General features: G+C 44.5%; 1 protein-coding gene across 3 annotated transcripts; it reads left to right on the top strand.

Moving 5' to 3' along the window:
* Positions 1-32,264: 32,264 nt before the first annotated feature.
* On the top strand, positions 32,265-120,165 carry METTL24 (methyltransferase like 24). Of its 3 annotated transcripts, none has more exons than XM_073337034.1 (6): positions 32,265-33,029; positions 75,563-75,661; positions 85,435-85,574; positions 89,115-89,343; positions 103,205-103,293; positions 118,844-118,986. In XM_073337034.1, exons 1-6 carry the CDS (start codon positions 32,673-32,675, stop codon positions 118,899-118,901), a joined length of 972 nt encoding a protein of 323 aa, XP_073193135.1. In that variant the 5' UTR covers positions 32,265-32,672; the 3' UTR covers positions 118,902-118,986. The 3 variants fall into 3 exon arrangements, with proteins under 3 accessions (XP_073193135.1, XP_073193137.1, XP_073193134.1); XM_073337036.1 differs by lacking the exon at positions 103,205-103,293 and adding an exon at positions 91,702-91,853 and having other exon boundaries at positions 118,844-118,912; XM_073337033.1 differs by lacking the exon at positions 103,205-103,293 and having other exon boundaries at positions 32,268-33,029; positions 118,844-120,165.
* Positions 120,166-120,469: the final 304 nt, after the last annotated feature.

The raw sequence follows: 120,469 nt of genomic DNA, 5'->3' as shown, positions 1-120,469 counted from the left end.
GTTTCCTCAGGAAGTTGGTGGTGTTTCAAAGATAGCTAGGAGTGCTGGTAGCATTGGGTCTGAGGAGAGAGTCCAAATAGCGAGATAATCCTGCTGTAAGAGTGTCAATGCCTGAGATGATGGGGCATCCAGGATTTCCAGGTTTATGGATCTTGGGTAGCAGATAGATCTACGTGTGTGTCTGTGTAGATTTGTTCTGGTGCTATAGCAGGGAGTTTCTTGAGAAGATGGTGTAGTTTCTTTTGGTACTCCTCAGTGGGATCGGAGGATAGTGACCTGTAGAATGTGGTGTTGGGGAGTTGCCTGGCAGCCTCCTGTTCATAATCCAACCTGTTCATGATGACTACAGCACCTCCTTTGTCAGATCCTTTGATTAAAATGTCAGAGTTGTTTCTGAGGCTGTGGATGGCATTGCGTTCTGTATGGCTGAGGTTATGGGGCAAGTGATGCTATTTGTTCACAATTGCAGCCTGTGCACGTCGGCTGAAGCACTCTGTGTAGAAGTCCAGTCTGTCATTTCAACCGTCAGGAGGAGTCCACGCAGAATTCTTCTTCTTGAAGTGTTGGTAGGAGGGTTCCTGTGGGTCAGTACACCGTTCAGTGGTGTGTTGAAAATATTTCTTGAGTCGGAGATGGTGAAAGTAGGCTTCCAGATCACCGAAGAACTGTATCATGTGTGTGGGGGTGGTGGGGCAGAAAAAGAGTCCCCAAGATAGGACAGACACTTCTGCTGGGCTAAGTGTGTGGTTGGATAGACTAACAATATTGTTGGGTGAGCTAAGGGTACCACTGTTGTAGCCCCCTCTGACTATGCTATGCTTAACACATAATGTTTGATGACTTTCTAAGACTGCGGAACATAAACTATTGTGCTCCCTAATACTGTCTGCTTTCCCCTATAGAAAATAAAAGATGCCCCCGAAGAAGCCTTCAGGAGCTCAGTATAGGAAGCAAAAAGCTTAGTTGGAATCTAGTTTGCAGCAAGGGGCAAATTTGATGGAAAAATACCTGAAACAGAACAACAGAGACAGGGCTTTAGGCAGTAGCCATCATCTCAGAAGAAATCTGAGGAGCGAAGTGCAAATGATGGAAGTCCTATTAGTAAGGAATTAGCAGCTTCAGTTCCCAGGGCAAAGGTGAGAAAAGCAACCTTTTGAAATTAAAGGACATTGTAAGGCTGTCACCTACTGTAACGCTATTTAATACTGGTCCACCCAATGTTAGTGCACAGTTCAATTTCTTGATGTTAGTGCATTTCAGTTGTTCTTAAATTAAATAGTTTCTGTAAGCTTAGAGGAAACAATTTTTTAAAATTTTCTTATATATGGAATGAATAAATACAGATTTACAGATCTTAGCATGCAAAAATATATCGTTTTATATGGCAGGGTTAAATCATGCATGCAAATCATGCATCTAAGTTGTGAAATGGGCTACAAATGCAATAAAAATATTGTATTCAAAAGTTTAACAATGGAGGGGAAGGCGCTGAAGATGCTCCTCACCTGGGGTCACCATTTGCAGAGATCAGGAAGAAATCCCCATCCTGAATCACCCCTGATTCACAACTGGTCACATGTATTCTGTGTTTGGCTTTTTTTTCTTCATTCCTCTGTAGCATCAGGGATTGGCCACAGCTGGAGATGGGACACCAGATAGGGTGAACCAATGCTTTGAGGTGGTACAGAGAATCATCTTTCTTAGATGCCTGGCTGGTGTGTCTTGCTCCCATGTTCACAGTCAAATGATCACCAGATTTGGGGTCAGGAAGGAATTTCCCACAGGTCTGATTGGTGGGGACATTGGTGATTTTCACCTTCATCTACAGCACTGGGCATAGTTCACCTACTGGGATTATCTGGGCCAGATATTATTCATCTAATCAATTCTTTGCCATTGCTGGGCCTCGGGCACTGGTGGCGCCTTGGGCTTTTGTGTTGTTTGCCTGTGGCACACAACAGTTTAGTCTCCTGAGGACTGAAATGCTTGAGTCTGACTAAAGTCAAGGGGCTCAATACATGGGTAACTGGGTGAAATTTAATGGCCTGTGATATAAAGGAGATCAGACTAGATACACTAATGGTCCCTTTTAGCCTTAAGAACTATAGCCCAGATCCTCAAAGGTATTTTAGGCACCTAAAGCCCATGGATGAGGTGAGCCTCAAAGCTGCTTTCACTTATGCTTGGCTGCCTATGGATCCATGAGCCATACGGCATCAGCTGGGCAACACTGGGGCATATAGGTGCCATAGTCACATCTGTTTTTCCCTGGGCACACCTTTCTGCCAGTGCCCAGTAGGTGGGATGGCGTAGGAACCACTTGTATATGCCACTTGGAAATTCCCCTGTAGTATAGCAATCCTTGGGGCCAGGTCTGCCAGCTGTATAGCTCTATAAGAGCAAAGTAAAGCGACTGGAACAGAACAGACATGTTCCAGTATGTTGATCCAAGAGTTTATATAGCTGTCAATTTTTTTCATTTGGTTGTTACTATGGTGATTTATTATCGCTTGCATCAAGAAAGACAGTAAGTACACAGGTGTCCTTCCAATAATGAGAGTCAAAGTTATTCCAGCTATATATCGTTGCTATAAATCTATAAAAGACAAACTTAATAGAATTTTCCACCTGCAGCCAAAGAGTGTCAAATTAACTAATTACAGATACAGTAGTAATGAGTTCTTTCCAGTTGTACTAAATCTAGTTAACTATTGCCCTTGTTCCTGCAGTTTCCCCAGTAAACTCCATCACTATATATTTATTTTATGATTCAGTGAACACACTGCACAATACAGAATTACAATATTGTAAATTAACTCTAACAAAAACAGTTAAAGATTATTTACTGCAGTAAATTACATAGTTTTATATGCATCACTGAGGCTCTGGTTGCTGCATAATCTTACAGTACATTACATTATAGAGCAATATAGGACAAGAAACTGGTACTCATTTCGATCAATCTTGTCTTTTAGCCATTTGCAAACATCTCATTTTTACCTGAGTCCCTTTGACTTTGTTCTTATGCACAGTCTTTATGTTTTTCAATGTGTCACACCAGCTGCATTGATTGTGCCTTATGGGATAGGTTTTCCCTCTCTCTGCTTCTGAACAAGAACCCGAAGGGTTGTAGGCTCCAGACTCTCCTTTGTTACCTCTACTCAGAGTTTAGATTTCTTGTTTTTCTCCTTAGGCTGGGCTGATAGGAATAATAAAAAAAAAAAAAAAAAACCAATCAAAGACCACAAGATTCATAAATAAAACCCTATTACTAATGGAGAGAAGATCAGATTAAAAACAAATCCAGCTGTACCTGGATATGAGCTAATTAAGGAATTTATGCTCACCATTCCATAGTTTAAAGTAGAGCTGAGTTTTATACTTGAAGCAAAAATTCAAATATTTAGTTATGTATGAAGAATACAGGATATCCTCCCCAAAATTATAACAAGGGCTCTTTGGGTACATAATGATTTTTCTGAGAATTTTACAAGTAAATCTGTTAATCAGTTTATGAGTTAAAATTAGTTTTGAAATAGCTTATTAAAAAATGTTAGTACCCAAATGATTTTTTTGTCCAGAATGATCACAGTAACAAAACAACATAGCCTCTTTAAACTTCTCATATAATTAAAACTCACTGAAACTTTGTGCATAGACTAATTTTAAAGATTTTTTTGACATTTAAAGGTTATTTTTGCTGTTATTCTTCATCACTGAAAGTTTCAGCATGACCTGGCAAATAATTTATTCTACAGAAAATTCCCTGAAGAATTGCCCTATCTCAAAATCGCTGATATATCCCTTCCCATTGTTCTCAATGGAACTGAAGCCATAGCTGCCCTTAGAAAAGGTCCCCTCTTACTGTTCCTAAAATGAGTGATATCAAACTGTGTTAAGCTCAGATGTTGCCCCCTGACAGCATAGAGACAAGGAAATTCCCAGATAAAACCCATGAGGAAACAAACTGAAAAAAACTTGATGTGTTTTGAAATATAAGTTTAACTTAATCTGGAACTAGAAACACTACTATGCCCCGAAGAAGTGGTTTTTTTTTTAACCAACGAAAGCTTATGCCCAAATAAATCTGTTAGTCTTTAAGGTGCCACCGGACTCCTCGTTGTTTTTGTTACTATGCCCTAAACATAATTGCATGCTGCCACCACACGATGGTGTTATGGCCCTAAATGTGAATTCCTATATGAAAAGACAGGGTCTGTTCTTAGAAGCTGACCAAAACAAAAAGAGAGACCTGTGACTGAAGCCATAAGAATGGTCATACTGGGTCAGACCAGTGGTCCATCTAGCCCAGTATTCTGTCTTCTGACAGTGACCAATGCCAGATGCTTCAGAGGGAATGAACATAACAGGGCATTCATCAAGTGATCTATCCCCATCATCCACTCCCTGCTTTTGGAAGTCACAGGCTAGGGACACCAAAAGCATGGATTGCATCCCTGACCATCTTGGACCTATCTTCTATGAATTTATCTAATTTTTTATTCCCCATGCCCCCATTATAGTTTTGGCCTTCACAGCATCCCCTGACAATGAGTTCCTAATGTTTACCGTGTGTTGTATGAAGAAGTACTTCCTTATGTTTGTTTTAAACCTGCTGCTTATTAATTTCATTGGGTGACCCCTGCTTCGTGTGTTATGTGAAGGAGTAAATAACACTGCTTTATTCACTTGCTCCACACCATTCATGATTTTATACACCTCTATCATATATACCCCCTTAATTGTCTCTTTTCCAAGCTGAAAAATCCCAGTCGTATAAATCGTTCCTCGAATAGAAGCTGTTCCATTCCCTTAGTCATTTTTGTTGCCCTTCTCTGTACCTTTTCCAATTCTAATATATCTTTTTTTAGATGGGGTGACCAGAACTGCACACTTTATTCAAGGTGTGAGTGTACCATGGAAGTCCAGGAGAGGGGACCTGGAACCCAGAAAGGACATTGACTGAATCCCAAAGAACACTGAAGAGTAGTGAGGAAACTGAGGCAGGGAATTGCATACAAGCGTTGTGATGTGTTCCCTGGGGTGCAACCTGGAACTGGGGTACCACTGAGCCCTGTGTCTCACCAGTCTGGGCTCCCTCTCACACTGTGATGCTGTGAAAAGCTACAAACTTCTGGCAAAAAGAATAGGAGTACTTGTGGTACCTTAGAGACTAACAAATTTATTGGAGCATAAGCTTTCGTGGGCTACAGTCCACTTCATCGAATGCATAGAATGGAACATATAGTAAGAAGATATATATACACTGTGACAAAGTTCCTCCTCTACCTTGGTGGGTCTTGTGCTTATTGGCAGATTTGCTCGCCTTGGAGCTTAACGGCAGCCCTCAGTTTGGCCGTTTTTGTGAACCCACAGTCCAGGTCGATGACTCCTGAGTCTGACCAGGAGTTGGGAGATTTTGGAGGAACCTGGGCCCACCCTCTACTCTGGATTCCAGCCCAGGGCCCTGTGGAATGCAGCTGTCTAGAGTGCCTCCTAGAACAGCTGTGTGACAGCTACAACTCCCTGGGCTACTTCCTCATGGCCTCCTCCCAACACCTTCTTTCTCCTCACCATAGGAACTTCCTCCTGATGTCTGATAATGCTTGTACTCCTTAGTCCTCCAACAGTATGTGTTCTCACTCTCAGCTCCTAGCGCCTCTTGCTCCCAGCTCCTTACACGTGCACCACAAACAGAAGTGAGCTCCTTTTTAAACCCAGGTGCCCCGATTAGCCTGCCTTAATTGATTCTAGCAGCTTCTTGATTGGCTGCAGGTGTTTTAATCAGCCTGTCGTCTTAATTGTCTCCAGAAGGTTCCTGATTGTTCTGGAACCTTCCCTGTTACCTTACCCAGGGAAAAGGGACCTAGTTAACCTGGAGCTAATATATCTGCCTTCTATTACTCTCCTGTAGCCATCTGGCCCGACCCTGTCACAATACATACAGAGCAGGTGGAAGTTGCCATACAAACTGTAAGAGGCTAATTAATTAAGGTTTCAGAGTAACAGCCGTGTTAGTCTGTATTCGCAAAAAGAAAAGGAGTACTTGTGGCACCTTAGAGACTAACCAATTTATTTGAGCATGAGCTTTCGTGAGCTACAGCTCACTTCATCGGATGCATACCGTGGAAACTGCAGCAGACTTTATATATACACAGAGAATATGAAACAATACCTCCTCCCACCCCACTGTCCTGCTGGTAATAGCTTATCTAAAGTGATCATCAGGTTGGGCCATTTCCAGCACAAATCCAGGTTTTCTCACCCTCCACCCCCCCACACAAATTCACTCTCCTGCTGGTGATAGCCCATCCAAAGTGACAACTCTTTACACAATGTGCATGATAATCAAGTTGGGCTATTTTCTGCACAAATCCAGGTTTTCTCACATCCCCCCCACCCCCATACACACACAAACTCACTCTCCTGCTGGTAATAGCTCATCCAAACTGACCACTCTCCAAGTTTAAATCCAAGTTAAACCAGAACATCTGGGGGGGGGGGGGTTAGGAAAAAACAAGAGGAAACAGGCTACCTTGCATAATGACTTAGCCACTCCCAGTCTCTATTTAAGCCTAAATTAATAGTATCCAATTTGCAAATGAATTCCAATTCAGCAGTTTCTCGCTGGAGTCTGGATTTGAAGATTTTTGTTTTAAGATAGCGACTTTCATGTCTGTGATTGCGTGACCAGAGAGATTGAAGTGTTCTCCGACTGGTTTATGAACGTTATAATTCTTGACATCTGATTTGTGTCCATTTATTCTTTTACGTAGAGACTGTCCAGTTTGACCAATGTACATGGCAGAGGGGCATTGCTGGCACATGATGGCATATATCACATTGGTGGATGTGCAGGTGAGCGAGCCTCTGATAGTGTGGCTGATGTTATTAGGCCCTGTGATGGTGTCCCCTGAAGAGATATGTGGGCACAATTGGCAACGGGCTTTGTTGCAAGGATAAGTTCCTGGGTTAGTGGTTCTGTTGTGTGGTATGTGGTTGTTGGTGAGTATTTGCTTCAGGTTGCGGGGCTGTCTGTAGGCAAGGACTGGCCTGTCTCCCAAGATTTGTGAGAGTGTTGAGTCATTCTTTAGGATAGGTTGTAGATCCTTAATAATGCGTTGGAGGGGTTTTAGTTGGGGGCTGAAGGTGACGGCTAGTGGCGTTCTGTTATTTTCTTTGTTAGGCCATAGTAAGATGAGCGATTATCAGCAGGAGAAAAAAAACCCTTTTGTAGTGATAATCAAGATGGCCCATTTAGACAGTTGACAAGAAGGTATGAGGGTACTTAACATGGGGAAATAGATTCAATATGTGTAATGACCCAGCCACCCCTTGTCTCTGTTCAAACCCAAGTTAATGGTATCTAGTTTGCATATTAATTCAAGCTCAGCAGTTTCTCGTTGGAGTCTGTTTTTGAAGCTTTTCTGTTGCAAAATTGCCACCTTTAAGTCTTTTACTGAGTGGCCAGAGAGGTTGAAGTGTTCTCCTACCGGTTTTTTAATGTTATGATTCCTGATGTCAGATTTGTGTCCATTTATTCTTTTGCATAATGACTGTCTGGTTTGGCCAAAAGAGAGGCCAAAGGGAGGCCTCCAGCCATAGAGAGGCTCCAGCCAATTCCCTCTGGCTCCCCAGCCTTGCACCCCAGAGCTGTACCATTTTGCCCTGGTCAGAAGCCTGACCAGTGTAAGTTTATTACCCAGTCTGCCACTTCTACAAAGGAGAATGGACATGCACCAGCTCTGGCAACCTGAGCAGATTTCCCAAGCACTCCAAGCAAAACACACCGTTTTAGGTAAAATATAAAACAGATTATTAACTACAGAAAGATAGATTTTAAGTGATTATAAGTAATAAGCATACTGATCAACGTTGGTTACCTAGACAGGATTTGAATCAAGCAGCATCTGACCATCATGGTATCCTTCCTTAATACATAGGCTGGGATTCTCCTTTCCAGTCTGGGACCACCCCCCCAGTTCAAAGTCTTTGTCCTCCAGACATGTTTCCAGGTATTGAGTTGTGGAGTGAGGCCAAGTGATGATGTCACTTCTCCTCTTTTATAGCTTCTTACAGCTTGCTGGAAAGATCCTTTGCTATGACATGGCTCAAGCAGTCTCCATTTTCTACATGCTATCTCTGAGAAGTCTCCATTGTATACAGTTCCTGGGATAGTCCTTGTGAGTGAGTATTCCCTTTAATGGGCCATTAGCATGTCTGGCTCCTCCACAGTTGCATTTGAAAGATTGCGTGTTCCCAACATCACAACATATTTCAGTAACACATACATAGCAAAACTTCATAACTCAACATACTGTGATAGCACATACAATACAACAGGATATTAATGTTCAACAGAGCAAGACTTTTAAAATGAAACCTCACAAGGCATACTTTGTACAAAACATGTCATAATTATATGACAGTGGTGAATATTGGGATTCCAGGATGCTGCTTTCAGGGACAGAGTGCCACAGGTATTCATTGTTTTGCTTTTACTATTCATTCATTGTATTTTTCTTGTGCTGTCTAAAGTGAAGAGTGATTGATTTAGAAATCCCTGTGGAAAGTCTGTGTCTATTTGCTTCAACTGTCACGTGTCTCTGATGGGATAAATTCTAAACCAGAGATGTGGAGGTTTTGGGGAGGGTGTGCTTAAGCAATTAAGTTGTCTTGTGGGGGTTCAGCACTGATCTTGGGGCCTATGGCAGCGGGACTATGGGGGTCCTACTCAGGGCCATCCTTACCCATACGCAAAGTACGCAGCTGCGTAGGGCACCAGGAAATTTGGGGCACCACATTTCCTGGTGCCCTGAGCAGCTGTGTGCTGCTCCAGCCCCTGCTCCGCCCCAGCCCCACTCCCACTCCCCTGAGGAGTGCAGCAGGGCTGGACCTGCACTCACCAGCAGCGGGAAGTGCAGTGACCTGGCCCCAGCCATGCCACCGGTAAGTGCTGGGGGGTGGTTCCCCCCGTCCCCCAAGCCAGCCCCTCCCTGGAGGCCTGGGGCCTCACACACGCCCCACGCGGCGGGGTGGGGTGGGGTGCTGTATAGGGGCCCAGAATAGCTGGGGAAGGCCCTGGTCCTACTTCTGAGAAGGGACGCTAGACAGTGAGTCTACGCCCAGGAAATATGCCTAGAGGCCAAAGAGAGAAAGAGACGGTGCCTTTGAGCCTACCCAGACCAAAAGGAGCTGAAAAACACACAGAGAACAGTGTTTGGATTCAAGCACAGCCACCTCATGAGCATCCAGCAGAGGGAGCATGACCAAGTATATGACAATTTACAAAGACATAATTCATCTCCAGCTCTCCTGTTTTAGGAAGTGGAGTCATTTCTGTGTTGTTTCTGTGCCACAGATAGCCGGAGAATGTTTCCAGTTTCATTCATTGTTGTATGGGATATTGTTTCCCTGAGGAAGGAGATTCATGTTCACCTCAGCCACCCCAGAACCTGCATGGGGCATAATAATAAGCAAGAATTTCCCCTGCCAAACCTGAAATTGGCGTCCGATGGCAGCGGCTGCACCGGGGAGGCTGAGCCTCCCCTAGCTTAATATACCCACCGCCCATGGTTCACCTCCTATCCACTTGTCTGCAGAATGGCTTTCCAACCTGCTATTTGCTTCTCCCCTTTCATCTTGCCTATGCCTGTTTACAAATACAGTTCATTTGTTAACTTTCTAGTCTCTGCCTAAAATAGGATCCTTTCTCCCATGTCTTTCTCTTGCCTGTCTGAATTCCTTGTGAATGCTAATTAGGCTTCAGCACAGACCTGGCTTCAGCATATTACCTGAAGGAATTTATCATTATGTCTCTCTGGACACAAGTTAAAGAGACCATAGGATCATAGAAATGTAGGACTGGAAGGGACCTCAGCAGGCCATCTCTCCCAGTCCCCTGCCCTGAGGAAGGACTAAGTATTAGCCTTGAATATGTCCACCTTATCCATACTTTGTAATCTATATCAAATATAAATTCCTGGCAGATGGTGTCCAATCTGTCACACTCATAATGTTCTTCAAAGGCATAATTATGGAATAAAAAAGGAACAATTATATTTGAGACATTTGTATCAATCTTTATAATTACAAGCAGCAGATGGCCTGTATGTCTGATTTTATAACCTGGGCAAAAAGTAATCAACTGGGCTTTTTTATTTACAAAAACAAAAGCAATAAAGATATATTGTCTCACTGTAATCTCCTGCCTGCAGTTTAGTAAATTTCTCAAATTTCTGACAAGTATGTGGAAATTAAGCGTTCAACCATGCAATATATCTTAGTTGAACACTATTGCATATGGAATAATCAGAAGTCTAAGAAATAGAATTAATATAATTAAAGAGACTAGCCTAAATGTTTTGGGATGATTTCACACAGGATATAACATTTTTCTACAGTGATACCTCAATTAAACACTGTCAAAGGCTAATTATTTCTTTTGCACCGGCACATTTCTCATGTTCCACCAGAGGGAGCAGTTGGATCGATCCGGTCCTGAAAGCCAAGAACTCCAGCACAAGAAAAAAAATACGTGGAGCTGAGTGGTGAGCATCCATGGAAACGTGGGCAGTTTCCCATGCCACAGGGCTCTTACGTATCTAAAAAGCACAGATGGTTTGGCAGGTTTGAGTGCTGTAGTTAAGTTTAAGAAATGACAGCATTCAGTGACTACTGTACCAAGTTCTGGAAACCTCTTTCAAACTTTCTGAGAAAATGGGGCTTGCGAGAGAAGAGATGTACAAAAATACGATTATAGGGTCACTCATAGCTGCACTGTCCTAGGAAGAGACTGGGAAGAAATTGTGTCTTGGAGATACATATTCCTCCCTTGCTTTCCCACTTGTTCCTGTTGTGGGGAAAGTACTTTGCTACAGCTCACTACAGGGTACAGCATACTATACCTGCCCTCCCACTAGTGCCCAGTTAATTCTCCTGATTGAAGGGCTCCACATCTACCCCACCCATTTGCTTACAGTGGGGCATAACGACCCCAAAGACCGTATTCTCGCTCCCACATAGCCTGCCGATGGTGTGAGGTTTTATGACCCTAATTCCCTGGACTGGTTGCCAAGTGGCTTGTACATACTGAACCTAAGCCTGGTCTACACCTGTAACTTCGGCTGAGTTAGCTATGTCACTCAAGGGTGTGAAAAAATTCACACTCCTGAGTGACATCGTAAAGCTGATCTAAACGCCGGTGTAGACGCTGCTCGGTCAATGAAACAATTCTTCAGTTTACCTATACCTAGTTACTGCCTCTCATGGGGGGTAGATTAATTACAGCAATGGAAAAACTTCTTCCATCACTGTAGGAATTGCCTGCACAAGGGTGCGACAATAGCACAGCTGCAGAGCCATAGCTCTGCCACTGTAGCATCGACAGTCTAGACAAGCCTTCAGAGGCTTAGTTAATCACGATCAATATTTTTAGGGCTGGCTAAAAAGGGTCGCTTTTTTTAACCTCTTCTTTGGTAAGAAATTTCCAAAAATGTTTGTTTTTTTCATCAAAAACAAAACTAAAAACTTTTGGTCTAAATTTTGCCACTGAAGGAAGGTACAAAAAGAGAGAGAAAGGTAACAAAACTAATAGTTTTGAATTAAACATACATTTTGCCATGAAAATTATCATTTTGTTTGAAAAGGCCTTTTCCATTAAACAATAAAAGTATCAACAGAAAAATTTTGACCAGAGTTCGTATTTTCCAGTGTTACTTCATTCTTTAGGCCTTAATCCTGCAACATTAAGGTGAATGAGAGCTTTGCCATTGGCTTCAATGAGCATAGGATCAAGCCTTTTACACACATTAATTTGTGTCCACCACGCTGTTGTCCATTAACTGTATGTTGTTGGGGAAATATGTTTCCTAAACCTGTAACACGCATCATATTCCATGCTTCTGTCATTGTCACATTTTTGCTATTCTATTTTTAACTACAGCAAACTATTGATTAATTGGCAGAAATCCAAGGCTTAAATTTGAAATTTCCTTAATCTATGAGAGTTTTAGGGGGATATATTTAAAAGTCATCTTTGCCACAGAAAGATTAAATAACTAAATAGCCTCTCACTTTCTGAATGACCCTGCATTTTTTGTGGTCTGCTACTGTACAAGCATGCTAGGAAGCCCAAGATAAGTAATACACTCTTTTCACAAAGTTGTACTGCCAGATGTTAATGTTTCTGGAGCACAAAAGAAAAAAAGGGAGTACATCAGTGCTAATGGGATACAAAGAAGGGATTTTGACTCACCCCATTATATTTCCCTCTGTGATGAGAGGTGACTCTTTGAATTAGATAGTTTCAATTTAAGCAAATGGGACTGGCAGGGAAGACTTCCATTTAGATAGGAAAGAGGAGAAAGGCGCTTTTGCTTTACTCAAATGATGTAGTACGCACAGTATTTCCAATAGTCAGTATAGCATTTCTGCTATGAGTACAACCTCAGATTTCCAAGTTCCTCTTCACTGTACGTGTGGACTTTTCAGAAGTGTCTTTTCAGTAGGAGCACACATCCAAATGAAACTCAAAGGGACTTGTGCCCCTGAATCACTAATAGATTTTGAAAAAAATTCTTCCCTAAACTCTGTAGGGCAAGGACCATATCTTTCTTCATGTTCTGCACCTGTCCGAGCATTGTTGGCATTCCAGTAATAATCACAGAATGAATTTCCATGGAGATTTGGAATACGGTAATTGCCTCAAACAGAAGGATATAGCTTTTTTCTAGCATTTAATGGACTTCTCAAGTGAAAAGCAATAAAAAGTACGTGAACAGATGTTTTCACTCTTTTTCCCCCCACTGCTGCATATATTACATAATTATATACTAAAGTGTTCCCATCTGTTTTAATAGCTTATTGCAGGGTGTATTATATGAGGTAAAAGACAGAGAGAACAAAGTCCTCACTTTTTAAAGGCCTTTGGAATTTAGCAATTATTTTTTTCCTTTTCACCCATATTAAGCCTGAGAGATGAATGAGAAGTTATATATAGCAAATATTGCCTCTTCCAGAAAACATCTTGCACTGAAAGGATTCAGCCCCTCACCCATGAGCACCCAGCCTCATCAGCCTGGATTAGCACCTTGCAATTGGACTACAAAAGAAGGACCAAACTGTGATTCTAAGGGTCACTGCTTCCCTATTGCTCCAAGGGAGAAGTAAACTACACCAGCCCTTTCCCTGGTGCAGCTTACTCAACCTTCTGCGCCAGCTCAGCTGCACTGGCTGGCACCTTGCAGGGAGGGGAGCAAAGATGCTGCTTACTTCCTACCCCACCCACCTATACAGGAAAGGTAGCAGCAGCCTGGCAGTGACTGCTTCAATGTGGGTAGCCTGCGCAGGAAAATCAGAGGCTCTTTTCTCCCCCTTCCTCCTCTACATGAGTATACAGCTGGGTTCATGGCTGAGCCCCTGATTACTCTGCTTCCCAAGAGATTGCTGAAGGATTTCTCCATTAGACAATTTTATTTATAACACAGATCTTTCTTTGCCATCTTTCCACAGCAGGGACACAACAGATTTCTGATTAGACTTGAAGAACTCTAGAACAATAATCACTCACTGAAGCAGCAGCTTGCACAGTAGGAAAGAATTTTAGAAGCAATAACAAATATTAGGACATGTGGTTCTTATTTATATATTTTGTTAACTATTGTCAATATCTGTAAAGCACCATTTTCCCCACACCACAGCCTGATCTTCATCAGGTGTAATTCAATCAGAAAAGCTTACTTACTGGAGCGTTTAAAAAGAATTAATTTGACTGGCTTCTGCTTGTGGGATCCAGGACTCGTGGTGAATAGAATCCAGGCTGTGGGGAAAGTGGGCCTTCTATGGAAGATAATGCAGAGGATTGTCAGCTGCAGTAGGGACTTAGGCATTTGTAAGCAGGGTCTGAATGAGGTTACCCCAGAATTCTAGTGATGAACTGGGGGAAAAGACTTCAGGAGCCGACTGTATGTACATAGACACACCTTTTCTTCTTAGGTGTTCAGCAAACAGCTGCTTTGCCAAAGTGATCAATTTTGGCAGGTTTTGGGTTACAATTCACTTCAATATTGAATAAATGTTGGTATCCTTCTTGTATGAGTAAAGGCCAGCAGAACTGTACTTAGCCTGCCCTGATTGGGGGGGCGGGGGGTCACTCTAAACTGTACCTCACTTGGTAAGCAGGGGGTAGAGATGCCGAATCCTAGTAAAAGTTAGGAGAGACTTATCTGCCCTAGCTAGTAGTGTGGATTCCACTTTGAGAGTCCTGGAGGGAATCTGACTTTTCTTTCTCCAGGATTTAAAGTTAAAATTGAGTTAACCTCATTATTAAGAGCAGGGTTAAAGGGTAGAACTTCAGAACACAGCATTGCAGAAGTGGTAGCAAGCAGCAGCACTAGTTACAGCAGCAGAGGTAACAGTGCGAGCTGAGTGACAGGAGTGAAGCGGCAGGTAGCAGCCAATGGTGGCAGAGGTAACAGTGGCAGTTGTAGAGGGCAGAGTCAGCAACAAACAAGAACAGAGATAGTAGTAGTAGTAGCGAGCCAGTTGCGGAGACGGTATAAGTAGCAGCAGAGACATTGCTTGACTGTCCCTCTTTTTCAGGAATGGGAGGTGAACTCACATAAACTCACCTCTGAACTCTGGGTCTTCACTAACTAAAGACAACCAACTGTGTGTGGGGTGCAGCGGAGGGAAAGGAGAGGGGCATGTTAAAGGAACTTTTGTTCATGGGACTTTCACACCACAAACTGGGAAACTGAGGCAAAGGATATTACCAAATGTACTGTGGGGTGGGTGGTTGCTAATGGTTATTTACTTCTGACTTGTGGGTGTGGTGTTTTCCCAAATTAATGCTGGGTTCTCTTTTCCTTTTAATAAAAGTTTCCTTTGTTAAACACAAACTCAATATTTGAGGGTAGGAAAATATTGCCTCTGAGAGGCGCCGCAACTGGTTGTTAATTTTCCCAGATTAGTGGGTGGGGACTTGAGATGGTTCTGTTTTGTATTGTTTAGAGGCAACTCTTATTGTACCTGAACCGGGCTGCTCCTCACACCCGCAGGCAGAAGGGTTACAAACTGCAATGCTGAGAATCACAACAACTAACTTTTAGGCACCTAGAAAATCATGAGACAACACTGTGATCCACAAAGCCTGAGATAGGTGTCTCGATACATTGAAAGGGGAGAGATAGGCCCCCTTTGACTGCAATCCACAAAGCAAGCCCACTAGTCTTAGGTCCCTGCCATACAGTTAGGGTTCCTATGGGAAGGGGTCTCCACCCTGGGGTTAGGGTTCCTATGGGTAGGAGATTTGGGACTAGAGTTAGGGCTCATCTGTGTTGAGGCCCCTGCTCCAGGATTAGGGACCCTGTGGGTAGAGGTTCCCGCTCTAGATTTAAAGTTCTTACAGGTAGAGGACTTTGGGTTGTTGTTTGGGTTCCTGTGCTTATGGGACTTGGAATTACGGTGAGGGGTTCTATGGGTAGGGGGTCCCAGCCCTAAAGTTAGGATTCCTATGAGTTAGGGTAAGGTTTCCTATGGGTTGGGGTCCCTGCCCCAGGATTAGGGTTCTTATGGGTATGGGATTAGGGATAGGGTTCCTATGGGTAGGGGGTCCCTGCAGAATGGTTAAGGCTCCTATGGGTAATGGTCCCAGCCCTAGGGTTAGAGTTCCTATGGCTGGGGTCCCTGCACTAGGTATATGGTTCCTATCGGTAGGGGTTCCCACCCTACGGTTAGGGTTCCTACATGTAGGGGACTTTGGGCTAGGGTTAGGGTTCCTGTGGGTAGGGGTTTCTGCTCTAGGGTTAGGGTTGCCATGGGTAGGGCATTTGGGGCTAGCGTAAGGGTTCCTATGTGTAGGGGTTCCAGACCTAAGTTTAGGGTTCCTATGGGTAGGGGCCCCTGCACTAGGACTCCTATCGGTAGGGGACTTGGGTCTAGGTTTAGGGTGCCTGTAGGTAGAGGTCTTTGGGCTCGAGTTAGGATTCCTGTGGGTAGGGGTCCCCGCTCTAGATTTAGGATTCATGGGGGTTTTAACTCTGGGCTATTGTTAGGATTCCTATGCTTAGGGGACTTCAGTTTCACGTTAGGGGTCCTATGGGTAGGGGTCCCAGAACTAGGGTAGGGGATTTGGGTCTAGGGTTACAGTTCCAATGGGTAGGGGTCCTCCCTAGGATAAGGTTGTTTATGGGTTGGAGACTTGGGGCTGCGGTTAGGGTTCCTATGAGTAGGGGTCCCGGCCAAATTGTTAGGGCTCCTGTGGGTAGCAGTCCCAGCACTAGGGTTAGAATTACTATAGGTAGGGGTCCCTGCCCTAGATATAGGGTTCTTATGGGTAGGGGCCTTGGGGTTAGGGTTAGGGTTCCTATGGGTAGGGCTTCCCACCCTAGAGTTAGGGTTCCTATGGGTAAAGTACTTGGGCTAGGGTTAGGGTTGCTATGGGTAGTGGTCTCCACTCTATGGTTAGGGTTCCTATGGGTAGGGAACTTGGGGGTAGAGTTAGGATTCCTATGTGTAGCGGTCCCAGCCCTAAGTTTACAGTTACTATAGGTAGGGGACTTGGACTAAGGTAAAGGTCCCTATGGGTAGCGCTCCCCTCCCTGAGTTTAGGGTCCCTATGGGTAGGGGTCACTGCCCTAGGATTAGGGTTCCTAAGTGTAGGTGACTTCAGGCTAGGATTAGGGTTCCTATGGGTAAGAGTCCCTGCCCTAGGGTTAGGGATCCTGTGGGTAGGGGTCTCCGATCTAGAATTAGGGTTCTAGGGGAATGGGACTTATGGGTATTGTTAGGGTTCCTATACTTAGGGGACTTTGGTTTAGGGTTGGGGACTTATGAGTATGGGTCCCAGGAATAGGCTTAGTATTCCATGGTTAGGGGACTTGGTATAGGGTAGGGTTCCTATGAAGATGGGGCTTGGGGTCCTGTTAGGGTTGCTAAGGGTAGGGGCTCTGCCAAATGGTTAGGACTCCTATGGGTAGTGGTCCCAGCCCAAGGGTTAGAGTTACTATCGGTAAGGGTCCCTTCCCTAGGTATAGGGCTCCTATGGGTAGGGGTTCCCACCCTAGAGTTAGGGTTCCTATGGGTAAGGGTCCCTGATCTAAGGTAAGGATTCCTAATGGTAGGGGAGTTGGGGTTATGGTTAGGATTCCAATGGCAAGGGGTATATGCCCCAGAATTAGCTTTCCTATGGACATGGCATTAAGGGCTAGGGTTAGGATTCCCATGGGTAGTGGTCCAGCTTTGGGGTTAGAGTTCATGTGGATAGAGATCTTGCCGGTAGGAACCCTAACTGTAGCTCCAAGTGCCCTACCCATAGGAAGCCTAACCCTAGGGCATTGACCCCTAACCGTTTGAAGCCTAACCCTACCTCACGTGCCCTACCCAGAGGAACCCTAACACTAGAGTAGGGAGCCCTACCCGTAGGAACCCTAACCATTGCTCAGAGTGTCCTATCCATAGCAACCCTAACCTTAGCTTCAAGTGCCCAACCCCTAGGAACCCTAACCCTATAGTGATGAGGCATAGCCTCAGGAAACATGACTCTATGGTCAGGAGCCCTGCATTACCCTGTCTTCATAGATCACAACTGAGAATGCCAAATTCAGGACAAACTGCTGAGAAATAGGGCAGACACCACCCCAAAATTGGTGGTTATTCTCCCATAAGATATACCAAACCAGCAACAAAAGTAAACTTCTGTCTCACCACACTGCCTAACGAGAAGTCAGAAAAGCAGTCTCCTTAACATTCCAGTCCTTGTATCACCACCAAAAACAACCTCGGGTTCAGAGGGAAGACTGGGTAGCTGACTCTGCAGAGCAGGACAGCAGTGCGGTGCAGTGCTGGGTTTACAATGGCACCATGGCCCACACTTGGAAGGGGCCCATAATGCCTACATGTGGCCCCCATAAAGGATTAATCCAGCCCTAGCCACAGCCTGGCAATGTGTTGCAAGGTGTGCTGGGAGTTGTAGTTCGCATGCTGGGGCATTCCGCCTGGCCCCTTGGACCTGTGCCACCATCTGCACTACAAGTCCCAGAATGCCCTATGCTGGCTGCAAGCTGCCCCAGTTGAAGTGGGTGGTGGTGGAGCAGACCCGAAAAAAAAAAGGAAACGGTGCAGGGAGAGGGTTTCTGCCGCACAGTATCAGGCAAATACAAGAAAAATGTATTGAACAAAACATGAATCTGTGCAGTGTTTTCATTGTATCAAATGCTTTTGTCAGATCAGTCAATAGAGAAGGATTATGGATGATCCTCCACATGAGGGGCTGCACAGTCAGGTACTTTTTAATGGAGATCTCACTGACTCCTTTCCCATTTCAAATGGAGTTAAACAAGGCTGTGTCCTTGCCCTTGTACTGTTCAACCTCTTCTTTACCCAAGTTCTCAACCATGCTATAAATGGAGTCAACATAGGCATATACAGACACAATGGCTCAGTCCTCCATCTTACAAGGCTTAAAGCAAAAACAAAAGTAACAGAACTACTAATAAGAGAGGCACTCTTTGCCGATGATTGTGCCCTCTTAGCACACGCAGAGGGAGATCTCCAGTGCATCGTAGAGCACTTCACTGAAGCAGCACAATTGTTTGGCTCACAATCAGCATGGAGAAAACGGTGGCGTTGCAACAATCACCTTCGCCGCTCTGTGCCATATCCCCCAGCACAGGGGTCTCCAAACTTTATGAGATGAGGGGCCATATTAGATTTTTGAAGGGGCTTTGTGGGGCAAAGCGACTGTGAAAGAAATTAAATATATGCAAAATCGTTTAAAAATCAACACTACTGTACTGTCAGTGTTGCATTAAATTCTAAATCAGGTATTGTTAAGGAAAAGTTAGCACATGTGACTCCATTTTGGTTTGGGGCCCACCATTGTTTAAATGCCAGCACATCATACACCAGGAGGAGTAATCCTTAGATATTGAATCCCTGTGAAAATCCTCCTCCTTGTCTCCATCCTGCCTTGACTCCCAGTATCTGGTTTTTGTCACTCTTTAACTCCCGGTTTCTTGGCCTTGATGTGAGGCCTCCCATCCTGATAATAAAAGTTACTGATGCATGGCTTTAGGACCATGCTGTGTAATTAACATACTGGTATAGCACGAGGAATGCACCAAGCAGGGATAGGTGGTAGATAAAACAAGGGTTTGTTTATTGGCTAAGGTTTCCGATGCACGAGGGCAACATGCTTTGCTAAAAGGTATATAATCTTTGTATAATCTGCATTCAGGGTCCCCTCCTGGCTAGCAGGGGGGCACCATGCTCGAGCGTAATAAACTTAGTGTCTTTTGGGAACTCTGCAGTTGTGGACTTTGTTTCTGTGCCTCAGCCTAGATTCGAACTGTGCGTGTCCTATCAGGTATAATTCGCAGCATTTGTGTGCGTGTCCTACCAGGTGTAATTCATAGCACTTGTGTGCGTGTCCTACCAGGTGTAATTCGCAACAGTATAAAAGTTAATCGATGCAGGTACTGTAAGTTGGCTCCCCTCTTTGGGTCTGCTCTGCCCCGTGCCTGCTCCTTTCTCCCCGTGCCTGCTCTGCTGAAGAAAATGACAAAGGATTGAACGTTTGGCTGTACTTTGGTAAGAGAAGCTCCAAGTTCCCATTGTTGGTTGGGACTATTTGGTTCTATTAATGCTGTAGTTAAAATTTAACCATTATGAAATTGTTAATTTCCATCTTCTTTACTCCATTTATTGGAGACATAATTAAGCATCTGGCTTGTATTTTTACTCTAAGGCAGGGGTCTGTGCCTGCTCGGCTGCAGCAGCGACTCTCCCCTAAGTTGGCTCCCCTTTTGGGGGGACACTGGCTCCCAGAGGCACTCACCCCTCTGCACAGCTCAGCTGTGCTGCCGCCCCGCGTGAGCTGCTGCTGGCAGCCCCTCCCACTGCCTGCTTGGCGTGGCTACTCAGCTGTTTGCTTCTCCCCTCTTGGTTGGAGGGCCGAACAAATGGAAGCCCTGGGCTGGATCCGGCCCGCGGGCCATAGTTTGGAGACCCCTGCCCTAACATATCCATTAGTGGAATCCAACTAAAGCAAATTGACAGTTTTACCTGTCTTGGCAGCAACATCTCCAGTGATGGATCTCTTGACAAAGAGATCACAAACAGGATCCAGAAAGCTTCTCAGTCATTAGGAAAGCCACGTAGTAAAGTCCTGAAATCTCATAACATAACCCTCTCAACAAAAATAAAACTTTATAATGCTTTTGTGCTCACATCTCTCCTCTACTGCTGTGTGACCTGGACACCATACAAATTACATCAAACAGCTAGAGGCCTTCCATATGCGGTCTCTGTGCACCATTATGGGGATCTGCTGGCAGGACAAAATTACCAACCTGCAGGTTCTCCAAAAGTAAAATGCCATAAGCATCGAGGCCATGCTGATTAAAGCCCAACTATGTTGGGTTGGACAGATCATTGGGATCCCTGAATATCAATTCCCTAGAAAAATTTTCTATGGAGAATCGGCACAAGGACACTGGAATCAAGGCTGCCCCAGAAAGCGCTACAAGGTCAGCACCAAGAACAGCACACACTTTGGTGCAATAAAACCGGATGATTTCGAGAAGGCTGCGTTAAATAGATCAGCCTGGCAACACACAGCATACAGAGCTTTCCAAGCCTTTGAAGAGGACAGAAATAACTGATTATTAGCTGCAAGGGAAAAGCGTCATACTAATGCTATTGCTACCAAGACACTCACCAATGTCTTTGTCTGCCCGATCTGCTCACAAGCATGCATGACACACTTTGGACTTCAGTCACTCCAGAATCCACAACAAGAGAGAGCATGAAAACATCATCATCGAGTCGATGGACTACACACATACACTTCTTTGGTGGCTAGTCAACTGTCAAACTTCCTGACTCTGAGCTGTATTAATTTTTCCTGATATTTAGCCTACATTTTTTTTCTTTATTTTTTTCTCAGACCTTCATGTTTACACCCTTTAAATATGTAGCCTGTTAGCATACTCTACAAACCCTTTCCTTATGGCTTAGCAAAGTTATATATACACTTGTTTTCCTGTCTTAACCATTTTTGTTGGTCTTCTTGAGAGCAACACTTTGCAGGGAGTTCCAAGAAGAGAGGTCCATAGGTGCTGGAACTAGGGGCATTGGGAGTGCTGCTGTGCCCCCATGGCTTGAAGTGGTTTCCATCATATACAGGGTTTACAGTTTGGTTCAATAGCTCTCAGCAACCCCAGAATCACCTCTGGCCCATTAGGAGGATTTTTATACAACCCCCCTTTCAAACAAGCTAGAAGATGAACCACTCCTCACATCCTTCAAAGAAATAACAGCTGGGGAAGAAAGTGACACTGCTAGAACCCCTGGGAGCACAGCTACCATCAGCAGTTAGGGTCAGAAGCCTCCCTCCAGCTCTAATAACACCAGGTTATTATCTTAAAAGCCATAAAGAGGCTAGATGAGTTCTAGTTATCTCCTTTCTTGGGTATATGAATGTAAGAGCCCTGTAGGCTTCATGGCAATATTGGCAGGGAGCTCATTTGTAGGGACTTTCCTTTGCCCTATTTTTCCCTTGGTAATCTCCAGAAATCCCCAGTAAAATAGCTTGCTTGTTTTTTAAGTATTGGTTTTCCACACAGTTCCAACCTTTCTCCTGAGCAGGTCAGCTAACTGCAGAGCAAGTGTCTATTCTGCTTCAGCCTGCCTGGCTTGGGAAGCCATGAATACCTGAGACTGGATAGAGCCTCTTCATTTTGTTTGGCATTAGCCAAAAGATAACCAGTAAATTGGTATCAACGTTACTGTTGTCAGCATGGTTTATGATTGAATCAGATTGGCTCTCCCACACTACTCCTTGGATTAGGATGTGGTTAGTTAAAGTTTGGCATGTTTATAACGGAAAAGCTCACTCGTTTGAGGAGAGATTCTGTTATACAACACAATTCTGTATGGTATCCAATTTATATATTATACAGAACATTTTGAAGCTGTGAACGCCCTCTCAATTATTAGTGGGTGGATTTAGAACTTGATTGATCATAACCACAGAGAGTTTACAAATATTTGAGGGAATGGATGGGGTTTACTTTTTAAAAATCTTCTGGGAGACTTATATAGTTAAAGAAATTATTCCTCCTATATGGGCTCATTGGTGCCAGTGAAGGTCTCTCACACACATTCAAGGGTAACACTAAGCTCACTGTTATGGGCCAGATTCTCTGCTATATACAGCTGCTTCTAAGCGCAGCAGAAAGGGGAGGCCTTATTCTCTGCCCGCCATGCGTGAAGGTTAGAGCAGCCTGGAAGTTCCTCCAGCCTGCACCTTCCGGCAGTGGTCTCCACAATACCATCCATCAGCTGGGGATAGCCAGAGTGCATAGTGCTCTGGTCACTCCTCCTCCCTGTTTTGACGCAGTGCCTTAGAAGTTCTAGATTCTTGTTTCTTTTTAACCCTCATTTCTCACACACAGGCTTCCTTGCAGAGGGATCCTTGATAAGGCAATTACTATATAATTTCCTTGCAGTGCTTATTTATAATGAAAAAGGAACCCAGTTTCAAGCTGGTTGGCTGGAGAGCAGTGGTGGTTGGCCAGGCGCCCAGCTCTGAAGGCAGCACCTCTGCCAGTAGCAGCACAGATGTAAGGGTGAAATGGCATGGTATATTGCCACCCTCACTTCTGCGCTGCTCCTGGTGACAGCGCTGCCTTGAGAGCTGGGTGGCCAGAGAGTGGGAGCTGCTGGCCGGGAGCCCAGAGGTGCTAGGGCTTTGAACTGCCAAGCCTAGAGGTGCTGGGCTCAGTCCTAGCAAGCCCCGGCATAAATTATGCACTGTTTTCTTGTTAAAGTGAAGAGAGGGCCAACAAGGAAGAGAAGGGAGAGAGCAGAGAGTGTTTAAGGATTGTGTATGATTTCCCATTGTATTACACCTTGGCCTAGGCAAGTTTTCTCACTATCCTTGTTTAATATTTCTACCCTTATTCTGAGTCTCTCTCTCTCTCCTCCTAGTCTCCCTTTGTGAGGGAAGGAGATTTATATCCAAAGAAAATAGGAGACATGAGTTATGGTGTATGAGAAATAAAATTATTTTATTAGAAAAAACAATAGTCGAACATTAGTTTTTACTTTTTTCTTTTCTGGCTAACACTTGATCTACTTTTAAATTGAAGTTAACTGAAGTCCCACTGAAGATGACCTGACTGGTATTGTTATTGTAGTACAAGGTCAATGTTTATATTTATGGCTGAGTGATGAGAAAGAATGGCTGCATTTGAGAACCTGAGCTTTCTATTTTACTTGTGTACTGATACAGAAATAACAAATAAATCTGAAGTGATAAAGTCAGCAGCTCCATTGTTTTTAACAACATCCACTCCGTCACACCTCCATAACTTATTTCAGTATCTAATTTTTTAGTATTTTAGGGAACCTTCCATTTCTAATGGCTTAAGCGTCACAAGATTATAAAAATAATAGATTTGTGAGTTTTATTTGCCTTCTGGTTCTTGCGCTTTAGGGCTCATGTTTTTAAGATTTTTCTCCACCACCACAAGGGCCACAAACATTTTATTTCACTGAAAGCAGAGATTCTCACATTTGTGACTCTAGCAACTGGGAAATTGAAGAAAAATACCAACATTGCAAGACTTGTGATAAAATCATGAGAATCAGCAACACTGCAAGACCAGTGAACCATTCCTGTTTCATATTGGATTCAGTCTAGTTTTTTCAACCTTGTTTCTCCATGCAGATGCCTTATTTATATAGTCAAAATGAGAGGAGAATGTCTAGCAAAAAGCTGTGCTCCTTGAAGCAAGTGTCTCTGTCCTGGTGAATGTGATCCGTATTTTGAAAATCTGGGCCCTTCTGACAAGAATCCTATCAGATGCAGGTAGCCAGTGATTTAAAACTAACCTCTGACTTAAAAAAAAAAAAGTTGGCAATTGTAAATTGGCAGAGCGAACCCACAGGACCATTAAATGTTCCTCCCTGAGGTTTTATTCTCGAGACATAGAGGCCCATAGTGACTAACATATGGAAATATTCACAACAAATAGTTTTCCAAATAAGTCAGGCTGCTCCATCTCTTCTTCCCCCTTATCTTCTTTCATCCAGCTGCTTCCACTCCCCTCCTGCTCCTGACAGGAGTTGAACTTTTTGCCTTGTACACACTCCTCTTCTGGCAGCAGCTCCCAATCATCTCTCTCAGCAGAGGTCAGCTCCAGTTCTGCTCTTTGCTGTGAACAAAAGAGACGTAGCTGAAGAGGCCAAAGCAGTTGCTGCCACAGGCGCTGACTTTCCAAAGTGCCAGGGGGTGCTTGACCCCGGTCCCACCCCACCTCTTCCTGCTCACACTTCGCTCCCACCCTGCTTCTTCCCGCCCAGTTCTGCCCCCTCCCCCAAACGTGCTGTGTCCTTGCCCCCAGAGCCTCCTGCCTGCACACCGCAAAACAGCTGATTGCAGTGGGTAGGAGGCACTGGAGGGGTGGGGGAAAATGATTGGTGAGTGCTGAGCAGCCACTGACAGCCCCCCTTTTTTTCTCCGCGGGTGCTCCAGGTCCGGAGCACCCATGGAGTAGGATCCTATGGTTGCTGCTGCTGAGAGAGGCAAAGGAGCCTAGGAAGAGCACCAAGGACAGAAATAGCTCCGTTTAGAAAAGTTACCTCCTATAGCCATATAGTCTATGATTACTGGAAGGCTGCAGCTATGAGACAGTCACATGAAGAAGAAAACAAACTGGTTTAACAGAACCAGAAACTTCCCAGTTTAGGGTACAACATAGTCCTCATAGGTGCTGGAACGAGGGGTGCTGCCACACCCTCCTGGCTTGAAATGGTTTCCATCATATAGAAAGTTACCAGTTTGGTTCAATGGCTCTTAGCACCCCCACTATAAAAATTGTTCCAGCACCCCTGATAGTCCTATGATCATGTGACACTCAAGCCCAGGGGTAATCAATTATTTTTTGTCAAGGTCCAAATTTCTTGGTCAAGGTTTAGACTCCAGAGAAACATCTTTCTCACTGCAAGTGTGAAACAAATTCATACAATGCTGTGCATTAGTAACATACTTCATACTTATATTTTTAGTGCATCAAATGAAAAATCAAATCAAATCACTGTATAACCTAAAAATAACCTCAAAGAAAGATGTAATAAATTACTTCTGAGACTTTGAGAAAGTACATAGATAAAATGTCAAATAGATGCAAATATTAGCATTAAAATACTTCCAGATAACTGTTTTAAGTTTTGAATTTGTTTTGAATTTACAAAGAGTATTAACTTTGGTTTTGTCAAATAAAATTATTGTAGGCATATATGTAGCTAGATAGACATATTTGAAACTTTCAAGCCTTTTGTGGCTTATTTAATATTAGTATCAGAGTTTGAAAGAAAATACTTAGTACACACAAACTCTCTTAGCTTTATGATTATAGTCTTTTCAATAAAAAACATTCCTCCCCACACACAAGTATTAACCAAAAGTAACAGGTATTTAACAGTAATTCATGATAAAGCTGTAGCATCACTACTGAAAATGTAATTTTATATGGCAATACAGATGTAAAATAAAATATGTGAATAATTACAATACTTACCATCAGTAGGAGAAATGACAGGTCCTCCACTGGACAAGGGCCTTGAAGTTTGGAGTGACTTCAGTCAAGGCAAGATGGACGCAGTTGTTCAGATGATTATCAGTCAAAGCAGAGTGATTTTGCAATTTAATGCTGTTCACTGTTGAGAATGCTGACTCATACATGGTATGTCGAGCCAAACATAGTCAAGACGTTAAATGTTACCTTCAAGTGTGGATACTTGGAGTCCAGCAAGTTTCACATGTAGTTTCAGTGTGCTGCACCTTAAGCATGTCATCTGCTGGTAAATCAGTAGGGCCCTACCAAATTCACGGTTCATTTTGGTTAATTTCACGGTCATAGGATTTTAAAAATCATAAATTTCATGATTTCAACTATTTAAATCTGAAATTTCACGGTGGTGTAATTGTAGGGTCCTGACCCAAAAAGGAGTTTGTGTGGGAATCGCAGGGTTAGTGTAGTGGGGTTTGCAGTGCTGCTACCCTTACTCCTGCATTGCTGCTGGCAGCAGCGCTGCCTTCAGAGAAGGGCGGCTGGAGAGCTGTGGCTGCTGTCCAGGAGCCACCTCCAGCAGCAGCGCAGATGTAAACAGAGCATGGTACGGAATTGCCACCCTTACTTCTGAGCTGCTGCTTGCAGAGCTGGGCCCTCAGTCAGCAGCTGCCACTATCTGGCCACCGAGCTCTGAAGGCAGCAGTGCAGGAGTAGGGGTGGTATGGCATGGTATTGCCAACCTTACTTCTCTGCTGCTGCTGGCGGGGGCGCCGACAGCCGCCGCTCTCCAGCCACCCTGCTCTGAAGGCAGCGCAGAAGTAAAGGTGACAATACTGTGACCCCCATAAAACAACCTGGTGACCAACCTACCCCAGGCCCACAACTCCCTTTTGGGTCAGGACCCCAATCTGAGAAACGCTGGTCTCTCCTGTGAATCTGTATCGTGCAGGGTAAAAGCACACAAAAGACCAGATTTCACGGTCTGTGATGTGTTTTTCATGGCCGTGAATTTGGTAGAGCCCCATAAATCAGTAAGCTCCAGTTGTAGTTTTGATTTTCCAACATCTGGAAAGGATGCTTCTGCTCGATTCCACCAAGTGCCATTTGGTTGTGCCACGAATGGGCTCCTTGCAAACAGGAAGATGCCTTTCACACGTTTAAATTTTTGGAACCTCTGCTGGAAGTTTTGAGGAAGCCTTTCCAGAAATGATGCCATCTGATTCATGTCTGCAGTGTCCCAGCAGCTTAGCAGCATCAGGAAATACAGCATCTCCCCAGTTTCCAAATCATTTATGAAGAGACTCTGTTTTGAAATGAAACAACACTGCTGTGGATATCCCCTACATTGTGATTTCACCCCTGTAGCTTTAAGTTGAAATCATTTAAGTAACCCTGGGTGGGCAAACTTTTTGGCTCGAGGGCCACATCGGGGTGTGAAACTGTATGGAGGGCCAGGTAGGGAAGGCTGTGCCTCCCCAAACAGCCTGGTCCCTGCCCCCTCTCCGCCCCCTCCAGCCTCCCCCTGCTTGCCCCCGTCAAAACCCCCACCCCATCCAACCCGCCCCGCTCCTTGTCACCTGATCACCCCCTCCTGGTACCCCCACCCCAACCATCCCCCGGGACACAACCCCCTACCTAACTCACCCCGCTCCCCATCCCCTAAGTGCCCCCCCAGAACTTCTGCCCTATCCAACTGCCCCTTGTTCCCCATCCCCTGACTGCCCCTCCCTCCCCGAACCTCTGCCCCATCCAACCTCCTCCTGTCCCCTGACTGCCCCCCAGGACCCCCTGCCCTTTATCCAACCCCCAGCCCCCTTACCATGCCGCTCAGAGCAGCATGTCCAGCCACCGCGCTGCCCAGCCAGAGCCAGAGACGCTGCTGTGCTGCCATGCCCTGTATGAGCAGGCAGCCCCGCCGCCCAGAGTGATGCCCACGCAGTGGTGTGGCTGCGGGGAAGGGGGAATTTGGGAGAGGGGCTGGGGGCTAGCCTCCCAGGCCAGGAGCTCAGGAGCCAGGCAGCATGGTCCTGTGGGCGGGATGTGGCTTGCGAGCCGGAGTTTGCCCACCTCTGAAGTAACGTATCAAATCAATGAGAAAGGCCAGGATGCTCAGGCTTGCAGCATCCCTCAAAAATGCATGTAGCTCTTCTGTCTTTTTCCCTGGAATTTCTTGTAGATATTCTTCCATCGGGGTTCCCAAACTTGATTCGCGGCTTGTTAAGGGTAAGCCCCTGGCGGGCCACGAGACACTCTGTTTACCTGAGCGTCTGCAGGTACAGCCACTCACAGCTCTCAGTGGCCATGGTTTGCCGTTTTTACTGCTTACCCTGAACAAGCCGCAAACCAAGTTTGGGAACCTCTGTTCCACATGAATTCAAATTTCCCATAGCCTTAGTACTTGCCCTCTGCTCAGCCAGCGGATGCCATTATGAACCAACAGGTCATCTCAATCAGCAGATACTTCTGAAAGAAAGCTTTTGAACTGTTTGTGTTGCAGTGTTCACTTGGACCGAAGGAAGCTGACAAGTTTAATCACGATTGATGTTACATTAGCATATTCATCACTATGCTTTGCACAAAGTTTAGTTTGATGGATTACACACAGATAGGATATCAAATTAGGGTTCAGGTCTTGCAGATGTTTCACAAGCCCTTGGGGAGTACTGACCATGGCAAGAGCGCCTTCTGTTGTAATTGACACAATCTGAATCACATCAAAATCTTCATTAGACAAAAAAGTTTGAACAGAATTAAACAAATCCTCACCTGTCGAGCGATTGTTATACAGTATTATAAGGAACAACAAATTATCCACAAATTTTTCTCTATCAAAAAAACGGACATACAGAGCTAGCTGAGCCATGTCTCTGATATCACAGGATTTGTCCACTGCCATGGAAAATCTTCCCATTTTCAGTTTCTCACACAACTGCTTGAAAATGTCTTGTGCCATCATCTCAGCGCACCTAATAGCTGTTGTGTCTGAGAGTGACAGTTGTGTGAGCATGTCAACGTCTTCTCTGCAAAAAGAGTTTCAGCTTTAGTAACCATACTTTGCTTAGGAATGTCCTTGTCTGTATGGAAAAGATTTCCTGCATTTTGCCATTACCCACACACACACACTTCATGAAGCTTCAGTTGCCTTTTCTTAAGTGCAAGTAGCCTTTGAAATAAAATTTGTGCTCTGAAAATATCCATCTTTTATTGAAGGGATCTTGTCTGATCTTAAACGGGAGCCCAGTGGATATTTCTGGTCAAAATCCATGTTTCACTTCATGTGTTGTTTGATGTTTCCACTTTTAACAAAGACCACAATCTGTACAAATTACACATACTGATCAAGAATTTGGACACTGTGGCAAAATAAAACAGTAAGCATCGGTCCATGCGTCTTTAAATGAATAGTTTTTGGTGTCAACTTTCCGTTCTTTTTTTTGTTGCCATCATGGGCAGCATGTGAACCCCCCGTTCGGGGAGGATAGCTCCCTACCCCACCCCTCATACACCCACCTTGCCTGCCAGAGCCAGAGGAGCCCCGAACCGCACACTGCGGCCGGAGGAGCTCTCGCTGGCCTGGCGAGCCACCCTTAGTCCTGGGCCGCTACCCTGGCCCGAGTCGCCCTGGGCCACAGCCTGCCCGCCTGCCAGCCCAAGCCACCCTGCTCAAGCCCCCTCTGGCTTCAGGGAAGAGACAGAGTGAGGGTGAGAAAAGGAGCAGCAGGGCCACAGGGGAAGAGCAGAATGAGGCTTTGGGGAGGAGTGTGGGTGGGGCCACAGCCCGGCTGCTTGGGGAGGCTTAGCCTCCCCTGGCCTATTATACCTCCCACTCACTGCTGCCATGTTTAAAAGCAGTGATGTTAAACGCTGAAAGCATAAGAGGCGGGACTACTGCTTTCAACAGTGTAAATGAGCCCATGAGCATACAGTGAAAAATGTAATTTTTTTAAACAGGAACGTACTCTCCGTTTTTTATTGTTGGAAACTTATGATAGCTCAAATTAAGGAATTAAGGAGAACAACTCAACCATTAATTCACAGTACAATGTATTGGAGATCGTACTGTGAAAGAATGAGAGGGTAAAAATAATAAGTAAATAAAAAGATTTCACAGTCTGTTCAAAAGTGTCTGGCGGTCCAGATTTGGCTGGTGGTCTACCAGTTGACTACCTCTATTCTAGCTTGTATAAGATCATGGATTTAAAAAAAAAAAACACAGAAGAAAAACTTGCAAGGGGAGTGGATCTCAAAGTTGGGCACCAGCCCAAGCCCGAACATCTACACTTCTGTTGTTAGCTCCACAGTCCAAGCCCCGGGAGCTCAAGTGAATTGACCTGGGCTCTGAGATGCAATGCTGTTTTTTTATTGCAATGTAGATGTATAGTTTTCTGTGTTCCCTTTAAGATCCTGATGGGCCGTCAGTCCCCAGCCTTGTCACATAAGCCCTGTTCACCTGCGTACGGTGTAAACCAGTGGTTTTCAAACTGTGGGTGGGTCGCGGAATGTAAGACACTGGGTTGCGGTGTCTCTCGTCAGCACCGCTGACCAGGCCATTAAAAGTCCCATTGGCGCTGTTGCCCAGCTAAGGCAGGCTAGCTCCTCCGTGTTCTGACACCGCGTTGCACCCTGGAAGTGGCCAGCAGCAGGTCCGGTTCCTAGGCAGGGGAGTCACCGGGCTCTGTGTGCTGCCCCCACCCCAAGCACCAGCTCCACACTCCCATTGGCCAGCTTCCAGCCAATGGGAACTGGCGGGAGGGGTGCTTGCGGGTGAGAGCTGCATGGAGCTGCTTGCGTATCTCCACCTACAAGCCGGACAGCCTGCTGGCCGCTTAGCAGCCCCACTGCACCGCTGACTGGGAGCTGCCAGATGTAAATCCACACCCCAATCCCCTGCCCCAACCCAAGCCCTGAGTTCCCTCCAAACCTGGAGCCCCCTCCTGTACCCAAACCCCTCGTTCCTGGCCCCACCCCAGAGCCTGCACCCCCACCCCAGAGCCCTAACCCCCCTCCCACACCCCAACCCCCTGCCCCAGCCCAGAGCCCCCTCCCACACCCTGAACCCCTCATTCCTGAACCCCTCTGCCCCAGCCCTGAGCCCCTCATCCCCAGGCATCAACAATTTTCTTCAACTGGGTCGCCAGAAAAAAAGTTTGAAAACCACTGGTGTAAGCAAGCAGTTAACTCCTAGCTTGTTTGAAAATAAGGAAGGCCTCTTTATAGCAATTTCTCTTTTGGTAACATCGGAAGTTTCAAAAAATTGTCATGAGTTCAAACTGGCACATTATTAATGACTAAAAAGAACAAAGACTCTTCAGATTTAAAATTTCTGTGCTACTCCCACATTACACTGTAGGATAGTAATTGTCAGCTTTTTCCATACCAGGAACACCCCAGGACTCTTTCCCCAACTAGCCATCTATCCAGGACCCCTCTCCCATTAAGCAATATGGTTAGCAAACAACTTGAACCTCCTGCCAGCTATTTGGGTCTCCCCCAAGTTGAAACCCCTGCTATATCGCAGCCACAGGTGTATACAACAACCAAGCTATTCTCAAATGTCTGTAAAATGGAAATGAGGCTATTAAATTTGTTCCTCAGAATTTTACTTTCTGAGACAGACTTAATAAAAAACGTACATATTTTTCATTTGTTCCTTACCCTTCGTTTACACAATACTATTCTTTCCCATCTAGATTGGCTTTGCCCTTTCCCCAAGACAAAAGGGATTTTGTTGAATTTCAGTAGCAAGTGTTTTGCTCAGCTACCTTTGGTGGCAATAAGTGTAAGTTAATATCTCTGGTAAGCACTCCTTCATTTCAGCAAACACTGTTGGCTGCTTGCCAGCCATCTCTGAAATGACTGAGGCTGGATCATGCATCTTTGAATTTTGCATTTTAAAAATCAATGACAACACAACAGTTTTGTAAATGTTCTTCCCATCTTAACACTGTCTTAGTTTAGTACAAGTCTCCACCAAAACAATCTTCCTTCCACATGCCCCTGACAAAACATATTCTACTTTCGCTTTAAACATATGACAAAAATATTAAGGACAATTGCTGTTGACAACCACAAAAACAACAAGGAGTCCGGTGGCAGCTTAAAGACGAACAGATTTATTTGAGCATAAGCTTTCGTGGGTAAAAAACCACTTCTTCAGATGCATGGAGTCAAAATTACAGACGCAGGCATTATTATACTGACACTTGAAGAGAAGGGAGTTACCGCACAAGTGGAGAACCAGTGCTGACAGGGCCAATTCGATCAGGGTGGATGTAGTCCACTCCCAATAATTGAGGAGGAGGCGTCAATTCCAGGAGAGGCAAAACTGCTTTTGTAATGAGCCAGCCCCTCCCAGTGCCTACCTACTCAAGCCCAAATTAATGGTGTTAAATTTGCAAATGAATTTTAGTTCTGCAGTTTCTCTTTGAAGGCTGTTTCTGAAGTTTTTTTTGTTGAAGGATGGCTACTTTCAGATCTGTTACAGACTGTCCAGGGAGATGGAAGCGTTCTCCCACTGGCTTTTGTATGTTACCATTCCTGATGTCCCATAACCACAGTGATAGTCTAATGACAAAATAAGGGGGAGGGGGACAAACTTGTCAGCCGCTTCTCGGCGAGCTGAGAGCGAGGCTTGCCCCCCTCACAAGGGGGCACCGAACTATTCGGGCGCTGACTGAAGTTCGTCTTCGGCGCTACCCAGGGAGAAGCGCGCACCGAGCAGAGCAGACCCGCCGGGCACAGAGACGGGCTCGCTGAGCTCCCCTTCAGCCAGGTCACACCCCCATCCCGGGGGAGCGTCAGGCTGGGTGTGGTTGGTGTCCGCGCCGGCCGCAGCCCCTTTGCACAGCCCGCCCGTGCTGGCTGGCTGCCGCGGGGCTCCGGTCTGTCCCGGGGGAGCGCCGCTCGGCCGCCTGCCTTTCCCAGCGCCCGGGCTCTCGCCTGGGCCCCCCTGCCCCGCCCCGCCCCGCCCCGCCGGCCGGGCGCCCAGCCCACGGGCTGTGCCGGCGGCGGCGGCAGCAGGCTCCCGCTCCCAGGGGCTCGCCCGCCCAGTCAGCGGGCCATGAGCCCGGGCGCGGCGGCTGCAGCGGGGCGATGGTGCCCAAGGAGAAGCCGCTGTGGAAGGGCTTCGCGTTCCGCCTCTGCCTGCTCTCGGCCGGGCTCTTCCTCTGCCTGCAGCTGGGGCTGAGGCGCTCCCGGGCCCCGGCGGAGAAGGCGGGAGCCGCTGCGGCCCGGGCTCTGCCCGCCCGGGGCACCGAGCAGCGCCTCGGGCCGGTGCCGGCCCGCAGCAGCCGCAAGGGCAGCGCGGAGGCGCACCTGGGGCCGGGGGCGGGGCGGCCGGAGGCGGCGAGCGCCAGCAGGAGGCGGGTGACCTACCTGAGAAGCAGCCGCAGAAGGAGCTCGGAGCCCGCCTGCTGCCCCCTGGAGTCCCTGGGCAGCAGCCGCAGGAAGGTAGGGCACTGGGAGGCCAGGGGAGGGACATGACACGGGCATCGCCATATCACAGCATGACACCCCCTCCCCATGCCGAAGGGCCATAAAATCTAGCTAGTCTAAGGCCGGCGCCTGCAAATGGCTCTGCCCGCACGGGTGGTCGGGACCCCGGGGCTTGGCTCCTACCTCTGATGTGGGGACACTCTCCGCCTCCCCATCTCGGTGCTGGTGCTGAGCCCAGGGGGCGCTCAGTGGGATGACCATATTTCCCAAAGGGAAAAGGGGACACCACATGGAGCTGGCCCCAGCCGCTTGTCCTGGGGTTTGGAGAGGAAGTTGAGGGAGGGATCACTCAGTGGTTTGCACATTGGTCTGCTAAACCCAGGGTTGTGAGTTCAATGCTTGAGGTGGCCATTTAGGGATCTGGGGCAAAAATTGGGGATTGGTCCTGCTTTGAGTAGATCCCTTCCAACCCTGATAGTCTATGATAAGTTTGGCTCCATATCTGACCTCTGTGGCTATGATGCTAAAAGAGCCATGCAGACCTTCCTGCCCAGGCTCTGAGTGGAGGGGGTTTCAGAGCCTGAGCCTGAATGCATCTACACAGCGACTTTTAATGCAGTAGTGAGCTCGAATCTTTACACCTGGGCTCCGAGACTAGCTTTGGGGTTTTGTTGGTTGTTTGCTATATAGACAGAGGTACCCTTTGAGGGAAGTGTAGAACTACCAGGATCTTTTCTTAATACTCCAGCAGGCCAGGGAAGAGGATGGAGAAATTGGGTAATTCCCTCTTCCCTTATGCCCATCACATCCAGGAATGAAGGAAGTAAAAGAAGCACATTTTGCCGCAACATGGTGACTTTGAGATTTTCTCATGTGGTGTGGTGATGGCATCATGTTACATCAGTTTGCAATGTTGCCAGCTCTTGCAATTTTATTACCAAGTGTTGTAATATTTGGTGTGTTGTCTTAAATCCCCAGCTCCTGATTAGGGGAGATCCATAGCTTTTTTTCAAAAAGAAAGTATATTTTTAACCGTAGTAGTTGCAGGTAAAAACTTTAAATCCTAAGTGTACTTTTAAAGGCTCAGAAGTTAGTAGACAAATACGAAGAGCTCCAATTTATAATTTTTAAGTCAGTCTAATTGTTTTTGGGAGGCTTGACTCATGACTTTTGAATACTTGGGGTTGGCACTGTATGTGTTGGTGTTGAGTTGTGATGACACTTCACACCACAAGCACTTTAGGATACAGTGCTGTTATTTTGTGTTGCTGTAAGTTCATTTGAAAGTGAAGTGACTGAAGTTCATGGTCCATGTCTGCATTAAAGAACTGAACTGTTTCCAGTTGAATTGGTGCAATAGAATTGGTTTAAGCATAAATACCTTTATATGTCCACTCAAGGAATATGGATGCATACGTTAAAATTTTGCAGTTTCCCTGTGTATCAACACTAGTGCTGTTCTAAACCATTACAATTGCACTGCTCTGAGCTAACAATTTCTGGCATGTCTCCCAGATGTAGTATATTCTGGAAGATTTTTAAAGGCTTCTGGTTCATTGTGGAATGGTAGTGTGAGGACTGTTTGAACTGTTGGTGCTGTTACATTCGTGGTACTGGTCCACACTGTCACTGAGCCACTGAAATGACATCATGATCATCTACCTAAAGTACAGTATGCTTCATTTATTGGGATGCTCTTCATCATGCTACTCCCTCTACTGAGACTACTCCCAGGAAATCAAGTTAACCTAATGAAAGAGAATGGTAAAGACTGAGGCTCTGTCAGGGAAAATAGTAACCAAAAAATCACATAGGGTTTGTCCATATACACACAATTTGTACTACTTATTTATGCTGGCAAAATTGGGATGGTACAATCCCCGTAGTGTGGATACAGATATTCCATTATAAGCATTTTTGGAGTGGTGTTGTAGCTGTGTTGGTCCTGTGCTGGCGACCTAAGAAAGAACTCTGTGAATCTCAAACGCTTGTCCCTTCCACCAAGTGAAGCTGATCCAATAAAAGATATTACCTCACTCACCTTGTTTCTCGCATACTGGCATAGTTTATTCCTATATGGGAAGGGGAATAAGCACGATTGGGATAAGGCATCTCTGTATTGGTATAATACACAAGCTATGTCTTCACTAGGAATGTGAAATCCTAGTGAGGACAAGGCAGTTTGTAGTCTTTACATGAGTTATAGGTTGAGTTAAAGACTGTAGGGGAGCTTAGTCTTTAACTTGATCTGCTAACACATCTTGAAATTACATTGTATTCACTAGGATTTTACATTGAGTTAGTTAACTTCAGATAGTTCAAATAAAGAACACATCTTTAGCCCCTAGTGAAGGCAAGGTCTAGGGATTTGTATAGGTATAACTATTTTGGTTAACTGAAATAATTATACATATTATAGTTACATGTACAAAATGTATATGTAAACTAGGCCTTAATGGGACACATGTAGCCATTGCCTATTGATTAAGCAGTACTTAGATGTTAAATAGCTCTGAAATGCTAGTCATTTTAACAAGAAAAAATAAAGTAGAAATGGAGTGAATCGTTTTTATTTTTCACCATGTTACATTTTATTTTATTTAAAGACTTTTCAGACCGTTTTAAGAGAAGAAACAGTCTCTTAATTAATACTTTATGGCTTCTACCTGCTCCTTTGGAGCAAGAAAGTAGCTAGACCAGCACTGGCAGCCAGGCTTATGAGCATCCATAGTGCTCTGGGGAGGTGAGGGGAGGGCAGGGCAGGGCAAAGGAACAGTGCAGAGGGACTGGGTCTCAATACAGATCTCCAAGGATCCACCAGGATGGATATATTTCACTGTGGATCTTGCAAGCCATCATGCCATGTGTCCTCTGCATGTCTACAACCCCCTTCTTATCCATGGCAAGGTTAAGACCTTTAACTGTATAGTGTACTGCACAGATATTTCTTTTGGAGGGGATTACAATATATGATCTACAAGCAGTGCAACAAAATATTACTGAATATAATTTTTCCATATATGTTGGGGGATAGCCTACTCTGCTGCCTATTAAACAAATTACACAGAATCATAGAAGATAAGGGTTGGAAGAGACCTCAGGAGGTCATCTAGTCCAACCCACTGCTTAAAGCAGGACCACCCCCAACTAAATCATCCCAGCCAGGGCTTTGTCAAGCTGGGCCTTAAAAACCTCTAAGGATGGAGATTCCACCACCTCCCTAGGTAACCCATTCCAGTGCTTCATCACCCTCCTAGTGAAATAGTTTTTCCTAATATCCAGCCTAGACCTCCCCCATTGCAACTTCAGGCCATTGCTTCTTGTTCTGTCAACTGCCACCACTGAGAACAGCCAAGCTCCATCCTCTTTGGAACCCCGCTTCAGGTAGTAAAAGGCTGCTATTAAATCCTCTCTCACTCTTCTCTTCTGTAGACTTAATAAGTCCAGTTCCCTCAGCCTCTCCTCATAAGCCATGTGCCCCAGCCCCCTCATCATTTTTGTTGCCCTAGGCAGAAACAATAGAGAATAAAACACTGCAGAATAATTTACATGATCAGTACTTTTAAGGGTCATGTTCACAAACAGTTGTCTTCATATTTTTGTGCTTGATAATAATGTAGTTTTGTTTGTGAACAAACTCACAGGGCATTTGTCTGGGATTTTACCTAGAAACAAATGAACAAAAATTCCAAAAGCAGATGAGAAAGTCTAAGATCCATTCATCCATCCATGACTCCTATCCTTTCAATTCCAGGAAATTGATTGTGTGATTGCACACTTTTTGTGATCAGTGGCACAACAGTAAGATTGGGAAGAATGACACTAAAGACAGTGTGAAAGTTTATACCCTAAATAAATTTGGAAGAAATAGATTTTCATCTGTAAATATTAGTTTCACTGTACATATGCAAACCAATGAAAAAATATTTCCATCTGTGATAATTGAAATGTACAGATAAGCTAAAGAAGAAAAATGCTGCTTGAGAACTTATTAGAGTTTGAATAAAGAATATTTACTTTGTGTATTTTGATAGTTTGTGTTTTAGCAGTTATAAAGCTTTAACTTTTTGAATCTTAATGTCTACTATCATTAACTAATTATTGTCTGACGCCCCCATAATATCCTGCAAATGTAGAAATGTAAATAGATAAAAATAAAAAAGCTTACCATCAAAATTATACAAAAAACTAAATTCTGCCAAGCCTAACCATAAAAGAGTACAAGTGTAAGTACATTCGTCAGCTCTGGTCTACACTAGGAGTTGAGGTTGAATTTAGCAGTGTTAAATTGATTTAACCCTGCACCCATCCACATGACAAAGCCCTATTTTCGACTTAAAGGACTCTTAAAATCGAGTTCCTTACTCCACCCCCGACAAGGGGATTAGCGCTGAAATCGGCCTTGCTGGTTCGAATTTGGGGTACTGTGGACGCAGTTAGATGGTATTGGCCCCAGGAGCTATCCCAGAGTGCTCCATTGTGACCGCTCTGGACAGCACTCTCAACTCAGATGCACTGGCCAGGTAGACAGGAAAAGGCCCGCGAACTTTTGAATTTCAATTTCCTGTTTGGTCAGCTTGGCAAGCTGCAGGTGAGTGCAGAGCTCATCAGCAGAGGTGACCATGCAGAGCTCATCACAGAGGTGACCATGATGGAGTCCCAGAATTGCAAAAGAACTCCAGCCTGGGCCAAATGGGAGGTACGGGATCTGATTGCTGTATGGGGAGAGGAATCTGTGCTATCAGAATTCTGTTCCAGTTTTCAAAATGCCAAAACCTTTGTCAAAATCTCCCAGGGCATGAAGGACAGAGGCCATAACAGGGACCCGAAGCAGTGCCGCGTGAAACTTAAGGAGCTGAGGCAAGCCTACCAGAGAGGCAAATGGCCGTTCCGGGTCAGAGCACAAAACGTGCCGCTTCTATGATGAGCTGCATGCCATTTTAGGGGGTTCAGCCACCACTACCCCAGCCATGTTGTTTGACTCCTTCAATGGACATGGAGGCAACATGGAAGAGGTTTTGGGGATGAGGAAGAAGATAGCTCACAGCAAGCAAGCGGAGAAACCGGTTTTCCCAACAGCCAGGAACTGTTTCTCACCCTGGACTTGGAGCCAGTACCTCCCAAACCCACCCAAGGCTGCCTCCCGGACCCGCCAGGCGGAGAAGGGACCTCTGGTGAGTGTACCTTTTTAAATACTATACATGGTTTAAAAGCAAGCATGTTTAATAATTAATTTGCCCTGGCATTCGCGGCTCTCCTGGATGTACTCCCAAAGCCTTTGCAAAAGGTTTCTGGGGAGGGCAGCCTTATTCCATCCACCATGGTAGGACACTTTACCACTCCAGGCCAGAGGCACATAGTTGGGAATCATTGTAGAACAAAGCATTGCAGTGTATGTTTGCTGGCATTCAAACAACACCAGTTCTTTATCTCTCTGTGTTATCCTCAGGAGAGTGATATCATTCACGGTCACCTGGTTGAATTGGGTGCTTTTCTTAAGGGGACATTCAGTGGTGCGCGTTCCTGCTGGGCTGTTTGCCTGTGGCTGAACAGAAGTGTTCCCCGCTGTTAGTCACGGTGTGGGGTGAGGGGCTAGCCACGTGGTGGGGGGGAGGCAAAATGCAACCTTGAAATGAAAGCACATGTGCTATGTATGTAATGTTAACAGCAAGGTTTACTGTGAAAGAGTGTACCCATTGTTCTATAAAATCTGTCTTTTTAAATACCACTGTCCCTTTTTTTTCCCTTCCACTAGCTGCATGTGTTTCAAGGATCACAGGATCTTCTCCTTCCCAGAGGCTAGCGAAGATTAGAAGGTGAAAAAAATGCACTCGTGATGAAATGGTCTCTGAGCTCATGCTGTCCTCCCACACTGACAGAGCACAGATGAATGCATGGAGGCAGACAATGTCAGAGTGCAGGAAAGCACAAAATGACCGGGAGGAGAGGTGGCGGGCTGAAGAGAGGGCTGAAGCTGAAAGGTGGCGGCAGCGTGATGAGAGGAGGCAGGATTCAATGTTGAGGCTGCTGGAGGATCAAAATAATATGCTCCAGCATATGGTTGAGCTGCAGGAAAGGCAGCTGGAACACAGACCGCCGCTACAGCCCCTGTGTAACCAACCGCCCTCCTCCCCAAGTTCCATAGCCTCCTTACCCAGATGCCCAAGAACGCAGTGGGGGGGCCCCTGGCCACAGCCACTCCACCCCAGAGGATTGCTCAAGCAACAGAAGGTTGGCATTCAATAAGTTTTAAAGTTTTAAACTTTTAAAGTGCTGTGTGGCCTTGTCCTTCCGTCCTCCACCACCCCTCCCACTGCTTCTCTCCTCCACCACCCCTCCTGGGCTACTTTGGTAGTAATCCCCCTATTTGTGTGATGAATTAATAAAGAATGCATGAATGTGAAGCAACAATGACTTTATTGCCTCTGCAAGCGGTGATGGAAGGGAGGAGGGGAGAGTGGTTAGCTTATAGGGAAGTAGAGTGAACCAAGGGGCAGGGGGTTTCATCAAGGAGAAACAAACAGAACTTTCACAGTGTAGCCTGGCCAGTCATGAAACTGGTTTTCAAAGTTTCTCTGATGCGCACCGTGCCCTCCTGTGCTCTTCTAACTGCCCTGGTGTCTAGCTGTGCATAACCAGCAGCCAGGCGATTTGCCTCAACCTCCCACCCCACCATAAATGTCTCCCCCTTACTCTCACAGATATTGTGGAGCGCACAACAAGCAGTAATAACAGTGGGAATATTGGTTTCGCTGAGGTCTAAGCGAGTCAGTAAACTGCGCCAGCGCGCTTTTAAATGTCCAAATGCACATTCTACCACCATTCTGCACTTGCTCAGCCTGTAGTTGAACAGCTCCTGACTACTATCCAGGCTGCCTGTGTATGGCTTCATGAGCCATGGCATTAAGGGGTAGGCTGGGTCCCCAAGGATAACTATAGGCATTTCAACATCCCCAGTGGTTATTTTCTGGTCTTGGAATAAAGTCCCTTCCTGCAGCTTTTGAAACAGACCAGAGTTCCTGAAGATGCGAGCGTCATGTACCTTTCCTGGCCATCCCACGTTGATGTTGGTGAAACGTTCCTTGTGATCCACCAGTGCTTGCAGCACTATTGCTTGTGGTTTATGTACTTGCCGGCTTGGTGCTCCAGTGCCAAGATAGGGATATGGGTTTCGTCTATGGCCCCAACACAGTTAGGGAATCCCATTGCAGGAAAGCCATCCACTATGACCTGCACATTTCCCAGGGTCACTACCCTTGATATCAGAATATCTTTGATTGTTTTAGCTACTTGCATCACAGCAGCCCCCACAGTAGATTTGCCCACTCCAAATTGATTTCCGACTGACCAGTAGCTGTCTGGCGTTGCAAGCTTCCACAGGGCTATTGTTACTCACTTCTCAACTGTGAGGGCTGTCAGTGATGTGCCAGGCTAAGTTTAAAATGACGTTCCTCATTCTTTTCAATTGTATTACACAACTAAAAGTTTCTGTTTAAAAAAGATGTTCCCAGCCTTTGGATTTGTTTTTATAGACTTTATGTCCAGGGTGTCTAGAGCAGGAGTGGGCAAACACTTTGGCCCAAGGGCCATATCTGGGTTTGGAAATTGTGTTGCAGGCCATGAATGCTCACAAAATTGGGTGTTGGGGTGCGGGCTCCAGCTGGGGGTGCGGGCTCTGGGGTGTGGCTATATATGAGGGGTTGGGGGTGCAGGAGGGTTCTCCGGGCTGGGACCAATGGGTTTGGAGGGGGATCAGGGCTGGGGCAGGGGATTGGGGCATGGGAGGGGGTCAGGAGTCCAGGCTCCAGGCAGTGCTTACCTCAAGCAGCTCCTGGAAGCAGTGGCATGTCCCCCGTCTGGCTTCTACACAGAGGCACGGCCAGGTGGCTCTGCGTGCTGCCCCATCCACAGGCGCCGCCTCCACAGCTCCCATTGGCTTTAGTTCCCAGTCAATGGGAGCTGCAGGGGCAGTGCTTGGGGCAGGGGCAGCATGCGGAGCCCCCTGGCTGCCCCTACATGTAGGAGCTGGAGGGGGGGGACATGCCACGGCTTCTGGGAGCTGTGCAGAGCCACGGCATGCACAGAGTGGGGCAAGCCCCTGACCCCTCTACCTGGCGGGAGCTCAAGGGCCAGATTAAAATGTCTGAAGGCTGGATGCGGCCCCCAGGCCGTAGTTTGCCCACCCCTGGTTTAGAGTGTATGGGTAAGCATCATTTTTAGTATTCTGTAAATCTGCTAAACATAAGTTTTTGATGTTAAAATTTTTCATAGTTGATTTATGTGTATATTGTTTTTAAATTGCTTTCAGTTTTTTAAATCTCTGATATTAGTTGTACAAGTCACTTCTTTGTGTGCCTCAGTTTCCCCATCTCCAAACTGGGGATAATGATACAGTAACTCCTCACTTAAAGTCATCCCAGTTAATGTTGTTTTGTTGTTATCTTGCTGATCAGTTAGGGAACATGCTCATTTAAAGTTGTGAAATGTTCCCTTATAATGTCGTTTGGCAGCTGCCTGCTTTGTCCACTGCTTGCAGAAAGAGCAGCCCTTTGCAGCTAGCTGGTGGGGGCTTGGAACCAGGGTGGACCGGCAGCCGCCCTATCAACTCTCTGCTCCCCTAAGTTCCCTGTGGGACAGCCGCCCAACAGCCTATCAATTGCCGGCAGTTCAGCTGTCCCTCCCCCCACTGCCATGTGCTGCTCCTGCCCTCTGCCTTGGAGCTGCTCCTGGGAGTCTCCTGCTTGCTGTGCGGGGTGGGGAGCAAAGTGGGGGGCTAATATCACGATGTCCCCCTTCACCCTACTCCTGCCACCCACTTACCCTATCTCCAAAGAGCAGTGGGGGGACACGACTGGGCTCAGGATGGAGGGAGCTTGCAGGCAGCAGCTGCTGCCTCAACTTCCTGATCTTAAAAGGCAGTGTACTTAGAGTGGGGTCAGCGTACTTAAAGGGGAAATGCACATCTCTCTCTCTCTTACACACAGGGTGTATGTCTCTGTCTCTGTCTCTGTCATGCTGTCTCCCCTCCCTCCATTCATGCTGCCTTGTAGAGTATGAGGCTACATTAACAACAATGTTTAACCCTTGAGGGCTCAGCTGAGTTCTAGTTCATCATTTAGCAGTAAGGCATTCCCTGGGAAATATCCCACCCTCTTCCACCCTCTGACTTCACCACCACAACCAAGCTTCACAATCATCATTGCTGTGTACAGTATTAAATTGTTTGTTTAAAACTTATATTGTGTATACATATATATAATATAGTCTTTTGTCTGGTGAAAAAAATTTCCCTGGAACCTAACCCCCTCTATTTACATTAATTCGAATGGGGAAATTGGATTTGCTTAACATCATTTCGCTTAACGTTGCTTTTTTCAGGAACATAACTACAATGTTAAGCAAGGAGTTACTGTACTGACCTCCTTTGTAAAACACTTTGGATCTACTGCTGGAAAAGCACTATACAAGTGCTGGGTGGTATTATTATTATTTATTACATATTATTGGGCTGCTCCTGCTTCTGTTCAAGCCAGTGCTAACACTCTCATAGGAATCTTGGTCCTCTTGAAATCAGCCTAATCTCTCTGTTTAGCCATTTATACTACACTCAATACTGTAATAGCTGAACACTTTAGGATTGGGCCCTAACTTTTTATACTGATTTATTATTGTTTTCTCCCAGTTCCATACATTGTAATGTGAAAGCTGTTGAGATTTGAGAGTTGAAAAGGATGATCTTAAGAGTTTACAGTTATATAGGTTTTTGTTTTTGTTTTAAATTTGGAAGAATCCCCAAACATTTTATAAACTGAAACATAAGTCAGACACAGAGTTTATTCCAACTGCTTTATGGGTATCAGACATCAAAGTTCAGCAATTCACAGAATTGTTACACAACTATTTGGGGCTATGTCTTCACTAGAAATGCTGCTGCTGTGCTTCACTATAGCCATTTGCTACAGAGACCGGAAGGATTCTCCTTCTGTCAGGCTAGTGCTGGCAACCCCAGTGTTTAGGTCGGCTTAGCATGGTAGACCTAACTTCTTAGTGTAGACCTGGCCTAGGAGAGGAAGTATAGAATATACCTTAACCTTAAAAGTAGAGGCAAAGTCTAGGTAAAGTTAGAATATAATTGCCCAAATTGGAATTTGGCTAGGACACTGAGTTAAAATCCATACTGTTGTGAAAAGTGCAATGGTGTCTTTAACTACCACTGTGATGGGTTTGAGGCCCTTTGGGGTGACACCTGATGTACTGGGATGTCACTGAGTCAGCCTATTCTACCCGGCCTTGCTGGGTTAGGCTCACAAGCCTCTTCCAGCCAAGCACACAGAGAGACAGAGATCCGCTCTGGAAAGATTCAGCCTTAGGGGCTTGCTCCAACACTCTGATGCCCACTCCCTTTAAGAGGTACAAACCCAAAGGTTTTATGAAATTCTCCCCCTCCCTCAATGTGAAGAGAGGTGTGCACACTTCTTCCCCCCCCCCAGTTAGAAATTATATAAACTGGATTATATTATAAAAAAGAATTAAGTTTATTAACTACCAAAGGTGGATTTTAAGTGAATATAAGAGATAACAGACAGAACAAAGCAGATTATTGAGCAAATAAACAAAGTATGCCAGCTAAGCTCAATATACTTAAGAAACAGGTTACAAAATGTACTTTCTTACCCTAAATGTTATTTTAGGCAGGTTGCAAAGTTTCTTTGGTTTAGAGTTCCAGTTATATTTCTTTTCAGACTGGACTCTTAACTCATTCTGGACTCCCCACTTGCCCTCCCCTCGGGTGGCTTTAGCAGTCTTTCTTCTTGGGCAGACAAGCCATGGAGAGGAGTAGTCCCGTTTGCCTTCCTCCCCATCCTTAAATAAGATTAACATAGGGCGGGAATCCTTTGTTTCCCAAATGTGACACTCCCCCCACCCCTGTTCCCTTCCAGTGGAAAGTTAGAAGAAGTCTCAGGTAACGTTTAGTATCCGGTGACAAGACCACCTGACTGTAGTATCACAGCATCCATGAGTCAGTGGCAGTATGGAGTGTCCACAGGAAGGCCCAGCCTTTTCACAGTCCATTCTCCTCGCTGATGGGCCATCCGCCCTGTCTGGCTTTTCCATTGTTGTACTGAAGTGTTAGCAGTGGGTGTCACCCAAAGTAGCATAGTTGAAATACAGATACATAGTCAATATTCCTAACTTCAGATATAGAAATGATACAGCGTACAAATTGGATAATCACATTCAATAAATTATAACCTTTCCAATGATAACTTACAAGACCCATCTTGCATAAAGTACATCTCAGTTATGTCATATTCATAACATAATCATATTTTCATAAAGAATATGAAGTGAAACGTCACAACCACAAATGGTCATGACTTCAGTTTAACACGTCAGTGGGAAGAACATCACTGACACCATTTCCTTCAGCACTTGGGGGTCTGTTGTATTAATTACAAGGGTCAAAAGAGTTAATGTGAGACACTTTCACTGTCTAACATAAAAACAGTGATACAAAGAGGTCTATTGTGTTGCTGTTTTTTAACAGAGGCCTTAGTTTACTTGATTTTTTGGCAAACACTTGTAAGTGATTTTAAACTTAAAAGATTATTGATTAAACACAAGAAAGAAACTGAAACTGAGTGATTATGCAAAACAAACAATTAAAATTTTTAAGTCTCTCTCCTTTTGGAGGCAAAATATTAGTCTCTCATTTACAGAACAACCTTTCTTTGATTAAAAGTAAAGGATTAATTTTACTTTCAGTCCAGATGTGTAAAGGGTATTCATGTCTCCTGTTTCTAACAAATAGACACAAGGTGGAGGAAAGAGGATAGACAGGGCAGGAAAAATATGGCTTTTGTTGATATCTTTGGAACAGTGGATGGCTGGTTAGCCACAAATGGATTCTTTGGCTGGTTGGTCAACCGTTGCTTGGACACTGGTTCGCTTTCTGGTCAGAACATCATCTGGTTGGGTCTTTTACTCCTTGGACAGGGCAGGGTTGTGGCCATCTCATCTCACAGTGCTAATGCAGTGCATTTGATTTCAGGGTTTGATGAAAAGCTGAGAGAGAGAATATAGGAGGAAACAAATAGTGGGGCAGAAAGGAACACAACAGAGAAGGAGAGGCAAAACTGGATGTTATGTGTCTCTGTGGTACAGGCAATTAGTTTTCTGATGGGCTGAGGACAAAATGTCATGATGATTTTCAGAATTTACAATTGAAAAACAAAGCTCTTTGAACAAGAGCAAAGCCAACTGGCCTTCTTCCTGGAAGAAAGTCTTTCGGTTTGGTCTTCTCCTTTTATCTTGCTGTCAGGAAGGAATCTTCCCCTAGGTTAGATTGGCAGAGACCCTGGGGGTTTTTCGTCTTCTTCAGGAGCATGAGGCAATGATCACTTGCAGATTTAAACTAGTGTAATTAGTGGATTCTCTGTAACTTGAAGTCTTTAAACCATGGTTTGAGGACTTCATTAACTCAGGTCTTGTCTACACTGCCACTTACAGTGCTGCAACTTTCACCATTGTAAAGTGGCAGTGTAGATAGAGCAACAGCACTGGGAGCTATTCCCCTCGTGGAGGTGGTTTTATTACAGCGCTGGGAGAGCTTTCTCCCAGTGCTGGAGCCACGACTACACAACCGCGTTAAAGCGCTGCCGTGGGACCGCTTTAACGTCGGCTATGTAGACATATCCACAGCCAGAGGTTATGGGCCTGTTACAGGAGGGGGTGGGCGAGCTTCTGTGGCTTGCAGTGTGCAGGAGGTTAGACTAAATGATGGTGATGGTCCCTTCTGACCTTCAAGTCTATGAGACAAGATGAGATGAGCTGGGATGGAAATTGAGATGAGAGAGAGAGAGCTACATTAATTTATTTTTAAAGTCTCTTTTTAAGAAACCCCAAAAGGGGAAAAATAGGTGACATCGTTTTTCCCCTCATTATTTTGTCTACCAATTAGGCCTGATATTTGTCACACAAATTTTGGTTAATTAATTGTTTGGACTAATCCAGCTTCTTTGTATGGTTCTTTTGCACTTGTTTATAATATTGATTTGTTGAAAACAACTCAACTTATTTTCTTATGGTTAATTTTTAAGTACTCAAAGTACAGGTTATTGTAACATTTTATGAACTTTCACTTTTGAGCTTACAGTTAGGGTAAATTTTATAGGTTTAATAGTCACAACAGGTCTCCCATCCAAGTACTGATCTAACCCAAACTTGCTTAGTAAGTAAGATTTGCACAAGGATTACATAGCAAGCTAGTATGGTTTCAGGCCATTGGTATGTGGGAGGTAACTATGAGTGCCTTGGTTTTTGTTCAGATATTGTCAAACTAAAAGAGCAGGCTGAGGGAGATTATTGTGTTTGGAATAAAAGAAGGTACTTTTATTAATAGTTGTTTCAACAGCAAACAATCAAATCCCAAGACCACCAGACAAATCTGGTATCAAATTGATGCAGCTGTGTCAGTAAAAAATACAGAAGCACATGAATTCTTTTCAGAGTAATTATGCAAGAAAAATACTGACCTTTCTCTATATTTTAATGGCAAATAACATTTGTTTAATAGACCATAAAGAGTGAATGTAACATTGTTTCTGACAGTGATGTCATTTGTTAAATTACGAGGTAAATGATCTCCCAGTAACCTTGATTCTTACATGTTTTTTATTACTGAAAAAGATTCTTCCTTCATACATTTTTGGGAAGCATCTGGGGAATATTATCTTTCAGAAAGTCACTAAGGCTTTATGTGATTTAATTATATCTAACAATATAATATATAGATTTATTCCAAATACATACTCCAGATTTCTTTTCAACATGCACAGGTTGTGGAATAAACTGTCCTAGATAGCCATGATGATGAAAATATTTTTATAAGGGTTATAAGCCATCATGCTTAAAGGCATAAGCCAAACATTGAATGATAGATGGGTAAGTTTAGTTATTCCATAATCTTTCATTATGGGGATTGTTTCACCTTCCTATTGAAGTGTCTAGTTCTGGACACTGTCAGAGACAGGAGAGTGGGCTAAATGGACCACTAGTCTGATCCAAAATGCAGTTCTTATGTGTCTGTGTTAGGAGAGAAATACGTAATGACCCATTTCTCTTTTCAGCACATAACCCAAGAAGCTGTGCTGGGCAGATGTATGGGGGTGGGGAGAGAACAATGCTCCCTTTCTCCCATCTGCAGAATGGTTGCACAGCCAGTGGCTGAACTAGCTCTGTGTGCCCTCTAGGCATTCGCACTTTCGGAGGGGACCAGAGGATTCCTGCTGCAGTGGATTCTTTGCTCTCACCTCTTTTTTGCTGTTCCAAAAGCCCCTGCAGAGAAGGTCTCTATGCAAGGGCTCTATGGAGAGCAGGGCTCTACAGGTGCACAGCAGACCTGCACCACTTCTGCCACTCAGGGATCCTCTGTGGCCACAGAGGCAGGATTTTCCTCATATGAATAGTGACCTGTATTAGTTTTCAGTTGCCACTGACCTACTCTGTAACAAAAGTGACACACGAATGTGGTAAAAGACTGGTCTTTATTTTTTGGGCCCAGTCACACAGCCCATATTTACAAGTTATACTTCTGACACATGGCGCAAGTCAGCATCCACTGTCTCCAGCGACCGCACACCACCAGCAGGTTGCATTGGTAGCTTGCAGACAACTTCACTGAGATCAGAATCCCACCTCTCCTGAATTTTACAGTCCTACTCAAAAATTCCCTTTGTATAACTTGCTAGAGGGGAGTAGGAGGAAAGAGCAGATTTTGGCCATGTCGACACTACAGGCTTGTGCCAGCGTAGCTCTGTTGGTCAGAGGTATCATCCCTGACTGACAGAACTGTGCCAATAAAAGCCCTAAGCATAAAGGCAATTATACCTGCAAAACTGTGCTTTTGTCTGTATAGCTTATTTCACTCAGAGGGGCTGGAATAACCACCATCAGCAAAAGCCCAATTTTGCCAGTATAAGCTGTGTCCCTACTAGAAGTGCTTTGCTGGTGTAGCGTACCAGTATAGCTGTACTGGCAAAGCACCTTACAAGGTTGTGTTTACACTGCCACTTTCAGCGCTAAAATTTTAGTCGTTCAAGGGTGTGGAAACACCCCTCCTCTCCCCCGAGCGACAAAAGTTTTAGTGCTGAAAAGTGCCAGTATAGACAGCGCTTTATCTCCGGGAGCCGCGCTCCCAGCGATAAAGCTACCATCCCTCGTTAGGGGGAGAGCTCTCCCCCAGCGATAAAGCGTGTTTACACTGCCCACGTTACAGCATTGCCACTGCCGCGCTGTAACGTGGGCAGTGTAGACGTATCCTTAGTGTGGACATAGCCTGCATGACGCCCCAGGGGCTTAAAGCTCTCTCGGAGAGTTTTTGGTTTCATCCTTTATCTCTGCAGTGCTCCGGAGTGCTTGCTCTTTCTTAGCATCTTGTCACATGCAGAGCAGGATTTAACTTTCCAGCTGCTAAGGCTTTCATTGAAGCTTGATCAGTTTTTCACCATTAACATTTACTCACCCAACCGTTTACTTGTCAGCATTTATGTATATATTTAAAATAACATGAAACCCATGGCAGTCGCTGGAGTCTGACAAATGTCATTGTCCAGAGGTTATCTTGAAATCTGGAGAGCCAGAATAAGTGACCTGTGCACAGGAGTGCTCTCCTGGGATCTGGTGGTGGTGGTGGACAGAATCTTCACAGGCATCTCCACAGAAGTTACTGCAGCTAAGGTTACTTAGCCTCAGCATGCGATACTTCCCCTGAATTCAGCAGGGTCTGGCTAATGGATCTGTGTAGTTACTAATCCACCAACTGTATCTTAGCTCCAAAATGCCCTTTTCTGCTACATGGAGCTGTGCCCTGTGGTATGTGGGGCATGTGGTCTCTTTGCATTCTAACCTCCCTGCACAGTGGAACCACACTGGCTCTGTTCCACGGACATTGTATGCTTACAGGTGGCGGAGGGGGCAGGATTTGTCCTGAAGAAATTATGAACATTTAACATAAAATGAATGCCGAGTTTGAGAAGTGAGAGATTTCCACAAAATGGGTATAGCTTTGTCAATGGCAGGCCAAGCTTCCCTACGCCACTTCACCTCAACCTTGCTTACAGATTGATCACCTTTATGAGTTGGGCTGGTCCAGGCCTCATGCTTATTCAGGGCACGCTCCAACTCCCACTGAAATCCAACATCCTCATTGGAAGTTGAATCAGCCCCCAAATCCTCTGTCTGTTGAGTCTGCCGCAAAAAGCTGAAGTTGTGATGTGGACATCGGACAACAACTCCTTTTCACAAACACTGTCCAACAACTATCACATTGTAATGACTAATAATGACTACCTGTCTGTAATGGCTTTGTTTGGATTCCAAATGTTGACATATGGGTGAGAGTCTCTATGTCCCATTACCTATTTTTCAGGCCACATACTATGCTCTCTTACTTATAACTTAGACTACATGCTACTTGGAATTCCATTCATACTGGATGGTCATTCAATTTTCCACACCAGTGATGGTGACAGTGAATCATATAATCAGCTAGCAGTAAAACACTTGAGTAGATATACATCATTTTGCATTCACTTATTATAAAAACATCATCTAGAATCCTCCCAATGAGTTAAAATCTGAAGTAAAACAGATAATGAAGTTTAGTTGAACAATTGAAAAAGAACAAGGTTTGATTTATAATTTTGAGACAGTGTTATAGATTGTTTTAGAATCTGTTAAATTGTTCACTCTATCATTATTTATGGTAGTTTCTTTATTTAGAATGTGATTGGATGACTTGCTGGCCTTTTTCTGAGTAAGAGAATTTATTAGAATAATATAAGCCCTGTGTACAAATGAGCTGAAGGCCCTGGGTAACAGATGAATGCAATCTGTAATTTTGAATCCACCCTTACGGCAGTAATTCAGTCATATACATACTGGAAACAGTTGAAATGTTTCCCGCTGCATTCACAGTAGCTTACAGCGTAATCAGTTGTAGGCTGCACTGTCACGCATTCTTAGACAATAAACCTACTATGGCATACGTTGTACCAACAAGAAACGTTTGGATCGTTCATCATACCTATGTGCTCCAGGATTATTGATTTCTCATATTGGGAAATCTCCCTTTAAGAGTGTCCCCAGGGGGAGCTGCAGCTGGGTGGAGGGCCTAGTTGCCATGGACTGTAGAAGAGAATAGGGAGCCTCAGTACAAGGTCTGTAGATGGATGACTCTGTTTTGATCCCCTTAACTGTTCATTACTTTTGATTTCTAGACTTATGCCATAAAAAAGGAGTGCCTACCCTGTGTTCTATGCATCCGATGAAGTGAGCTGTAGCTCACGAAAGCTTATGCTCAAATAAATTGGTTAGTCTCTAAGGTGCCACAAGTACTCCTTTTCTTTTTGCGAATACAGACTAACACGGCTGCTACTCTGAAACCTGTGTTCTATGTGCTTCTTGATACATTTTATAAAATGGACTATTCCTATAATCTCCCATGTCAAATAATGAACACATAACTGAGCAGCTGTTAACCTATATGCAAACTTACTGTGTTCCACCAGAGTCCCCGCAGTTCCTCATGGCCAGGGGAAATTGTCATTGCTGCCAGGGCCAGTTCTAGGGAGAGTGAGCAGGTCTTGCCTGGGTGCTGACAGCCAGGTGGTGCCAGACTACTGTGCCACTTGTCTTTTTTTTTTCTTCTTCTCTGCTCTGATTGATTAGTTGGCCATTTATGTTCCACTGATGATTGGTTGGCCACCTTTCCCCTTTCCTCCTTTGCATCGCAGCTGGGAAGTGGGGTGTATGGGCGGCAGCACCAAAAACACTTTCTGCTCTGGCTGGCAAAATGGCTAGTGCTACTCCTTCTTGCAGCATGCTTTGAAGGTTGATAGAATAGAACTGTTTTGGACTGGGGTGCAGTGAGTTCAAAATCTGAGTTCCAAATTGACAGTGCCTTGCCAGGTGAACCCTCTTTCTTATATGAGTTGTGCTGATCTGAACTGTAACAGTAGGGCATGGGGAGAGAGGTGATCTTCCAGATAACTAGGTCTTGGGCCATTTAGGACTTTTAGGTCAAATCCAACATCTTAAATTCTAGCTTGTACTTGAGATCCAAAAGCACTGGTGTCATGTATTCCTGGAAAGATTTGCCCCATAACAAATTATGTGCACCAGTTTCCATTTACTGATAGATTTAAGATGTAGCCTCATGAAGAGGAAATTGCTGTAGTTCTTCTGGAGATAACAAAGGCATGGATGGCCCTTAGACTACATGCTTACCTTTTATTTTCTTTGGTAACTATCTCTGACCTTTTGTGCCTACCACCTATAATCACTTAAAATCTATCTTTCTGTAGTTAATAACAGAAGACAGTGTTTTACCTAAGACAGTGTGTTTTGGTTGAAGAGCTTGGGAAATCTCACCTCAGTTTACAAAGTTTTACTCCTGAGGCATTCTGCACCAAAAAAAAAAAAAATTATGCGCCAAAAAAAAAAAAATTACACACACAATATTTTAAAATTCTGCAAATTTTATTTGTCAAATAAATATGGAGGCTCCAGCATGGCACTGAGGAGCACAGGCCACTGGCTGCACAGAGGTGGGAGATCACTGTGCAGCTCCATCCCCGGGACACAGACTCAGCAATGAGGCTGCACCCAATCCTGACGTGCAAGGACTAGCCTGCCCCAGAAACACCCCAGGGCCCTGCCTCTCCATGTGGGCAGGTAGGCTCAACAAGGCAGGATGCAAGTGTGGAGGGGCTTAGTGTGGGGAGATCCAGGTGTGGTTTGAGAGGGTTCTGGGTGGGGCAATCTGGGTGTGGGTAGCTCAATGGGGGATTCAGATGTGGGGAGGATCTGGATGCACAGGGGCTTGTTGGGGGGTTCTCAGTGCAATGGTAATGGGACTCTGCAGGGGGTCCAGGTGAAGGTGGTTTGGGCTTAGCGGGGGGGGGGGTCTGGGTGTGGGAGGCTCAGTGCGGGATCCAGATGCTGGGAGAATGGGGCTCAGTGGGGTGGGAATCCAGGTTCAACTGGTTGGGAGTTGGTGGGGTGGGGATTCGAGTGCGGGTGGCTTGTCAGGGTGGTCCAGGTGCAGGGGGAGTGGGGCTCATCAGGGTGGGTTCTAAGTCCAGGGGGGTGAGGCTTGGCAGAAAGGTCTGGGTATGAGGGGGTCTGGATGCATGGGAGATGGGCAGATGGGACAGCAGCTCCTATACAGGGATCCGTCCTCCTGCAGCTAAGGAGCTGTGGGCACAGGAAGTGGGCGAGGGGTGGGGGATAATTTGCAGTTTCCTGCAGCTGGGGGAGAAATCTGAGAGTGGGTCTGACCCGGGCCCGGATGCCATGCAGGGGAAGAGGAAGTCCCATCCTCACTAGCCCAGCTGGGACTAGCAGCTGAGCTTGGTGCAGGGTATGAGCCACCAGCCAGGTCTTCCCCCAGTCCCACCTCCTGCCCCACAGTGATAGACTTTTCTGCCGGCTCCCTGGGCACCTGAAACATACTGCTGGGGAGGTTTGCATGACCACTGTTGTGACTCCCTTTGCTTCCCCATCAGAGAGTCATTTTCTGCAGGGAAGCAAAGAAATCTGCAGAGGACATCAATTCTGCGCATGCACAGTGGCGCAGAATTCCCCCAGGAGTAACAAAGGCTAGCGTGTCTCCTCTCCACATTGAGGGAGAGCAGGACTGGGTAATGAACTTACCACTGGGCAGGCTTTTGACCAGGGCAAGAGGGTAAAGTTCTGGGGCACAAGGCTGGGTAGCTGGGGCGGGGGGGAACTGGCTGGAGCCTCTCTATTGTTGGTTCATCAGTGGCTGGCAAAGCACTCAGTTGGGTGTGTCCCTGCCTTTGGATGTCTGTGTAAGTGCAGTACCTGCCAGAGATTTGTATCTTGCCAGCAGCATCACAGGGTGAAAGGGATACCCCAGGTTTGTGGAACAGAGGGCTCAGCAGTCCCACAGTCCAGGTTGCACTCCAGGAACCCCATCACACTCTGAAAGGAGTCACTGATGTAATTTTAGGCTCCTTTCTACAGTTATTTCTACAGTAGCAGATGCTCTGTGCTTTGTTGTCAGTTTTGGAAAGATTATCAGTTATTTTTATGACAAAGAGGTCAACAAGGGGAAAATCATGATGCCTGTTGCTCCAGAAAAAAAGAAAGTGGGTAGAAATGGGATGAAAAACAAAGATTGACTAAATAGAAAGGGATAAAAATGTTAGGGAAATACATGTTATTTAGAAAAGTCTTTGGTATTAGAACCAATGGAGACTGAAACTATTAAAGATATGCAGCAGTGCCATAACCTTCCCTTTCCTAATAACCTGGCAAAGTTGATAAGTTAACTAGTTGATAACTTAACTAAGTTAAGTACAATACAGCATAGGAAGTAACGGGTAATGAATGAATAAACTGATAGTGAACACAGTAAAATTTGCAAAAAGAAAAGGAGTACTTGTGGCACCTTAGAGACTAACCAATTTATTTGAGCATGAGCTTTCGTGAGCTACAGCTCACTTCATTGGATGCATACCGTGGAAACTGCAGAAGACATTATATACACACAGAGACCATGAAACAATACCTCTTCCCACCCCACTGTCCTGCTGGTAATAGCTTATCTAAAGTGATCATCAAGTTGGGCCATTTCCAGCAAAAATCCAGGTTTCCCCCCCCCCCCCCCCCCGCCAAACTCACTCTCCTGCTGGTAAAATTTGTTAATCTAAGTGATAGTGTGTTGTAACTTTTTACCTTTCCCTCATCATTTCCTTGTGTCTCTTACATTTTCAAAGCAAGTAAACTTTGTTTCATCTTTAATAGCAATGTCATCCTCCTCCTTTTTCCGACATCTTTGTGGAAAATTAAACAAGAAACAATTAGGTTTTGATTGGATGCTGCCAGAGTTTATGCTCTTCATTTTAATTAGATGTTATGATTAATGACCTGATTGTGCAGTTTTTATTCATTCTGAAATCCATGGGAATTTTGGGTGCTATGTCTTGTATAATTAACAATAAAACACTGGTAATTACCTTTAGTCAAAGAGGATGTTACTAACATGCAGTTGTGTTGTTTATATCTATACCAAATTGCATGCTTTGGAGCAAGCTTGAGTTCATTCTTTACTAATTTGTAAACAGTCTCATACTTGAAAACCCCCCAAAAACTAATAACTTTTAACCTGCCTGTAACTATTTTTCAGCACACTGAAGAAACTTTTTGAAAAAAACATAGTTTTTCTAAAAGATATGTTCTAGTTCAAACAGGAATTTATTTGGGGAAGTCCTGTGGCCTCTGTTACACAGAAGGTCAGAGAAGTTGATCACAATGGTCCCCCCGGCCTTATAGTCTCTGAAGAGTTTATCATTGCCTGGCACGGCTAATTTCTTTATTTTGAAAGACTGAGCTTTCTGCTCTTGCCCAAGGAATGGTATTCCATTCTTTTAGTAAAAAACAAAAGAGGAAAGTATGTTTGTTTTGAGATAGAGATGGCACAGGTTTCATCCTGCCAAGTTAGGTTCCCCATTGATTTCTTTATTAGCTAACTTTTACCTATTCAAAATAGCAGTGAGCTTAAGAAAAGTTGAGACTCAGCGTGGAATGTGCTGATCAAGTGAACAGAGTATGGTTCTGAGAGACAGCAGGGCCTCATGGGTTCAAATTGTGATGCATTGTGAGCCTCCCTTTATCTGATTTTTCTAGGTTTTTACACTGTGCTCATCACTATGACCTCTGAGTGTCTGAGTAAATCACTCAATCTCTGTTTCCCCATCTGTAATGTAGATAATGTTTACTTACCTATCTCACAAAGGTATTGTGAGGCTTATGTAGCAGACCCTTAATGTAGCAGTGCCAGTGTCAATGTTGTCCACTCTTCTGGTTTTTATCATGAGTCTTACTATGTCGGGTGTTTTTATTGAAGCCAAAGATCCTGTATTTATTTCATTTTTTAAAAGTAAGTTCATAGACCTCATGGCTGTGGAGAAAAGCTTGAACATATGACTAAAATACACTCTAAAGGTTCAAAAACAGAAGGCAAATTAAAAGCAACCAAAATGGATTTTTTTTAAAAAAAATCTCATGCTTTGGGAGGGGTGAGAGAGGATGTGACTCAAGATTTTTTTTTTTTTTTAATGCTTGGGCTTGGCAACGCTGCCGTGCCGTTACATTTTTTTTGTCGAGGAGGAGGGCAAGGCTGCAGGGAGCCTGCACAGAGGGCCAGCATTTTCTGTATGCCACAGGACACTACTTCATGGGGGTTCCTTCTATACTGACTGCAAGAAATTTAGGGGTGGGCTCATGGATCCACAACTATATGTATCTACTAACCATTCCACCACTGCGAAGGGGCATATGAGTAGCAGCGGCATGGGCTAACACAATTGTGTGAGCTAAAGGGGAGGGTTCGGTCCTGGCTCTTGCGGGCTTCCATTGCATACCACCCAGTTAGTCAGGGTTTGCTGAGGAGAGGATTTGCTCCATAACATTTGTACATTGCTTTGAAGACCTAAAGCTCAATATAGGTGTTAAATACTGTTGTTCAAATACAAATAGTATTTTAAGATTTGTTTTCAAGTATCCTTAACGTGCTGTACACTGTAAGCCTGATCCAAAGCCCGTAGAAGTCAGTGGACAGACTTCCACTGATTTCAGTGGGCTTTCGATCAGACATTATATTTGTTATTCATTAGTAGAGTGTCTGGTTTTTATGCAAAATCTAACTATTTGTTGATTAACAGTATTTGGTGTGCAGTATGGTTTGAATAGCACAATGAAGTCCCTCTAAGGAAATCTCCAATGTTTTTCTATCAAATGTTGGTTAGACAGATTAATATAATATCACATATATATTCCCAACCAAATAACTTCATTTAAAAAATAAACAAATCAACAATTAAGGATGTAGATTGGTCTTGTTTCTGCACAGATACAGGCCAGATTTGGTAAACAGTAGCTAGCCATCAGTGTAGCTGCTTTGGTGCTGACCCCTATATGTAGACAAAGACATGCAGAGGTTTGGAATAACTAACCTAATGTAGTTTTACTCCTGCCTTAAGCACTTTTTGAAAATCTTGGTCATTGTTTATTTTTCCCTTCCATTCCTGTTTAAAGTCCACTGAAACATTAATTATAGTTTGTTTTTAAAACTTAAGCTTCTGAAATACCTGCTCCTCAATCTTTTACAATAGCAAAGAAAACCTAAAACACCTTTCCTGTACCTTTTATGCCCTTTTAGAGTACAAACAATCTCTCTCATTAACTATATATGTTTTCATGAGTTTGGTAACTCTGCCTCTGGAAACCCGAACAATCTTCCAGCAGGGTGGATTTAAATCACCAGGTGCAAAACCTCAATTTAAATTGTCGATTTTAATCAATCCACCCTGATTGTTGGGATTTCTTGAGGCAGAGTTACAAATCTCATGAAAACATATCTATTTAATGGGGGAGATTGTTTTTATTCTGCTAACAGATAACTTCAGTTATTTTCTAAAGAAAGGTGCATTCTCATTGGTTGGTATAACCATTGTTTCTATGGTGTCTAGAGTAATCAATATTCATAATTTGAGAACTGAGCCTATCAGAGATCAGGTAGGGTGAAATCTATAAAATAGAAAGAGACCATGTATGTGGGCTCAGTGGATGACCCTGATGAGATACATGATGGTGTCTCTTGGAGTAAGATGCCAAGTCACTATGTGCTCAGTAGCACAGCTATCTACAGGATGAAACCCTTAATACAAGACCTTTTGTTCCATATTTACAAAGCTTGACCTCAAAAGTTAGATGTTTTCCCCTGATTCTTTCTTTATATAAACAAGCTGCCTTTAATTCAAAGTTTTTGATAGAGGCTCATGGGTTCAGCATATTTATTTTTTATTTAAATATTTTAAGAGATCGTAACAAGTTTAGGCTTTAATATATTTTGTATTAAATTCAGATTTCATTTTAAACAGGTTTATTTTTAAAACCGAAAGCTTATTATAATTTAAATAATACAACTAAAACTTATTTACTTGATTTAAAAAAAACCCAAACCACTGTCTTCCAGAGACAGCTGGATGTATTTAGAAAGGTCTTCAATTTCAGAAGTCTGCAGAAGTTTCCATATTGCCACATTTTAGCTTTTCTAGCATCCCAGTTGATTCTCGGGGTTCTTAATTGTGGTGATTTTATTTTCAAACTCTTCATACTCAGTGAAATACATTTGTGGCACTGTGTAAATAATAATAAATTAGTTGCAGTGCTCTCCAAAGTCATCAAAGACTACAAAATAAAATAAAAAATCTGGCAACTGTGCATGGAATACATGCTTTGTGATCTGGAGGCATAAACGCAAACCCTGGATTTTTATTCGTTAACAGCTGTCTTCTTCATTTTGGGAAGGCTTTCTTGGAGGCTCTCAAAACTCTTTTAAGTTTGTCACTGAAATATAGACTATTTGATTTTAAGCATCTCTGACTTCCAGCATGCTCTTTAGGTTAAGTGCTTGACTGGTGAAAAAAACTGAAAAATTTAGAGAGACCGTACTTGAATTTCAACCTATGTGTGATACACCAGCTTAGTGTGTTTGATCATGTCTCCTTCTAGTGACTGGTTTCCGTGATTATGGATGAAATTCTGGTGCCATTAAGTCAGTGGAATTTACTTTGTGTCAACACACTACTTTATTTCTCATATGATAGAGGCTTTGGATGTTGAAAGTCCCAGATTTGATGACTGCAGTAGCCTGTATGCGTGATGCATTTCATTACATGTTGTCTTCTGGACACTCAGCTGAGGTAGTCAGAAATGAAGGAGGGGCAGAAAATAAGCACAGCCATTAACAAAAAGAGAATGGAAGTGGAACTCTCATTGTTTGTAATCTTTCAGCAATTACTGTGTATGTATAGACCCACCATTTTGCTGTGTATATTGACCAAGATACAATCTCTTTCAATTTCAGTTGCTATGTGTTAGCCTGGAGCTCTTCTAATTAGAATTAAACCACAAATTATATTTTTCAGTTTGATGTATGCCTCCATTTTCAGAAAGTGTTACTTTTTTTTTTTAAACAAAATCAGTTCACTTAGAGTGCCAGACTGTCTGGGGGAGCAAGTGCCTCTTAAGGGCTATTAAGCAAGTCCCTCTTGCTCTGGGTGTTGCTCAGAGCTGTATTAATTGGCTCTGGAAGCAGTCACATCCTGCCCTCTCCAGGCAGAAGGAGGTTTGAGGCAATGCAGAACTTTGGAGGAGGTGGCTGTCTGGAGAACAAGGAGTATTAATAGGAGGGAGTTTGATGAAGTTTGCTCTCAAACAAATCAAGACACACAGATATGTAAACTACTTTGGTTATTAAATTTTTCTCTTACACAACACATGTCAAAATTTTTTATTTAAATATACAACAAATTATTAATGCCAGGGGAACTTTAATCCCTGCACCTCTTCTGTATGCAATCTTGAATATGGCAAATAGACATATTACACAAGAGAACTTGGTTGTGTACATATTTTATCACTAGCTGATGTTGGCACAAGGCTTTGTTCTTCAGCCTGAAGTTTCATGATCAAGTTTTATGCTAACATACTAGTTTTTATAAGACTGTAGACCTCCTGTGGGATGGATTCTGTACGTGGTCTTTCCACTCTCTACTGCATGAAACTAATACCTCTAGAGAATGAAGCTATTATTCAAGGTTTTGATACAAAGAAGACAGTGTGTGTGTGCGCACTGCCATCAAAGGCTTTAGAAACATCCTGTCTCAGATTAACTCTTGGAAGGCTAAAAATGGTGAAACAGGATTTTCATTATTAGGTAAAATGATTCATTATGGGCCTGATGTGGCAAGCAATCAATAGAAATGCTGTGCTCAGAGGCCTTGTAGAATTGGGCCCCAAGTGTGTTATCCTGGGTCTCACAGTGGCCAATGCCTAAGGATAAGTTTTTGCCACGGTTATTTTAGTAAGAGTCACAAACAGGTCATGGGCAATAAACAGAAATTCACAGAAGCTGGTGACCTGTCTGTGACTTTTACTAGAAATAACAGTGGGGCTGACTGGGGTGGGTGGGGGGAAATGACAGCTCCAGCCCCCGCCAATCACAGTGGCGGCTGACAGCGGCAGGTGACAGCTCCAGGCCCTCCCCTCCCCCCCCGGTGGCTCGGAGCCCTGGGGCCCCCTCTGCCCAGGATGGCTCCGAGCCCTGGGGCCGGTGGCTCAGAGTCCCAGGGTCCCCACCGCCCACGGCAGCTCAGAGCTCTGAGGCCAGTGGCTGACAGCTCCGGGGCCCCCACTGCAACTTGGAGCCCTGAGGCCCCTGCTGCCCAGGATGGCTCAGAGTCCTGGGGCCGGTGGCTCGGAGCCCCAGGGCCAGCAGCTTGGAACCCACTCAGGGCTCCAGGGACCCTGCTGCCCGCAGTGGTTGAGAGCTTCCAGGCCCCTGCCCCTGGGGGCTGATAGCACCAGTCCTGCAATCTCAAGGTTGAAGCTGAAGAAAAGGTCACGGAGGTCTCTGAAAGTCTGTAAATCTAAATCTTATCTTAACCAATGCCTGATGTTTCAGACCACGGTAACCCCTTCCCTCCCCACCTTCTGATGATGCCCCTAACCAGTTGTGCAATGCTCTACATGGATAAAAATCTTTATATGTAAAGAAGTCAAGCCTAGAGAGCAAACAGTTCAGCCATATAAAGATGTGATATGTGTAAAACCAGGCACTTTAGAAAGACTTCGCTATTTTAGTAGTTCACTCAAAGCATATATGGAGCTGTAAAAATCAATGCTATTTGCTTTTGAAGGATCTGTTTAAATGAAAGCTCACTGAAGATGTAGATGTCCCAGCTCTATAACGATGCTACTTCTATGCAAGTAGTGGGTAAGTCTTTATGGATATACCTAATGCAAACTTGTAATACTGATGATGCTTAGTATGGGGAGAACTAACATGGTGCACCTTAAATGGATTAAAAGCTGCCTTTCTGACAGATCTCAAAATGTAAATGGGGAATCATCATCAAATGGGTGTGTTTCTAGAGGGATTGGTTCTTGGCCTGATGCTATTTAACATTTTTATTATTGATCTGGGAGAAGACACAAAATCATCACTGTTAAAGTTTGCAGATGACCCAAAAATTGGGGGAGTGGTAAGTAATGACGAGGACAGGTCACTGATACAGAGCGATCTGGATTGACTGGAAGCAAATGTTACGTGTTTTACTGTGGTAAATGGAAATGTTACATCTAGGAACAAACAATGTAGGCCATACTGACAAGATGGGGGACAGTATCCTGGGAAGCAATGACTCTGAACATTATTTTGGAGGTCGTGGTTGATAATCAGCTGAATATGAGCTCCCAGTGTGACACTGTGGTCGAAAGGGCTAATGTGATCCTTGGATAAATAAACAGTGGGATCTTGAGTAGGAATAGAGAGGTTATTTTACCTCTGCATTTATCATAGAATCATAGAGTATCAGGGTTGGAAGAGCCTTCAGGAGGTCCTCTAGTCCAACCCTCTGCTCAAAGCAGGGCCAACCCCAACTAAATCATCCCAGCCAGGGCTTTGTCAAGCTGGGCCTTAAAAACCTCTAAGGATGGAGATTCCACCACCTCCCTGGGTAACCCATTCCAGAGCTTCACCACCCTCCTAGTGAAATACTATTTCCTAATATCGAACCTAGACCTCCACCACTGCAACTTGAGACCATTGCTCCTTGTTCTGTCATCTACCACCACTGAGAACAGCCTAGCTCCATCCCCTTTGGAATCCCCCTTCAGGTAGATGAAGGCTGCTATCAAATCCCCCCCTCACTCTTCTCCTCTGCAGACTAAATAAGTCCAGTTCCTTCAGCCTCTCCTCAAAAGACATGTGCACCAGCCCCCTAATCATTTTCACTGCCCTCCGCTGGACTCTCTCCAATTTGTCCACATCCTTTCTGTAGTAGAGGGCCCAAAACTGGACCGAGTACTCCAGATGTGGCTTCATCATTGCCGAATAGAGGGGAATAATCACTTCCCTCGATCTGCTGGCAGTGCTCCTACTAATGCAGCCCAATATGCCTTTAGCCTTCTTGGCAACAAGGGCACGCTGTTGACTCATACCTAGCTTCTTGTCCACTGTAATCCCCAGGTCCTTTTCTGCAGAACTGCCGCTTAGCCAGTTGGTCCCCAGCCTGTAGCAGTGCCTGGGATTCTTCTGTCGTAAGTGCAGGACTCTGCACTTGTCCTTGTTGAACCTCATCAGATTTCTCTTGGCACAATCCTCCAATTTGTCTAGGTCACTGTGGGCCCTATCCCTACCCTCCAGCATATCTACCTCTCCCCCCAGCTTAGTGTCATCCATGAACTTGCTGAGGGTGCAGTCCATCCCATAATCCAGATCATTAATGAAGATGTTGAACAAAACCTGCCCCAGGACCAACCCCTGGGGCACGCCGCTTGATACCAGCTGCTAACTAGACATCTAGCCCATTTATCAGTTTATACCCATTGAGCCCGACGATCTAGCCAGCTTTCTATCCACCTTATAGTTCATTCATCCAATCCATACTTCTTTAACTTGCTGGAAAGAATACTGTGGGAGACCATATCAAAAGCTTTGCTAAAGTTAAGGTGTATCACATCCACTGCTTTCCCCGTATCCACAGAGCCAGTTATCTCATCATAGAAGGCAATCAGGTTGGTCAGGCATGACTTGCCCTTGGTGAATCCATGTTGACTGTTCCTGATCACCTTCCTGTCCTCCAAGTGCTTCAAAATACATTCCTTGAGGACCTGATTCAAGATTTTTCTGGGGACTGAGGTGAGGCTGACTGGTCTGTAGTTTCCTGGATTCTTCTTCTTCCCTTTTTTTAAAGATGGGCACTATATTTGCCTTTTTCCAATCATCCTGGGCCTCCCCCGATCACCACAAGTTTTCAAAGATAATGGCCAATGGCTCTTCAATCACATCAGCCAACTCCCTCAGCACCCTTGGATGCATTGCATCCAGCCCCATGGACTTGTGCGTGTCCAGCTTTTCTAAATAGTCCTTAACCTGTTCTTTCACCACTGAGGGCTGCTCACCTCCTCCCCATACTGTGCTGCCCAGTGCAGCAGTCTGGGAACTGACCATGTCTGTGAAGACCAAGGCAAAAAAAGCATTAAGTACTCCAGCTTTTTCCACATCATCTGTCACTAGATTGCCTTCCTCATTCAGTAAGTGTCCCACACTTTCTTTCCCTGACCTTTTTCTTGTTACTAACATAGCCCTGGTGCAACCGCAGCTGGAATACTGTGTCCCGTTCCGGTGCCCACAATTCAAGAAGGATGCTGATAAATTGGAGAGGGTTCAGAGAAGAGCCACAAGAATGATTAAAGAATTAGGAAACATGCCTTATAGTGATTTACTCAAGGAGCTCTATGTAGTTTAATAAAGAGAAAGTTAAGTCGTAACCTGATTACAATCTGTAAGTATCTACATAGGGAACAAATATTTAACAATGGGCTCTTAAATCTAGCCGAGAAAAGTATAATACAATCCAATGGCTGGAAGTTGAAGCTAGACAAATTCAGCCTGGAAATAAGGTGTAAGTTTTAACAGTGGAAAGTAATTAACCATTGGGACAATTTATCAGAGGTCACTGATAATTTTTAAATCAAGATTAGATGTTTTTCTAAAAGATCTTCTGTAGGAATTATTTTGGGGAAGTTCTATGGCCTGTGTTATAGAGGAGATCATATGAGGTTATCACAGTGGTCCCTTCTGGCCTTGGAATCTGTGAATCGACTCCAGGAATACTTTGTCAAGACTGAGATATGTTTGTTCTTCTATTGTATTCTCTTATGTCTTCTATAGACAGCTCCATTTGGGGGGGGGGGGGGAGGGAGGGATTTGTGTTGCTTAATCCATGTATTCCCCTCTTGGATATAAAGCATTAAGTATTATTTATCCCTGTTGAAGATTTTTTTAATCTTTTGCACCACCTTCCTTCATAAAATCCAATTAAACGTTAATTGCATCTCATGATCATGTTAAGTGAGCACAGCAATTTCAGTGGCAGCATGGTGTATGTATGTGGTAGAACTCAGTAAAACTGAGTAAAACAGTAAAACTCAGTAGAACTCAGTAAAACTGCACCTGAATGACAGCTGATTACAAGCAAGGGTCTTTCAAATCAGACAGGGTGAAACTAGAAATATTCTGAATAAATCAGAGTGGCAGGGTGAGGGTGGGGGAATCATTTGTTTCCATGGCTTACAAATATTTATAGATATTGATGGTATTTCTTAACACACAAGTGTTGTATTCTTCTTTGCTCCTGGCTCAAATGTAAAAAATTCTTATTACATAGTGAGAGGATTATATATTTTCTCTCAATTAAGATGCCTGTGCATAAGCTGATGGAGTCTTCCATTTCTTTCTTGGAAGCAGTAGACATTTTGGCAGCAAATTGTGATTTTTGAAAGGTTTTGCTCATAAACATTGCTGATAATTAAACATTACGTCATGAGACTGCTAAACAAAAAAAATATTTAAAAGTGTAATTAAGCATTACATCATGAGACTGTCAAACAAAAAAATTATTTAGAAGCGGGAAAAAAGCACTTATAAAGATCAAACACATGGGATCATGGAAAACTTCCTAACTAACTCCCTTTTAAAATTCAAATACCAAAAACAAACATTTTTTGAAATGTAGCCAGGAAACAGATCATGAGTATGTCTCATACTTTACACTAAAATTTTATTGAAAGTTCCTGGGCTTCGGGCAGTCCTTTACTCTGTAATTAAGAAAATTGCTAAAAAGAAAGTTCAGGTCTGAAGGAATATACACATGTTTATGCTTCATTAAGCATTGTATATCTGATTCAAGTTTTGCCCTCTTATTCTAGCATAGGAAAAGATGGTTCCTTGGTGATTTTGGCTGCCTGGCAGTTTGAATTACCTCACTACAATCTGGATTTGTTGCTCCATGAAGAGGTCCGTGATCTACAATTTGTGTTTTTAAGCATAGGCTAGGAAAACCTGCACCTGCCCTTTAACCTGTCCTTTGCATATGCTGAGTTAAACTTTATATTATGGCTTCAGAATTTTAGCAGGACAAATGATACCTTGTGTATGCTGCAGCTTATTAATAGATTATCAGATGATTGTCACAGATGGCCGTTGATGGAGAAAATGTGGAAGTAAATGGTCTCCAGGGGAAAATCATCATAGGTCAGATTAGTACCAAAGAGAAGTTGGCCATATGTCTGAAATGTCTGAAAGCCCACCTCACCCCCAGACCTTCAAATGAACTGTCATGTTATTTCAAGTAACCATGAACGATGTTATAAGACTTTCTTTGTTTTAAGGTTACTCTATTTATTGAATCTCTACAGTGTATCCTGGGTCCTATTGCAGTGAGTCTTACTTAGAAAATATCTTCAGGATAACATTTGTCTTGCTGTCCATTACAATTCTGGGTTTCAAGAGTCAACTTGTAAAGGGACCATAGTAAAATGTATCTAAAGAGTTATTTTTATTATGGTAGTTTCAAGGCAGTAGTTGTCTTGTGGATGTAAGTGAAGGGGGTAAATGTAAAAGCACAGACATCTCAGGATGCCATTTCAATTTTTCATGTGCTGTCACCTGTAGAATGTCTCTTTGTGCAGCAGCAGCTGGCCCATTTGTTGGGAATGGAATCAGCAGATAATATCTATGCTATAGAAACATAAACATGGCACCTCCATGGATCTATCCTTAATATGAAGAGAGAGGATGGTCTTGTGGTTAAGGAGTTGGACTGGAACTCAGGAGATCTGGATTCATTTCCTGGCTCTGCAAACTTCCTGGATTACATTGGCGAAGCTTTTTTGTTTGCTTCAGTTCATTATCTGTATAATGTAGATAATAGTGCTTCCTTTGTCTGTCTTGTCGATTTGGTTTGTATCCTCTGTGGGGCAGGGACTGTTTCTCAGTACGTGTTTGTGCAGTGACTAGCACAGGGGTCGGCAACCTATGGCACGTGTGCCAAAGATGGCACGCGAGCCAATTTTTAATGGCACGCTGCTGTCTGCCGGGGACAGCAGCATGCAATTAAAATCCTGTCCGGCCCACTCTTCTCTGCCCCCGCCCACTGCTCTCTCCTTGCAGGGCAGGCAAGCTTCCCTCTCCCCCCGCCTCTTCCCCCAGCATGCTGAGTTCCTGCCCCTCCTTCTCCCCCTCCCTGTGGCCAATCAGCTGATGGCCCTTGCTACGGAGGGGGAGAGGGAAAAGCAGAGCCGCAGCACGCTCTCTGCTCCGGGGACATTGGGGAAGGGGGTGGAATCGGCATATTCCCTCCAGCCCCCTGTCATGAGCTGCTCGGGACAGGGGGCTGGGAGCACCTCCATGACCCCAGCTCACACCCCCAGCCCTCTGCCCTGACCCCTGCACCCCCCCTCACACGCCCCCAGCCTTCTGCCCTGACCCTGAACCCCCCCAAATTCCTAGCCCTCTGCCCTGACCCCTGCACCTCCCTCACACACACCCAGCCCTCTGCCCTCACCCCTGCAGCCTCCACACACCCCAGCCCCATGCCCTGACCCCTGCACCCCCCCACAACCCCAGCCTTGACTCCTGCACCTCCTCACACACCTCCAGCCCCCTGCCCTGACTCCTGCACCACCCACACATACCCAGCCCCCCACACCCCATGCCCTGACTCTTGCACCCCCACATCCACATTCCTGCCCCCACCCTGAGCACCAAACGGGAGCTCCTGCACCCTCCCCACTACCACATTCCCACCTGCACCTCTCGCACCAAATGGGAGCTGCCCAGTTAAGCGCTCCACACCCAAACCTCTTGCCCCAACCCTGAGCCTCCTCCCTCATTCTAGCTCCTGGCCAGACCCTGCACCCCAACCCCCAGCCTGCTCCTTCACCCCCAGCCATGTTCTCAGTGCACTCCCACCCTCAGCTCAGTACAGAGAGAGGAAGAGAATGGGCCAGAACCAGGGAGAAAGTAGGTACCTACTCTATGTGGACAGGGCTGGGACCCTAGGCCGGCAGAGGGCTGAGCGGGGCCGGCAGCCGGGACCTTGGCTGGCAGGACCCGGTGGACAGAACCCCAGATCGGCAGTGGGCTGAGCCGCTCAGCCCACTGCTGGTCTGGGGTCCCAGCCGCTGGCCCCGCTCAGCCCGCTGCCGGTCTGGGGTTCTGGCTGCCAGCCCCTTGCCAGCTGGGGTCCCGGCCGCAGGCCCTGCTCAGCCCGCGGCTGGCCTAGGTGAACGGAACCCCAGGCCAGCAGCGGGCTGAGCAGGCCGGCGATGTAAGTTCAGCATTTTAATTTAATTTTAAATGAAGCTTCTTAAACATTTTGGAAACCTTGTTTACATACAACAATAGTTTAGTTATATAATATATAGACTTATAGAGAGAGACCTTCTAAAAAACATTAAAATGTAGTATTGGCATGCAAAACCTTAAATTAAAGTGAATAAATGAAGACTCGGCACACCACTTCTGAAAGGTTGCCAACCCCTCGACTAGCACAATAGGACACCAGTTTCAGCTGGTGCCTCGTAAGGCTACCACAAACAATTATTACAATAATAACATCAAATACTCTTCTTGGTGGACAACTGAAGCAACTAGACTGCGTATTGGAGATGTTCTTGGGACCAGAAGGGCGGGAATCCTCCTCACCAGCCCATGAAACTGCTCTACAGATGCAACTCCAGCCTCAGGGATGGAGTTTTCTCTGTGCTGCCTTTGCCCATCCCTCTCCCACCACAGGAGGAATGACCAGTGGATCCACAGAGCAGTGAATCCTCAGCTCCCAATTCCCACTGCACAGTGGTATGCAGGGAGCCTCTGTGGAGCGGTGTTGCACAATTTGGAAGGGCCCCTCCCTCCCATGTGCTTTTCTTCAAACATGAGTAAAATATTGATCAGCTTTAACAAGAAAAGTAAAGATGTTTGAACATTTGGAAAGGAAGCAAAATCCTGTTTAAAGAGTGAAAAGGGAAATATTGGGACAATGTTAATGTTTACAGATCACCTGTTCTAGACAACAGGGTTGTTACCTGCCCTTACAACAGATGGGAGGTCACAGCTCATGCATTGCAAGTCACAGTGCATGGAAAATAGCCTCTGGATATGTAATGCAGTGTAAGCCCATGCTTGAGCTCAAGTCTAACCCCCTTCATGTCTACACTGCAATTGCGCTAAAACAGGTCTTGAACCCAGGGTTCCAGGATCCTGCAGGGCTGAAAGGTCCAAGCTCCTGTCAAGCCGGGACCCTGGGGTTTGAGCCCTATTGCTTTGCAGTGTAGATGCAGCCCTTCTTGACGTGGGTCCCAGGAGTCAGCCAGAAGTATCCCACAATCCCATGAAACAATTTCCTTAGTCCTCGCGATCTCAATAATCTGCAATCGACTTTACTGAAAACGGAAGCCATTGCCCTTGGCAAACAGCAGCAGCTCAGGTCAGCGTTAACCCATCTCCAAGCACAGTATCAGAGAGCCTCCTGGGTTTGCAATGGAGAGTGAACCAATCAAGCTTTTAGCAAAGCAAGCTGCTTCCGGGTCACAGAAGCACAGCCAAATTTTGGTGACTCTCTGGTGAGATACAAGTAAAACCAGGGACTTCAGCAAAAGCAGCAGGAATGACCAGGTGTACCAGCAGAGAGCTACAAAAATGGCAGCTCTGCAGATTTTCCGGATGCGTGATCAGTGCAGGGAGCATATTAAGAGGCTGAAGAGCGAGTACTGGAAGACCAGGGACAAGAACTGCACTTTGGCCAACTTACCAACAACATGCTCATTTTATGATGACTTTGACCGGATTCTGAGCACTGCACCCAGCACAGAGCCAACCGTGCTTTATGACGACCTGGTCAGCTGGGATGGTGCCCTGCTGGCTTTTGAACCCAGCCTGGGGACTGATGGAAGTCAGCAGCAGGCTCCCAGTGAGGAGTATGAAGTGACTCTTTTAATGAAACCAGTCCCAGAGCAGGCTCTGAATCAGGAACAGCAGCAACTTCTTGGTCCCTACTCAGAAGAATTGTTTGATCCCCACCCTGAGGAACAGCCCACTGCCGAGCTTGCAGAAAACCTGGTGGAGACAGAAGGTGTCCCAGAGGCCAGTAAGTGTATGACTCAAATGTACAGTTTATTATTATAATAATGGGGGTGGTAAGGGGATTTCTGCTGTAAGAAGCATTGATAAGCCCTGGCTACCAGCGTGTGGCCACTAATGACTGACTGTATCACAGCATCTGGGTGTCCCCTCTTTCCCTCCCCCACCCGCCTCCCATGTGGCATTCAAAATGGCAACTTGGAATTTCAAACATTCATAAATAGCTGTAAAGGTTATTTTAACTGTTAAGTCACAGATGTTTGTCAGGGTCAGTCATGTTTTTCTTCCAGTAATAAGAAACTTGCCACTCTGTAATCACTCTTCCAGGGTCTATGGACCCACCTGTAAACAGTGAGCTGAGTTGGTGATTCAGTATTCTATTCCCAAACCTAGTCCATTTCAGTTAGAGGTAATCCATGCAGTTTGCAGGCCACCAGATCATTTCTCCCAAGTACAGGTGGGGTGTCAGTTTTGTCCCCACTGCTGCAGATTTCAGAGCGTTTGCATGCAGCAATAACAGGGTAAGCCATGTGTGAGCTAGTGCAGCATCATGTTAATTCCATCATGGATTCTGATTCAATCCTGGCTGTTGATAGCTGCAAACTATTCCTGAAGGAGGACCTCCAGACAGTCACATTGCATGGAAGGGTGTATTTTCCAGGTCCCCCATAGAGCTGACTAGTCCACTCCAGTCACAAATGTGCTATACGTTTCAATACTTCAGCTGCATACACTGCAGGTTTCCCTCCAGCAGCTAGGAATAACATCTCCCTTTGCCATTAAGCACCACACGAACAGTTATGTCTTCCAAAATATGAAAGGCCTGACAAGACAGAAAAAGCCTTTTTCAATAAGGACACGAAACAACCTGCCCCTGCTCCATATGGCAATTAGTTAAGAAATTTTTATGAAACAGAAAAAGGTTATAATTTTAAACTTACCATTGTTTCTGCACTTCTGTAACTGCAATTAACAAGGCTGTCCAGAGACAGTATGAGGACTGAGGCATCTCCTTTACAATATGTGTTAGTTCACTTTAGAAATGTTATATTTTATGTCCTTGAGATGCCACCAAAATTAATTCAGTGCTCCTCCACTGAGCTGATGTAGACAATAACCCTCCATTTCTTGTCCTATTTCAGGACCCTCAAACTATACTGCCAACTTCTTCTTCAGGAACTCAATCTGTGGCCCGGCATACCTCCACAGACTGTTCCAAAAGGAAGCATTTCTGTGATGAAATTATGGTTGAAGTTCTTGCAAAGGCAGACCAGCAGGTCCAGTACCAGAAGAAGAGGGACAGCATGTTTACAGGCAGGAAGAAAGGTTGAGGCTCGCTGCACAGGTGGAGGACAGGGTTTCAGCAAGGGAGCAGAGACTTCCAAAGCAGTTCCTGGAACAGGAACAGAGGCTAAGGGAGGAGGACAGTGCTCAACAGACAGAACTGTTTCAGCAACTCATCTCCATAATGGCTGCAAGAAACACATCTCTTGCTGCCTCCCGAACTTCATGATATGAGCATGTGCAATGTACCCTCAGTCCATTAGTAGCTTGGACAGCTCTGTGTCAGGGTGGCCCATGCACTCAGGACTCATGAGTGGCTGGGCAGGGCAACTAAACCCTGTGTAGCCTTCCTTCATCAACCCCTGTCCGGTGGAAACCTCCCCTCCCCTCTTCCGCTGCTGTGTGAGGGGAAAATGTGTAAAGAAGGGAAAGAAGAATGTAGGGTCAGCGGTGATGTAGCAGTAGGGGGATTGTATCGTGTATTAACTATTTCCTGTTCTTTTTGTGTGTGGGGAGGGTTGGGGGGGGGGGTTGTAATGATAGCTGGCCTGCCAAACGCTGTGTGTGTTTTACTATTTTAGGACATGTTTACAAATAAAGGATGTTATATTTTCACGAAAGTATACTGCTATGTCTGCATCACATCATACAATCATGATTTGAGATGATAGAGCTAAAAATGTGTTTAGGAGTAATTAAGCACCATTAAGAAAACCATATTCCTCTATTTAGCTATTCACATTTTAATACATTCCATCTGTACACCCATTCTACCCTCTCCCCCAACACATAACCAAATTCACTATTTATCATGTCATTCAGACTTACTTTGCGTGTCAGTCAAGCCTACATCTCTCCCAAGCACTGCCCCCCACCAAAAAATTAATAAGCCACTTTTCCCCCACAAGCACATTCCTATGGGTACTATTCCCCCTCTTCCATTGGGCCATGCAAGTCCATAATGTGAGAACACCAAGCAACACTGACTTCTGTTGCCCGGGTGCAACCAGCTCCCTCAGTGGTAGCTGCAGTTTCTGGCTGGGGGTACTAATCTAGCGACCCGTCATTGTCATAGGTCTATTCAGGGGGAAATGGCTCAACTCTGGCTTTACAAAGGTTGTGAAGAGCACAGCAAGTCACAGTACTGCAATCAGCACTGATGACATTGGAATCCAAACAGACACCTCCAATGGGATTTTAATCTGCCAAAAGCACATTTAGCCACCATTCTACACCTGCTGAGAATGTAATTAATCTTTCTTTTGCCAGGGCCTCTGAAATTAGGGTGCGGTTTTGTAAGTCAAAGCAAAAGGGATGCATGGGCTCCCCCACAATAACAGTGGGGACAGTAACGCTGTTTAAGTAAATGTCATTTGGTGGGAATAGTGTCCCAGCCTATCTATGAATGTAGACTCCTGAGCAGCAAAAAACTCTAGCATTGTGAACTTTTCAAGTATAGCCCTTGTAAACATTCATAAATCTGCCTCTGTGGTCCACAAGGGCTTGCATAACCATGGAGTAGTACCCTTTGTGGTTTGTGTACTCGTGCTCCTTGCGGAGGGCAAACTATGGGCATATGACTCCCATTGGTGGCTCCTGGCACAGTTAGGAAACCCCATTCTCTCAAAGCCAGTAATTACCTCCAGAATATCTTTAATGCCTGCCACCTTGGGGTAACCCACACTCCTGATTGCCTCAGTTAACTACCACTTTACCCACAGTCAACTTTCCAACCCCAAACTGGCTGGCAACAAACTTGTAGCAGCCAAGGGTAGCCAGCTTCCAGGCCATTATAGCAACCTACTTCTGGACTGGCAAGGATGACCTCAGATGTGTCTCTTTATGTTGGGGACAAGCTGCTCACAACGCTCCAGAAATGTAGCTTTCTTCATGTGAAAGTTCTGGACCTACTCCTGGTCATCTCAGGTCTGCATGACGATGTGATCCCACCGGTCTGTGCTTGTGGCGTTGCTGCAGAAGTGGTGCTATGTTGGGGGCATCAGCAGCTATGCAGTTATATTGGCCAGTGCCAGTGCAACTCTGAAATGGTATTCCAGGGTACTCCTCCTCCTCTGCTGCCTCCTCTCCTTGCAGCTCCATTGGGAAATCCATCAGGTACCTTTGGGGGGGACAGAAAACATCGCTAATATGTCCACAAGCGCCTCAGATGCTGTGCCAGTTTTCTGACACAGGAGTGAAAGCGCAAGAAAAAGAAGTTCATCAAAAGGCACCTTGTCCAGGTTGCTGGCTCGGAGAGCTGGGAGTGCCCAGACCAAAATGACGGCTTGGCAGGCTGTGTTTGGCAGGCTGTTCAGACTTCCTACAGCATGCAGGGCTGATAGGAAAATTTTCCCACATTGTACCACAGTCCTAGGGCTTGAGTGGCCACATTTTGTGGGGAAGGAGGCTTTTGGGATTCTGGGATATGATTACTTTGACTTGGATCTGCACACTGCAGTGTGGATGTCAGAACTCTAGGTTCGAGCACGTGTTAGAAAAGTCTTAATGTAGGGTTAAAATACAATGTAGATGCTCAAACCCAGGGTTCCCTAACACGAGTCAGCTGACTCAAGTCCCACTAACCCTGGGCTTACATTTCAAAGTGGACATACCCACCGGGGCTGTTACTCCCTCCCTTGCAGGGGTACAGACTGGGCCTTTGCTTCACCATCTCCCATCCCAGGGTGCCAGCCAGCACAGCCAAGCTGAGTTGGAGGGGGAAATAGTCTGCTATTGGTATAGACCTACTGGATCAATTTTGATCAGCTCCTGATGCAATGCAGCTTACTCCGAGCAGAATGTAATGTTGCAATCTAGTCCACTGTGAGAAAAAAAATCAGAAAACCTCGAGAGAGAATGCCACAGGGATTCTTTAACATCCCACCATATGAAAGAGAATCTCATTTCAGACAAAAAGAAAAGGAATACTTGTGGCACCTTAGAGACTAACCAATTTATTTGAGCATAAGCTTTCGTGAGCTACAGCATGAAAGCTTATGCTCAAATAAATTGGTTAGTCTCTAAGGTGCCACAAGTACTCCTTTTCTTTTTGTGAATACAGACTAACACGGCTGTTACTCTGAAACCTGTCATTTCAGACAGTTAATGCCAGAGCTTTATTTTCTCTGACAACTAGCAGTAAAGATAATTTTTGGGTGTAATGGAACAATGGGTGCCCTGTAATTCTACTACTCTGTGGAGTACCTGCAGTGTTCTACATTTCAGAATAGCTGACTCAGCTGTTTGGGTGCCCCTGGTTTTGCCTGAAAACTATTGCCAGACTTCATTCTCATTTCAGCTTTCAAACATGTCAGATCTACAGCTTTCCTGTCATTACAAATGTTGTGTAGCCACATGAAATGTTTGAATCATTTTGAAAGATTCCACACTTTTCCCTCCCAAAGTGTCCACTTAACTTTCTGACATCAGCAGTTTCAACGTCACACTTTGAAATCAGAGTATCAATGGTCTGTGCCACAAGTGGGTTTCTTGATATTCTGGCTTCTGTGACATGCAGTGTGGGACACGAATTCTTGTTTAATAGCAAAAAGTGAAAGAAAGCCAAAAAAACATAGAGGGGGGGAAATTTAAGGTTACTGTTTGGCTGTTGCTGCAAAAGTTTCTAAAATGTTCAGCATCTCTTCACTGTTACAAAAAAAAAAAAAAAAATGAAAAACCAAGACCAAAACTCTCCTACAGATTACTTGGCTCATATTCACTCACAGACTGTTGTTTACTTAGAAAGCAAAAATATGAACTTGTGATAGGAGTTCAAGGCAAAAATTCCATCTGGTCTGGAGTTCCTGTCTAATAATCTTTGTGTTTGAGCTTCATCTTTCTTTCGTTCTATTCTTGCTAGGGTTGCCAACTGTCTAATCTCACAAACCCAAACACCCTTGCCCTGCCCTGAGGCCCCACTCCTTCCCTTCCCTGAGGCCACACCCTGCTCACTCCATCCCCACTACCCCCCTTTACTCACTTTCACCGGGCTGTGGCAGGGGGTTGGGGTTGGGGTGTGGGAGGAGGTGCGGGCTCTGGGCTGGGGCCGAGGGGTTCAGAGGGTGAGAGGGGGCGCTGGGCTGAGCCTAGGGCAGGGGCTTGGGGTGCTGGAGGGAGCTCAGGTTGTGGGTTCTGGGAGGGAGTTTGGGTGCAGGAGGGGGCTCAGGTCTGGGGCTTGGGGTGCTGGAGGGATTTAGGGGTATGGACTCTGGGAGTTTGGGTGCAGGAGGGGGTGTGCAGTGCAGGCTCCAGGAGGGGGCTCAGGGCTGGGGCAGGGGATTGGGGTGCGGGGTGCAGGTTCTGGGAGAGAGTTTGGGTGTGGGAGGGGACTCAGGGCTGGAGTAGGGGTGCAGTAAGGGTGAGGGGTGTGGGCTTTGGCCAGGAGGCGCTTACCTTAGGTGGCTCTTGTTCAGCAGTGCAGCGGGGATAAGGCAGGCTCCCTGCTTGCCCTGGTCTTGTGTCGCTCCCAGAAGGGGCTGACACGTTGCTGTGGCCCAAGGGGGGTGGGCAGGGGTCTCTGCGCGCTGTCCATGCCCTGATGCTGCAGCTCCCATTGGCCAGGAACTGTGGCCAGTAGGAGCTGTGGGGACGGAGCCTGCCTGAGCCCTGCTGCACTGCCATCTGAGGTGAGTGGGACCAGGGGGCTCTATGTGCTGCCTCCTTGGTGCGCTATTCCGGAAGTGGCCAGCACATCCCTGTGGCCCCTGGGGAGGTGCAGGTGCCGCCCCCACAGCTCCCATTGGCCACAATTCCCAGCCAATGGGAGCTGCAGAGTTGGTGCTGGGGACAGGGGCAGCGTGCTGAGACCCCCGCCCCCAGCAGCCATAGGGATGTGCTGGCTGCTTCTGGAAGCAGCGTGGGGCCAGGGTAGGCAGGGAGCCTGCCTTAGCCCCACTGTGCCACCAGACATCTAGTGGCCTAAAATCTCCTGGGTTGTCTTCAGTAGTCTCTGGGAGATAGGGCCTGATTCCAGGACACTTCCAGCGAAACCAGGAGCGTAGGCAACCCTAGTTCTTGCCCATCTGCTATGTCCCCCATATCACTACAATGGTTCCTGTACCTGAGGAGAGAGGGCTGCAACTTCCTTTATAGCCTGTCAGTATTGCTGTGTCAGTCAGCTTAATGGAAGGCTCTTTCTTCCTCCTATGATTTCAGCTCTGACAGTGTTCAGTCTAGTCCAATTAGTTTTACTTCCTTTAACTTTATTGTTTTGAGACTTTCTAATTGAAATGAGACCCTGCTGGGATCACAGACCGTTTTGCTTTTGTTTTTGTTTTGTTTGTTTACTTGATGCAAAACAGTGTTATGAAAAAAACATGGTTGTCTTCCTGGAATTTTCAGTTAATCACAAATGACCAAGGGAAGCTAGACCCCACCTAACTTATTATAAGACTAATGGACTGTCACAATGCAAAGAATAATCTTTTTGGTGGGGCTCAGTCATAGGGAATTTGTCTTAATTTTAATGTAAGATTTCTCCATATACTTTTGTGTGTGTGTTTGAGGGAAAGAACAATTTCTAAAATGACAAAAGCATGCTGCATTTAGGGAAGGTATTGCTGTTGGGAGTGCAACACCCTGTTGGTATGCAAACACATTTCTGAAAGACCTTTCCTGTCCTACTTTCTGTGGGAAGTGTTGTTTGAAAAGCTGACAGGATCTCCAAGGTTTTGAGCTGATGGGCCCCTCACAGAGTATGCAAAGCATCCACTGAAACTAGTTCCCTGTGGAGATGAAAATGAAGAGTTATAATACTATGGGCAACAATGCTGCCATTTTTCAGGAAAATAAAGAATTCTGATAACTCTTTTTAGGCGAACATGAAAGAATAAAGGACCTTTTCTTTTAAAAATGCAGACTACCATATTGAATTATAAAACTAGACTTTAAAAAAAGAAAATCTACTGATTGTCTAGGTTTATTGCTTATAATCACTGTTTGCAGTGTAAGATCCCCATATATTACCAGAAACTGAAGTGGAATGGTATGTTCAACTGCATTAAATTTTATAGTGAACTATTGTAGGATTTTAGCCATTCACATTCTGATTTTCTACATGTCAGTAAAAAATTTTAGAAAACTTTTTTATATTTAAACTTATATCTCATTTAATATATTGTGCCACTGCATTTTATGCTTTTACTGAGAGATGCCATTCCTTTAAGTGTTTTTTCTGTATTTACAGACTATACGATGGAACGTAGACCTGCAGCCTTGGGCAAGTCCAACTCCTTCCCTGAATTATGAGGCCTTGAGGTTCCTGAAGTATATCACCACACCTCAGGTTGGTTTCCATTTCGATATCCAGTTTGAAAATAATTTGCAAAACACAATCAATTATTCCCCCCAGAAAGATTCTTCAACAAGAGTTACAATGATTTCCACTCCCCATGGAGCTGAAGGTTGCATCTTGTTTAGATTATATATATTGTTTCTGAAGCTGTGCAACTTAACAATGATGATCAACTTAAATATGATGGTTAAAAGAGAGGCTAGAAAGAGACTCCTTTCCTTTGAACATTTATTAATAAAATCCATCATTGCTACCTGTGCCTCTTCTCGAGTACAGTAAATCTGAAATTTCAGAAATAGACACACAAGGGCTGGGGGGGGTCCAAAAGTTTTGTGGCAGGCACTGGAGGACCTTTAAATAATCATTTGGTAGCCAGGCACATTTTCTTGAAAAATATGCATTCTAGGTACTCAACCAGTTTAGGAGAAGTGGCAGGTCCCCCTATATATTAAATAGGTTTCCCCAGTAATGTCAATAGCGATCCAATCTCTCTGTAGCAAAATATTTTTCTATTCACCCCAAAAAAATGGCGGGAGTAGGGGGAGAGAGGTTAATTTCTGAGATGCTGAACACTTAGAACTCCAGTTGCAGTCAAAGGTAGCTGCAGGTGCTCAGGACATCTGAAAATCAGGCCTGGATGTCTTGCTAAAGATGTAACTTTTTACAATGACATTTATATGTGTATTTCACCCAAGAAAGAAAGAAAGAATGGGAAGGGCCGCTAGATGCCCATAGTTTAGAACAGGGTGGGTATTTTATTATCCTTATCTACCAACAAGTAATCCCTGAACATCTGACTTGCAACTTGTCTATTCTGTGTCTTGCAACTAGGAATAACAAAGAACTTTATAAGATTGGTGTTTGTGTCACTCCCATAAGAAATTCTTTCTCTATACAGTGTTTCTGAGGATGATACCTAGAAATATACCATTGTCCCTGTCTGTTGGTAATTGTGAGGGTAACACAATCCCTGCTTATCTGCAGACCTATGGGTGCCCTAGCTGTATGATTAGAAGTACCTGAATCATTTTTACAATGATGTCTGTGCCCCAAACACTCACTAGAATGAAGTATACTGAGAAAGCAGGAATGAAGATGATTCAAATGAAGACAGTAAGATCTAAATGGAACCAAATTAATTACACTTCTTTTTTGTCAAGTAGAGATGCTTAGCCTGAAGCAGGCTTAGAGCACAGAAAACAGTCCTTATTCAGTGACTTAATACATTGTGGCAGACTCTGCTAGTTGGGTCAAAACCTACAAGAGCATCAATTAGTGAAGAGTTTATAGTTTTTGACATAGCAATCAAGAGGTTCAGTTCCCAGAATGATGACTGACCTCTGGGGCAGGCGTAAGTGAAATCAAGAAATGAAAGAAACCCTCATTGCTGATCTAACAGATGCTACTGAATTAATAACTGACCATGATAGCCCCATAAAAGGAGTAAATGCCACAAGAAATGAAAGATATTTACAGAATTGGGCATCAGGTCTTGTTTTTCTTGTGGACTGAGCAAGTTTCAATGAAATGAAAGACCAGTGCCGCCAAATCGAGAAGATATCATAATCCCTTGCCTGAGCAAGGTGTGGACCTGGGAAGGCACTTTAAATACTAAGATTAGATTATCATGAAAACCTTAATATGTTTCATTCATTATTATTTGTATTAAAGTAATACCTAGGGGCCTCAACCAAGATTGGAGCTCCTTGTGCTAGGCTCTGTATAAACACATAGTAAGAGACAGTCCCTACCTGAAGAGCTTACAATCTAATTAGATAATACAAACAAGGGTGGTGGAGGAGAGGGGAAACAGGCCCAGAGAGGTGAAATGTGTTGCTCAAGGTTATACAACAGGCCAATAGCTGAACTGGGAATGCAACCCAGGGCTCCTGGCTCCCTGTCTGGTGTCCTCTCCTCTTGCCCATGCTGCCAAGAGCTGTTAAAAGCTTTCCAAATTCTGAGCATTGTAATTGCTTGAGTATCATGAGTCAATTAACTCAGAGCATTCTGAAGTTTATTTATTTTGCTGCAAATCGATTTCCTGTGGAATACAGAATTTTTTTGTATTTTAAAATGAGCACCGATATATTATGTGCTTGTTATTGCAATGCCATTTATTTGCTGATTTTTATATGACTGAGGGTATGTCTACACTATGAAATTAGGTCGAATTTATAGAAGTCGGTTTTGTAGAAAGCGTTTTTATACAGTCGATTGTGTGTGTCCCCACACAAATGCTCTAACTGCATGTAGTCAGCGGAGTGTGTCCACAGTACCGAGGCAACCGTCGACTTCCGGAGCGTTGCATTGTGGGTAGCTATCCCACAGTTCCCGCAGTCTCCGCCACCCATTTGAATTCTGGGTAGAAATCCCAGTGCCTGATGGGGCTAAAACATTGTCGCAGGTGGTTCTGGGTACATATCGTCAGGCCCCCCTTCCCTCCCTCCTTCCGTGAAAGCAAGGGCAGACAAACATTTTGGACCTTTTTTCTTGAGTTACCTGTGCAGACGCCATACCATGGCAAGCATGGAGCCCCCTCAGCTAACCGTCACTGTATGTCTCCTGGGTGCTGGCAGACACGGTACTGCATTGCTACACAGCAGCAGTTTATTGCCTTTTGGCATCAGACAGTGCAGTATGACTTGTAGCCATCATCAACGTAGTCCTGGGTGCTCTTTTAACCGACCTCGATGAGATCGGGGCACCTAGGCAAACATGGGAGTGAGTCAGCCAGGTCATTTCCCTTTTAAGTTTTGTCTCATGGCGATTGAGTCCTACCGGCAGTGCACTGTCTTTTAATCAGCAGCCAGCAGAAGTCGATGGCCAGTAGTCATACTGCACCATCTTCTGCCGAGCACCCAGGAGATGACGATGGCTAGCAGTCGTACTGCACAGTCTGCTGCCAGCAAGATGTATAAAGATAGATGAAGTGGCTCAAACCAAGAAATAGACCAGATTTGTTTTGTATTCATTTTCTCCTCCCTCCCTCTGTGAAATCAGTGGCCTGCTAAACCCAGTTTTGAGTTCTGTCCTTGAGGTTTTGAGTTCTATCCTTGAGGGGACCATTCAGTTTCTCGCAAAGCCACCCCCTTTCTTGATTTTAATTCCCTGTAAGCCAACCCTGTAAGCCATGTTGTCAGTCGCCTCTCCATCCGTCAGGGCAACGGCAGAGAATCGTTCCGCACCTTTTTTTCTGTGCAGACGCCATGCCATGACAAGCATGGCGCCCGCTCAGATCACTTTGGCAATTAGGAGCACATTAAATACCACACGCATTATCCAGCAGTATATGCAGCACCAGAACCTGGCAAAGCGAAACCAGGCGAGTAGGCGATGTCAGCGCGGTGACAAGAGTGATAAGGACATGGACACAGAATTTTCTCAAAGCATGGGTCCTGGCAATGTGGGCATCAAGGTGCTAATGGGGCAGGTTCATGCGGTGGAACGCCGATTCTGGACTCGGGAAACAAGCACAGACTGGTGGGACTGCATAGTGTTGCAGGTCTGGGACGATTCCCAGTGGCTGCGAAACTTCCGCATGCGTAAGGGCACTTTCATGGAACTTTGTGACTTGCTTTCCCCTGCTCTGAGGCACAATAATACCAAGATGAGAGCAGCTCTCACAGCTGAGAAGCGAGTGGCAATAGCCCTGTGGAAGCTTGCAACGCCAGACAGCTACTGGTCAGTCGGGAATCAATTTGGAGTGGGCAAATCTACTGTGGGGGCTGCTGTGATGCAAGTAGCTAACACAATCAAAGATCTGCTGATATCAAGGGTAGTGACCTGGGAAATGTGCAGGTCATAGTGGATGGCTTTACTGCAATGGGATTCCCTAACTGTGGTGGGGCCATAGACGGAACCCATATCCCTATCTTGGCACCGGAGCACCAAGCCGGCGAGTACATAAACCGCAAGGGGTACTTTTCAATAGTGCTGCAAGCGCTGGTGGATCACAAGGGACGTTTCAGCAACATCAACGTGGGATGGCCGGGAAAGGTACATGACGCTCGCATCTTCAGGAACTCTGGTCCGTTTCAAAAGCTGCAAGAAGGGACTTTATTCCCAGACCAGAAAATAACCATGGGGATGTTGAATAGTTATCCTTGGGGACCCAGCCTACCCCTTAATGCCATGGCTCATGAAGCCATACACAGGCAGCCTGGATAATAGTCAGGAGCTGTTCAACTACAGGCTGAGCAAGGGCAGAATGGTGGTAGAATGTGCATTTGGACGTTTAAAAGTGCACTGGCGCAGTTTACTGACTCGCTTAGACCTCAGCGAAACAAATATTTCCACTGTTATTACTGCTTGCTGTGCACTCCACTATATCTGAGAGAGTAAGGGGGAGACGTTTATGGCGGGGTGGGAGGTTGAGGCAAATCACCTGGCTGCTGGTTACACACAGCCAGACATCAGGGCGGTTAGAAGAGCACAGAAGGGCGCGGTGCGCATCAGAGAAGCTTTGAAAACCAGTCTCATGACTGGCCAGGCTACCGTGTGAAAGTTCTTTTTGTTTCTCCTTGATGAAACCCCCCGCCCCTTGGTTCACTCTACTTCCCTGTAAGCTAACCACCCTCCTCTCCTCCTGTCGAGCATTGTTGTTTCACATTCATGCATTCTTTATTAAGTCATCACACAAATAGGGGGATAACTACCAAGGTAGCCCAGGAGGGGTGGTGGAGGAGAGAAGCACCAGGAGTGGTGGTGGAGGGAAGGACAAGGCCACACAGCACTTTAAAAGTTTAAAACTTTAAAACTTATTGAATGCCAGCCTTCTGTTGCTTGGGCAATCCTCTGGGGTGGAGTGGCTGGGTGTCCGGAGGCCCCCCCACCGCGTTCTTGGGCGTCTGGGTATGGAGGCTATGGAACTTGGGGAGGAGGGCGGTTGGTTACACAGGGGTTGTAGTGGTGGTCTGTGCTCCTGCTGCCTTTCCTGCAGCTCAACCATATGCTGGAGCATATTAGTTTGATCTTCCAGCAGCCTCAGCATTGAGTCCTGCCTCCTCTCATCACACTACCGCCACCTTTGAGCTTCAGCCCTCTCTTCAACCCACCACTTACTCTCTTCAGCCCGCCACCTCTCCTCCCAGTCATTTTGTGCTTTCCTGCACTCTGACATTGTCTGCCTCCATGCATTCATCTGTGCTCTGTCAGTGTGGGAGGACAGCATGAGCTCAGAGAACATTTCATCGCGAGTGCGTTTTTTTTTCTTTCTAAGCTTCACTAGCCTCTGGGAAGGAGAAGATCCTGTGATCCTTGAAACACATGCAGCTGGTGGAGAAAAAAAAAGGGACAGTGGTATTTAAAAAGACAGATTTTACAGAACAATGGGTACACTCTTTCACAGTAAACCTTGCTGTTAACATTACATACATAGCACATGAGCTTTCGTTCCAAGGTTGCATTTTGCCTCCCCGCAGCGTGTGGCTAGCACCTCCCCGCTTCCCCCTCCTTGTGACTAACAGCGGGGAACATTTCTGTTCAGCCACAGGCAAACAGCCCAGCAGGAACAGGCACCTCTGAATGTCCCCTTAAGAAAAGCACCCTATTTCAACCAGGTGACCACGAATGATATCACTCTCCTGAGGATAACACATAGAGATAAAGAACGGGTATTGTTTGAATGCCAGCAAACATACACTGCAATGCTTTGTTCTACAATGATTCCCGACTATGTGCCTCTGGCCTGGAGTGGTAAAGTGTCCTACCATGGTGGATGGAATAAGGCTGCCCTCCCCAGAAACCTTTTGCAAAGGCTTTGGGAGTACATCCAGGAGAGCCGCGAATGCCAGGGCAAATTAATTATTAAACATGCTTGCTTTTAAACCATGTATAGTATTTAAAAAGGTACACTCACCAGAGGTCCTTTTTCCGCCTGGCGGGTCCGGGAGGCAGCCTTGGGTGGGTTTGGGAGGTACTGGCTCCAAGTCCAGGGTGAGAAACAGTTCCTGGCTGTTGGGAAAACCGGTTTCTCCGCTTGCTTGCTGTGAGCTATCTACAACCTCCTCCTCATCATCATCTTCCTCATCCCCAAAACCTGCTTCCATGTTGCTTCCATGTCCATTGAAGGAGTCAAAGAACATGGCTGGGATAGTGGTGGCTGAACCCCCTAAAATGGCATTCAGCTCATCATAGAAGCGACATGTTTTGCGCTCTGACCCGGAGCAGCTGTTCGCCTCTCTTGTTTTCTGGTAGGCTTGCCTCAGCTCCTTAAGTTTCACGCGGCACTGCTTCGGGTCCCTGTTATGGCCTCTGTCCTTCATGCCCTGGGAGATTTTGACAAAGGTTTTGGCATTTCGAAAACTGGAACGGAGTTCTGATAGCACGGATTCCTCTCCCCATACAGTGATCAGATCCTGTACCTCCCGTTTGGTCCAGGCTGGAGCTCTTTTGCAATTCTGGGACTCCATCATGGTCACCTCTGCTGATGAATTCTGCATGGTCACCTCTGCTGAAGAGCTCTGTATGGTCACCTGCAGCTTGCCATGCTGGCCAAACAGGAAGTTTAAATTCAAAAGTTCGCGGGCCTTTTCCTGTCTACCTGGCCAGTGCATCTGAGTTGAGAGTGCTGTCCAGAGCGGTCACAATGGAGCACTCTGGGATAGTTCCCGGAGGCCAATACCATCTAATTGTGTCCACAGTATCCCAAATTCGACCCAGCAAGGCCGATTTCAGCGCTAATCCCCTTGTCGGGGGTGGAGTAAGGAAATCGATTTTAAAAGCCCTTTTTGTCGAAAGAAGGAGCTTCGTCGTGTGGACGGGTGCAGGGTTAAATTGATTTAACGCTGCTAAATTCGACCTCAACTCCTAGTGTAGACCAGGGCTGAATGGGGCCGGGGAGAGAAGAGAAGCCTACATTCGTGCTTAACGGCTTAGTGAATCTTGGGAACAGCATGAAGAAAAACTGTTTAAGTTTTCATTAATTTACCATAGGTATTATGAGCTAAAGAGGGGAAAAATGCAGCATGCAGCCCTCCAAATGGTAATTTTCAAGATAATGGTATTTTAAAGATTCATCATCATCATCATCATGTTCCTATTACGCCTCTGGCGTTTAGGGCAATGACGAAGCTCCTCCGCTCCTGTCTGTTTCTGGCAAGTCTTTCAGTAGCTTCCCAGGTGTGCCCCAAGTTTTTCAGCTCAGCTTCCACAGCTCTTCGCCATGTTTTCGGGTGGCCTCATTTTCGCTTGCCTTTAGGTGTCCATCTTATTGCTACTCTTGTGATGGAATCAGTTTCCATCCGAAGCACATCACCAATCCATCTCCAGTGCCTCCTGGCAATGATGATGCTCAGATCCTCTTATTTTAAAGATTAAGCCTCATTAAAAGTGAGTGTTTTGTTTATTTGTAAACAGAGGATATGGATAGTGATTGCTAGAGCTCAGCCTGAATTGTGACTTCCATTCTAGCTCTGTTATTTAGTTGTTCTGTCTCATCAGTTCCAGAGAGGTCAATGTCTGTGCTTTCCTAGTGTTGGTTGAGATTGGAAATTGGATGAGAGCTAGCTGTCTGAGGCTCTACCTGGACAAAACAGAAGACAGGGAACTACAGGCCAGTCAGCCTCACCTCAGTCCCTGGAAAAATCATGGAGCAGGTCCTCAAAGAATCAATCCTGAAGCACTTGCATGAGAGGAAAGTGATCAGGAACAGCCAGCATGGATTCACCAAGGGAAGGTCATGCCTGACTAATCTAATTGCCTTTTATGATGAGATTACTGGTTCTGTGGATGAAGGGAAAGCAGTGGATGTATTGTTTCTTGACTTTAGCAAAGCTTTTGACACGGTCTCCCACAGTATTCTTGTCAGCAAGTTAAGGAAGTATGGGCTGGATGAATGCACTATAAGGTGGGTAGAAAGCTGGCTAGATTGTCGGGCTCAACGGGTAGTGATCAATGGCTCCGTGTCTAGCTGGCAGCCGGTATCAAGTGGAGTGCCCCAAGGGTCGGTCCTGGGGCCGGTTTTGTTCAATATCTTCATAAATGATCTGGAGGATGGTGTGGATTGCACTCTCAGCAAATTTGCGGATGATACTAAACTGGGAGGAGTGGTAGATACGCTGGAGGGCAGGGATAGGATACAGAAGGACCTAGACAAATTGGAGGATTGGGCCAAAAGAAATCTGATGAGGTTCAATAAGGATAAGTGCAGGGTCCTGCACTTAGGATGGAAGAATCCAATGCACCGCTACAGACTAGGGACCGAATGGCTAGGCAGCAGTTCTGCGGAAAAGGACCTAGGGGTGACAGTGGACGAGAAGCTGGATATGAGTCAGCAGTGTGCCCTTGTTGCCAAGAAGGCCAATGGCATTTTGGGATGTATAAGTAGGGGCATAGCGAGCAGATCGAGGGACGTGATCGTTCCCCTCTATTCGACATTGGTGAGGCCTCATCTGGAGTACTCTGTCCAGTTTTGGGCCCCACACTTCAAGAAGGATGTGGATAAATTGGAGAGAGTCCAGCGAAGGGCAACAAAAATGATTAGGGGACTGGAACACATGAGTTATGAGGAGAGGCTGAGGGAGCTGGGATTGTTTAGCCTGCAGAAGAGAAGAATGAGGGGGATTTGATAGCTGCTTTCAACTACCTGAAAGGGGGTTCCAAAGAGGATGGCTCTAGACTGTTCTCAATGGTAGCAGATGACAGAATGAGGAGTAATGGTCTCAAGTTGCAGTGGGGGAGGTTTAGATTGGATATTAGGAAAAACTTTTTCACTAAGAGGGTGGTGAAACACTGGAATGCGTTACCTAGGGAGGTGGTAGAATCTCCTTCCTTAGAGGTTTTTAAGGTCAGGCTTGACAAAGCCCTGGCTGGGATGATTTAACTGGGAATTGGTCCTGCTTCGAGCAGGGGGTTGGACTAGATGACCTTCAGGGGTCCCTTCCAACCCTGATATTCTATGATTCTATGATTCTATGACATCAACTTTTTGTTTGCCTGTAAATTGCGTAGCAAACCTATGGCTCTATATAAATAATAACAGTGAATCACAGGCCAGTAGATCAGTGGTTCTCAGCCAGGGGTCAGGGGCCCACTGTGGGGCCCTAAGCAGATTTCAGGGGGGCCTCCAAACAGGGCCAGCATTAGACTTGCTGGGGCCAGGGTAGAAAGCTGAAGCCCCACTGCATGGGGCTGAAGCCCAGGGCTCTGAGCCCCACCACCCGGGGCTGAAGCTGAAGCCTGAGCAATGTAGTTTTGCAGGGGCCCATGTGGCATGGGGCTCCAGGCAATTGCCAGGCGTGTTACCTCCAAATGCCGACCCTGGCTTTTATATGCAGAAAACCAGTTGTTGTGGCACAGGTGGGCCATGGAGCTTTTATAGCATGTTGGGGGGCCTCAGAAAGAAAAAGGTTGAGAACCTCTGGTCTAGATAATCAAGTGTTACGAGATTTTTTCCAAAATGATACAAAATGCAGAATTCAGTCCAATGTTTGAAAGGAAAAATAAATTGACTTTTATGCTGAAGTGAATTGTTTTTAGGGAAATCGATTCAGTATATAATACTGAAGCTCAGTTATTTGCCTTTAATATTTGTATTGGTCTTAGGAGGGATTTTTCTGATCCATGGCAGTCTTCACCCAACAAAAGAAACAAACAAGATAAAAACAACCAGTCTTTATAGCCATGGACCTGATTGTAACTCAGATTATAATTAAACAATTTTTAATTTTCCTACCCACCACCTTTCCCCCACAAAGTAAACCAAGAGTAAATTTAAAAGATTGGTGTTCTGCACGTTAAAACAAAACCTCTTCTGATTTCAACAGATTTCATGTGAACATATGAATATGAACAGCCTGACAGATAACTCTGAAACCATAAAGAAGCCGTGGTCAATCTGTCTTGATGACAGGTTCAGTTTAGTTCATCGAATCAAAAGCAAGCAATGCCGTCTCTATTCACTTGGGTAAGTACTCCTTTTGGAGGAACAGAAAAGCATTTTAGCATGAATGCATTTTAGCATGAAAAGGCCCTTTCTTAAAGCAAAGTGTAACAGTATTATCTAACAAAAATTTGGGTTTTATTCAGTTGCCTTTAGTACTTGTTGACAAGTGTTGGTCCCTGTTGTGGAATGTGATTTAAGAAAAACCCTTTCTTTCTGTGAGGTCCTTCCCTTTTCTTTCTCATATTCAACATGACAATGATGCACATGATGGAAAGTAAAGAATTAATAATTTAAGAGTGATGGTTCCATTAAAGGAAGATGGAAGTTAATGAGGTCAACTGAGAAGCAAACACTTCCTTCTCTAAGCAGGAAATTCTTGTATAATTACCAGTTACTTCAAAGGAATTATTTGTAAAACATCTTTCTCCACTCCCCAGCCAAGAATCAGATTTTCCAGGGTGAGAAAGCACGCTATGTGGTCAGGAGTGACAGAGCACTTGTGCTGAGGTGATAAATAATAAAAACATTGTGGCCTTCTTGTAAAATGTTTTAGTCAGTTTAGTGTTCACAAAATGTTGAGATTGAAATTCACGTAGTTCACCAAACTGTCGTTTAATTAAACTTTGTTTACACTGTCCTAGACCAGTTTCAAAACAGTGACGTAGTGAGAGAATCCATCTCCCATTGCCCTGAGCCTGCACAATTTATTTCTATGATTTTGATAGTGTGGATTTAATAATGAGCAAAAAGAAATTAATCCATTCCCTTCAAGATTGGAATAACTGAGAAATGTGTTTGTGTATCAGTGATTATGACAGGGCCGAGAGTAAAAGGGCTATCAAAGTCAAAGGGAGTCTTTCTATTGACTTCAGTAGGCTTTGGATCTGAGGAAGTAAGAGTCTATGACCAAAAACAGTTGGGTGAGAAAGTTTTCTCATTGGGGAAAATTACAGGTGAGTTCTGAGTTTTTACCCAGAGAGAGCTCCTCCTCCCTACTGTTTTCTTCTTCTTTTCTGAAGTATTTACACAGCATATTTCAAACAAACATGTAATTTTAATACCAAAAAAAAGTTTAGGTATGTCTGAGTTTTTCACAAGTTTTTTAACTTCACCATGAAGATTTTTTGCTAGGCTAGTCTCATAAGATGCGCATGTGTATGTGTTTGTGTGTGTGTGTGTGTATATATAATCATACACCCAAGCAAAATACATCCCATAAAGCAGTTTTTTTTTAAAAAGAAAGTACTTTGTGTTACAAAAAAGCAGGCTTTAATTCCCTCGGACTCTATTTATAGTCTTTCAGACTCATTGCCACTTAATTCTTCTGTTCTTTGGTTCTTTGGTTTATGACTGGCAGAAAAGTAATTTTGTTCTGAGTAAGACAAAAATCTTCTTTAAATGTTCCACTCCTCTAATTCATTTTATAAAGAGTAAATGAAAAACAGCTGCTTCAAATTAACAGCATCTTCCACAGTGGGGGAGAATGTCACACAAATGCAGAAGTTCAATTTGAGTGTAAAAGGGACAACCCTGCATTAAATCTGTAATCTTTAATAATTGAAGAAAATATTCTGCATATGTGGGGGCTATGCCAAAAGGGAAGAAATATTATATGTCAGTGTGAGTGAGCCCTGCCTAAAACCTCTGGAGGCCCTTTGATATTAATTTTAACTATTTCGAGTACTAGCATGCATGCTGCCTTTTTTTGCTTTGGGGACAGGATTTCCCAGAATGATATGGAATTGTAATATGTATTAGTGAGCTGTAGCATTATCAGTGCTAAATCTGTTTATATTAAACTAACTCTGTTACAAACACAATATGTAGACATTCAAACTGGGATAATATGGGATTTCAAAAACTTACCAGTTGAGGTTTTAAGTGTCTCTTTGAAACACTGTGTTAAACTGTACACAGTATAAGAGTTAGATAATGTAAAAACTACCTAAAAATCAATGCAAAATGTGTCTCAGACACAAGCCAGGCCTGGAAATTGCCCTCCTGCCCACCCCCCATCTGTAGGCCTAGGTTATCTCCTTCTATGGAAAATCTCACAGAAGGGGAAGATAGGACCTTAAAACTGCAAGTTTTTCACAGCTGCTCCTCTCTGTCTTTGTCCCCTCTAGACCTGTAATACATGAGCAGGCCAGGAATGCGCACTTGGAAATGGGGTGTGTGGCAAAGGTGTATTCTGGGGCTGTGCAGGGGCCTGCCTGGCTCCCAGTGCAAGTCAGAAACAACCCATCTGCTCTATTTTCTGTTCTGTTTCTCATGGCCCTCTATGAACCCCAAGAAGTAGAGACTAGCTATACTGCACTGCACTCTCGCTATGCCCAATGTGCTCCAGTACATCCCTGGTCTGTCCCCTCCAGAGAGGGCTGGGAGCAGGGCCAGTGTTGAGCCTTTATTCCACTTTTACACAAGCTGTAGAGGCCCCTTGAACAAAAGGTTATTCCCAGGGTGTGATTTCTCCCCACTTTGAAACCCGCCTCTTCCACTGCCTGTGCACTGTACATGAAGTTTCAGTGTAACTATTGATTACAGCAGTATTGTGTCTTCACCTTTACTTAGTGTAAAATAAGACAGTTCAATGACAATAGCATGTTTCATTGTACTGATACTAGAGACAGAAACTGTTTTCTATCCACGGTTGGATGAAAGGGTTTCCTTTCTTTTTCTAACTCAAGCTACTTATACAGAAGATCTGTCTTCTGAAGCATCTTTTGTATACTTTGTTTCCCCTACTGCATTATCACTTACCCTCACCCTCAACACAGCCACGTTTGAATGTTGCAGGAGGATAAGCAGATCTGTTTTTTGAATCTCACCGTATTTTTTTCAGTTTGTGTTTGTTGTTGATGTCCCAAATGGCCTAAGACATTTCAACTTCCTGTCTTCCACATATACTTTTTCTGTTTTCCACTCTCTTGGTCTCATCCTGCAGTCCTTATACAGGCAAAAATCCTTTTGAAGGCAGTGCAAGTATTGCCTGCACCTGGTGTAGTGCATCTGCTTCTCTGAAATGTACAATTTGAAAGTACTGAAAGACTGTCAGAGGTAAATGTCTTCCTCAATCACTGAGTCTCTTACATGCTCATCAGCTCTAGTATGCTGATTTACACTCAGTTATTCTGATTAATTTAGTTCATGCAATCCCCCTGAAATATTTTTGATGTGTAAATAGGGTTATAGCAATTAAAAGAAAACAAATCTCTAAAAATACCCTAAAGATCACTTAGCATATTGCACTAAGGAAGGTAGTTATTTTTTTTTAAATTTCCTTTTGCTGTGCAGTTATTGGTGTTGATTCCTAATCTTCAGCAGGAGAGAGAGTGTTCCATTTGTTTATTCTGTTTATTTTTAGTGACCCAGTCAGAATCAGGTCCCCATTGCGCTGCAACAGCAAGTTTACAATCTGAAAAACAGTTCCTTTGCTCTGCTTCAAAAGCCAGTATGTAGGAGTATCCTCTCCCCTTGAGTATCCATGAAAGTCTGGGATAATTCAACGGCTGGGTACAATTTCTTTTTGCAGTAATAATAATATCTTGTTTGTTTCTGTAGATTGAGCAGTGATGATAACCAGTTTGAAATCAGCCTGGCCAACAGTGGTTGTGAGGTGCATCGATTTGATCCTAGTATCAAGTCAGCTCATATTCAGGAGGGACGACACCTCTGGAACCATCGCCTGTCCATTGACTGGAGAGATCCCAATCCGGCAATTGCTCCTCATAAACTACGCAGCCATACGAAAAAGCTTGGCACCATCTTGAATGAGTTTGGACACCAGAAGGTGAGAATTAAAGTGCTGCAATCATAACACAAGGATAACGAGCCGAGAGAATTCCAAAAGTTTCCTTCCTGTTAGCCCGAGGGGCTTGAGGCGCACTCTCTCATTTCCAAAATCCTCTTCCAATAAATATCTCCTCTTTCTAAAAAGTTGTGTTACATTCTGTCATGAAGGTGCTTTTCTATGGTGCTTTTTCAGTTCACTGGCAACAAACACCTTGATTTTAAATCACTAGCCAGACATTCAATATTCTGTTCCTCTCTCTCCTTTTAGACCCTCTTAATAGAGGCTATCTGATAACTTCGGCTACTTGTTTTCTCAGCCCTGTCCATAATCTGAGTTTGAATGGTGAATCCTTAATACAGCACCTTTTATAAGATCACAGAAACATTTACAACTATAATTAGAACAGAAGAAATTTTAAAAGGATTGTTTATGTTCACAGGGCCATTCATTTTTATTAGAGACTTCAGTAACAAAAACATCCTGGTTTGAAATTGCCAGTAATCTGTTTTCTTGGGCTTGCCTGATCTCCTTATAGGGAATTTTAAAGATACTAGAGTTCTTCTGGTCTTCAGTGACTTTTGCCAAAGTACATTTCACAAAGTTCCTGACGTGCAGACGCTGCATACTTTCAAACGAATATTGCCCTCAAAGAAAGTACTAACATGAATTAAAATGTTAATATGCCTTGATACCCTCAGCTAGTTCTGCTTGTCTTTGTTTTTTAAGAAATGGACAGACCTAGCTGCAGAGGTGGTCTCCTGCAGGACTTTCAGAGCAAGCAGTACCATAACATGTAGGTTTGTCATTATAAAGTATGAGGCACTCTTTTAATTACTTTTTTTCCTTTGGTATTTTGGCTCAGCTATCCTGACAGAACCATTTTGAAGTTAAAAGTAAAAAGCGGAGTGTTTTTTCTATCACATAGTCATATTGTTCCTATTTTAGACTTATGCTTTAGTGAAAGAGTATCTGAACAGAGAGATGACTTTTCTTTGATATTTGTGTTGTGAAGAATTATACATTCTAAGATATATATATCAAAGAAAAGCCCATGAAACTTGTTAGACTCTAAACCTACTGGGGAATAATCATCCAGTTAGTGTAGTAATTTAGAATGATAAGACCCTGAATGAATTGGAAGATTGGACTCTGTTACTTCTGTGTATGTTAGGTGAAAGTCACCCTTGGATGGAGGGGCCACGAAAAGGCTCCAGCACAGAAAAACCAGAGCAGTTCTTCTGTGCCAGCGGAGGGCAGCCAGGGAGCATAGCTCAGCATGTAGAGGAAGTATGAGAGCGTGGCTATTGAGTCTGTAGTTATGTGGATCCATTGGCCACATATACATATCACATAGGATTTGGTTGTGGAGGGTCTCTGCATACATGGTGAGCAAAGTACCACTTTCCACACTCTGCCCTCTATGTAACTCCCCATACGAAGCCAGTGTGTTTGTTGAAGGTGGGAATTGAATTTCGTCCAGTGAGAATAAAACCATTATATGCTTTGCAGTATTCTACCATTTCCCATTTACTGAATATTTGAATGAGCCAATTCAATTTACATAACTTTTTCTGTATTACAGAGACAAGGTGTGTGAGGTAATATCTTTTATTGAACCAAATTCTATTGGTGACAGAGATGAGTAAGTTGGTCCAATAAAAGATATTATCTCACTCGCCTTGTCTCTCTAATATCCTGGACCAACACAGCTACAACAGCTCTGTATTAGAAAAGCAGTCTAAAGAGATTAATGCTGCCCTGCATCTCTGGATTATATGTTGCATAAAGACTCAAACAAGCTGCTGTTCATTAAGAGTACCTCAAAGTAAATATACTGACTTTCAGTTTTTCATTTTCCTACTGAATGTGAGTGGAATGTTTTCCTTCACTGTACAAATAAGCTAATGCAAAACATTTTCATGACATACTTTCCAAAACATTTTTCAATTAGCCATTTAAAATATTCTCCTCCTTCCATTCTTTTAACTTTAAAAATCCATCCTCTTTCCTTAGAAGTTATTGTTGCCCCTGCTTCTAGTAAGGAATTTCAAGCAACTCCATTTGAGCTAAAGTCAAGTTTTGTCCACACATTAACTACACTGGTGCTGTAAAATCATCTGCAATCCTCCCATTATAATGTGAGTGCCTCCTCTGTAACGTTCGGCCTCTGCTGGACCATCAGGGCTTACCAATTTATGCATGAGGAACAGATGTGACATAGCCACGGGAAAAGACTTTGGAGTAAGTATTGGACAAACTAGGAAACATAAGAGGAAATGTGTGCAACATCTGTGTGTCCCTTCATGGGCAGTTTTGGTGTCCTAGTGTATTCTTGTTTCATTTCCTCTATGTCAGAGGTGGGCAAACTACGGCCCACAGGCCACATCCGGAAGTCCCAGGAAGTCGCACTTGGGAATTCCTCCCTTTGGGGTACCCTCAAGCCCTTTCACCCCCACTCTGGGGAAGAGCTGAGAAAGAAAACAAAGGAAATCAGCTGTTGCCACCAGGTAATTAAACAACATATGCACAAACCTCTTAGGACACAAAAACCCAATCCTGTTCTTAAAAAAAGTAAATTTTATTAAAAACAAACAAACAAAAAAGAAAATACATTTGGAATTTAAGCTATTGCTAGATTTAAAAAGAGCAAATATAATAATTAAGCATCAAGAATGGTTTTCTTGAGGTCCAGCTTAATGGCTATAAGCAAAACAAAAGCCTTTGGGGGTTAGCACAGAGGAGTCCACAAGCCATAAAGAAATAAAAGAGAGAAACCTAATTGCGTCTTCCTAGACATTCCCTGATCTACTTACATATCTGGGGTTCAGATAAGTAATTCCTAGGTATGATTTAATGATTTTTCATACCTGGTTTAAAGCTTCTTACAGCATTGCTGCACTGTGTCTCCTCTCTCTGGAGAACAACAACAGACAGACAAAGGGAAAGTTTTTTCCCAATTTTAAAAAGTTCTAGCCTTCCCATTAGCTCTTCTGTCAGGTGCCCACTCCCTTTTACCTATGGGATTTTTTAACCCTTTCCAGGTAAAGCAAAATCCTTAACAGGGATTTTGTAGCTAACTGGTTGGCTGGGTGTCCAAAATAGGTAGTTCTCCCCCCTCCTTCATTTATCACAGTAGGTATCAACAATTTGTGGCTACTTGGACAACTCCCCCCCATTTCAAGAGGCAAGGAAGTTATTAGAAAAATCTCCGATTAGTCCAATTCAACTTTTTGAAATATTCATACATACTCCAGTGCTGCAGACCTCTTGTATATGCTACTCTTACCTGATTCTGGCAGGAATTATCTGAGCGCAAATATTGCAGGACTGGGACTCTCAGTGTGTTAGGGATAGATGAACACAGAACTTCTGTTACTGACCACAGACTTGGTAAATTCCAGTGTTCTTTTAGACTGGTCACAGAGCAGCTCATTCTGTTGCTCAAGGGTTATCTACTAATCCTAAATTCAGACTTTATTTCAGTAGATAGCTGGTTCAGATTTCCAACCAAATCATTCATCCAGTCTTAGTATATATGTGTGTATTAGCTTTGTATACAGCTTTTGCATCTTCTCCAAATGGTAAATGTTTTTTCCTTGTAACCCAGGCTTTAGTATGCAGTATAAGGAACAGAGGAAATTTTAAGAGAAATCCAAGCTCCCATGCCAGTCCTGAAATCCCAAACCCAACCATTACATATTTTTTGTGTTATAAAGATTGTGCTAAAAAGCAAAAATAAGAATCTTTGACAGTAAAGCTCTTAGCCGCAGAAGCAAATTAATTCATGCTGGCTTGAAAGTATATGCATGAAAAATGCACGTTCACACATGCAAACTGTTTATTCAGCAGTAGTTTTCCTTCCCCTGGAGCTCAGCAGTTCTGATCTATCAGGGTGTCCTATTATGCACAGTCCAATGAGCCTGGTGTTGCATTCCTAGGAAAGAGAGGTCAGCAGCCCAGAACCATGTAAACAATAACCTCTCAGAAAGTCAGAAAAACAAGAAACTGAGACAGCAAATTGAATTTGCATTTAACAGCAAAGCACCTCCGAATATAATTTTTAGACTGCAGTAAGGAGTTGCTGTCACCTGTATTACTATTAAAATAATGATTTTTTTAAAAAAAAGAAATTATGTAAGATACAGTTGCATCAGGTCCACAGTTTACTATTAAAAGAAATTATGAAAGTTTTAATATTTTAATTTATGCTGGGTTTTGCATTAGGAATTGTTTGGGTGACAAGCTGGCTAGCAGATGTCAATTCCATTTTATAGAACATGCTTAGATTTAAGGCTTATAGAAATCCCAAAATAGTCCTCTTAACTTATTATTTAATACCTGACACAACTTCAGAAATTACACCCTGCAGTAATGTTGATTAATAAACTCATAGCCTCCTAAACAAGTAATTTATCACCTGTCTTCATCTCCTAAAGCAGTTAATGTAAAGTCTGTTTCATGCTGCATTTCTAGTTTTGAGAAAGCTGGTAAGAAAGATCAAAGATGCCAGAAAATTAATTCCCCATTTTGTTTTGGTACCACTTGTGTTGGCAGCAGCACAAATAAATATAAAAGCAAATATACAAGGCAAAAATTGCACAGTGACTTAGTTGCATATGACGATCAGATTAAGAAAATTCAAAAATAATGCATAAAGGTTGGTGAAAGACTACTTTCAATTTTTAAAAGCAATAAAATGACACTTCCCTGCTTCCTGAGGGCTATTATTATTAATGTAGTGAGAGACAATGTGGTCTTGTGGATTTCTAGCATAGCCTCTAACTTGGGCAAGTCATTTAATCTTGGTATCTCATTATCGTCCATTAAGATTGACTTACCTACTGCACAGAGATGTTTGGAGTTAGTTGGTGTGTTCCAGATCCCCAAAGGGCCTTAGGCATTGTGATGCTGAGCATTGCAACGCCTAACTTTTAGTCAGCTAGGAAACCACTGGAACAGCGATGAGCTCCACAAAGTCTTGGGTTAGGCACTCAAGCTCCCTGAAAGAGAGAGGGGAGAGAGAGGCACCTAGGAATGGGATCTATAAAAGCCAACACACTAGGCAGGGAGTCTAATGGGAGATGCTGACGAGAAGGATGTGTCCTAAGTCCCACCTGTCTTACAGAGTTAGGCACTTACATCTGGGATGTAGGGAGGCACCTATCTCTGCTTGTGATTCACAGCTGGGAACCCCTCCCCTGGAGTAAGGCAGTTTAAGTGCCTAAATCATTTCTTGTGAGAATGAGTTAGGTGCATGTCTTGCTGCTCACAGAACAGCTAGAGTAGCAGGTGGCAGCAGTGATGACCTTATAACTTTTAGTCCAGTAGCTAGAGAACTCACCTAGGATGTGGTTCATTTCCCACCCTCTTCCTAGGAGGGTTAAAAGGTTGTGAACAGGGTCACCCACCTCTTGGGAGAGTGCCCTAACTACTGGGCTGTGGGTAGGGTGACCAGATAGCAAGGGTGAAAAATCAGGACAGGGGGTGAGGGGTAATAGGCACCTATATAAGACAAAGCACCAAATATCGGGACTGTCCCTCTAAAATCTGGTCACCCTAGCTGTGGGATATTCTGATGTGAGCTGCCTCAGTCTGACCGACTGAAGTTGTTCCACTGTGTATAAATACTTAGTCTTTGGAGCAAAGCGAGGGAGTGAGAATGATTCTATAGTTTAGTGGGGTTAGGTCACTCACCTGGGAGGTGGGAGACCCAGGGTCTCGTCCTCTGGCTCCAAGGACTGTTTCGTTATTTAGCCCAAGTGGAATAGCATCGATAGGAAAGAGTGAGGAAGCTCATATCAGAATATCCCATAGCCTAGCAGTTAGAACATTGTCCTGAGAGATGTGGGAAAGCCCTGTTCCCTTTCTCCCCTGAGGCAGAGAGGGGAATTGAACCTGGGTCTCCTGGGTGAGTGCTCTACTCATTGGGCTAAAGTTATAATGTGGGTGGTTTTACTTCCACCTCCTCCTCCAGCTGATTTTGAATGGGGCTCAGTCCAGTAAATGGGCTCAGAACACACCTCATGGATGGGCTCAACAGGCAAGATAGGAGCTCTTCCGTTTTTCTTCCCCAGTTCGTAGATTGCACTAGGGCTTAGGCACCAGTTCACCTAGAGTGAGGCAACAGCGTGCATGCCCAGAGGCAGAAACTTAGGTGTCTAGGGAACTTTTACTCTGAAGATTTAGGTGCAAGTGAGTTTAGGTGCCTAGAGGGTTAGGTGGCTGCCAAGATGGGGTTTTGTGTATTGCTGTGGAGCGTAAAACCAGAGACTTAGGTACTTAAACTCTGGAGTTTAGGGGCCTAAGTATCTTTTTGGATCTGGGTCCCTGTCTGTAGTGCTTTTAAAATATAATATGAGTGTTAAGTATTACTGTTAGGAGTTAGCGACAAGCTCACAAATCTATGGATGTTTAATGGGTGAGGATAATTTGCAGTGAGACACAACGCCACTTGGGCAGAATTTAAAAAGACATTTAAATGTGGTTTTGGTAAAGTAAATTTTCTGCACACACTCATCACTGCTGATTATCGAGGTATTAGTCTGTAAACATATGTTCTCGTTTACCAGGAATTGCTCTTTCTGTCAGATTCTAGCCATGATGCCACCAGCTGCTGTTAGTAACATTCATAAATATTTGTATATTTATATGATAATCATCAACAGTGGATTTTGGCTTTGTGGAAAGACTCTGGCAACAGTAGGAGACTGAACATCAATGAGACCATCAGTTTAAACCCAACTACTCCTCTAATCAACAATGTTGGGAAAAGGAAATAGAGAAAAGATGCTCACTGGGTGATGAGAGTCATTGAATTATTATTTCATTCAAGCATTGGCTGCCAGTGGTGGGAGCTCAGTAAATTTTTGCCACATGCCCAGGTTAGTGGTAACCAGCATTTTTAAATGTAGACCACAAAAACTGACGCTTTTGCCTGCAACTGTATCAGAGTTGTTCTTCTCACTTGCTGGCGCATTGTACAGACATAGGCCTCATACCTGTCTTTTGTGGCTCTCCTGCCATTCTTCTTTGAGTGCTGGTCTAATAGATTTTTCATCCGTGGGGATTCCCATCTTGGATCCTCTTTGCAACCCAGGGAAACAGGAAGTGCCTGGCCTATTGCTCACAAGATGCTCAGGGGTACAACTCCAGAAGGGATGCCTTCCTAGTCCAGTGGTCAAACCTGTTGAAGCACACCTTCTGTCCCATCACCCTGCTATCTTGTATCCTTTGGAAGATCAAGCTGGACAAGGAAATAGTGATCTTAATAGGACCACGTTGGCAGCAACAGTTCTGGTTCATCTTAGCTCTGCAGATGTCTCCTTGCCTGTGCATTCACCTACAGCCATTTCCAGATCTACTGTCACGGAATGGAGGCATGACCAACTATCCCAGCCTGGCATCCCTCCATCTGGCAGCCTGTTTTTTTTGGATGGGCAATGCACTTAGAGAGATCTTGCTCACAGGAAGTTCAATCCATCCTTCACAATAGCAGAAAACCCTCTATGAGAAAGTGCTATGCTGCCAAATGGAAACAGTTCTCCCTGTGGTGCCAGAAGCATCCTTTGCCTCTGTAGGAGTCCAGGATTCCTCTTATCCTGGATTATCTACTGTCCTTGAAGGCACCAGGCCTATCCATCAGTTCATGATGTGGGTATTTAGCAGCTATTAATGCCTTTCTTCCTACAGTGGAAAACTGATCAGTTTTCACGCACCCCACAGCAGTAAAGTTCTTAACAGGCATTATCAGAATGTTCCAGCCAGTATCAAGATCTACGCCTGCTCAGGATATGAACATGGTGCTATTGGTATTTATGAACCCAGTATCCCAGTATCCTTAGTACCCTTGGACTCCTGCTTCCTCTTACACTTATTGATGGAGGTGGGCTTCCTCATGGCTGTCACCTCAGCCAGGAGGGTGGGTGAGTTCAGGGCCCTTATGGCAGACCTGCCTTATATGATCTTTCACAGAGACAAAGTATCCCTGAGAATGCACCCCAAATTCATCCCCAAGGTTCCTTCTGACTTTCACCTGTTGCAGACGGCTCCCCTGCCTGTATTTTACCTGAAACCTCACAGTAATAGGGAGGACAGGAAACTCCACTCCCTACATGCACATAGAGCTCTAGCCATCTACCTGGACAGGACAAAGCCCTTTAGAACAATGTTTCTCAACGACCAGTCTGTGGGCCGGTGCCAGTCCCTGAGATCTCCCTGACACAGTTGAGGAAGGCAGCAAGCTGGACTCTGGTATCGAAAAGGTTGAGAAACACTCCTTTAGGAGATCTCTGAGGTTATTTGGCTCTATTGCCAAGAGGATGAAAGGAGAGGCAGTATCTTTCCAGAGACTCTCGAAATCACCTGCATTCTCTTCTGCCAGAGCTTTCAGAAGCCCCTCCTCCTTAGTCTGTCAGGGCTCATTCTCCCAGACATCAAGCACCTCACTGGGTTCCCTGCAAGGAATTTCGCTCTAGGAGAACTGTAGAGTGGCAACCTGAGGCTCCATTCACACATTTACCATGCGCTATGCCCCAATTCAAGCCTCAGCTGAGGAGGCTTCCCTTGGTTCAGTGATTCAGTGATTCCTCAAAAACAGAGTTATTGATAGATTTAAAGTCAGTAAAATATATGTACAGATGAGTCATAGTTTGTAATTCCAAACAGTGGCAATGATGTAATAAACTGCCGGTCTCCCAAAAGTCTTTTCAGGGTACCCAGAGATCTCTGGGGATCTCAGCTTTGCATCTGGTAAACTTCTCTGTAAGAGTCCAAACAGAGGATGGATCATTTCTTGAATCCATATTTATAGCTCCTTTACACAGAAAGCAAGATGACAGTGTCTTTAACCGTGTGGGCTTTTCCTTTGATGTCAGAGAGCGAGGAATGCATTTTGAATCTTTGACCTTTGATCATTACACACAATGACCACTTGCAAGGAGTGTGGGGAATATAAACAGGAAGTACTGGAAGTGTTAGTACATAAGCTAAACTATGACTTAATTGGCATTACAGAGACTTGGTGGGATAACTCATGACTGGAATATTAGTATAGAGGCTAAAGCTTGTTCAGGAAGAACAGGCAGGGAAAAAAGGGAGGAGCTGTTGCATTATACATCAAGAATATATACACCTGTTCTGAGGTCCAGAAGGTGAGAGGCAGACCAACTGAAAGTCTCTGGGTAAAGATAAAAGGGGTGATGTCATGGTAGGAGTCTACTATAGATCCCCAAATCAGAAAGAGGAGATGGATGAGGCATTTCTAGAACAAATAACGGAAATATCCAAAACATAAGACTTGGTTGTAATGGGGGACTTTATCCAGACAAATGTGTTTTTCCATATTACTTTTCTAATATTATTTCCAATAGTTTCTTGGAATGTAATGGGGACAGCGTTTTGATTCAGACAGTGGAGGAAGTAACTGGCCATTTTAAACTCGATTCTGACCACATGCGAATCTGAAGGTGGAAGGCAGTTTGGGTGAAAGTGACCATGAAATGATAGATTTCATGGTTCTAAGGAAAGGAAAGAGTGAGAGCAGCAGAATAAGGACAATGGACTTTTAAAAAGCAGACATTAACACGCTCAGAGAATGTGTAGGAGAAAAATCTAAGGGATAAGTGGGAGAGTTGGCAATTTCTGAAAGAGACAGTATTAAATGCACAACTGCAAACTATCCTGATGCAAAGGAAAGATAGGAATAATAGTAAGGGGCCAATATGGCTTTATCAGGAGCTCTTTAATGATCTGAAAGTCAAAAATGAATCCTACAAAAAGTTGAAATATGGATGAATTGCTAAGCAGGAGTACAAAAGAAAAACACAAGCATGTAGGGACAAAATCAGACAGACTAAGGCACAAAATAAATGACACCTAGAGAGGGACTATAAATATATTAGGAGCAAGAGAAAGATGAAGGAAAATATAGGTCCGCTGCTTAGCAGGGAAGGAGAACTAACAACGGATGACGTCAAGAAGGTTGCGGTGTTTAATGCCTATTTTACTTCAATTATCACTGAAAAGATTAATGGTGACTAGATACACAACACAATTAATATTAACAACAAGGAGGAAGGAACACAAGCCAAAATAGAGAAAGACCAGATTAAAGAATATTTAGACAAGTTAGATGTATTCAACTCAACAGGGCCTGATTAGATTCATCCTAGGGTACTTAAGGAACTAGCTGAAGCAATCTTGGAACCATTAGTAATTGTGTTTGAGACCTCATGGAGGACAGGTGAGGTACCAGAGGACTGGAGAGAGGGAAACATAGTACCTGTCTTTAAAAAGGTGAACAAAGAGGACCTTGGGAATTCTAAACCAGTCAGTCTACCTTCAACACCTGGAAAGATACCGGAACAAATTACTAAATAAGCACTTTGTAAGGACTTGTAGGGAACAGCCAGCATAGATTTGTCAAGAACAAATCATGCCAAACCAACCTAATTTCCTTCATTGACTAGGTTACTGGCCTAGTGGATAGAAGGAAGCAGTACATGTGATAAATCTTGATTTTAGTAAAGCTTTTGTCACAGTCCCACATGACATTCTCATGGGAAATGTGGTCTAGATTAAATTACTACAACGTGGGTGCACAACTAGTTGAACCACCGTATTCAAAGAGTATTCAGTGATTTGCTGTCACTGGGAGAGTGTATCCCGTGAGGTTCCACAGGGGTCAGTCCTGAGTCAATATTTTCATTAATGACTTGGCTAATATAGTGGAGAGTATGCTTATACAATTTGCAAATAACACCAAATTGGGAGGGGTTGCAAGCATTTTGGAGGACAGGATTATAATCCAAAACAACCCTGACAAATTAGAGAAATGGTCTGAAATCCACAAGATGAAATTCAATAACGGCAAGTGTAAAGTATTACATTAGGAAAGAAAAATCAAATGCACAATTACAAAATGGGGAATAACTGGCTAAGGGGTAGTATTGCTGAAAAGGATCAGGGGGTTATAATGGATCACAAACTGAATATGAGCCAACAGTGTGATTCAGTTGCAAAAAAGTCTAATATCATTCTGGAGTGTATTAATAGGAGTGTTATACATAAGACATGTGCAGTAGCTGTCCCACTCTGCTTGGCACTGGTGAGGCATTCGCTAAAGTACGCTGTCCAGTTCTGGGTGCCACACTTAGGAAAGATGTGGATAAATTGGAGAGAGTCCAGAGAAGAGCAACAAAATGATAAAAGGTTTAGAAAAACCATGACCTATGAAGAAAGGGTGAAGAAACGGGGCATATTTAATATTGTAACTTGGAGAATCTGGAGAATCTGGCTAGGTGCATTATTCAGTCAGAGTGCTGGAGCTGATGCAGAGAGAATAGGAAGGGGACCTGGGGCTGATTTGAGTTGGGGAAGGGTAATAGTGGCTTGAGCACCTGTCTCTGGGGTGTTTAGAACCACAGGGGCTGAAGCTACTGCAGAGGGAAAGATGGTTGGGGAACCAGAGTATTAGCTAGGAGGCCCTGGAACTTGAACCCCATGGAGTTACTGTATCTGGGCTGAATAGTCCACTGAATAGTCAAGTCCGCAGCAGAGCGGATGGAGGGTGGGTATTGGAATCCGAATAAGAACTGCACATCTCGAAGAACCGCCAGTTACAGGCAACTAACCTCCTCTTCTTCTTCAAGTGATGGTCCCTATACAGATTCCAAACATAGATGAGTAGTGAGCAGTGACCAGAATGGAGGTGGGTGTAAGGATGTGCTTGGAAGTGCTGTCTGTAGTACAGCATGGCCCACAACTTCATTCACAGCCGCCGTGTGGGTGATGGCGTAGTGAGATATGAAGATGTGTACGGAGACATTGGTGAAGGAGCCCGATGTGGCCACTTGCGCTCAGGTAGAGTGTGCTGTGACAACATCAGGTGGTGTTACATTGTTGAGTGTGTAGCATTCGCAAATGCACCTAGAGACCCATTTGGAAATGCACTGTGAGGAGAGGGCTTGGTGCTTACAACAGTTAGCAATCAATATAAAGAGTCTTGGTGATGCATGGAATACATGGGTTCAGTGGAGGTAGAACACTGATGCACGTTGGATATCCAGAAAGTGGAGGACCCTGTTTGCATGGGAGGTGTGTGGTTTGGGGCAGAAAATTGGGAGGTGGATACACTGATTTAGGTGGAACTCCAACTCCAACTTAAGAAGGAATGGAGACAAAAGGAAGCTTCATCTTTGTGGAAGATGATGTAAGGGGAGGGTCAGCCATCATGACTGCTGAGTTAATGGCTACTAAGAAGATTACTTTCATGGAAAGATGAGAAAGGGAGGACATGGCCAGGGGCTTGAAGGGCAGTTTTGAGAGAGCAGAGAGAATGAGATTTAAGGTCCCATAAGGATGTGGGTTTGCATACAGGCAGGAAGATATTGAACAAATCTTTTAGGAAGTGTACAGTGGTAGGGTGTGCGAACATGAAAAGACCATCCACTGGGAGAGAAAGGCACTGAGCGCTGCTAGATGGACCCATATGGAGCTGAGGGATAGGCCCAAAGTCTTAAGTTCAAGAAGGTAATAGAGGACGATAGATATGGATATCGTAGACAGCGGGTATTGGTGGCGGTGAGTCCAGGAGGTGAAGTGCCTCCATTTCACCTGGTAGCAGGCTCTGGTGGATGCCCCCCTGCTTTGGGTATGGATACGTCACATGGGGGTGTAGCATGCCCTGTCTATGCCTGAGCTCCATCCAAAAATGAAACTGAGGTGAAGAGGGCCGGGATTGGTATGCCGAAGTTGGCCCTGGTCTTGCATGAGGAAATCCGGTAGTGTGCAGAGGTGGAGTGGTGTGCAGGTGGAGAGGTTAAGGAAATCAGTGAACCAAAACTGACAGAACCAAAATGGGGGTATGAGGATTACCATCACTTGATCCCGGCAAATCATGCACAGTACTTGAAGTTGAAGGGGAGCAAGGGATAGCGGAGAGAGTCTGTCCAGGGAGAAGGGTATCGTCCTGAGAGTCGTCCCCCACGGCTCCTCTGGAGCAATAAAATGGAAGTTTGAGGTTCTTGTGAGTGGTGAAGAGGTCCCAGTGTGGGTGCTCCACTTGTGGAAGAGGCACGTGTTGTGCAGCTCCCATTTGTGGTTCAAGTAGAGTGTCTTGCTGAGTGTGTCTGCCAGGGAGTTTGGGTGCCCGGGAGGTACGTGGCCAGGAGTGTGACTTGATGTTTGATGTACCAGTTCCAAAGGTGAATGGACTCTGAACAGAGGTAGGGAGACTTGGCACCACCCTGTTTGTTGAGGTAAAGCACTGCTGCAATGTTGTTGGAGAGTAATTAGATGTGCTTGGCCCGTATGAGGGGAAGAAACGCCTGGCAGGTGAAATGGACTGCCCTCAGTTCCAGGATATTTATATGCAACCTAGCTTCCTGAGTGTCCAGATGCCCTGTGCTATATGGCAGTCTAGGTAAGCTCCCCAAGCCACAAGGGAGGCATCCATTGTGAGCATGGGTTGTGGCATAGGAGGTTTGAAGGGAGTACCAACCAGGACCTGGGAAGGATCAGTCCATGATGTGAAGGATGTCAGTACTTGCCAGGGGATCAGGACTTTGCTGTGCAGGCAGTCACAATGTGGCCTGTAGACAGAGAGGAGCCAGAGCTGGAGGCAATGCATGTGAAGACGGGCCTGTGGTGTCACTGAGGTACGCGCTATCATATGTCTGCGAAGAGAGAGACAGCAGCGGAATGGTGGTACAGGGTTGCAGCACAGGCTTGCAATTTGGTTTGTGCTGGTGGTGAAGTGGTCTGCTGGAAGGAAAGCCCATGCTTCATTGGAGTCAAGTCACACCTCAATGAAGCCGATTGTTGGGTAGGTATGAGCACTGACTTGTCCTCATTAATACAGATCCCAAGAGAGGTGAGAAGAGCGCAGACAGTGAGGATGGTGGAGAGGAGGCATTGGCAGGAGAGCACAACTAGGAGCCAGTCATCCAGGTAGGAGAGCAGAGAGTAGCCGAGACTTTGCATCTGTACTGTTATGATGGCAAAGACTGGTAAATACACATGGAGACGTTGCTATGTCAAAAGGCAGGATTTGGAATTGGTAATAGTTGTGTCAAACTCACAATCGGAGAAACTTTCGATGGGCTGGGTGAATATTGATGTGGAAACAGGCATCTTTTATGTTGAGAGCCGCAAACCAGGCTCCTTGGGAGAGCAAGAGGATAATCAATGCGAGTGTCACCCTATGGAATTTGAATTTCCGGCTAAAGGTGTGAGCACTCAAAGGTTTAAAATGGGGCAGCGCCCTCTGCCCTTCTTTGGGATAAGGAAGTAAGGGGAGCCCCTTGTAGCTAGATGGGACGGTCTCTATGGTGCCCTTGAGGAGAAGAGCATCAGCTTCTTGTTGGAGGAGGCCCTGATGGGAGGAGTCCCCGAGGGACAGTTGGGAGCGGGGAAGCAATGATGCAAAAACAACAGGAATTCTATGGAGTATCCATGGTTGATGATCTCTAGTACCCAACTGTCCGTGGTGATCTTGCCCCAGTGGAAGTGAATAGGGCAAGATGGCCCCCAAAGACAGTATGTGGCACTGTGGGAGGGATGGTGGGGGGTCTGGGTTTTCGACAAGTATACCAAAACTGTTGCTTTGATGGTTGGTGGGAGAGGGGCAAGGAGGTGGTCATGGCAGAGGCGAGATAGTGTTGTCTCTGGGATTGCTGCCGTTGACGTGGTGCCTCCTGCCAGCAGTGATAGTAAGCCAGATGGAGGCCTGCGGTCAAGGCCAGTATCGCTGCTTTTGCTGTCTGTATCATAGGGCTGAGGTATAGAAACTGAGAGACCTGAGCGTGGCATGGGAGTCTTTAAGAGAGTGCTAGGACTCGTCAGTCTTATCACTGAATGCCTCCACGGATGCATGGCATCCTCAATCAAGAACTTCCAGAGGCAGGAATGACTTACAAATAGGGCAGCAGGGGGCAATGTGGGCCTCACTGAGGCGATACAGGCAGCGCTCATGCTCATCACTCACCGAAAATGGGCCAGGGCAAGAGGCACAGTTCTTGAAGCCATGAACTCAGGGCATAGTCCCTGGAAGAGGGGGGTGTCTCCCCCAAATGTGGCAATAAACGACACTAACTATCTACTAGTAACTACAGCTATATAACACTATGAATGACAACTACAAACAAGAAAAAACAGACGGGAAATAACTCGCTTAGCAGAGTTAAAAGCATGAAGGAACAGGGGTTCCGATTCCAGCCATGTGGCAGTCAGAGGGAACTCAAAAGGTGTTGACCCACATGGTTTATTATACCTCGGCTGTGAGCATGAGGGGATGCACGTGCAGGTCAACAGACACTGCTTTAAAAACCTCCTGGTGCATGGTATGCATGCACATCCACATCTGGAATCCATATAGGGACCATCACTCAAAGAAGAATGTTTAGTTATCAGTTCCTGTCTGAATGTTCTCTGGAGACACTAACTGTACTCCAGCTAAATTCTGCATTGTGAACTACTGCAGTTCTTGCAGACCTGTTTCTCACATCTGATTTTCATGCTGGCTGTTGCTGAAATGGAGATCACCAGTGAAAACTATATTATGGCAAGCCAACTAGAAAATGTAAAGCTAATGTTTTTTTAAAGTCACCACATTAAAGCAATAATCCCAAAGTAGTAGAGTGTGTGTGGTTCAACAATAAGCATTTGTCTCCAGCTCTATAATTTGATTTATGCATTCATGCTAGACTTATTGCCTATGACACACATTCAATTCCTCTGAGGTTATTCTTGTGCATGTTGGGCCAAGTTCATCCTTGCTGTAACTCCACTGGCTTCTTGTAAGTTACACCAGGATGCATTTTGAGCACTAACTATTTCCATGTGTGAGCTTCCCATATGCTTTTGCATCAACTAGCTGGTATTACTCCAGTTACTGCAAATTCAGTGGAAATCAGATTGGTGCAGATGTTTCCAGTTGTAGTTTGAACATATACAGCCTTTTACCATCAGTAAACTACAAAGTACTGATGCTTTTTTAAACGAATTAATAAATTTAGCAGTCATGAAATCAAGGCAGCAGCTAGAGTCAGATGGATGCTGTGCAAGCCCCGCTTCCCCAATACAGTTTTACCAAGCCATCACCATGCTGACCGGCAGCACCCCTAGAATCCTGCTGCGGAACTCATCTTTAACAGAGACTGCTGCTTTGTACAGTGTTTTGTGCATACCTGGCTCTAATGTGATATCATCAAACCCACTTTTACTGCTCATGGCCCTTGAAATGAAAGGCTCATGAACTGACCAATGTTTCCCTTCTCTCCCTTGTCCCTTCCAAATGTTTCTTTAAAGGAGTTTCTCTCAGACTCTTTTGTCTTTCTCTGCTTTTTTTTAAACTCCATTCTGTTTATTTGCCTGATTGGACACTTATGGTGCTATCAACAATAGTGCACTTACCAGGAAACAAACTGGAAGGATTGTTTAGTATGCAGCTATCTTGCATTCAGTCAGCATCTTTGTTAATAGCCGTAGTAATATAGGTCAGAGGTTTCACAGCCAAAACCTGTGTGCTCCACAAGAACACAAAAGTGCAAAATGTCTTTGCAATGGGGAAAATATGGGCACCAGTTTTAAAGGCGACTAGTAGAAGATTTTTTTTTAAAATTGGTGTATGTCCTTTTTTGCTTCTATATGTTATATAAAGTGTATGGTGTATAAAAAAGGACTAAAATAATGTTTATTTTGTACAGTTTTTAGTGCATGTTTTTATCTTAGAAATATCAGGAATATAAAGTCTAGTCTTCCCTAGTTTTGCTGGAGAACCAGTGGGATGTATGTTGTGGGCATTTAACACCAGTTAATTGAAGGGGAAAGGGTGTTGAATCTCTCTATTCAGTACATTAGTAAAATTAAAACAAATAAATAAATATCTAACTACTATTTATACTAACTACTATAATAAATATCTAACTATTTCCAAATAAATAAATCTACCTCTCTACCCCAGTTGCTCTCCTTCTGTCCGGTGACTGACTGACAAATTCTTTATAAAGGTTCACGAATCCAGCATGGGGAGGGAAAGAACGGGAGATTCTGCAAACATGGCTGTACCCCTTAATTCTTCGTTAGCAAGTTTTTCAAATTGTTGCCAAAGAGCCTACAGCACATCCCCCTTCTATAGCTTGAAGTCTTTCCATTTGGAGTTTGACTATTGTTGGTCTGTACACTTAAATCATAGCAGTTGGAGCTCTTTCTGCTGTTACCATTTGATTCTGATGTCACCTCAAAGTATCCAAATCATTTTACTCAAAGGAAGACTGGGTCTAAAAATGTACAGATTAGCCCCACAAACGGCCTTTCTCTCTCCCAATGCAATATTACAGTCTTCGTGGGAGAAGAGCAGAAGAGGGAAAGATTCTTCAAGAGAGTCTTTGTTGTGTGCCTCAAATGTACATTGTACATGCTGCCGTACTTCTGCTGCCATTGCAAATGAACACTGGGACCACATAGGAAGGAATGGGCAGCCTGGAAGTACATAAGCAAGTCAGATAGCAAGTGGAATGAAATTAACAGTCTCACAAAGGGAATTTTTTTTTTAAGTACTGTATTGAGCGGCCTAGCATGTATGTGCACCAGATCCTCCACTGGATGAAATGAGAACTGCTGAGCTACATCATAGACCCCATTCTGCTAATAACTGAAGGAGAGTCCCTTTAAGAGATGATGGCCTATGTTTTAGGAACAAGAGAATCAGAGTTCTCTCTCTGTAGGCAATGTGAAGTTCACACAGCCACGGTGTGGTGCATAATTGAATGACAACTGATGTCCAAGAGGCTGCAGATTTTCTTTCGCATATATAGCAATTGTTACATTAATGTCCACACACACCTCACATCCACTGGATTAATTTAATACCTTTAGGAGCTTCTCACTTTCAGTGAATCACTTTTATAGAGACGACAACATTTGAAGAGCTGGCTTGCAGGGAGATGGAGCCTCCCAGGCTGCTGGAGATATAACGGTTGGGGCTATTTCAGCAACTAGCAAAGAGCTCATTTTGAAGATGAGAGGGAATTTGACTGAATTTGGTCATATACCAAAGGATGCGTAGAGAGACCCTAGGTATGCAGTGATATATTTTCCTTAATATAATTTACATTGCATTCAGCATCAGGTTCCTATGGTTTACTGTTGGTTTAGCAAACACAAGAAGAGCTTTAAATACTCTTCAGTGAAATGTTTTTTGTTTTGTTTTTAACTATTTGCTTTATTCTGAAAATAGCCTACCGCAAATGCTCTTCTCTAAGGTGTTTTATTACTTTCTAATGGATTTTTTGAAGTGTTGTAGCTGTGTTGGTCTCAGGATATTAGAGGGACCAGGTGAGTGAAGTAATAGCATTTATTATACCTCACCCACCTTGTCTCTCTAAAGCAGTGGCAGCCATTAACTTCCATGTCTAGTAAGAGAGAACATGACCTTCATCCTCTTCAGTTCTCAGAGTGGTAGCTATGTTAGGCTGTATCAGCAAAAACAATGAGGAGTCCTTGTGGCACTTTAGAGACTAACAAATTTATTTGGGCAAAAGTTTTCGTGGGCTAGAACCCATTTCATCAGATGCACGGAGTGGAAAATACAGGAGCAGGTATAAATACATGAAAAGATGGGAGTTGCCTTACCAAGTGTGAGGTCAGTCTGTTAGCGTGAGGTGAGTTCTGTTAACAACCCACTTTTATACCCTTGCATAATACTGCAGCAGCATAAACAAGATACAAATGTTTGTTCCTCTTTAATGAAGAGAACTGAAGCTCCAGTGAACAGCATTTATTTTCTTGAATAAACATCCATTCCTAGAAGCATCCAGCAGTGTCTGGTAGATAACATCAAAAAAGCAAAAACGAGAGGATTTTTTTCCTGCTCAGAGGTCAGACAATAGAATGTTCTCTCATTAGATTAAGTTAGCGAGTAAAGGCTAAAGTCAATGCCTAAACCCTAGTACCTTCCCATCCACTGGAATTCACAGGCCTGAGGTTGCAGGGTATGGGGAGAGTCAGGGGCCTGAGAAAGGAATTCACAGAACCCACCGAAGCTAGCCAGGAGCAAAATGCTGTGGAAAGGGCAGGGTTGAGGGTCCAGATCTGACAGGACGTAGGAAGCTGCCTCTCTGTGTTCGGGATCATGAGCTATGGGTATAAGAGCCCAGGGATGGCTAAGCCTCCCCTGGCGCAGCTGCTGGCAAACCCTGCCGGACCCCTGGGCCATGGTGGCCTTGACTCTTCCCCTCCCTGCTCTACTCCTTCTGATAGAGGACTACTCCTGCTCCTGCTCTACTCCTTCTGCTCCCCACCGCCTGATAAGTCTTCTTTCTCTTCTCCACTGAATCCCCTCCCCAAAGGTCCCTGCTGTTCGCCACATCCTGTTCCCTGACCCCCTGCGGGGGTAGAGGAGTCAGGAGGGACATGATGAGCCAGTGGGGTGCGTGGGTGTGGGGAAGTGAGGAGGTGAGCGGTGGTCATAGGGTTGCCAGGCATCTAGTGTTCAACCAGAATGCCCAGTTGAAAAGGGACCCTGGAGGCTCTGGGCGGCACTGCCGACTGGGCTGTTAAAAGTCCGGGTGGCAGCAGTGCAGCCAGGGCCCAGGGCTAAGGCAGGCTCCCTGCCTGCCCTGGCTCCACGTGTCTTCTGGAAGTGGCCACCAAGGCGCATGGCGCCCCTCACCCCGAGTACCGCTTTAAGGCTCCCATTGGCTGGGAACTATGACCAATGCGAGCTGCGGGGGTGGCGCCTGCCGTCACAAGGGCAACACACAGTCTCTCTGGCTGCCCATGTGGCTGGGGGGAGAAGGGCTGCAGGGACCTGGTGGCCACTTTCTGGGAGCCACGGTAAATGCCACTGGGACCCCACACCCCAAACTCCCTCGTGCACCCAATCCTCCATCCGTCCCAGCTCGGTGTCCCCCCATACCCAAATGCTCTCCCGGAGCCTGCACCCTCCCCACCCACACCCCAACCCTCTGCCCTAGCCCTGAGCCCCTTTGTGCACCCCAAGCCCCTAGTCCCCAGCCCCACTCCAGAGTCCACACCCCCAGCCCCCCTCAGCCCCTTCCTACACCCCAAACCTCTCATCCCCAGCCCCACCCCAGAGAGCTCTCCCTTACCCCAAATCCCTCATCCCTGGCCCTAGCATCTGCCCCCCAGGAGTGAAGAGGCAAGCAGCAAGCCAGCAGCGGCAGAGAGGGTTTTGCATTGGGGGGGGGCTCTGGTGGGGGCGTGAGGAGATGAGCGGCCGGCCAGGGGGTGGGGTGGGGAGACGAACGGTGGGCCGAGGGGTGCGGAGGGATGCAGCGAGCCAGGGAGTGTGTGTCTTGTGGGGAGCAGGGGGTGAGGAGGCAAGCGGGTGGGGTGAGGTGGGACGTGAAGAGCAGCAGCGGGGTGGCCTAGGGGGCAGGGACTGGGGGAAAGCAGGGATGGAGTGTGGGCAGGGCCAAGTGCAGAAGAAGGAGCTAGCCCCCCCGGGGGCTGCTTCACTTGCCACCCGTACTTGGGATTCTCAGCTGTGAACCCTCCCTTTGCACCTAAGCTTTCTCATGGAGGAAGAGACAGCATGAGACCCCATTATAGCCAATAGCCCCGTGGTTAGGATACTCTCTTGGGATATAGGAAAGCTGTTTTCAGGTCCTGCACTGCCTGATTTGAAGCAGGGACTTTAACCCAGGTGTCCCACATTCCAGGTGAGTGCTAACCACCAGCCTAATGGGTACTGTGTGGTGGGGCTTTCTCCATCTCTCTTGTTGAAGCTGTGCTACTTGATAACTATTCATTGGGCCAGAGAGCATGCCCAACCAAGAGATTGATACTATAGCCTGCTGGCTAGGGCACTCAGGTGGGATGTGGGAGAGAGAGGTTCAAATCCCTTCAGATCTGGCTGCGTAGGGGTTCTTCCATAGCCTAGGTAGATACCCTAACCCCTAGGCTATTCAGAGGCTTGCCTTCATTCTCCAGTACATAATGTAGGATTTAGGCTTCTAAAACTCCTTTTCAAGAGAATTCCTCTACCCCCTTAAGCAACAGTTTGAAGGACCAGCAAGGCCCCGAATAGGTGATATTTTGATCCTTTTCTGTTTAACATAGATAAGCTTTGCAGGTTGGAAAAAACACTCAACACCAGCAGACAGTGCAAATGGTGTCTTCTGTTTCAGAGCAGAGGTTTGCTAGTATTGGTTAATGACACTGACTGCAAGTAAAAAAAAGTCACTGGTTGACCATTATGTAAAATATCAACTGAGCCAATCCAATATTTTCACACCTTGCTTCCTCTGGGGTAGCTTAATTTTAGGAATTACTCTAATTTAGTTATAAATGAATGGTCCATTAGCTCAGAATAATCTCAAAAGCAGTGACCAGGGCCAAAAGCTTTGATTACCACACTTTTCTTGCAAGAAAGAGGCTAAAATGAGAACAGGATTTAATGTGAGTTCAATAGTATCAGCAATGGTGAATGGGAAGGTGCTCAGAGCAAGAGATGTGATACATTACATGCCAAGCAAAAAAGAGTACACTGAGCTTTAGAAGCCAATGGGATCGGTCGTATTCAGTTTAGCAGGATTTGGGCAGCTTTTTGGGTGGGCAGGGAACATCCCAGTAATTTTAAACAAGTCATTTCCTGTCAAATGAAAAGACTCTAATGCAATTTAACTGGACTGATTTATTACACCCCAGGGGCTTTGTTTTATCTTTATGTCTCAGCCCTGCTTTCTGGAAGCTGTCTTGACCCAACACATCATATTCAAAATTTTAAGTCAAAGCCATTTTATGTATTTTTTTATTCCGATATGTTGACCATAAAATATTACTCCTTTAGCCCTTCAGAAAGCATCTAATGTACAGGTCACTGCCAGCAGTAGCAAACCCACAGCCTTTCTCTGCAGAAATAAAGCCAATAAATCTGTAATTCCCCACCTCAGCCCCCACAAAACCATACTCTTTCTCCACATAAATAGGCACCTTCTGCCTCTCAACCTTTTCCAAAAGCCTGCCCAGATAGACCAGCTTTACAACATCCCCTAAATGTCACCACATTTGGGCTACTTTGGACCAAAGGAAAGAGAGGATTCCAAAGTCAGGGCTGTCTCCTGGAGAACACTGTGTCAGCAGCTTCTTCTTTTGTATAATTATTATTTATCATTTGTATTACCATAGCACATAGAAGCCCTGTCACGGACCAGGAGCACATCATTCTAGAACAAACACAGAACAAGACGACAGTAAGTAAAGGTTCTCCTTCCGGAGCACCTCCACTGATCCCAGCTGTAGGAGTGTGGCACACGGGGAGAAGTGGTCACGCCCTAGCAGCCAATACTGATTCCAGAGCACAGGTACTTTATGCTCACAGGGAGATACACTGCTTAGCAAGCCAGCTGCTATTTTCTGCACCACCTGCAGTTTCCAAGTTGATTTAAGGTGTAATCCCATGCAGAACACTTTTCAGGACTCTAACTGTGAGATGAAAAAGGCATGGATGATGGTAGGGAGGCCTACAATTGACAGAAAGGGTGACAGCCTCCTGCTCAGCTGTGGATGGAAAAACACTGTTCTGGCCCCTGCAGCAGTATGATTAGCCAACAGCAGCTGGGAACCAAGAATGAATTATTTGGATATGAAGCTATCTATACAATGCCATCATCTGGAGGACAAAAAGGAACTTTAGTTCTGATCCAAGTTGAGTAAGAAACACAGGCCTGGGTAGGGGCACTTTATCTTTTCACCCAAGTCCTGCACCCTCACCATCCTGGTCAGGGCCCCAGGAGTATGCATGCAACTGCACAGCAGAGCCTCGTCCTCCTCTCACTGTTCAGAGATGACATCTATTCTCTTTGGATTGAAGAGATAGCAGGAAAGGAGGTCCTGCACTGCTGCATCTGCACTTTGCTCTTAAGGATGACCACTGTTCCATCTGCCATCAATTACAACCCAGGGTAGGAGAGAGACAAGGACGCAGGGCAAGAAAATAATAGGGAGCTAAGCAATAGGCTGTTGGTGAAGAGGACAGAAATCAAGTTGAAAGGGGATGAATAGAAAGAAGGAGAAAGAGGGAAAACATACGGAAAGACTGCAGAAAAGAGGACAGCAAGTCACAGAAGAAAGAAAGAAAAAATTTAAAAAACATAATACAGCTTTTTCCCAAGAAAGCTACTGCCAAAATGTGGATTGCATTCATATAGTAGTGTCTAAATTCTTATCTACTGAGGGCATCTTAAACTAAGGGTGGGGTAACAAAAGACAGATACAACAGAAAACAGAGCTTGTCTCATCATGCACTTGATATGAAAATTATAATTTGTTAATCATGGCTTTGGAGGTCAGGCACAGATCAGTCTTATAATCGACTTTCTGGATGAATTCTTAATGTGAAGCTGCAGGGATGTTTCAGTCTTATAATCGACTTTCTGGATGAATTCTTAATGTGAAGCTGCAGGGATATTTGATCATGAGCACTTCCACATAGCTTTGAACTAGCAATAAAATATCCTATTCCCCTCTTCATTCCACATTGAAAAACTGATCCTTTGGAAACAAAGGGATGGTGGCTGACTAACCTGCAATGAATTTGCCATTTCTCTCTTTTGGGGCTGCTGGTGCCACGTGGTGAGTAATTGCTTCCTCCAGCAATCCACTCTCAATTGACTCTTCTCTCCAAGGAGCTCTAAATGGTACTCAGAGGGTACCAAACATCCTAAATCCCTGATAACTCTGCTATTTCTAAGATTATCAAGGCAAACTGAACTCTTGCTTGTGTAGTGGGAAATGACACAAGGTCACAGCAAGTCATTAGCTTTAAAACAGTAATTGAGCCAGTGTATCATGTGTGAAACATTAGACACCTAAAATTCTCTCCTCACATACTTTCTTCAGTTGGTACATATGCTCTAGTGGTGTGAGGAAAGGGCCCATTTTTCCCTGACTGGTAGAATACTGTTTGTACTTTATAGAAATTGTGTAGTATCCCTTTAAATAGTTTGTGCACCCTCTGGTGGGCCTCCCTGTCCCTTTTTGCTGTAGCTACCAGAACCTTGCCAGAGCAGCATAGCTGCTGAGCGTTAATAGTCACGGCTATTTGGAACCCAACAGTCTGCATCTGTGTGACTTCCACGTATTCTTAAGGGTGTGGGCAGGAGGACACAAGAGGGTGGTACATCTTCAGAAGGGTAAAATATTTAGAAAACATACAAACTTGGCATTTATAATATCTACATATGTGATGAATCCAATTTATCTTTAATTTCTCAGTCTAATCTCTGGTGTTACTTGGAACAGTTGTAGATAAAATATATCTAGACAATGGCATGATGTTTAAGTTGGTGTCCCTTTAAGCTTTTTAATTATTTATGGTGTATTATAAACAACACAGTAGTTTAGAGCAATGTTTCTCAATCTTTTTTGATGCCAGGGACTGGCTTGCTGCCTTCCTAAACTTTGTCAGGGAGATCTCAGGGACTGGCACTGGTCCATGGACCGGATATTGAGAAATATGTGCTTTAGAGCATAGAGGAGATGCACTCCATGCCCACAGAAGCTTACAATCTAACCCTGAGATCATTTTGTTCAAAGCTATTATTTACTTCCTGTTATTTAATTTCTTAGCATCATTTTTTAATACTTGAATCAGCTGTGGCAGGTTTCATTTAAAAAAGGAAGCCTCTTAGCAGTTTCAGGGACCACACAGTATCCTGTCAGAGATCACAACCTGAGTGCAGCTAAAGCGCCCTCTCAGAAGCAACATTGTATGGGGGAAACTCCAAAGACTGACATAACCAAGTCCTGACAGTGTGGAAGTGAATGAGTTATACTTCCACCATTAAGCAGGGGCTTCCGTGCATGAAATAGTGTTCTCGGTGAACAACAGTGGCAGCTCTTTGACGTCATTAAGAATCTGAGATGGAGTTAAAAATCTTTCCTCTGCAGCTCCCCATACTTTGTTTTCAAGTGGCTTTTTTATAATCCAGCACTTGAATAATTTTTTCCAGTGTCAGTGTTTTTCTTCAGCAAGTCAATATGTGGCAGCTTTGGCATTGTCTGTATAATTCAGTACTGAAAGGAAATAGCTTGAAAACAGAGATCTGGCCCCTAAGCCTCTACAGTCCACCCAGCCACAAGTCACAGAAGCTGTCAGTTACACAGTTCAAAATTATCTCCCATAGCGTGGATGACTAGATTTCCCACACAGAGCTCTAACAGCTGGCACCCAGGGCAAATACTAACATTTTCAGAGCTTATTTTGTGGGTTAACTCCCTCAAAGGACTCAAATCTCAAAATCAGAAATTCTCTGCTAGGCGGCACCATGCTGGAATCATTGTATATTGACATCCGGATCCTCAGAGAAGAAATCTGTCAGAAGGTGTTTGGCTTCCAGTAGGTTTTTCAAAATATATCCTTAATCCTAGGAGAGAGTCCACAGAGAGGGTTATTTCCATTAGTAATCTGTGTACTTTCATTCAAACTTCTGTCTCTCTCTCACACATGCTCACACAATTTCAAAAGAAAATTAGACCAAGAGTCTGCCAAGCTCAGCCTCCCACCTGGGAGTCCCTGCTCCAAATCAGGCAGAGCAGGGATTTGAATTTGTGACTCCCCTCTTCTAGGTGAATGCCCTAATCCCCAGACTATTGGGTATTCTGGGGTCATGCTTGCTTGTTTTTTGGTGAGATTTCTCATCTAGATTTAGTCTGCCAGAGCACAAGTCTGACTGCTTAGGTGCCAAACTGTAGGAGAAGGTATGTGGCCTCTTTCCTCTACATTTCACTCCTGGCTAGTTTAAGCAGTTCCCTGCTCAACTTGCTGGCTTCCGAGAATCCCTTTCTTAGCTGCCTATCTCTCACCATGCATTGTACAAGAAGTCTGGATGCCAATCTTGGTGGCAGGATGCCTAGGGATTAGGTGTTGCATTGCTGAGTGTTACAATGCCTAAGTACCTTCATGGATTTAGCCCTTGGTACTTAACAGCAAGTAGGGCAATCGGAGTTGCACATGAGCAGGTGCTAAGTGAACAGATATGTGTATGTGTTTCTATCTTTGCCTGAGCAATGAAGAGCACTGACTAGTAGAACGTTAAACTAAGAAATTCTGGCTTGGGTATATATCACATCTCTGCTAGCATCATATTTCTTTTCTGCTCCTTCCAGTATGTGTTTAATAAAGTCATTATTGTGGCTTGGCAACCAACTTTTCTGCAGAATAAAATGAGTTAATAGCCACATTTCAAGTCAGTTTTATGAAAGTGGGATAGAATGTGCAGGGTGCCTGCTGTTCAGCCAGTGCAGCTACAGGGCTATTAATATTTTTTAGACAATAACTGTAAATAGATTATGACAGAATGACCTCAAACTATATCATTATGGGGCAAGAATAGTGGGGAAATGAGAGAATGAAGCCAAGCAGCAATTTTTCTGAAAAGTTTTCAAACTAGATAATGTCTCCATTTTTGAAAATTACAGCAGTCCCATGAAGATAAAGCCAGTGGTGTCTAAGGCATTGCAGTGTAGTCATGTAATGATCATACTTGTTTAGACTGTAAATTAGCTACAAAAATACAGCAAGGTCCAATTTTTTAAAGGTATTTTGGAAAAGCAGCAGCTATTTGAATTTATAAAGAGGAACTACTGGGTTCATCCCTTAACTACTTTTCACCTTAAATGTCACAATGAGTTAAGGAAATACAATTTATATTTATAGTGCTTGTCAACACAATAGAGTCTAAAATGATTCACAAGTAAACTAATATATAAAGTATTAAAGACAAAAAGCTACATTAAAGGTAGCAAAATCAAGCACTGAAAGTTAGGAAGTGCCAGAGTTGAGGATACCTGTGCACCCTTAATTTGGCCCCCTTGTGCTTATGCATTATGATATAGTCTTTAATTACATGATTACACACTATTTTTTCCCACAGGACCCTCTGCCTCATTCAGAGCACAGGATGGACAATACTGACAATGAGCAGCTAGTCAATATTTTATTTTCTCCTCATTGTTCAGTGTGTGGCTGTAAGCTTTATTTACTGTACACTATTCAAACCTTGCTCTGGAGACATAATTATTAGTTTCCTCATAGGCTTTTCTATGGTGCATAGCACTAAAGTAGCTGAGTGCTTCACAGATGTTTTTTAAATTCATTTTCACAACACCGCTGTGTGGTGAAGGAGTATTATATCCAATTTTGCAAATTGGAAACTGAGCTACAAAGATTAAGGTCAAAAGTATCCACTGATTTTGGGTGCTCAATTTGGTACACCTAGGGCCTGATTTTTTTTTATAAGTAACATTATATAGCACTTCACATATTCAAAGCACAGTTCCCACTCCCCTTAGTTTCAGCTGCAAGTCAGATGCCAGTGCCTCAAGTCAAGCACCTTGAAAATGAGGATTATACAATTAATGACCACCTGTGGAAAGTTTGGTGTAAGTAGCCTGCCTAGCTTCACATAGGAAATTCCATGGCAGAGGCAGGGGTAGAATCCAGTTCTTCAGAGTAGCATTCAATTGTCTCCAGTTTGCTTACCCAGCAAGTTCTAGTCATGCCTTTCTGAACTCCCTGTCCTACTCCCAGGTAGGTAGAAAAAAGCAGCACTTCCTTTCAAAACAAGCCCAACCCATTTCAGAGAGAGGGGAGTGGGGGCAGTGCTTAATTTGTAACAAAAGAGGTGCTGGGACTCAGCCCTGGCAAGCCCCAGCACAATTTAAGCCCTGTTACTCAATTTAAGTTCAGTGCTGTGGTGGAGTCCTACACTTACAAAATGGGTTGTGGGATCTTAATAGCCACAAGTGGTCAAGGCCCTGGTTTTAAGCCTCTTCCACTAGAAGGCACACCTCCACGAGCATGCTGGGACTGATTGAAAGGAAATAGCACCACCAAATGAATCACAAACACCGCTTCCTACAGCACTTCAATGTTCCTTGGAGATCTCCCCTCCAAGAACTCAGACCAACTGGACATGGCTTGTGAGTTCTGAATGGGTCACAGCAAAACACAAGTCAAAACAGGGTTCCATCTACCACAGCCAAAGAGCTGCATACCAAGCACTCCCCAAATGGTCAGCTTGTGTGCATTTCAGCTGTACACTTCTGTTCTGTCATAGCCGTGTAACAGAAATTTACATAAAAGTTAAATCACAAAAATTGAGACAATATTATCTGACTGACATTAAGCCCACAAACAAGAAAATGCATACGCATATGAAACACTACGTTTCACTCATCTCATTTTCCCCTATAATAAGCATTGCAGTAGCATTGTCATGCCTCATAAGCTGCAATATCTAGGCAAAAACAGGAGATAAAAGGACACTGAGCCCCACTCCCCCAGCATCTGGACCCCCATACCCTGAAACACCCAGATCCCCCACCGAGTTCTGTCCACACCCAGACACCCACCCCACTGAGTTCCAACCACTTTCACCTGGCTCCCCCTGCAGAGTCCCATTACCGTTGCACCCAGAACCCCACCAACAAATCCCTGTGTATCCAGATTGCCCCACACGGAACCCTCTCAACCCACACCTGGATCCTCCCACACTAAGCCCCTCCACACTTGGATCCTGACAGGCTGAGCCTGCCTGCCCAAATCTGGTGAACCTGGCACAGAGGGGCAGGGCCCTGGGGTGTTTCTGGGGCAGGCCCAGTCCTTGCACCATGTCAGGGTTGGGTGCAGCCTCACCGCTGAGTTTGTGTCTTGGAGGGGGAGTTGCAGTGTGATCTCCCACCTCTGTTCAGCCAGTGGCCTGTGCTCCCTAATGCCATGCTGGAGCCTACACATTTATTTGACAAATAAAATTTGCAGAATCTTTAACTATTGTGCACAGAATTTTTAATTTTTTGGCACAGAATGCCCTCGGCTGTAGGACCAAAAACAATTTCACTGTTACTCTCTGCTGCCCTTGTCTGTTGTATGCAGCTGTTTTGTCCTCATATACTTAGATTGGAAGGTCTTTGGGGCAGGGAGGGAGGGAGTGAGTGTCCTAACATAATAGTCCTGATTGGGACCCTCAGTGTTATTGCTGTACAAACATACATAACTTGTTGGGCTTAGTGGATTTTGTAATAGTAAAGAAAGTAATGGACAAATACCACTTCCTTCAGCCCAGGCACAGCCAAAGTTAAAGAAAAGTATGATCTGATATCTTTGCATATCAATGTGTGTTTCTCACCCCTCTAACTTTGAGACATGTGGAGGATTTGTAAAGGAATAATAAAATATAGCAGTTTAATGACCACATTAGTACCCTCATTAGAAGCCTCAAACTACAAAGCATTTAAAACAGGGAGTTGAGAGCGTGGGGAGTTGGGGAGGGGAAGCTATGAACAAGCAATTATGAAACTTCAAAAACTGGTTCAATTATCCACAGGAGGTGCTGGGATTGCTAAACAAAAACAGCCATACTCAAGAGTAATTAAGTAAAATTGAATGAAATTGAAAAGCATGGCACGTCAGATGGTTATCAACAGCAATTGCAAAGTCTGTCTTTTTCATAAAGTAATTAGCTTTTTGTTTCAGATTGATGTCCTCAAGGCAGATATGGAAAGTGCTGAGTGGAAAATTTTGGAAAACCTGATTCTGGAAGACATTGTTGAACAGATAGGACAACTGGTCTTTGAAGTCCACATTCATTGGCCTGGATTTGAGGTCAGTGGCAATGACAGCACGGTGGTCCGATACTGGTACAGTCTTCTCAAAGAATTAGAACTGAAGGATTTCAGGCTTTTTCACACTTACAAAGACTTATTGAAACCACAGATGTTTCTGAAAAAGGAAGCCTTCAATGCAAGTAGCTGTTACACACTAAGCTGGGTGAACACAAGATGGAAATAGAATAAAGGAATTGATGACATGTAATCATCCCATTGAACCGTATTAGTGAAAAGGACATTGGAGCAGCTGACAAAAGTTACTGAACTTGCAAACCGAGGCCCTGTTATCAAAATGTTTCTAAGCAATATCTCAAAAGCTGAATGTTATCATGCATTGTTTCGGAAAACTAAAAAGAGATCCGGCATTGAAATTGTTTTGTACATGCATCTTCCATAAGTTACGTAGATAGACTTTATTAGAAACAGATGAGAGATATTTTCTAAGTGTTCGTCTAAAGTGGCTAACAGTTCTCCACACATGGCTGTGGATTGACCCCAGCCTTCCTAAAGGTCAGCAGAGAGCATTCCCCTACTCTGGCCCTGAAAATTCACTGGGAGCAGCTCTAGTACAGTGAACACCAAGAGATGCTGCTGAAAAAAATCACTGATCCAAATAAGTTACTTTCTCAGGGATGGCCAAGTGATACATTTTCCTTAAATGATTGTGCTTAGACTAGCACCTTTTATTACTTTAAAAACAAACACTCCCATGACAGTTGTGGCAGATTGTTCTCTTCCAACCAACAGTTACTTAAAAGGGACAGTCAATGGGAAATCCAGTCAATTTTTAAAAAGGTGTAATGTATTGTCAGATACTACACCTGCCCCTGGTATATGCATGCCAGCGCCTCCTCCACAGGCATTCTTCACTCAAATCAGTCCCCCTTCCAATGGCTAACAAGCTCAAATCACTCAACTGGCCCCTCCAGGTTTCCCTCAGAAGCCCAACTGGCAGGCTCAGTAGGCCCAAGCAATATATTTTAAACTTCCCAGAGAAGTCATTTCCCCCTCACTTTACCAGAAACATAGTGAAGGAGTGCATGGTTTATGTGAACATTTCAAAAACTCTAGCCCATCCAATATTACCCATCTGAGAGGGGTTAAGAGAGAATTTAGTATTTTTATGTAATGTATTGCCATTAAACTTTGTATTAAATAAAAGACACACAGTCTCCCTTGCTTTGGTACTTCCCCTTCCTTTTCCATTCTTTAACTTCCTTTACTTTCCCATCTGCTCTGAGCCTTGGTGTTTCTCCCCTGCCACTCAGTTTTCAGTCTATCCTCAATTCATTTTACTATGTTTAATAAGACTCTCCTCAATCATTCTTTTCCTGTTTTGCTCCTTTAAGCCCCTCATTCCTTTGTTCACACCTATCATCACAAACTCCCTGCTGTGCTGCTACACCGCACACACCATCATGCTATATAGACCTGCCTTCCGAGGCTGGCAAACAGAGGAAGTTATGTACCATTTTCCTAACACTTGTGTACC

This window comes from Lepidochelys kempii, chromosome 3, assembly GCF_965140265.1.
Source record: "Lepidochelys kempii isolate rLepKem1 chromosome 3, rLepKem1.hap2, whole genome shotgun sequence".
NCBI classification, from domain to species: Eukaryota; Metazoa; Chordata; order Testudines; family Cheloniidae; genus Lepidochelys; species Lepidochelys kempii.
This window is presented reverse-complemented; position numbering and strand designations above follow the sequence as displayed.

Bases quoted from the DNA above. Each gene is read 5' to 3' on its own strand.
- METTL24 (XM_073337033.1), top strand. From the start codon at position 32,673: ATGGTGCCCAAGGAGAAGCCGCTGTGGAAGGGCTTCGCGTTCCGCCTC. The intron at 75,662-85,434 runs GTTGGTTTCCAT...TGATTTCAACAG, and splicing joins AGTATATCACCACACCTCAG to ATTTCATGTGAACATATGAA. The intron at 89,344-118,843 runs GTGAGAATTAAA...TTTTTGTTTCAG, and splicing joins ATGAGTTTGGACACCAGAAG to ATTGATGTCCTCAAGGCAGA.